This window comes from Rhinolophus sinicus, chromosome X (genome assembly GCF_036562045.2).
Source record: "Rhinolophus sinicus isolate RSC01 chromosome X, ASM3656204v1, whole genome shotgun sequence".
NCBI lineage: Eukaryota > Metazoa > Chordata > Mammalia > Chiroptera > Rhinolophidae > Rhinolophus > Rhinolophus sinicus.
Window position 1 is genome coordinate 93203030 of NC_133768.1, and position 144179 is coordinate 93347208.

General features: G+C 39.2%; 1 pseudogene; it reads left to right on the plus strand.

Annotated features, from left to right (window-relative positions):
* The first annotated feature begins 12473 nt into the window (after positions 1–12473).
* Positions 12474–13209, plus strand: LOC109437134 (nascent polypeptide-associated complex subunit alpha; annotated as a pseudogene).
* Positions 13210–144179: the final 130970 nt, after the last annotated feature.

Sequence of the window (144179 nt, forward strand, 5' to 3'; positions counted from 1 at the left end):
TGATATCATTATGGCTACACCTGATTTTCTCTGGGTACCATTTGCTTGGAGTGTCAATTTCCACCCTTTCACTTTGAGTCTATGCTTGTCCTTGTAGCTGAGATGTGTCTCTTGGAGACAGCATATGGTTGGGTTTAGTTTTTTGATCCAATCTGCTACTCTGTGCCTTTTTATTGGTGAGTTCAGTCCATTTACATTTAGGGTGATTATTGATATGTGAGGATTTCCTGTCATTCTATCTTTAGTTTTCTGGTAAGGCTGTGTCTCCATTGTTTCTTTGCCTTTTTGTTGTTGTCTATTATTTCTGTGTGGTGGTATTCTATGATGTTTCCCTCTGTTTCTTCTTTTATTTCAGTATATATTTCAATTCTGGATTTATTTTGAGTGGTTACCCTTAAGTTTATGTAAAAGAAAGTTTGATATTTAGAGTATTCCATTTTCTTCAGCACGCTTACTTTCTCCATTCCCATATTCGGTTCAGGCCTTTACTCTCCCCTTTTTGAGTTTTGGTTGCCACAAATTGTCCCTGTTGATGGTGGTCGAATAGCCTCCTTTAGTATTTCTTTTAGTGCAGGTCATGGATTAGAGAATTACCTCAGCTTCTGTATGTCTGGAAAGGTCTTTATTCCTCCTTCATATCTAAAGGATATCTTTGCTGGATATATTATTCTTGGCTCATAATTTCTCTCTTTCAATAGTTTGAATATTTGGTTCCACTCCCTCCTGACTCGTAGAGTTTCTGATGAAAAATCTGATGATAATCTAATGGGCTTTCCTTTGTAAGTTACCGTCTTCTTTTCCCTGGCTGCCTTGAGGATTCTTTCTTTGTCGTTTATTTTAGACAGCTTCAATACAATGTGCCTTGGAGAAGGCCTGTTAGGATTGAGGTAACTAGGTGTTCTATTTGCTTCTTGGATTCGAGGGTCCAGTTCTGTCCACAAATTTGGGAAGTTCTCATCGACAATTTGTTTGAATATATTCTCTGTTCCCTTCTCTCTTTCTTCTCCTTCTGGTATGCCCATTATTCTTATATTGCTCTTTCTGATGGAGTCAGAAAGTTCTTGTAGAGTTCTTTCATTTCTTTTAAGTCTCAAGTCTCTTTCTTCTTCTATCTGTGTCATTTCCAGGTTTCTATCTTCGATGTCACTGATTCTTTCCTCCATCTGGTCAACTCTACTACCTAAGCTGGTTATTTCATTCTTAATTTCTTCTATTGAGTTCTTAATCTCCAGAAATTCTATTTGGTTCTTTTTAAGATTTCAATCTCTTTGTAAAATGCTCATGCTGTTCTTTGATTGAGTTTCTGAGTTCATTTAACTGCCTATCTGTGTTTTCTTGTATCTCGTTGAGTTTTTTCAGAACTGCAATCTTGAATTCTCTGTCACTTAAGTCACATATTTCTGTATCTTTAAGTGCCTTCTCTGGAGATTTTTCACTTTCTTTCTGAGCTATCTTGTTGCCTTGGTTATTCATGGCGATTACTGGTTTACTATTTCTCTTCCTAGACATCTACAGGAGTGACTTCTGCAACAGGTTGATAGGAAGAGTTCTTTCTTTTGTTTTCCAGTACTTGTTGGTAGAATGTCTTATTATTTCTCCAACTGCAACTTATTTTTCTTCTCCCACACGGTAGTGCTGTTTTCTCTGCACTATTCCTGCTTCTCACACAATGGGGGAATTCCCTGGGAGACGGGCTTCTCCTCTGTTAATAGTTCGTCTAGGTCACAGGGCGCAGTGTCCCGGTGGGTATGCGGAGAGCTTTTGATGTTCCAAAGCTCTTCCAGCTCCTGATTCAGAGCCCGTATATTTCAGCAGTTCTGTTTACTCCTGCAGGGATCCGCCCAGATAGGTGGAGTCAGGGGCGGGGTAAGTTGTGAGTGGTGGCCCAGAGCAATGGCGGCAACCATCACCACAGCCGGTCCTGCTTCCATGGCTCCCTCCCCTTTGCCGGAACTAGTTGGGCTGTGAATTTCTGTCTGCGGCCCACAGTTCTCAAAACAGCAAATTTTCTGTTGTTTTGATCTGACACTGCTACTGTTCCGCTTCTAGCTCCGGGCAGGTGGGGGCGGGGCGAGCTCTGGGAGGGGATGGTGGGGGCGGCTAGTCTCAGTGCCTAAGGCTCCGTTCTCTGCTCGGCATTGAGGGCTTAAACCACCGTTTTTAGCCTTTTTCCCTCAGTCTTTTCTCCGAGGTCTCTGCCGTGAGCGTTGGGTTCAGCCATGGTATATGCTGTCACCTCAGCCCTGTGGACCATAAGTGGAGCCCTAGCAGTCCGAGTTCTTCCCTTACTCGCAGCTGCAGTAGTTTCGGGAAGCAGCGAGCTCGGAGCACTGAGCTAGGTCTGCGTCCTGCGCGCTCGCGCGGCTCCATCTCCGCGTACTTCTCCCTTTCCTCCTCCCTCCACTCGCGCGAATCTCCCACCTGTAGGTGATTTCAGACGGTAGTGGGCCTCTTCGTCTTGCCTGTCTGCTGTGCAGGGAGTCCTTTGTGGAGTTTTTGTTGTTCGATTCATTGTAAATTCCAGTGGAGCTTTACAGAGGCTCACCTCACAACGCCATTTTTCCCGAACTCCCACCTGGGTTTGAGGAGCCGATTTTCCCGATTACCCGACCAACTTTTCTCAGGATTCAGGAATGGAAAATTGAAGAAAGTTCCTGAGAATGGGTGGGAATTCCCTCCCAGAAACCCTAGCTAAAGCTACTGCAAGAAAGGAAGGAGGAAATTGAGACTGAAGAGAAGGCTCGAGCTCTCTTGTTGGTGCTGAAATTGCTCACTCTAACATCTATCAGTGGGCTAGTCCCACCAGTAGGCCATATGCTGGCTCTTTGAAACACCTTTATACTCATTCATCACCAGCCCCTCATTGATTTTAGCTGTGGGGGTGTGGTGGTAATCAACAAGGACATCTTAGAGGAGGATGTCACAGATTCTGTGATGTGTCAGGAAGAATTCAGGGTAAGTAGGAACCTGGAGTCACTAAAGTGACTGAGAACTAGGAAAGGATTAGTCTCCTAAAGCACCCTGTCTGGAGGGCTTCATTGTGACTGAGGACTGGTGATAATAATTGCAGTACCACAATTATATGAATTAAAGATAGCACTTTCTACATGCCAGGTGCTGTTACAAGTGCTTGATGAGTAACTTTTTTATTCATTACAATAACATGATATGATAGCAACTATTATTTTTCTTATTTATAGTTGTGGAAACTGAAGCATATCCACCCTTTTTCCCCCCAGATCTCTTTTCTTGATTTTCTCCCTCCACCCTGAGCCTCACAAATGATCTGCTTTATCTTTGGATAATATTTTATTCTGATAATGTTCTAGTGTATATGGTAAAATGCTCAAAGTCTAGAAATATGATGATTGTAGAGTCAAGGCACCTTGTAAATCTAACCAATGATAGCTAATCTTTGCTTCTGCCCCTCCCACCCTCATAGAAATGCCCTCAATGAGACGTTTTCCAGGAAGTACCAGCAAGTGGCATTGGGGAAACAGAGAGAGGTTATATGTGCAGGTGGAGTGGCTGTCTCCCAGACAAAGGGAATAAGAGGATTTAGACAACCTTTTGAAAGTGTGTCAGGAGACACCTTTCCTTAAAAGAGAGGCCTCCTGGTCCAAAAAGGAAGGGTGAGGGAAGGTAGAAGTACATGAATTAAAAGTATGGGCAGGGCTGTAATCTGACTTATGGGCTAAAATAGTCCATGCTGTGTGGTTTAGGGCAGGCTTAAAAAAAAAACAAAAAATAAATCATTTTCTCTCATAAGAAAGTTTTGTTTGGTTCTTCAAGAAGTCCCTTCAAAACTCAAAAGCTGCTGGAAGGTCCCAGTCAGAATGGTGGAGTAGGTAAAAGCTGTGCTTGCATCCTCCCATAACCACATTAAAATTACAACTAAATTATAGAACAATTAACCTGGAAAACCATCTGAAGACTATCTAAACAGAAGACCTACAACTGAGGCTATAAAGAAGCCACATCTAGACTGGTAGGAGAGGTGGAGATTGCAAAATGGGCTGGTCCCACACCCATGTGAGAATCAGGAGAGATATCTCATTTGCAGAGGTCCCCTCTGAAGCGTGAGAGGTCTAACCCCCACCCAGCTCCCAAGCCCAGAGCACAAGGTCGAGGAAGAGGAGCCCTTCCAACTTGGGAGGATTCCATCCATCTGGGTAAGACAGAAGGTTGCAGAATGCCCAGATGTTCCTCTTAAACGGCCTGTTCACAGACTCATTCCCAGACACTCACCCTGGGCTCCGGTGGAGGGACAGTAGCTTGGGAGGTGCCAGAGACATATAGGGAGAGACTGAGTTGCATGGCTTTAGGGAGAAGGCTGGAGGGACAGCCACCATTTTCCTTGTGCTGAGCCCACCTCCCATGTATCCCACAGACTGGTGCCATCTTTCCTGTGTTGAGCTCTCTCCCCACATGCCCAAACCTGAATCTGCAGTAGCCTGCTGAAATCCACTTGCTCCAACCTGGTGACTCTCTGTGACCCCATCCCACCCAACTCCCACACTGTTGGAAGTATTTTTGTTGATTGGCAGCCTGCAGCATCTGGGGTTAGCCCAAACTGCAGACTTACTTGGACAACTCTCATGGATCTGCAGTCCCCAGGTCGACAGCCACTGGCCTCAGTGTGCTCTGAGCTTTTTGAGCGGTCTCAGGCTCAGCACTGATGCCAAATCTGAATCTTCATTAACCTGGTAGGCACCACTTGCTCCACCCTGGTGACTCCCTGAGACCCACCACACTAAAATTCCTTACTGTCTGAGGCTCTTTTAGCAGCTGAGCCATATAGGCAGCCAGCAGGTGGTGATAGGGCTCAGGATTCCCTGAACCTTTTGGTGAGCCGCTCCAGGCCTGGAACTTGTGGAAGACAGCCTCAGTTTACAGTGTGGACTCTCCCATGTGCCTGAAGATCCAGTATAGGCAACTAACAACCACAGATCACTTTGTAGCTCCCACCAGGTAGTCTCTGGCTGGTTACAGGCAGCAGGTGACCTTGGCCTGAATGGGAGCCTCTCCCAAGATCCCCAAACTAACACACCCAGTACCTGGTATTAGACCAAAACAGAGCACCACCTGATTAGCCACACAAAGCGGCATACCCAAGGGGTGATCTCAACAGGTAACATAGCTTGCTAGGGTAAATTCCACTCAATGAGGTCAGCTGCCACACAGCATCTCACACTCTGTGGTTGAGGCCAACCCTCCCAGCCAGTAAGCATGAGGATCAATCCCACCCAGTGACATGCCAAAAGCAATCAATTCTTAACTACAATAGGAGGGCACACACAACCCACACAAGGGACACTCTGGGAGCATCCAGCTCAGGCTACCAGAGAGACTGCACTAATGGGCTCTACAGGCCACCTGCTATATAAGTCCACCCATCCAAAACTGGGAGACATAGCAGATCTACCTAACACATAGAAACAGAAACAGAGAGGCAGCCAAATTGAGGAAACAAAGAAATATGTCCCAAATTAAAGAACAGGAGAAAACTCCAGAAAAAGAACAAAATGAAATAGAGGCAAACAGTTTACCAGATACAGAGTTCAAAACACTGGTTATAAGGATGCTTAGGGAACCTATTGAGAACTTCAACAAAGAGATAGTAAGCATAAAAAATGACTCAGAAACCATAAAGAAGAACGAGTCAGAAAAGAAGAAACAATAACTAAAATGAAGAAAACACTAGAAGGAATCAACAGCAGATTAGATGAAGCAGAGGATTGAATCAGCAATTTGAAACATAAGGTAGCAGAAAAGACCATTTGGAACAGCAAAAAGAAGAAAGAATTTTTTAAAAATGAGGATAGTTAAGGGAACTTTGGAACACTGTCAAGCATAACAACATTTACATCATAGAGGCACCAGAAGTAGAAAACAGAGAAGAAGGGATTTAGAACCTATTTGAAGAAATCTTAACTGAAAACATCCCTAAACTTGGTGAAGGATATAGACATACAAGCCCTGGAAGCACAGAGAGTCCTAAACAAGATGAACCCAAAGAGGACCACACCAAGACACATCATAATTAAAATGCCAAAGGTTAAAGACAAAGAGAGAATCCTAAAAGCAGGAAGAGAAAAGCAGTCAGTTACCTAAAAGGGAGGTCCCATAAGACTGTCAGGTGATTTCTCAACAGAAACTTTATGGGCCAGAAGAGTTGGCACGACATATTCAGTGATGAAAAGCAAGGACCTACAACCAAGACTACTCTACCCAGCAAGGCTATCACTTACAATTGAAGGAGAGATAAAGAGCTTCCCTGACAAGAAAAAGCTAAAGGAATTCATTACACCAAGCTAGTATTACAAGAAATATTAAAGGGACTTATTTAAGGAGAAGAAGGAGGAAAGCAAACAAACAAGCAGAAGGAGATAAAAATATGAATAATTAAATATCAATGACTATTTAGCTATCAATAGTCACTTTAAACGTACATGGATTAAATACTCCAAGCAAAAGATAGGGTGGCTGAATGGATAAGAAAATAAGACCCATACATATGCTGTCTACAAGAGACTCACTGCAGATTGAAAGACACACATAGACTGAAAGTAAATGGATGGAGAAAGATATTTCAAGCAAATGCAAATGAATAAAAAAATCTGAAGGAGCAACACTTATATCAGAGAAAATAGACTTTAAAACAAAAGCTGTAGTAAAACATAATGGACATTTCATAATGATAAAGGGACGAATCAAACAAGAGGGTATAACCGTTGTAAACATTTATGCACCCAAAATAGGAGCACCAAATATATAAAGCAGATATTGACTGACATAAAGGGAGAAATTGACAGTAATACAGTCATAATAGGGACTTTAACATCACATTGACATCAAAGGCTAGATCTCCCAGACAGAAAATCAACAAGGAAACAGCAGCCTTAAATGACACATTAGACCAGGTGGATTTAATTGATAATTTTAGAGTATTTCATCTAAATGCAGAAGAATATACATTCTTTTCAAGAACACATGGGACCTTTTCCATGATTAAGTCACAAAACAAGTCTCAATAAAGTTAAGAAAACTGAAATTATGTCAAGCATCTTCTCTGACCACAATGGTATGAAACTAGAAATCAATTACAAGAACAAAACTGGACAACACACAAATACATGGAGGCTAAATAACATGCTACTAAACAATGACTGGGTTAACAATGAGATGAAGGAGGAAACCAAAAGACACCTTGAGACAAATGAAAACAAAAATACAATTCAAAATCTATGGGACATAGCAAAAGCAGTCCTAAGAGGGGAATTCATAGCAATACAGGCCTACATCAAGAAACACCTCAAGTAAACAATCTAACTTTTCATTTTAATGAACTAGAAAAAGTGAAGCAAACAAAGCCCAAAGTGAGTAGAAGAACAAAGTAATAAAAATCAGAGCAGAAATAAACAAAATAGAGGCTGAAAAATCAGTACAGAGATCAATGAAACACAGAGCTTGTTCATTGAAAAGATAAGCAAAATTGATAAACTTTTAACCAGACTCATCAAGAAAAAAAGAGAGAAGCCAATAAATAAAATCAGAAATGAAAGAGGAGGGGTAACAACTGACACCACAGAAATACAAAGGATTATAAGTCAATACTGTGAATAATTATATACCAACAAGTTGGACAATCTGGAAGAAATGGATAAATTCCTATAAGCATGAAACTTTCTGAGGCTAAACAAGAAGAAACAGAAAATCTGAACAGACTGATTACTCCTAACAAAAACAAACCAGTAATTAAAAAACTCACAACAAACAAAAGTACTGCACTGGATGGCTTTACAGGTGAATTTTGCCAAACATTCAAAGAAGAATTAAGACCTGTTCTTCTCAAACTATTTTAAAAATTCAAGAGGAGGAAAAGTCCCCAAGCTCATTTTATGAGGCCATCATTACCTTGATTCTAAAACCAGACAAAGATGTTACAAAAAAAGAAAATTATAGGCCAATATCCCTGATGAATATAGACACAAAAATCCTCAAGAAAATATGAGCAAACCAAATTCAGCAATACATTAAAAAGATCATACACTACGATGAAGTGGGATTTAATCCTGGGATGCAAGCTTGGTTCAATATCTGCGAATCAACTGAGGTGAAACACTGCATAAACAAGAGAAAAAATAAAAATCATATGGTAATTTCAATAGAAATTGAACCAAAAGCATTTGACAAAATCTAGCACCCATTTATGATAAAACCTCTTGGCAAAGTGCAAATAGAGGGAACATACTTCAACATAATAAAGGCCATATATGACAAACACACAGCTAATACCATAGTCAATGGGGAAAAGCTATAAGCGTTCCCCTTAAGATCAGGAACAAGACAAGGATATCTACTTTCACCACTTTTATTTAACATGGTATTGGAAGTCCTAGCCACAGCAATCAAATGAGAAAAAGAAATAAAAGTCATCCAAATTGAAAAGGAAGAAGTAAAACTGCCACTATTTGCAGATGACATGATACTATAGAGAGAGAACCCTAAAGATTCCACCAAAAAAGTATTAGAACTGATAAATGAATTCAATAAAGTAGCAGGATACAAAATTAATATTCAAAAATTGAATGATTGTGTTTTATACACCAATAACACAATAACAAGTTATCACAAACAGAAATTAAGCAAACAATCCCATTTCCAATTGCATTAAAAATAGATATCTAGGATTAAATTTAACCAAGGAGGTAAAAACTGCACTTAGAAAACTATAAGACACCGAAGAAAGAAATGGAAGAATTTACAAATAAACAGAAGCATATACTGTGCTCATGAATAGGAAGAATTAATATTGTTAAAATGTCCCTACTACCCAAAGAAAGCTACAAATTCAATGCAATCCATATCAAAATACCAATGCCATTTTTCACAGAAGTAGAACAAATAATCCTAAAACTTGTATGGAACCACATAAGACCACAAACAGCCACAGGAATTTTGAAAAAGAACAAATTTGGAGGTATAATGCTGCCTGATATCAAACTATACTACAGGCCTATAGTAATAAAAACAGCATGGTATTGGCATAAAAAACAGACACATAGCTCAATGGAACATAATAGAGTGGCTGGAAAGAAACCCACACCTATATAGTCTTTAATCTATGACAAAAGATGCAAGAATATGCATTGAGGTAATGAGAGCTAATTCAATAAATGGTGTTAGAAAAACTGGACAGGTACATGTGAAAAAATCAAACTAAACCATCTTCTTATACCATATACAAGAATGAACTCAAAATTGATTAAATACTTAAATGTAAGACCCGAAACCATAAAACTTTTCGAAGAAAAACATAGGCGGTAAATTCTCTGAACTTGCTCTTAGTAATATTTTTTTTCTGATACCTCTCCTCGGGCAAGGTAAACAAAAGAAAAAATAAGCAAATGGGACTACATAAAATCAACATGTTCTTGCACAGCAAAGGAAACCAGGAACAAAACAAAAAGTCAACCTACTGAATAGGAGAAGATATTTGCCAATGACACATCTGATAAAGGGTTAATATCTAAAATTTATAAAGAACTCACGCAACTCAACACCCAAATAACAAGCAATCCATTTTTTTAATGGGCAGAGGACCTGAATGTCACTAATCATCAGAGAAATGCAAATTAAAACCACGATGAGATATCACTGTACACCTGTCAGAATGGCCATCATCAATAAATCAAGAAACAACAAGTGTTGGAGAGGATATGGAAAAAAGGCAACCCTCATGTACTGTTGATGGAATTGCAAATTGGTGTAGTCACTATGGAAAAAATAGTTTGGAGGTTCCTCAAAAAATTAAAAATAGAACTAACCTATGACCCAGCAATTCCACTTTTGGATATTTATCCCAAGGAGTCCAAAACACTAATTTGAAAAGATATGTGCACCCCTATGTTCACCCCAATGCTATTTACAATAGCCAAGATATGGAAGCAACCTAAGTGTCCATCAATAGATGATTGGATAAAGAACACGTGATACATATATACAATGGAATATTGCTCAGCCATAAAAAGGAATAAAATCTTACCTTTGCGACAACATTGGTGGACCTGGAAGGTATTATGCTAAGTGAAAGAAGTCAAACAGAGAAAGACAACTACCATATTATTTCACTTATATTTGGAATCTAAAGAACAAAATGAATGAACAAACAAAACAAAAACAGACTCACAGATACAGAGAACAAATTGATGCTTGCTGGATGGGAGGGAGATTGGGGACATTGTTGGAGAAGTTGAAAGAATTAAGAAGTACCAATTGGTAATTACGAGATAGTCAAGGGGATGTAAAGTACATTATGGGTAACACAGTCAATAATAGTGTAACAACTATGTTTAGTGCCAGATGGATACTAGGCTAATAGGGAAGGGGATTAATTTGTAAAACAAATAAATAATTAACCATTATGGTGTACACCTGAAAGTAATATAAAATAATATTGAATGTCAACTGTAATTAAAAAAAAATCCTCTGGAAGTTTTGCTCAGAGCTCCGGGGCTTCTCATATTCTCTGGTGCCACCTGGTGTTGTCTAAGAGGTAATGAACAGGATATAGGAAATTCGGCGGTTAAGTTTGGTGGGGAAGAAAGGAAGTAAGGCTGAACTATTGGGTAATGCTGTGGTGGGCAGGCACTGTGGGAGTCCAGGGCACACTAGGGATAATTGGGTACTTAGTGAGGCTGATAGGACATGGAAAGGGAGCTGAGGAGCTTAGAACGTTAAAGATAATGTGTAGAGTCCCTGGCCTACAGACCCAACTTCATCAAAAGTTGCTTACCATAGGCCAGGACTAAACTAAGAATTTTACATGCATTTAAAAAATTTAATCCTTACAGCTACGTTTTGCAGCATCCTCATTTTGCAGACAAGTGAAATGAGTCTCAGAAAAGTTAAGTAACTCACAGAGCTGGTTAGTGGCACAGGCAGTGTTCAAGTTTTTAATCATGACGTCATAAATTGTAGCAACTTCCAATGGCAATTATATGGTGTGAAATTAGAGACACCAAGGAGGAGCCTTGAGTACTTCAAGGTTGAGTCAGGTTGGCTCTGGTGCCAGATGGGGAAGGGAAAGAGTATTATCATACACACCACCTCCCCTACCATGTCCACCTTTAAATATGGGGAAAACAAAGGTTTATCCAGAGTTCCCCCACCCACTTCCTCAGCCAGTAAGCACATTTTAGGCAACTACTCTACCCAGAGCTTTGTGGGATAAAAGGGTATTTTTCCCCAGAAGTTTTGTTTCTCCCCACGTTCCACCTCCCCCCTCCCACGCACACACTCTTATTTCTTTTGAAGACCGCAAGTCAATGAGTCTTTTAGAAAACACTGTCCCATAGGGAACAAAAGACCAAAAGTAGATGCAATCTGTGTTGATCAGGAAATTAGGGAATAGCTTGAGAAAAAAAATAAGGGAATAGCAAGTACTGAGCACCTACTGTATGCTGAGTGCTTAACTGTAGAATCTTAGCTAACCCTCCCGACTTCTGTGAGGCAGGATCTATAACTGTCCCCATTTAAAAATGAGGCTAACTGAGGTTCAGAGAGGTTAGGCAACTTTTCTATATGCACACACTAATCAGTAGGGGAGCCTTGTATGACTACAAAACCTACGCTGTTTTAGAATAAGCAGTGCCTATTTTATTATAGACAAGTTCAATCAAATGTAAAGTAGAGATAATAGTGTAATGAAATCCCTTTTACCCATCGTGCAGTTTCAGTAATTATTATGACTTACTCAATCTTATTTCATCTGTACTGCCATCTACTACCTCCCATCAAACTGGATTACTTTGAAGTAAAGTCCATACAGCATGACATTTTTATCCACAAGATCTTCAGGATGCATCTCTAAAAGATACAGACTTTTCACAGAACATGACTACAGTACTATTCTGTCACCTGCAAAATTACTACTAATTCCTTCATAAATGAAAATATATATTTTGTTTTCAAATTTCTCCTATCATCTCATGTCTTTTTCTCATTTTTGTTTTTCACTTGTTTATTGAGATGTAACTTATAGATGGAAAAATGCACAGATTTCAAGTGTACACTTTGACAAATTTTTACACTGATATACCCTGCATAACCAAAGTATATTCAAAAGTGGTTGCATTAAATTTACACTTCCACCAGCAATATATGAAAGTTCAAGTATTAATACCTAATATTACCAGTACTTTAAATTTGAGTCATTCTGATTGGGAGGGGGATAGGGTAGATGTATCTCTTTATTGCTTGATGTTTCTCTGAAGAATAATGTCGACAGCACTTTTTTGTATATCCATTTTTATATCCATTATTTAAAAACTTTGGTTTGTCAATTTTTGTATTGCTATATAGGAGTTATTTAATGTTCTAAATACTCATCAGCATGTATACATATCTTCTCCCAGTCTGGTTGGCTCTTACGTTGTCTTTATTTTTATCTTATATCTTGATTAAGAGATATGCTGACTTCTGAAACAGGTGTGGGTCATGCTCTCGCTCACTCTCTCTCTTTCTGCCACCATCTTGGTTCTGCGTTTCCTGCACAAAATGCCAGTGAAGCCACAGAAACTGTCCCTGCTACAGAGCAGGAGTTGCCACAGCCGCAGGCTGAGACAGACAGTGTCTGGAACAGAATCTGAGTGATGAATCAGTACCAAAGCTTGAGGAACAAGATTCCACAAAGGCTACCACACAGCAAGCCCAGCTGGCAGCAGCCACTGAAATCATTGAAGAACTCATTAGTAAAGCAAAACAAAGCTGGAGAGTGAAAAGAAGGCATGGAAGGCTATGTTCAAACTGGGTCTTTGACAGATTGCAGGGGTTACTAGGGTCACTATCCGGAAATCTAAGAATATCCTCTTTGTCATCACAAAACCAGATGTCTACAAGAGCCCAGCTTCAAATACCTACATGGTTTTCGGTGAAGCAATGATGGAGGATTTATCTCAGCAAGCACAGCTAGCAGCTGCTGAGAAATTCAAAGTTCAAGGTGAAGCTGTCTCAAACATTCGAGAAAACACACAGACTCCAACTGTACAAGAGGAGAGCAAAGAGGAAGAAATTGATGCAACAGATGTGGAAGTTAAAGACATGGAATTGGTCACATCACAAGCAAATATGTCGAGAGCAAAGGCAGTCCAAGCCCTAAAGAACAACAGTAATGATATTGTAAATGATATTATGGAATTAATGTAACCATCTCTAAAAGACAAGTTTTTGTTTGTTTGTTTTTGTTTTTTTTTTTGTTTTTTTTGGTGTTTCAAAAGAGTAATGACAGCTTGGTTTGAAATTTGTACTGTTTCTACCATTAATAAAGTTATGGCTTCTTGTGGGATGAAAAAAAAGAGAGACGCTGAGATTTAATGAAGTCTAATTTATCAATCGGTCCTCTTTTGGTTAGTGTTTTTTGTGCCCTATTTAAGAAAAATGTGCCTCCCTGCATGTAATGAAAAATACTTCTATATTTTTTCTAGAATTAATATTTGTGTATGATGTAAAGTAGAGGTCAAGGTTAATTTTTCCACATAGATATTCACTTGGTCCAGCATTATCTTTTCACTACTCAGTAGTAATACTTCTGTCATAAAACAAGTTACTGCATATGTAGAACTCTTTCTTCGCTCACTATTCTATTTCACTCATCTGTTTATCTATGGTTTCACTAATAACACACTGTTTAGTTACTATAGCATCATATTAATCATTGCTCTCTATTAGTATAAAAACTCCAGCTTGGTGGTGGTGGTCAAGGTGGTGATTCTTCCTCTTCTTCTCCCTTTCTCTATCCCTCCTCTTTCTTTCTCCTTTATTATCTTGGCTATTCTAGGTTCTTTGACTTTCCATATACATTTTAAAATTAGCTTATCAATTTCCAAAAACCTGTTGGAATTTTAAATTTCATTACATTAAACGTATAGGTCAAATTGGAAAGAATTGAGATCTTTCAATATTGAGTCTTCTCCTTCATACACCTGGCACATTATTACATTTATTTAGGTCTTTAGTTTCTTTTGGCAGTGTTCTACAGTTTTCATGGTATAATCTTGTAAAATATTTTGTAAAATTTATCCTTAAGAGTTTTTTTTTGTTCAGATGCTATTGTAAATTGAATTCTTTTCTTAACACCATTTTCTATTTTTTCATTGCTATGATACAGAAACAGAATTGATAATTGCATAATTAAACTAGGAGTGAAAGGAATTAATGTGATCAGGGGAAATTACAATCATTGAAAGAGAATGATGTCTTGGTTCATTAGAGGGAAGTCTTTGCTTTGACAAAAAGATTGCTGCATGAGGACGTACCAAATTGAAGGCTGAATGAAACACACTGATATAACAACCTCAGAGTCTTTGATTCCACATATCACTGTATAAATCAATAATATATATATTTTTTTAATTCAGAAGATGTTTTTCCACCCATGTATAATCATCATCACCAACAAGAACAACAACAAAACAATTGTTAGAGTGAATTAGATATTGTCCTGTCATTGCTTATTCTTTTACTGGGTTTTCCATCTTTTATCCCATTTCATATTCATAATTACCTTTATAGATGTGTATGTCAGGTGTTATTTTCCTTATGTGAGACATGAGAATGTTCATAGGTGTGAAATGACTTCTCCAAGATCACTCAGGTGTCCAGTGAAAACATTTTCCATTCTTAGCCCAATATTATTTTCATGATACCAAAAATAGTATAGTAACAATCAAATAAGGCCAATCCAAGCCCTGTAGTGAAATTCTGAAGTATACTTACCACATAAAATGCTTGCACTCACTCTGAACTCAGCAGTCCACTAAAAGTTTCTAGGAATAAAGAGAGGGTTGATAATAATCAGGTAGACCAACAAGATAATTTAATTACCTCATTAGTTAACTGTTGATGTATAACAAACTAGTGTAAAGCTTAGTGACTTAAAACAACAAGCATATATTATTTTGTATATTTTCTGAGGGTCCAGAACCCAGCAGTGACTTACCTGGGTAGTTCTGGTCCAGGATGTTTTATGATATTGAGGTAAAGTTGTTAATGAGGAATTGGGAACCTGCCACCGAGATCACTCAGGTGTTTGTGGGACAGCCTCAGATTCTCTCCAGCTGTTGGCCAGAAATCTCTATGTTTTGACATGCCCCGTGCCCTTCTCCATAGGGCTATTTGACATGGCAGCTAGTTTCCTTCTCCCAGAATGAGTAATCCAAGAGAAACAGAGAGCAGAAGTGAGTGAGAGTGCCCAAGATGAAATATGAAATCTTTTCTAATCTAATCTCAGAAGTGACATAACATCACTTCTGCCTTATCAAACAGACCAACACTGGTGTGAATATCATGAGGTGCGAATCATTAGAAGGCCACATGGGAAACTGGCTAACATAACAGCTAACATTAAGAGACAATCTTATCATGTACCAGATATTGTGTTCAATACTTTACCTATATGAACTAATTAAAGCCTGACAACGGGTGATGTCATCAAAATGGCAGCATGAGGTAAGCCTCTGGAAATCTCCACTGGAATTTACAACAAATTGAACAAATATAACTCCACTAAGGACTACCTGCACAGCAGACAGGCAAGACAAAGAGGCTAACTATTGAATTCATCTAAAGGTGGGCAAATCGCGAGACCAGGGGAAGAGGGAAGGGAGAAGTGCAGGGATGGGACCACGCGGGCACAGGACGAAGACATAGCTAAGTGCTCCGAGCTCACTGCATCCCAGATCTACCACAGCTGTGGGAGAAAGAAGAACTCGGACTGCTAGGGCTCCATTTATGGCCGACAGGACTGAAGGGACAGCATATAACACGGCTGAACCCAACGCTCACGGAAGAGACATTGGAGAAAAGACTGAGGGAAGAAGGCTGAAAACAGAGGTTTAAGCCCTCACTGCTGCAGAGAATGGAAGCCTTAGGCAATGAGACAATCTGCCCCCTCCCTCCCCTCCCAGAGCTCACCCTGCACCCAACCGTCCAGTGCGAGAAGCAGAACAGAAGCAGTGTCATATCAAAAAAACAGGACATTTGCTCTTCTGAGAACTATGGTCCTCAGACACAGATTCGCAGCTCAATTAGTTCCAGCAAAGCGTAGGAAGCTGTGGAACCAGGACTGGCTTTGGTGGTGCTGGCCACCATTGCTCTGGGCCACTTCTCACAACTCACCACACCCTTGTCCCCACCTATCTGGGTGGATCCCTGCAGGAGTAAACAGAACTGCTGAAACACACGGGCTCTGATTCTGGTGCAGGAAGCTTTGGAACTTCAAAACATCTCCACTTCCCCACAAAGACGCTGTGCCCTATGACCCAGGTGAACTGCTAACAGAGGAGAAGCCCACCTCCAAGGGAATACCTCATTGTGTGAGAAACTGGAATAGTGCAGAGAAAACATAACACTACAGTGTGAGAGAGAAAAAAAGGCTGCAGTCAGAGAGAAAATAAAACATTCTACCAACACGTACTGGAAAACAAAAGAAAGACCTCTTCCTATCAACCTGTTGCAGAACCCACTCCTGTAGATGTCTAGGAAGAGAAATAATAAATCATTAATTGCCATGAATAACCAAGGCAACAAGACAGCTCAGAAAGAAAGTGAAAAGTCTCCAGAAAATGAACTTAAAGATATGGAAATATGTGACTTAAATGACAGAGAATTCAAGATTGCAGTTCTGAAAAAACTCAACGAGATGCAAGAAAACACAGAAAGGCAGTTTAATGAACTCAGAAACACAATCAAAGAACAACATGAACATTTTACCAAAGAGATTGAAATTTTAAAAAAGAACCAAATAGAATTTCTGGAGATTAAGAACTCAATAGAAGAAATTAAGAATGAAATAACCAGCTTAGGTAGTAGAGTTGACCAGATGGAGGAAAGAATCAGTGACATCGAAGATAGAAACCTGGAAATTACACAGATGGAAGAAGAAAGAGACTTGAGACTTAAAAGAAATGAAAGAACTCTACAAGAACTTTCTGACTCCATCAGAAAGAGCAATATAATAATGATGGGAATACCAGAAGGAGAAGAAACAGAGAAGGGAACAGAGAATATATTCAATCAAATTATCCATGAGAACTTCCCAAACTTGTGGACAGAACTGGATCCCTGAATGCAAGAAGCAAATAGAACACCTAATTACCTCAATCCGAACAGGGCTTCTCCAAGGCACATTGTATTGAAGCTGTCTAAAATCAACAACAAACAAAGAATCCTCAAAGCAGACAGGGAAAGAAGAAGGTAACCTACAAAGGAAAGCCCATTAGATTATCATCAGATTTTTCAGCAGAAACTCTGCAAGCCAGGAGGGAGTGGAACCAAATATTCAAACTATTGAAAGAGAGAAATTAAGGGCCAAAAATAATATATCTAGCAAACATATCCTTTAGATATAAAGGAGGAATAAAGTCCTTTCCAGACATACAGAAGCTGAAAGAATTCTCTAATACACGACCTGCAATAGAAGAAATACAAAAGGATGCTATTCGACCACCATCAACAGGGACAATTTGTGGCAACCAAAAATTAAAAGAGGGAGTGTAAAGGCCTGAACTGGAAGATGAGAATGGAGAAAGTAAGCGTGCTGAAGAAAATGGAATACTCTAAATATCAAACTTTCTTTTACATAAACTTAAGAGTAACTACTCAAAAACAAATCCAGAACTGAAACATATACTGTAATAAAAGAAGAAACAGAGGAAACATCATAGAATACCACCACACAGAAATAATAGACAACAACAAAAAGGCAAAGAAACAATGGAGACACAGCCTTACCAGAAAACTAAAGATAGAATGACAGGAAATCCTCACATATCAATAATCACCCTAAATGTAAATGGACTGAACTCACCAATAAAAAGGCACAGAGTAGCAGATTGGATAAAAAAACTAAACCCAACCATATGCTGTCTCCAAGAGACACATCTCAGCTACAAGGACAAGCATAGACTCAAAGTGAAAGGGTGGAAATTGACACTCCAAGCAAATGGTACCCAGAGAAAATCAGGTGTAGCCATAATGATATCAGATGAAACAGACTTCAGGATGAAAAATGTAACAAGAACAAAGATGGACATTTCATAATGGTAAAGAGGACTATACAACAAGAAGACATAACAGTCATCAATATTTATGCCCCCAATCAGGGAGCACTGAAATATACCAAGAAACTATTAGCAGAACTAAAGGGAGAAATTGACCAACACACAGATATACTATGGGACTTAAATACATCATTGACAGCTATGGATAGATCATCCAAACAGAAAATAAATAATGAAATAGCAGCCCTAAATGACACATTAGATGAAATGGACATAATTGACATATATAGAGCACTTCATCCTAAAACATCAGACTATACATTCTTTTCTAGTGTACATGGAACATTCTCAAGGATAGACCATATATTGGGACATAAAATCAGCCTCAGCAAATTTAAGAAGATTGAAATCATACCAAGCATATTCTCTGATCACAAGGCTTTGAAATTGGATATCAACTGCAAAAGCAAAGCAGGAAAAAACACAAATACATGGAGATTAAACAACATACTTTTAAAGAACGACTGGGTCAAAGAAGAAATTAGAGGAGAGATCAAAAGATACATAGAAACAAATGACAATGAAAATACATCCTACCAAAAGTTGTGGGATGCGGCAAAAGCAGTTTTAAGAGGGAAATTTATATCATTACAGGTCTATCTCAAGAAATAAGAAAAATCCCAAATAAAGAACCTCATGTTACACCTTAAAGAACTAGAAAAAGAAGAATAAGTGAAACCCAAGGTCAGCAGAAGAAAGGAAATAAGAAAAATCAGAGCGGAACTAAATGAAAAAGAGAAAAAAACACAATAGAAAAAATTAATGTGACAAAGAGTTGGTTCTATGAAAAGATTAACAAGTTGACAAACCCTTCACGAGACTCACTAAGATGAAAAGAGAGAAGACACTAATAAACAAAATCAGAAATGAAAAAGGGGAAGTTATCACGGATACCACAGAAATACAAATGATCATTCAAGAATACTATGATAGGCTATATGCCACAAAACTCAATAACATAGAAGAAATGGACAAGTTCTTAGAAACATACAACCTTCCTAGGCTGAACCACGAAAAACTGGAAAATCTAAACAGATCGATCACCAGTAACAAAATTGAATCAGTCATCCAAAACCTTCCCCAAAGCAAAAGCCCAGGACCAGATGGCTTCACTAGTGAATTCTACCAAGCTTTCAAAGAGGACCTAATACCAATCCTCCTCAAACTCTTCCAAATGAATTGAAGAACAGACAGTACTCCGTAATACATTTTATGAGGCCAACAGTACCCTGATTCCAAAACCTGGTAAGGACAACACAAGAAAAGAAAACTACAGACCAATATCTCTGATGAAAAAAGATTCAAAAATCCTAAAAAAAAATTCTAGCAAATCGAATGACAATGCATTAAAAAGATTATTCATCATGTCCAAGTGGGGTTCATTACCGGGGCACAAGGATGGTTCAACATACGCAAATCCGTCAATGTGATACATCACATAAACAAAACAAAGAATAAAAATCATATGATTATATCAATTGACGTGGAAAAAGCATTTGACAAGATACAACATCCATTTATGATTAAAACACTTAATAAAATAGGTATAGAAGGAAAATACCTTAGCATAATAAAGGCCATATATGTCAAACCCTCAGCTAATCCCATAATTAATGGTGAAAAACTGAAACCCTTTGCTCTACATTCAGGAATACGACAGGGCTGAGCCTACCACCTCTGCTTTTCAACATAGTGTTGGGAGTCCTCGCAAGAGCAATCAGGCAAGAGAAAGAAATAAAAGGCATCCAAATTGGGAATGAAGAAGTTAAATTATCGCTCTTGGCAGATGACATTTGTCACTCTTTGCATACAACATGATGCTATATATAGAAAACTCTAAACACTCCACCAAAAAGCTATTAGAAACAATCAACGAATACAGTAAATTTGCCGGCTCCAAAATCAACGTAGAAAAGTCCATTGCATTCCTATATACTAACAATGAAATCTCAGAAAAATAAATAAAAACAATTCCTTTTGCAATTGCAGCAAAAAGAAAAAAATACCTAGGAATAAACTTAACCAAGGATATGAAGACCTATATACTGAAAACTATAAGACGTTTTTAAAAGAAATTGAATTAGACACAAAGAAATGGAAAGACATTCCGTGCTCATGGATTGGAAGAATCAACATAGTTAAAATGGCCATATTACCCAAAGCAATATGTAGATTTAATGCAATCTCCATCAAAATCCCAATGGCATTTTTTAAAGAAATAGAACAAAAAATCATCAGATTTGTTTGGAACCACAAAAGACCTGGAGTAGCAAAAGCAATCTTAAGAAAAAGGAACAAAGCTGGAGGTGTCACACTCCCTGACTTTAGCTTGTACTACAGGGCAACAATAATCATAACAGCATGGTGTTGGCGGGAAAACAGACACATAGACCAATGGAATAGAATTGAGAACCCAGAAATAAAACCACATAAATATGGACAGACAATTTTTGAAAAGAAGCAAAAAACGTACAATGGACAAAAAACAGTCTCTTCAATAAATGGTGCTGGCAGAATTGGATAGCCACATGCAAAAGAATGAAACTGGACTACTATCTGTCACCATGATCCAAAAATAATTCAAAATGGATCAAAGACTTAAGCACAAGACCTGACACAATAAACTGCATAGAAGAAAACATAGGTACTAAACTTATGGACCTTGGGTTAAAAGAGCATTTTATGAATTTGACTCCAATGGCAATGGAAGTAAAAGCTAAAATAAATGAATGGGACTATATCAAACTTAAAAGCTTCTGCACAGCAAATGAATCCATCGACAAATTAAAGAGGCAACCAACTGAATGGGAGAAAATTTTTGCAAACAGTGCCTCCGATAAGGGACTAATATCCAAAATATACAAGGAACTCATGCAACTCAACAAGAAAAAAGCAAACAACCCAATTGAAAATTGGGCAGAGGACTTGAAGAGACATTTCTCCAAAGAGGACATACAAATGGCAAATAGACAAATGAAAAAATGCTCAACATCTCTAATCAGCATTGAAATGTAAATAAAAACCACAATGAGATATCACCTCACTCTTGTTAGAATGGCTATCATCAACAAGACAAATAATAACAAATGTTGGAGAGGCTGTGGAGAAAAAGGAACCCTCATACATTGTTGGTGGGATTGCAGACTGGTGCAGCCATTATGGAAGGCAGTGTGGAGATTCCTCAAAAAATTACGAATAGTATTACCATATGACCCAGCAATCCCTCTCCTGGGTATCTACCCAAAAATCTGAAAACATTTATAGATAAAGACTCGTGTACTCCAATGTTCACTGCAGTTTTGTTTACGGTGGCCAAGACATGGAAACAACCAAAATGTCCTTCGATAGATGAATGGATAAAGAAGTTGTGGTATATATACACAATGAAATACTATTCAGCGGTAAGAAAAGATGTTATAGGAACATTTGTGACAACATGGATGGATCTTGAGAGTATAATGCTGAGCGAAATAAGTCAGACATAGAAAGCAGAGAACCATATGATTTCACTGATATGTGGTATATAAACCAAAAACAATAAAAGAACAAGACAAACAAATGAGAAACAAAACTCATAGACACAGACAATTGTTTAGTGGTTACCAGAGGGTAATGGGGGAGAGGGGTGGTAAGGGGGATCAAATATATGGTGATGGAAGGAGAACTGATTCTGGGTCGTGAACACACAATGGGATTTATAGATGATGTAACACAGAATTGTACACCTGAAATCTATGTAACTTTACTAACAATTGTCACCCCAATAAATTTGAATTAAAAACAAAAATCCTCACAAGAACACTGAAGCAGACACTATCATTTCTATTTTACAGATGAAGAAACTGAGGTTCAGAGTGTTCAATCACAGAACTAGGAAGTGGTAGAGCCAGGATCAAAACCCTGGCAATCTGACACTATACCACTACCAGTGGTGTCCAAACTGCGGCCTGCGGGCCAACTGCGGCCCACAATCCATTTTTAATTGGCTCACAGCAAATTCCAAAAATATATTTAGTTTACTTAAATAAACCAGGTGAGGCAATACATACTTCACCTCGAGTGAGTTGCCAGGCTGTTTGTGTATTTTACCGCATATGGCCCTTGATGAAAAATGTTGAAAAAAGTTTGGACACCCCTGCACTAAGCTATCTTGCTTCAGCTATTGGTAAGTGTTATGAAGGAATTAAAATAATGTGATAAAGTGACTGAAAATGGGAGCAGCCAGGGATCTTGGTAAGAGGAGAGCCAGTCTCATGAAGAATTGGTAAAAATACACTTCAGACAAAGGAAATGTATGTGCAATGACCCCAAGGGAGGAAAAAACTTCGTACTTTCATAGAACATAAAGAAATCAGTGTGGCTTGAGTGGATCAAGAAAGAAGGGATGTTAGTTCTGAGATGGATTTAGGAGTTAAGTAGAGGGCAGATCATCCCATTGTTTCAGGAACCCTGTGAAGTAAGCATCAAGATCCCCATTTTAAAGATGAGAACAAGCAGATGAAATTAAGAGGTTAAGTGTCTTTCTCAAGGTTACAAAAGTTGTAATAGGCCAAGCCAGGATTTAGCCTTACTTTTGCCTCACTGTGTTGCCTCCCTTGTCTTGTCCATGTAACTTGAATTTGTTTGTTTGCTTGTTTTTTCCTGATGTGGTCTTGTCTCCCCCATAAGACTAGGGAACCTCCGAGGGCTTTTTCCTCACCATAATGCTGGCTGGGACTGTGTCAGAATGTACATTCACTGGCTCTGATGAATGTGGGAGAGTTAACCCCAAAAAGCATCATGCTTCCCAGAAGACAGGTGTTATGCAAGTTTAACAGAATATGAGTCTGTTGTTGGCTATGTAAACAGAACCACTGTAACATGCAATGACGATGAAATAAGCCTAATCTCAGTTCAAGTGTGACTGTATAATATATATTTTGCATTTGTCATAGCTGCATTGCCTTGCAGTCTACTTCTCTATTTATTCACACTATTAATGATGGTGGTTTTTATTTTCCCACCCAGTTACTTACCCAACCTTGGTTTTGATTGTCAATCACCTGCAGCAGTGATCTTCATCTCAGGTTTAGTGAAAAAGTTTGCACAACCCCTTCTCTGGTGTAACAAGTTCACAAAATCCTCTTGTCCATAGAGACATGTATTAAACTGGTCAAACTTAACAAAGAAAACCCTTTAAATCCCTGGAGATTGACCAATTAGTTTACAGAAAATTGGGAGGCTTTTATTCAACAAATTGGATTGAAATTTGTAAGAACAGAGGCAGGCCATAACATATGAGCTGCACTCATCCCTCTCCCAGCTCCATGTGTGGAAGAACCACTCCAGGCACACTGTGCACCCACAGTGGACTCAGCAGCTGCAGCTTAGTAAGCATCTTGTATCTTCTCCAGTTTCCTGGTGTGGAAGATCTATACTGGAAAAGTGATGGAAGCTGGTGAATATCTCATCTTTCCCAATCTCTGTGCTGCAGAAATCTACACTAGGTGGGTGGCAGTAGCCATTTGGTAGTGCCTATTTCCTCAACCCACAACACCTGCTCCATAGGGAAGATCTGGGTGGGGCAGTCAGTGAAGAACAGTGTGCCCCAAATCCCCTATACCTCCCATGCCATAGTGCTTAGGTTCTGCCTGGGATCAGGTTCAGGGAAAGTTGCAAAGACTGGCAGATATGGCTCAACCAGACAGTAGACTGTTTTGGATCAGAGAATGGAGCAATTCATGGCCCCAGGGTGTTGTTGAACACTATAAAGATCACAGCAGCCAGCAATCAGAGGGGGATAACAGCTTGGTGATACCAATAGAGGGAGACCAGCCATCAGTTTAACAGGAATATCAAGTGAAAAGACAGTCTAAGAGATTCTTGCTAAAATCACACTCATCTCTGGTCTGGAACACTTCTGTGCTCAAGGCCGCACTTTCTTGGGAATTACTAGAGAAAGTACGTCCCAAATATGAGTCCCTAACTGAATGGTTTTCCCCTGAACTGTACAAGCAGTCTCCGAGCCACATACAAATCCAAGAGTAAAGGGTGAAAGCTTTAGTGGATCTGTGCACTTATGCACAACTTCTGGCCAGTCAGTTGTTAACCATTTGTTAACCAATTGCTAACCCTGACCCAGGGACAACCCCTAGGAAGACAGACTTAAAAATAAAAACAAGGAGGAAAACTTTCAGAAGGGACACTTGAGGATACACACTGTAGGGGAAATAGACTTCACAGAATTAGTCAAGCCAAATCACTAAATATATAAGCAAATGAACAAACGACAAGCCCAAGAGGGAGATTAGTATTCAGAATTTCTACAATATTATCTAAAATGCCCAGTTTTCAACAACAACAAAAAAAATGAGATATACAAAGAAACAGGAATGTGTTACCCATACATAGAAAACACAAAAAAAGCAGTCAATGGAAACTGTAACCCAGTGGGCCCAAATGCTGGCCTTAGCAGACAAAGATTTTAAAGTAACTATTATAAATATGTTCAAAGAAGTAAAGGAAACCACAAAGAATTAGAGGAAGTCATGGTGACAATTTCTCATTAAATAGGGAATATCAATAAAGAGATAGATATCAAAAAATAATAATAACACAATGGAAATTCTGGAGTTGAAAAGTATAATCCCTGAAATGAAAAATTTAGCAGAAGGTCTCAATAACATTTTTGAGCTGGTAGAAAAAATAATTAGTGAACTTGAATACAGATCATTCAAGACAATACTGTCTGAGGAATAGAAAGGAAAAAGAAATGAAAAAACGGAACAGAGCTTCAGAGACCTGTGGGACATTACCAAGAATACCACCATATACAAAATGGGAGTCCCAGAAGGAAAAAAAGAAGGCAGGGTGCAGAAAGAATATATGAAGAGCTAGTAACTGAACACTTCCCAAATTTGACTGAAGAGGTAATGATTTACACATCCAGAAAGCTCAATAAGCCCTTCTCGGGTTATCTTTTCCAATGGCTGAGTGTCCCCACACTGAGAAATTCCCTTCTTTCTCAGCTTCCTGAGACTGGGAAACCTCTGGGAGGAAGTATTGGGCAGGGTGACCAGAAGGTCTGCTATTTAGATTTGAGCATATTGGACCATGCCCAAAAGGGTAAGGCTAAGGGAGTTCAAGAAAGCTGTAATTAAGCCCATTCTCTACTTTGTAAACTGTATACCAGATTGAGGGATATATATATATATATTTATATATATATATATATATATATATATATATATATATATATATATATATATATATAGAGAGAGAGAGAGAGAGAGTATATATATATATATATATATATATATATATATATATATATAGAGAGAGAGAGAGAGAGAGAGAGAGAGAGAGAGAGAGAGATCTTTTTCTAATTTCCCCAAAGTCTCAAATTGCTCTTTAAGCCCTGTGCCCATTGGACTACATGTATTACAAAGGACATCTTTTTCTAATTCTCACTAAGGCACTTTGTGGATCAGTGTGAGTTTTAGTGTGGAGGCAGGAGGAAAGTGGTGGGATTCAGGGCAGACAGAAAAGCCACTTCACAGAGGTATAAAATCATCCATACCATCAACCAATTAACCAGATGGGATTTGAGGGTTGCTAAAACTCAGGTCATTCTCAAGCCTTACCTTCAACTCTACCTGGGACTTAAGAGACCAATTATAAGAGTGACTCCTCTAGTTTTAATGACTCCAAAGGCTTTATTACCTGAGTGAGGCAACTCAGGCCTAGTATGATGATTATGAGTCAAGTGATTGTGGGCAAGTGGATTTAATTTTCTGGCTTTTAGCTTTTACTTCTATAAAATGGGACAATAGTAACATCTCTCAGAGGGTTGTCATAAGGAAGGAAAACGAATGTAAAGGGCTGTCATGCAGGGTGGCATGCGGTATCTCTGGTCCTGCTCCCCGCATAAGAATGCAGGACATGGTGAGGCCAAAAAGGAACACCCACAGAGCCATAGATTGGGGAGTCATACCACTATAGTCTCGCTGGCATCTGGGTTGGAGACACAGGAAGCAGGAGCCACATGATCCGCAACCTGCCGTCCACTTCTCTCTGCCAACCAACCTCACTTACTAGCTGCAATCCGCCTCTCTGCAATTTGCAATCCACACTCCGCCACTTGCTAGCTCAGCCACCATCTTCTTGCTAGCCCCCCATTTTCTGCTAGCGAAGCCACAGCACTTATATTAGTGGCCAATGGCTCACTGGTTACAGCTGATGGCCAACTAGCCATAGTTGATGGCCATCCAATCACAGTTGATGGCCATTTACTACCTGAGCCAGCACCTTTCTACGTGAGGCCAAGAGCCTGGAAAGTGCACTCCTGGCTCTGTCCCCACAAGGGCTTAAAAACTATTTTCTGCATCATTAACTCTGAATATACATGAGATATTATTTATTAATGCTCCAAGTGTAGTCATAAAAGGCAGAAATGACGGGTGCTCCTACAACTGCACATTCTTTCCCTTACCAGGAAAGCTGGAGCCTCTTAAAAACCAGTCTTGAGAGTGACGTCATAGTAATGGCAGCACCGGGGCACACTTTTTGAGTTCTCCTCCAGATCTTATCACAAACGGGACATCTATAACCCATCAAAGGACTCTGCTCATCACGCAGAACAGCTAAGAGACTCATGCAAGGATTACTTGAAGGTGGGCAAATTGGGCGAGAAGAGGAAGAGGGAAGGGAGCAGAGTGGAAATGCGGCCCGCATCTGCGGCAGTGGAAACATGGTCCGCATCTGCGGCTGTGGGGACGTGGCCTGCACCTATGGCTGTGGAAACACGGCCGGCATCCGCAGCTTCAGAGACGCCCGAGATCCCAGGATGGAACAGAGAACACAAAAGCCAGGAGGTGGGCTCTTTCCCTGTGTCCCACAGCTGATCTCTTCCGCCGAGGGGGCAGCATATCCAGCATTTGAGGCAATAACCTCAGTGAGACCTCCAGTTGGGCCCTAGGCCTGACAAAGGACACAAACACCATACCTGGGCCCCTCCCCCCGCTCTTCCAATCCTACCCCTGCCCTTCCAGAGACTTAAACTGGCCCCTGAACTGAGGAGTAGTGTCAGATTACAGAGGAGCTGTCGTGTAGGAGACCCTGCTCGCTGCGCCGTTTGTTGTGCGGGGTGGCCTGCAGGGTCTCTGGTCCCGCTCCCCACATAAGAATGCAGGATATGGTGAGGGCAAAAAGGAACACCCATGGAGCCATAGATAGAGGAGTCATCTCACTACAGTCTCATTGGCGGCTGGGTTGGAGATGCAGGAAGCAGGAGCCACACGATCTGCAATCCACACTCCGCCACATTACGCGCTTGCCAGCCACCATCTTCTTGCTAGCCCCCATTTTCTGCTAGCATAGCCACGGCAGTTATGTTAGTGGCCAATGGCTCACTGGTTTCAGCTGACGACCAACTAGCCACAGCTGATGGCCATCCAATCGCAGTGATGGCCATTTACTACCTGAGCCAGCACCTTTCTATGCTAGGCTGAGAGCCTGGTAACTGCACTCCTGGCTCTGACCCCACACTCCACCTCTACAGGGTCTCGCCTCACAATCTACGTGACAAGCATCTTCCACAAGGGTCCCTGTGTGAGGAGCCTGGAGGTGAATGCAATATCCTGGGCACAGCCAGGGTTTCTCAGGGCACCACCAGTACTTCTGGGCACAGCTAGACTTCCTGGGCTTCTTAGGGTACCACCAGTCTCCCTGTGCGTAGCCAGGGCCTCTCAGGGCACTGCCACTCTCTCTGGGCACAGCCAGACTTACTGGACTCAGCCAGGGCTCTCAGGGCACTGCCACTCTCTCTGGGCACAGCCAGACTTCCTGGACTCAGCCAGGGCTCTCAGGGCACTGCCACTCTCTCTGGGCACAGCCAGACTTCCTGGACTCAGCCAGGGCTCTCAGGGCACTGCCACTCTCTCTGGGCCTCTCAGGGTACCCTGCTGGAACAACAGCAACTCACAGTCAAGGTGCTTACATATTCTCAATGGTGGCCCGTCAAGACACAAAAGCAAACATCCCCCAGTTCCACTGCATAGTGGCATGTTCCCAAGCAGCCAAGCTGTCCATTAAATTAGGGATGGAAGGCAATTCCCCATAGTCCATAGTCATTCGCCAGGGCTGTCCTGGGGGTGAGGGACGACCTTGACCTCACCCTCATCTCCCAAGGAGGACTCAGCAAGCCTTTTCTCCTGGGACAAGTCCCACATCTGGGCTGCCTCACCAAGCACTTCCCGGCCCACAGGGCCGCAAAGACCTTTGTTTTCTCAGGCCTATGCTGGTTGGGGAACTGTCCACGTCATCCCACCCCTCCACGGGGTTCCAGCTCTCCAGCAGCTGCTCCTACTGGTCTTCCTGAGACTGAGCTTTCATACGCACAAACTGCTCCACCATCCTTTGGAGAGCTTTGGCTGGCACCGTACCCTGTTCGCTGCGCCATTTGTCATGCGGGAGACCATGCTCGCTGCACCATTTGTTGTGTGGGGAGTCATGCGGGGGTCTCTGCTCCTGCTCCCCACATAAGAACGCAGGATATGGCTAGGTCAAAAAGGAACACCCACGGAGCCATAGGTAGGGGAGTCATACTACTATATTCTCACTGGTGGCTGGGTTGGAGACACAGGAAACAGAAGCCACATGATCTGCAATCCACACTCTACCACACTACACCCTTGCCAGCCACCATCTTCTTGCTAGCCCCCATTTTCTGCTAGCGTAGCCATGGCAGTTATATTAGTGGCCAATGTCTCACTGGTTACAGCTGACGGCGAACTAGCCACAGCTGATGGCCATCCAATCGCAGTGATGGCCATATACTACCTGAGCCACCACCTTTCTATGTGAGTCCGAGAGCCTGGAAACTGCTCTCCTGGCTCTGGCCCCACAGGAGCCTTACTGCTCAGGCTCTGGGAAGACTTGCGTGCAGCTCTAACCCAGGGAAGAGGCTGGGAAGAGTGTGATTTTTGCTGGGCTAGGAGAGAAGAGACTCCTCCACCCCCAGCCACCACCTTTTCTGGCCTGCAGGAAGAGTGTGACACGGCTGATCTGGGAGAGAGAAGACTCCTCCCTCCCCAGCACCCACCCTTTCTGGCCTGCCTAGGGCAGGGCAATTACAACTGCAGAGGCACTCCCAGGGATCAGCAGTAAATGGCAGATGCAGCTCTGGGCTTTCAGCAGCTCAGAAATCTCCCGCCCGCCACACACACACACATACACACAGGAACACACACGGAAGAAGTGCCCTAGGACTCAGGAAAACTGGACACAGGGCTGGTGGTGCTACTCTCAGTGTGCATACGTGCAGGAAAGAGCATAAACTGCACTGACTTTGTAGAAACTACCATCCAGAACACTCAGCCCCATGATTCTAAATCTGCAGTTCCAACGTCACTCTGGGCACCAGGTGACCGGCTCTGCCTGCACAATATGCAAGGGACTCTTTGGTACAGCAGAGGACAACCTGGAGATTACTTGGTGGGCTTAAGCCAAGACTAGCACTGCTTTTTGTTTTGTTTTGTTTTGTCTTTGTATCTTTGATATGTTTGCTTGTGTTGAGTGGGGATTGTCGGTTGTTTTTACATGTGACGGTATTTGATTCATTCCTTGTTGTTGTTGTGCTTGGTGATTTGCTTTGTTCTGAAATTGCCCTGCCAGGGCCCTGCTTAAGAGGCACAAGATTCAATATACCCAGAGGACAACTCCAGACCAAACCAGAGTACTACCGGGTTTGACCTACAAGTGACACACCCAGAGGGAATTCTCTACAGGCACAAGAGCCCATAGAGGCCAAACCACATTTAAGTTGTCAACCCTCATGCAGCAGAACACCCTGATGTGGGCAGAGCCAAGTCTCACAACTAGTCAGCCTAGGAGTTAACCCCACCTACTCACAAGCGAAGAGCAATTAAAGATCTTCTTTAACAGGACAATATGCACAACACAAGAGTCACCTTTGGAGCACATGCAGGGGAGAAGAACGAAGTAGAGTGCAAGTCAAATATAAAGGACACATACTACATAAGATAACCCAGCAAGAACTAAGAACTCTAGGGGATCTACCTAATACGTCGAAGCAAACACAGAGAGTCAGCCAGAATGGGGAAACAAAGAAACATGTCCCAAATAAAAGAACAGAAGAAACCTCCGGAAATGGAACCAAATGAAACAGAGGTAACCAACCTATCAGAGACAGAGTTCAGAACACTGATGATAAGAATGTTTAAGGAGCTTAGAGATGACATAAAGAAGGATGTAGAAATCATAATGAACAACCAGTTAGAACTAAAGAACACAATTACTGAAATAAAGAACTCACTTGAAGGAATTAACAGCAGGTTAGATGAAGCAGAGGATCGAATCAGCGACTTAGAAGACAAGTTAGCAGAGATCACCCAAACAGAACAACAGAAAGAAAAAAGAATAAAAACAATGAAGATGGTTTAAGAGACCTCTGGGATAACATCAAGCGCAACAACATGCGCATCATAGGAATACCAGAAGGTGAAGAGAGGAAGCAAGGGATTGAGAACATATTTGAAGTAATAATGTCCGAAAACTTCCCTAACCTGATGAAGGAAACCAACATACAAGCCCAGGAAGTGCAGAGAGTTCCAACCAGGATAAACCCAAACAGGTCCACACCAAGACACATTATAGTTAAAATGGCAAAGGTTAAAGACAGAGAGAATCCTAAAAGCAGCAAGAGAAAGACAGAGGGTTACATACAAGGGAACTCCCATAAGACTATCAAATGACTTTTCTACAGAAACATTGAAGGCCAGGAGGGAGTGGCAGGAGATACTCAAAGTGATGGAAAACAAAGGCCTACAACCTAGATTGCTTTATCCAGCAAGGCTATCATTTAAAGTTGATGGAGAGATAAAGAGCTTCCCAGAAAAGAATAAGCTAAAGGAATTGATTACCACCAAGCCAGAATTGCAAGAAATACTAAAAGGACTTCTGTAAATAGAAGAAAGATGAAAACAATCTAACTACAAATTTAAAAATGGCAATAACTATGTACGTATCAATAATCACTTTAAATGTAAATGGATTAAATGCTCCATTCAAGAGAAATAGGGTGGCTGAGTGGATAAGAAAGCAAGACCCTTATATATGCTGTATACAAGAGACTCACCTCAGATCAAAAGACACACACAGGCTGAAAGCGAAGGGTTGGAGTAAGATATTTCATGCCAATGGAAATGAGAAAAAAACTGGAGTTGCAATACTTATTTCTGACAAAGTAGACTTTAAAATGAAGAGAATATTAAAAGACAAAGATGGGCACTGTATAGTAATAAAGGGATCAATCGACAAGAGGACATAACCCTAGTAAACATTTATGCACCCAACATAGGAGCACCTAAATATATAAAACAGATATTGACTGACATAAAGACAGAGATCAACAGTAACACTATCATAGTAGGGGACTTCAACACACCTCTGACAACAAGGGACAGGTCTTCCAGACAGAAAATCAATACGGAAACAACAGCCTTAAATGACACATTGGACCACTTGGATTTAATCGATATTTTCAGAGCATTTCACCCCAAAGCTGCAGAATACACGTTCTTCTCAAGCGCACATGGAACATTTTCCAAGATAGACCATATGTTAGGCCACAAAACAAGTCTTGATAAATTTAAGAAAATTGAAATCATACCAATTGTCTTCTCTGACCACAGTGCTATGAAATTAGAAATGAACTACAGGAAAAAAACTGGAAGACACACAAATTCATGGAGGTTGAATAACATGTTACTAAATAATGAATGGGTCAAGCAGGAGATCACGGAAGAAATCAAAATATATCACGAGACAAACAAAAACAAAATGAAATCCCAAAATCTATGGGATGCTGCGAAAGCAGTCCTAAGAGGGAAATTCATAGCATTGCAGGCCTACCTAAAGAAACAAGAAACATCACTAATCAACAGTGTATCTTCACACTTAAGGGATCTGGAAAAAGAACAGCAAAATACGCCCAAAGGGAGTACAAGGAAGGAGATAATAAAGATCAGAGTGGAAATAAATGAAATAGAAACCAGAAAAACAATACAAAAGATCAATGAATCCAAAGTTGCTTCTTAGAGAAGATAAACAAAATTGACAAACATTTAGCCAGACTCATTTAAAAAAAGAGAGAGAGGACCCAAATTAATAAAATCAAAAATGAAAGAGGAGAAGTGACAACAGACACCACAGAAATACAAAAAAAATTTAAGAAATTACTATGAGCAACTCTATGCCAACAAATTTGTCAATCTGGAAGAAATGGACAATTTTCTAGAGGCGTGCAACATTCCAAGGCTAACTGAAGAAGAAACAGAAAACCTGAATAGACTGATTACCACCAAGGAAATTGAATCAGTAATCAACAATCTCCCAACAAACAAAAGCCCTGGACCAGATGGATTTACAGGTGAATTTTACAAAACGTCCAATAAAGAATTATCACCTATTCTCCTCAAGCTCTTCCAAAAAATCCAGAAGGAGGGAAGACTCCCAAACACTTTTTACGAAGCCACTATCACCCTGATCCCAAAATCAGACAAAGACACCACAAAAAAAAGAAAACTACAGGCCAATATCTCTAATGAATATAGATGCAAAAATCCTCAATAAATCAACAAACAACAAGTGCGGACGCGGATATGGAGAAAAGGGAATGCTTGTACACTGTTGGTGGGATTGCAGATTGGTGCAGCCACTATGGAAAACAGTATGGAGGTATCTCAAAAATCTGAAAATGGAACTATCTCATGATCCAGCAATTCCACTCCTAGGTATCTATCCGGAGAAATCCTAAACTCCAATTCAAAAATCTTTATGCACTCCTATGTTTATTGCAGCACTATACACAATAGCCAAGATGTGGAAACAACCGAAATGCCCATCGGTAGATGACTGGATTAAGAAACTGTGGTACATTTATACAATGGAGTATTACACAGCCATAAAGAAGAAAGAAAGCTTACCATTTGCAACAGCATGGATGGACCTAGAGAACATTATGCTTAGTGAAATAAGTCAGACAGAGAAAGACAAATACCATATGATCTCACTTATATGTGTAATCTAAAGAAAAGAATAAGTGAATGAACTAATCAGAAACAGTTTTGGAGACATAGAGGAAAAACTGAGGGTTGCTAGATGGGCGGGGGGTGGGGATAAGGGGGAAGGTGAGGGGATTAGAAAACAGTCGGTAACCACAAGATGGCCACGGGGTTTTGAAAATTAATTTGGGGAACGTAATCAATAATGTTGTAAAGATTTTGTAGGGTATCTGATGGACACTTGTCTCATTTGGGAGACCACCTCAGGGATGATGTAGATGCCTGATCACTGCACTGTACACCTGAAGCTGAACAATAATAAATGCCCACTATAATTATATATATATATATATATATATATATATATATATATATATATATACACACACACACACACATACATATATATACATATGTGTATATATATATATGTATATATAAGTATGTATGTCTGTATATACTTACAAGAATTGGAGTACAGCATTAGGAATAGAGACAGTGGAAATGTAATGGCTCTGTGCGATGTCAGAGGGATAGTGGATGGGGGAAGGGGGGTTCACATAGTGTGAGGGATATAAATGATAAACATCTAAGTATTACTTATCTTGTGTACCTGAAACTAATAAAAAAAAACACACAGTCTTTTCCTCGGGGCCATTCATCTTATTTTCCTTGGCTCTGCAAAGCAACTTCTTCCTAGACCCTCTTCTCTCCAGGCTATGTTGGCTGCCATCGGGCTAGAGACTATAGTCCTGACTTCTTGGAATTGGCAGGGGTCTTAAAGGGCCATGGATCAGAGAATTCCAATGACTACTGTGGGGACAGAGTCCCAGGGAGCAGTTTCCAGGCTCTCGGCCTCATGTGAAAAGGTGCTTGCTTGGGTAGTAGATGGTCATAAACTGTGACTGGTTGGCTATCAGCTGTAACCAGTTAGCCAATTAGCCACTGATTTAACTGCCATGTCTGCATTGGTTGGTTGGTTGGTTGGTTGATTAGCAGAGAAGTGGACGGCAGATTGAGGATCGTGTAGCTCCTGCTTCCTGTGTTTCTAACTCAGCCTCCAGCGAGAATATAGTGGTATGACTCCCCTATCTATGGCTCCGTTGGTGTACCTTTTTGGCCCCACCATATCCTGCATTTTGGCGTGGGGAGTGGGACCAGAGTCCCTGCATGACAACTACTATGTGGATAGGCTTCAGATCAGCATCAACTGGGGAGCTTGTTAAAATGCAGATTTCCCAGAAAACTTCCTACAGATACTCTTTTCAGGAGGCCTGGGTTGGGACTTGGAAATGTGTGTTTTGGCCAGTGGACCAGATGATTCTGCTCCTCTGCACCCCTTCACTCATGTCTGCAATCATGGAATGTCCTTGAGGGCACCAGTCACCTAGACCATGGATGGGAAGGCAGGTTGGTAGGCAGGCAGGCTCTGGGTGTAGAACGGTTTCTCCTCACCTAAGTCTCCCATACCTTGCTGATATCACTAGGTATGAGCTTTGAAGCCACATTGCAGAAACCGCTTTTCTCCCTCATTGCTATGTCACCAACAGTGACAGCCATGTTCTTCAAAACTGAAAATATCTGTCTTCTCTCCAACCCTCTCCATGCTCATGCTTCGCTTCTCCAGACTGAGCAACATTACCATCCTTTATGTTACCAATTGGCTTAGAGATATTGCTGCCTTACCAGGGGCCTAAGAAACTGAGCAATTGCCTTCAGCTTTCTTTGCTTTTCCAGGCATGGCAGAGCAGCAGTAGGTGGCAGCTATACCCCAGTTTCCCCAATCTTTCTCCTTTCTTCCCTCTTTTCTACTTCCCCTCTGATCCTATCCAGGAGTGACAGTCATTATGGGAGTACTGTCTGTTTGCTGCTTCAAGTCCCCCCAAACCAACATGTTGAACATTACTGTATACACTTCATATACAGGATACATTTGTTTTGCTGACTAAGCATGCCCTAATTGGGTTACCAGAGGGAAATTACCAGTATAGATAATTAAGAACCAACAACAGATGGGGTGAGAAGTATGATTGGGAAGGTAGCAGCCAGGGTTGACATCTCCTGGAGTCTATATCAACCATAAGATTGACAGGCTGGATCTGGGGGAAGCAGCCAAGCTCTCAGTGGAAAGACAGGATAATGTGGCAGAATGAAGTAATTCTTTGCAAAATGTACACAGTAAATCTCTGTCCACTCAGGGATGTCTTCGCAGAATATGAAAGAAGTCACTTTGGACTTGCTGTTTTTTGTTTGGGGTTGTTTGAGGTGTGGCGAGCCAGCCGCCACAAGTCGATCAGTACCTAAATGGGGGAGTGGGAATGAATAAAAGACACTCACACAAAAGATGATGCGATCGATCGGTCTCCAGTGATGCTGAAGCCCCGAGTTTATTCTTCTTCACCAATATATACAGTTTGAGTACGTGCAACTTAACAAAGAAAGTATGCATTACCTTAGCAAATGTAAATTTTTAACTTTTACATAGAGGATACAAAATCACTGAAACTCCCAAAAGTAATTATCCTATCAATTACCCTGATAGCCATCAGTCTTCTGTGTCCGGGAACTGGCCACTCCCACATTCCTCATCAGCCTGCAAGCACCCCCCAGGTGCAGGCAGAGACAATGCCTCAGGGGAGGAAACAGGTTAAGCATAAACCGGGCCATTCTATAAGGCTCGGAGTCACCTGTAACCATGGCTCCCCACATTGAGGGTTTTTTGTTTTTGTTTTTGTTTTTTTTGGGGGGAGGGAGGGTACTTTTGCTCCCGTGTTTCTTGGGTGGCACATGAACTCAAGTCATGAGGCTCATGTCCCCATTCAAGATATCCTAGCCCAATAACCTTCAGCATGTGAGCTGCAGACTCTTTATAGCAATTAGTCTATGAATCTACACACTTGAATATTTCCTACTTTTATAGCTGGGTAACCTATGTGTTTTGAGATGCCTTTTTCAGGCACTTTGAGAACCTTTGAAGTCTCAGTTCTTAGTTTTATTCCCTTTTCTCTACCTGCAATTATTCTCTTGATGATATCCAGTCCCCTATCTTAACTATCTTAATCCCTTACCCTCACTCTACTGCCAAACCCTCTCCACCTACAGCTTTCTCCACGAACAGTTTTCTCTATCTTAAGAACTTGAAGTCATCCTTGACACTTCTCTTTCCCTCACATACCACATGCCTCTATCAGCAAAGTCTCTTAGTTCTACCTTAAAAATACTATATATCTGGAATCCAACTACCCATACTGCTTCTACCCTTCTGCTATAACCCTAGTTGAAGCCACTGTCCATTTCTCCCCTGGATTTCTTCAAAAGTTTCCTAATAGCTGTTTCTTCTTTCACCCTTACCCTTCAAAATCTGTTCTTAACAGGCAAGTGATGCTTTATTTTAATTGAAAAATTTATTGAGATAATTGTAGGTTCACATGCAGTTGTAAAAAATAATTGAGAAACCCACTGACACTTTGCTCAATTCCCCAAATGGTAACATTTTACAAAACCATAATGTAATATCACAACCAGGATATTCACATACAATTCACTGATTTTCTTCCAATTTTCTCAATTTTGCTTGTACTCATTTGCATTTGTGTGTTAAGTTCTATAAAATTTTATCACTTAATGTAGGTTCATGCATCCACCACCACCATAGTCAAGATATGGAATACTTCCAAAGGACCCTTTGTGTTTCCCTTTTATAGCCATACCCACACCCCTCCCACCCCATCTACCCGCCCAGTCCCTAAACCCTTGTAACCTTAACCTGCCCCTCATTTCTAAAATTTTGTCATTTCAAAATGATATTTATACGAATAGAATTGCCATATGACCCAGCAATCCCTCTCCTGGGTATCTACCCAAAAAATCTGAAAACATTTAGAGATAAAGACACGTGTGCTCCAATGTTCATTGCAGCTTTGTTCACGGTGGCCAAGACATGGAAACAACCAAAATGTCCTTCGATAGATGAATGGATAAAGAAGTTGTGGTATATATACAGAATGGAATACTATTCGGCAGTAAGAAAAGATGATATAGGAACATTCGTGACAAAATGGATGGATCTTGAGAGTGTAATGCTGAGCAAAATAAGTCAGACAGAAAAAGCAGAGAACCATGTGATTTCACTGATATGTGGTATATAAACCCAAAACAACAAAAGAACAAGACAAACAAATGAGAAACAGAAACTCATAGACACAGACAATAGTTTAGTGGTTACCAGAGGGTAAGGGGGGTGGGGGGTGGGAGATGAGGGTAAGGGGGATCAAATATATGGTGATGGAAGGAGAACTGACTCTGGGTGGTGAAGACACAATGGAATTTATAGATGATGTAATACAGAATTGTACACCTGAAATCTATGTAATTTTACTAACAATTGTCACCCCAATAAATTTAAAAAATAAATTTAAAAAATGATATTTAAATGGCATTATACAATATATAACCTTTGGGGGTTGGCTTTCCTTATACTCAGCATAATTCTCTAAATTGTCTTTATCAAGAGTTCATTTCTTTTATTGCTTAGTAATATTCCATGTGTATTAGTTTACTAGAGCTGCCATAACAAAGTACCACAAAGTTGGTGGCTTAAAACAACAGGAATTTATTGTCTCACAGTTCCCGAGACTAGAAGTCCAAAATCAAGGGCCATGCTCCCTATGAGACTGTCTTGGTAGAAGCCTTCCTACTCTCTTTTTAGCTTCTGGTGATGGCTGGCAATCCTTGGCTTGTAGCTACATCAGTACTATCTCTACCTACATCATCACATAGCTACCTTTACATCATCTTCCTTTACATCATTTCCCCTTTTTATTTTATTAAGTGGGAGGAGGGTATGGGAACCTCATGGGGAGAGGAGAATCTGAGAAGGAGCTTACATATCTAGGTGATGTCATTCAGCAGTATGGTGGGGAGTCTCTGGGTCAGAGAGCTCTAAAAGACAACAGTAGCTTGGGGGCTTTATGGCCCCAGAGTTTATCTTATCTATGATTAGCAGATGCTGCATGCAGTTTTTTGAGGTATGCAAAGCAAGCAGGCTCCTAATGGCTAAAAATCCGCTAGTTTGGGCCATATTTAAAACAATAAGATGCATAAAATTAGAGCTTGGTGCCAGTGGGCGTTTGAGCTAATGGGATCTGGCATGCGTTGAGAAAATATAGAACATAGGGCCAATATACTGAGGCCATCTTTGGCTCATTTATATAAACTAGGGTCATATAGGAACTTTATATTTAATATGTTGAGGAACTACTGAACTGTTTCCAAAGTATACCATTTTACATTCCCACCAGCAACATATGAGTGTGTATTAGTATCCTGTATCTTTTTCAGCATTTAGTGTTGTCACAATTTTTTATTTTAGACACTCTGCTAGGTGTGTAGTGATTTTTTTCATTGTAGTTTTATTTGCATTTCTCTAATGGCTAATGATGCTGAATATGTTTTCATGTATTCATGTACCATCAATATTATCCTCCTCAGTGACATCTCTGTTCATGTATTTTGCCCATTTTCTAATTGGATTTGTTTTAAATGTTGAGTTTTGATAATTATTTAATCAACAAAGAAATGCAAATAAAAACCACAATGAGATATCACCTCACCCCACTCAAAATGACTATCATCAACAAGACAAATAGTAACAAGTGTTGGAGGCTGTGGAGAAAAAGGAACCCTCATACACTTTTGGTGGGAAGGCAGATTGGTGCAGCCGTTATGGAAGGCAGTGTGGAGGCTCCTCAAAAAATTGCGAATAGAATTGCCATATGACCCAGCAATCCCTCTCCTGGGTATCTACCCAAAAAATCTGAAAACATTTAGAGATAAAGCCACGTGTGCTCCAATGTTCATTGCAGCTTTGTTTACAGTGGCCAAGACATGGAAACAACCAAAATGTACTTCGATAGATGAATAGATAAAGAAGCCATTGGGATTTTGATGGGGATTGCATTAAATCCATATATTGCTTTGGGTAATATGGCCATTTTAACTATGTTGATTCTTCCAATCCATGAGCATGGAATGTCTTTCCATTTCTTTGTGTCTTCTTCAATTTCTTTTAAAAATGTCTTGTAGTTTTCAGCATACAGGTCTTTCACATCCTTGGTTAAGTTTATTCCTAGGTATTTTATTCTTTTTGTTGCAATTGCAAAAGGAATTGTTTTTTGAATTTCTTTTTCTGAGATTTCATTGTTAGTATATAGGAAAGCAATGGACTTTTGTACATTGATTTTGTAGCCGGCCACATTACTCTACTTGTTGATTGTTTCTAATAGCTTTTTGGTGGAGTGTTTAGGGTTTTCTATATATAGCATCATGTCATCTGCAAAGAGTGATAATTTAACTTCTTCATTCCCAATTTGGATGCCTTTTATTTCTTTCCGTTGCCTGATTGCTCTGTCGAGGATTTCCAACACTATGTTGAAAAACAGAGGTGATAGGGGACAGCCCTGTCGTGTTCCTAAACGTAGAGCAAAGGGCTTCAGCTTTTCACCGTTAATTATGAGATTAGCAGAGGGCTTGTCATATATGGCCTTTATTATGTTAAGGTATTTTCCTTCTATACCTATTTTATTAAGTGTTTTAATCATAAATGGATGTTGTATCTTGTCAAATGCCTTTTCTACGTCAATTGATATAATCATATGGTTTTTGTCCTTTATTTTGTTTATGGGATGTATCACATTGATGGATTTGTGGATGTTGAACCGTCCTTGTGCCCTGGGATGAACCCCACTTGGACGTGATGAATAATCTTTTTAATGCATTGTTGCATTCGATTTGCTAGAATTCAGTTTAGGATTTTTGCATCTGTATTCATCAGAGATATTGGTCTGTAGTTCTCTTTTTTTGTGTTGTCCTTACCAGGTTTTGGTATCAGGGTAATGTTGGCCTCATAAAATGAGTTAGGGAGTACTGTCTCTTCTTCAATTTTTTGGAAGAGTTTGAGTAGGATTGGTATTAGATCCTCTTTGAAGGTTTGGTAGAATTCACTAATGAAGCCATCCAGTCCCGGACTTTTGCTTTTGGGAAGGTTTTGGATGACTGATTCAATTTCGTTACTGGTGATCGGTCTGTTTAGATTTTCCACTTCTTCATGGTTCAGCCTAGGAAGGCTATATGTTTCTAAGAACTTGTCCATTTCTCCTGGGTTATTGAATTTGGTGGCATTTAGACCTTCATAGTATTCTTGGATGATCCTTTGTATTTCTGTGGCATCCGTGATAACTTACCCTTTTTCATTTCTGATTTTGTTTATTAGTGTGTTCTCTCTTTTTATCTATCTTAGTGAGCCTAGACAAGGGTTTGTCAATTTTGCTAATCTTTTCAAAGAACCAGCTCTTTGTCACATTAGTTTTTTCTATTGTCTTTTTGTTCTCTATTTCATTTAGTTTGCTCTGATTTTCATGATTTCTTTCTTTGCTGACCTTGGGTTTCAGTTGTTCTTCTTTCTCTAGTTCTTTAAGGTGTACCGTGAGGTTATTTATTTGGGATTTTTCTTGTTTCTTGAGATATGCCTGTAATGATATAAATTTCCCTCTTAAAAGTGCTTTCACTGCATCCCAAAACTTTCGGTAGGATGTATTTTCATTCTTCTTTGTTTCTATGTATCTTTTATCTCTCCTCTAATTTCTTCTTCGACCCGGTGGATCTTTAAAAGTATGTTGTTTAATCTCCATGTATTTGTGGTTTTTCCTGCTTTCTTTTTGCAGTTGATATCCAATTTCAAAGCCTTGTGAACAGAGAATATGTTTGGTATGATTTCAATCTTCTTAAATTTGCTGAGGTTCGTTTTATATCCCAGTATATGGTCTATCCTTGAGAATGTTCCATGTACACTAGAGAAGAATGTGTAGTCTGATGTTTTAGGATGAAGTGCTCTATAAATGTCAATTATGTCCATTTCATCTCGTGTGTCATTTATTGCTGAAATTTCCTTATTTATATTCTCTTTGGATGATCTACCCATAGCTGTCAATGAGGTATTTAGGTATCCTAGTATAATTGTGTTTTCGTCAATTTCTCCCTTTAGTTTTGTTAGTAGTTGCTTGGTACATTTCGGTGCTCCCTGATTGGGGGCATAAATATTGATGACTGGTATGTCTTCTTGTTGTATAGTGCCCTTTACCATTATGAAATGTCCATCTTTGTCCCTTGTTACCTTTTCCATACTGAAGTCTGTTTCATCTTATATAAGTATAGCTACACCTGATTTTCTCTAAATACCATTTGCATAGAGTGTCAATTTCCACCCTTTCACTTTGAGTCTATGCTTGTCATTGTAGCTGAGATGTGTCTCTTGGAGACAGCATAAGGTTGGGTTTAGTTTTTGTATCCAATCTGCTACTCTGTGCCTTTTTATTGGTGAGTTCAGTCCATTTACATTTAGGGTGATTATTGATATGTGAGGATTTCCTGTCATTCTATCTTCAGTTTTCTTGTAAGACTGTGTCTCCATTGTTTCTTTGCCTTTTTGTTGTTGTCTGTTTTTTTCTGTGGTGGTATTCTATGATGTTTCCCTTTGTTTCTTCTTTTATCACAGTACATATTTCAGTTCTGGATTTTTCTGTGTGTGGTTACCCTTAAGTTTATGTAAAAGAAAGTTTGATATTTAGAGTATTCCATTTTCTTCATCATGCCTACTTTCTCCATTCCCGTATTCCAGTTCAGGCCTTTACTCACCCCCTTTTATGTTTTGGTTGCCACAAATTGTCCTTGTTGATGGTGGTCGAATAGACTCGTTTAGTATGTCTTGTAGTTCAGGTCTTGTATTAGAAAATTCCCTCAGCTTCTGTTTGTTTGAAAAGGTCTTTATTCCTCCTTCATATCTAAAGGATATCTTTGCTGGGTATATTATTCTTGGCTCATAATTTCTCTCTTTCAATAGTTTGAATATTTGGTTCCATTCCCTACTGGTTTGTAGAGTTTCTGCTGAGAAATCTGATGATAATCTAATGGGCTTTCCTTTGCAGGTTACCATCTTCTATTCCCTGTCTGCCTTTAGGATTCTTTCCTTGTCGTTGATTTCTGACAGCTTCAATACAATGTGCCTTGGAGAAGGCCTGTTGGGTTTAAGATAATTAGGTGTTCTATTTGCTTCTTAGATTCGAGGATCCAGTTCTTTCCACAAGTTTGGGAAGTTCTCATTAACTATTTGTTTGAATATACTCTCTGTTCCCTTCTCTCTTCCTTCTCCTTCTGGTATGCCCATTATTCTTATATTGCTCTTTCTGATGGAGTCAGAAAGTTCTTGTAGAGTTCTTTCATTTCTATTAAGTCTCAAGTTGCTTCCTTCTTCCATTCGTGTCATTTCCAGGTTTCTATCTTTTTTAAATTTTATTTTATTAAATTTATTGTGGTGAAATTGTTATTAAATTACATAGATTTCTGGTGTACAATTCTGTATTACATCATCTGTAAATCCCATTGTGTGTTCATCACCCAGAGTCAGTTCTCCTTCCATCACCATATATTCGATCCCCCATACCCTCATCTCCCACCCCCCACCCTTTAATGTCACTGATTCTTTCCTACATCTGGTCAATTCTACTACCTAAGCTGGCTATTTCATTCTTCATTTCTTCTATTGAATTCTTTATCTCCAGAAATTTAATTGTGTTCTTTTTTAAAATTTCAATCTCTTAGGTAAAAACGTTTGTGGTGTTCTTTGATTGTGTTTCTGAGTTCATTAAACTGCCTTTCCGTGTTTCCTTGTATCTCGTTGAGTTTTTCAGAAACGCAATCTTGAATTCTCTGTCATTTAAGTCACATATTTCCATATCTTTAATTTCCTTTTCTGGAGACGTTTCCATTTCTTTATGAGCTGTCTTGGTGCCTTGGTTATTCATTGCAATTAATGATTTATTATTTATCTTCCTATACATCTACAGGAGTGGGTTCTGAAAAAGGTTGACAGGTCTTTCTTTTGTTTTCCAGTATGTGTTTGTAGAATGTTTTATTTTCTCTCCAACTGCAGCCTTTTTCTCTGTCTCACACTGTACTGTTATGTTTTCTCTGCACTATTCCAGCTTCTCACACAAAGGGGGGATTCCCTGGAAGATGGGCTTATCCTCTGTTAATAGTTCACCTGCGTCATAGGGCACCACATCCTTATGGGGATGCGGAGAGCTTTGAATTTCCAAAGCTCTTCCTGAACCAGAGTCAGATCCTGTGTGTTTCAGCAGTTCTGTTTACTCCTGCAGGGATCCGCCCAGATAGGTGGGAACAGCGTTGGGGTGAATTTTGAGAGGTGGCCCAGAGCAATGGTGGGGACCACAACCACAGCCTGTCCTGCTTCCACAGCTCCCTCCCCTTTGCTGGATCTAGTTAGCAGCGAATCTGTGTCTGTGGACCACAGTTCTCAGAACTGCAAACATTCTGTTCTTTTGATCTGACACTGCTACTGTTCCACTTCTAGTACTGTGTAGGTGGGGGTAGGGTCAGCTCTGGGAGGGTTTGGAGGGGGCGGCTAGTCTCAGTGCCTAAGTCTTCCATTCTCTGCTCGGCAGTGAGAGCTTAAACAACCGTTTTTAGCCTTCTTCCCTCCGTCTTTACTCTGAGGTCTCTGCTGTGAGTGTTGGGTTTAGTCATGTAATATCCTGTCCCTTCATTCCTGTGGGCCATAAGAGGAGCCCTACCAGTCTGAATTCTTCCCTCTCCCACAGCTGTGGTAGGTCCGGGATGCAGCGAGCTTGGAGTACTGAGCTAGGTCTTCGTTCTGCGCCAGCGCGGCTCCGTCCACGTACTTCTTCCTTCTCTCCTCCCCTGCTCGCGCAATTTGCCCACCTTTAGGTCAAATCAATAGTGAGACTCTTCATCTTGCCTGCCTGCTGTGCAGGTGTCCTTTGTGGAGTTACAGTTGTTCGATTTTTTGTAAATTCCAGGGGACATTTCTAGAGGCTCACTTCATGCCGCCATTTTGATCAAAATGTTCGCCAAATGTTTTTTTATGCATTGATTGATATAATAATGTGCCTTTCCTTCTTTAGCCTATTGATATGGTAACTTATATTATTTAATTATCAAATACTGAAGTAACCTCACATGTCAGAAATAAATCTCGCTTATTAGCGGATATTTTTTTTTACATTGCTAAATTCAGTTTACTAATATTTTGTTGAGGATTTTTGCATCTAAGTCCACCAGAGATAGTTTTCTTTCTTTGTACAGGTATTGCCTGGTTTTTGGTATCAGGGTAATACTGTCTTCATAAAATAAGTTGGGAAGGCTTCTTCCCTGTTTTATTTTTTGGAAGAGATTGCTTAAAATAATTGTTAATTCTTCTTTAAATGTTTAGTAAGAGATTTTTTTTCTTGGAGTTTTTAAATTATGAATTCAATTTCTTTCATAATTATACAAGATCGGACAATTAAGTTTGCGAACTTGTTGCAATGCTGTTGCTAATATATTTAGATATCATAGGGATTATTCATTATGAATTTGTACCAACTGGACAAACAGTTAACCAAGTTTACTATTTGGAAGTGCCGAAAAGACTGTGTAACAAAGTTAGACGACCTGAACTTTTCACCAACAATTCATGGCTCTTGCATCATGACAATGCACCAGCTCACATGGCACTGTCTGTGAGGGAGTTTTTAGCCAGTAAACAAGTAACTGTATTGGAACACCCTCCCTACTCACCTGATCTGGCCCCAATGACTTCTTTCATTACCCAAAGGTAAAGGAAATATTGAAAGGAAAACATTTTGATGACATTCAGGACATCAACGGTAATACAATGAGAGCTCTAATGGCCATTCCAGAAAAAGAGTTCCAAAATTGCTTTGAAGGGTGGACTAGGCACTGGTTTTGGTGCATAGCTTCCCGAGGGGAGTACTTTGAAGGTGACCATAGTGATATTCAGCAATGAGGTATGTAGCACTTTTTCTAGGATGAGTTCCCAAACTTAATTGTCATGGCTTGTAGGTATATTTAGGTTGACTATTTGAACTTGGTTGAGTTTTGATACTTTGTGTTTTTTGGCAACATGATCCATTTCATCTAAGTGGTCAAATTTATGTGTATAGAATTCTTTGTACTATTCCCTTATTCCCTTTTGGTGTTTGCAGGGACTGTAATGTTATATCCCATTTCATTCCTGATATTGATAACTTGTGTCTTCTCTTATTTTCGTCATTGTTGTTAATGGTTTGTCGATTTTGTTGTTTTTCTTTCCAAAGAGTCAGCTTTTTAATTGATTTTCTCTATTTTCTTGTTTTCAGTTTCATTGATTTCTGTTCTCATCTTTATCATTTACTTTCTTCTCCTTGCTTTGAATTTATTTCATTCTTCTTGTTTTTTTTTAATTAAATTTTATTGGGGTGACAATTGTGCAATGTGATATATATGTAGGTGATGTATTACAGAACTGTACACCTGAAACCAATGTAACTTTACTAACAATTGTCATTCTTCTAGTTTCTTGAGGTACGAACTTAGATAATTGATTTAAGATATTTTCTTATTTCTGGTGTAAGCAGTTAGTGTTAGAAATTTCATTCTCAGCACTGCTTTAGCTGCTTACCACAATGTTTATATATTTTATGTTCACTTTTACTCAGTTCAAGATACTTTTTTAAAATTTCCCTTTAAACTGTTGTTTAGTTTCCAGGTGTTCAGATATTTATCTTACTGTTGTTGTTTTCTGGTTTGATTCCATTGTGGTCAGTGAACATGCTCTGTAGTATTTCAATTCTTTTAAATTTATTGAGGCTTGTGTTTTGTACCAAGATATGGTCTATCTTCACAAATGTTCCAAAAGCTCTTGAAAAGAATGTGTATTCTGCTGTTGTTGGGTGAAATGTTCTATACATATAAATTAGAACCAGTTGGCTGATTGTATTTTTCCGATGTTTTATATTCTTGATGATTTTCTGTCTAATAATTGTATCAGTTGTTGAGAGGAGAGTGTTGAAGTCCTCAACTATAATTAAGGATTTGTCTATTTCTCTTTTCAGTTGTGTCTATTTTCATTTCATTTTGAGGTTTTGTATTTTAATGTATCCAGGGTGACACTTTTAAATCATACTTCTCCTTTTTTGCAAAGCCCACATGATTCCTTAATTCGTTCAGACATTTGTCTATAGTTTTGAATATCTATAGTAATCTTATAGGGTTCTATAAGATCTGGCTCATGGTTACCTCTCTAACTTCATGTCGCACTGTTTTCCCCCTCACTTACTCTGTTCCAGCCATACTTTCATGTTCTTTGAGCAGAACAGTTATGGTGCCTCCCTAGGGCCTTTAATCTAACTCTTCACTCTGCTAGGAAATGTTCCTCCAACCTAAAATGTGAGTTTGCGGGTGCAGTTATTGCACGAATTGTTAGGTTTACATATCAGGGAAGCCAAAGCCTGGAAAGGGTAAATACCTATAAGAAACAGCTTATTGCTGGTAGAGCCAGGGTATTACGGAGAAGTTGAGCCTGAAAAAGAGCAGTGAGAGAAGGTGAATGATGAGAGGTAAACAACAGCATCTCTGGTTTTACATATAGAAAGAACTTACCCCCCATTCCCTCATTTTAAAAGTTATCTCCCAAAAGTCTGGCACTGAGTCTAAAATTCTAGCAGTATACTTCTTTGGGATAAACATATATATGCTCTGAGGAAACTAGCAGTGTAACATCTTGTATAACTTAGATTTAATCCAGAGCTTTAAAAAATTATTTGACAACAGCACATTCCCCTCCCTTAATGCTTATCCCATAAAAATCCACTTTGGGGAAACAACGGGTTAAAGCTTTGTGGTCCCAGAAAACTATGTGAAAAGGCTAACATTACTGAAAAGGCCTAGCTAGTTATCAGTCTTTCTTACTCTGTGATGATTATTTTATCCAAATAGCCCAGGGGTGGGCAAACTATGGCAAAAGCCTCAGCCTTCCACTTGATTTTGTAAATACAATTTTATCAGAACATAGCCATTTCCATTTGATTTTGGCTGCTTTCTCATTACATAGTAGAAATAAGTAGTTGTGACAGAGATGTATGGTTAAGCAGTAAAAAAAAACAACATATGATTTCACTCATATATGGGATATAAAACTGAAAGCAACAAAAGGACAAGACAAACAAACAAAAACTCATGGACACAGACAATAGTTTAGTGGTTACCAAAAGGTAAGTGGGGAAAGAATTGGTAGAAGAGGGTAAAGGGGGTCTAATATATGGTGACAAAAGGAGAACTGACTCTGGGTTGTGAGCACACAATGTAATACACAGAATATGTATTATAGAAATGTACACTTGAAATATATATAATTTTACTGACCAATGTCACCCTAATAAATTTAATTTAAAAAGTTTTTAATTAAAAAAGAAATCATAAAACTATACATGTAAAAAAAAATACTATCTGACTCTTTACTGAAAAAGTTTGCTGAGCCCTGGATTTACCCAGTAGCAAAGCCTCGAGATTTATCTATTGCTGCCTAACAAATGACGACAAAGCTTTGTGGCTGACAACAATAATTTATTATTATCTCTCATGGTTCTGTGGATTTAGTGGGCTCAGCTGGGAAGTTCTCATTTTGTGTCTCTCATGCAGTTACAATCTGATGGCAGCTGTGGTTACAGTCATCTGAAGGCTCAACTGAGCTGAATATCTAAGATGGCTCACTCACATGGCTGGCAGTTGATGCTGAATTACAGCCTGGAGCTCAGCATGGGCTATTGACTAGAGAACCTACATGTGGCTTCTCCCTTTAAGTTGGATTTCTCACAGCATGGCAGCTATATTCCCAGAGAGATCATTTCAAGAGTAGGAGTACATACTGCCAGTTATCTTAAAGGCTAAGATTGGAACTGGCACAATGACACTTCCACCTTATTCAGCTGGTCAAAGCAGTCACAGGCAAGCTCAGATTCAGGGGGACTTGAGTAATAAACTCTACCTCTGAATAAGGGAAGGATAACACTGTACATGGAAGGACAGAATTAATGCTGATTATATTAAAGACAAACTACCACCATGGGGAATCAGAATGAGGTGCTTGGGGAGCAAGGTGTACAAGGTTTTCTCTGGAAAATCTTTCAGGGTGACTGAAACCAATTCTGCTTTTGCCTGTGCCTATTGTATAAATAATTATATTGAGGCTCAGAACATTATATATGAAACTACCGAAGGTCATAGTCTGCCTCACAGTGTTGACAAGGACCGTAGCTGGCTTGCTGGAGGTATGTGACCAAATCTAAAGGAGATAGGGTCTAGGGCCAAGGGGCTGATATAAGCGAGCTGATGGAGACTGAGTAAAGTTCCCTTCTTTTCCTAAGCCTTTCCTTAGTCCCTAGGGCTGACTCAGGTGCCTCGGCTACAATGTAAACATCTAGGCCTTAGACAGACAAGATCCCTGACACTATGCCTTGTAAGCTTCTGAAGTCTTTTCCAAATCTAGAATCTGTGCTCCAAATTTATTGTGCCCATCTTGAGGACAGGGACATAATTTTCCTTTTTTTTCACTTCTTCTGGCCCTTATATACTTCCTACTGATGCTATATACACAGCAGACAACAGAAATTATAAAGCTATTAAAATTCCAGCTTATTTCCCAGTATAACCTATGCAGATAAAATTATGTAGTCTGGTCCCTGAATACTACCTCAACTTAATATGTGACCTTCAGCCATACTCAGTGTCATTATATCAGCCATTCTCAATCTCTCTCTCTCTCTCTCTCTCTCTCTCTCCCACACACACACACATATACTGGATGCATAAATATGTTGTTCTCAATGCTTGGAACATTCTTCCTTTCCACCCACCTTCACTCATTGATCTACTTCTTTGGCATCCTCCTTTGGAGATTAGCTTAGGTGTTAATTTTTCAAAAAGATCCTCCATGATTTCTCAGATACCCCTCTTTTGTGTTCCTACAGCACCCTGTGTTTCCCTCTTAATATTTATTTCCTGACTGTCCTTTAATGTAATTACTTACTGGTCTGTCTCTTTGACTTCATTACAGTGAGGGCACAGACTGTCTTCAATTTTGTCTCCCCATGGACCTGGGAGAGGTCTGATACAACAAATGAATGTACCCTCCCTTCAGTGATTTCCACTTTCTCCCCACTTTCCTGTATATGTCTGCTGGAACCAGTCATATAGTGGGCAGGAATTGGGAGAGTGGATAAAGAATATGTGCCCAAAATGTCATGTGAGCCACTTGCAGCCCCTCAGAACAATCCTTTAGAACTCTTGCTGGTCTTGTCTTGGAAGACTGTTTACAAGAACCAACAGGCTCCTTTGCAAGGGTCCGTTTTTCACAGCCTCCCACTACCAACTCAGTAAGCACTGCATGTTGAGCACCTCTCCTTGCTTCAACTCTCCCAAACATACAGGACTATGGCATACCATTGGGGAATGTTTGCCAACTCCTGAGTTTGGGAAGTCTGATCTAGATTTTCTGAGAATAAGGACAGTTTGGGAGCCCTGGGGTGCCACTCAATTGTAAGAGGGCAGTTAATGTATTTGGGAGATTATTGGCCCCCTAAGACCATTTGTCAAGCAGGACGATTATAATTAAATATAACTTGCCAGACTACAAGTGGCCCTCAGACAGCAGAAAAGGGTCCAGGGGAGCACTGCACGTAATGAAGTAGCCCCAGGGTAGTGGGCATCAACAGTCCTGCTCGATCAATCCTTGGAAACATAGTCAGAATTAATGGGGAACTTGTTGAAAGTTGATCGATACCTTTTGAAAAGTGAAATCCTTTTCTGTTCCCATTAAGTGTTGCTAAGGTCATTAGCAGAAATTAGAATAGAGAAATATGACCTTTCATGTGGTAAATTCAGAAGCTGAGAAGACTGACGAGATAGAAATGTACTGGCAGCTTATAATAAGCACCTGGGTGGGGAGTGATAACTAAAGATTGAAAATTGACAAATGGGCCAAAGTGTCAGAGACGATGACAGAGAGGGATGGACTAAGTTTGCACATGGAGCTGATGAGGGAAAGGAATGAGAGCATCAACAATCCAGGAAAGTCACCCATACTGAGGGCGAATTATGGATTACTCAGAAAGTGGCTGTAGTTTGCTAGGTGAAGAAGTGGGAGAGATTTTGTTACAAGACGAAGAGATCACTTTCCAGCTATTGAGAAGAGTAAACGATTTGGTCTTCCCTGGGGAGTTAGGGTACCAAAAAGAAATTCACCACACTAGAAGTCACAGGGTCTCAGAAATCTGTTTATTCAGTTTCATCGTGGCTGAATGACTATGACCCTCCTCATCCTGCAGGTGGTTGTATCCTTCAAGTGATTAACATGAAATTTCTTTGAAAGCCATGAAGCTATACAAATGTAAGGAATTATCATCATGATCACCCAACTGAATCAAGTGCAAAAGAATAGTGTTATAAGGTACTATGTGAGATTTTAATTGTTTCCTCTGATGCAGGTGAACATGTTTGCAGACAATCTTGAATAGCAACAGTGCCCAAATGATTTGTCCTGCACTTTAGAGACATACACCATGATATTTTGATGGAAAAGGGTTCAGGGATGTGGGGTGTATATCAGAATGGAGACTGTGATTTTCAATTTCCCTTGCCATTTTGGCTTGGCTCAAATCATGATGCCTTGACAGTGGAAAGAAGTGGACTACAAACAGTGATCAAATGGCCAGGGGCACTGTCTGTTGTGCAGACACCCAGGATCTCCAAACCAGCAGTGGAATTTGAGAGTTGGCAGTTTTCCACCCACTGATTTGAATTGACATAATTAGCTGAAAGCTTTCTCATAAGATCTGCCAGAGGCTGAGGCTTTGGGTCATACTTATCATTTGAATGTTGATACTGTATTAGGTACTGTGCTAAGCATTTTACCTGTACTATCTCAATTAATCTTCTCAACCACCCTGTGGAGTTAGATACTATTATTATCTTCATTTTACAGATAAAGAAATTTAGGCTAGGGGAGATTATTAACTTGTCTAATACCTTTTATTAGTGACTAGTAACACCGCTAGTAGAAAACAAAGCTTGGTATTAAACCCATGTTAACTCCAGAGTCTGTGCATCAAACCACACTATACAATACTGTCATATATATACCCGAGGTACCAAAAAAATGTATACAAATGGACACTTTGGTCAATGTTGCTCAAGCAGTGGTTTGTCGTAATTAGAAGTGCCTGGATGCTGATGGTAACCACTTTGAGCACCTCTTGTAATTGCAGAAGTCAAACGTGACTTGTGTTCATCTTTTGCTATCAGTATATATTGAGTATTACACTTTAGTACAGTTTTTTTCCTTTCTTAAAATGTGTATACATTTTCCAACATCCTCTGTGTGTGTGTGTTTGTGTGTGTGTGTGTGTGTGTGTGTGTCTGTTTTTCTGCCAATACCATGCTGTTTTGATTATTGTGGCCCTGTAGCACAAGCCAAAGTCAGGAAGGGTGATGCCTCCATTATAGTTCTTTTTTCTTAAGATTGCTTTGGCTATTCGGGGTCTTTTGTGGTTCCAAACAAATCTGATGATTTTTTGTTCTATTTCTTTAAAATATGCCATAGGGATTTTGATGGGGATTGCATTGAATCTGTATATTGCTTTGGGTAATATGGCCATTTTAACTATGTTGATTCTTCCAATCCATGAGCACGGAATGTCTTTCCATTTCTTTGTGTCTTCTTCAATTTCTTTCAAAAAACTCTTATAGTTTTCAGCATACAGGTCTTTCACATCCTTGGTTAAGTTTATCACTAGGTATTTTATTCTTTTTGCTGCAATTGCAAAAGGAATTGTTTTTCTATTTCTTTTTCTGAGATTTCATTGTTAGTATATAGGAAAACAGTGGACTTTTCTACATTGATTTTGTAGCCAGCAACTTTACTGTATTCGTTGATTGTTTCTAATAGCTTTTTGGTGGAGTCTTTAGGGTTTTCTATATATAGCATCATGTCATCTGCAAAGAGTGATAGTTTAACTTCTTCATTCCCAATTTGGATGCCTTTTATTTCTTTCTCTTGCCTGATTGCTCTGGCAAGGACTTCCAACACTATGTTGAAAAGCAGAGGTGATAGGGGACAGCCCTGTCGTGTTCCTGAATGTAGAGCAAAGGGCTTCAGTTTTCACCATTAATTATGAGATTAGCTGAGGGCTTGTCATATATGGCCTTTGTTATGTTAAGGTATTTTCCTTCTATACCTATTTTATTAAGTGTTTTAATCATAAATGTATGTTGTATCTTGTCAAATGCTTTTTCTGCATCAATTGATATAATCGTATGCTTTTTGTCCTTTATTTTGTTTATGTGATGTATCACATTGATGGATTTGCGTATGTTGAACCATCCTTGTGCCTCGGGGATGAACCCCACTTGGTCGTGATGAATAATCTTTTTAATGCATTGCTGTATTTGATTTGCTAGAATTTTATTTAGGATTTTTGCATCAGTATTCATCAGAGATAATGGTCTGTAGTTTTCTTTTTTTTGCTGTCCTTACCAGGTTTTGGTATCAGGGTAATGTTGGCCTCATAAAATGAGTTAGGGAGTACTGTCTCTTCTTCAATTTTTCGGAAGAGTTTGAGCAGGATTGGTATTAGATCCTCTTTGAAGGTTTGGTAGAATTCACTGGTGAAGCCATCTGGTCCCGGACATTTGCTTTTGGGAAGGTTTTGGATGACTGATTCAATTTCGTTACTGGTGATCGGTCTGTTTAGATTTTCCAGTTCTTCATGGATCAGCTTTGGAAGGCTATATGTTTCTAAGAACTTATCCATTTCTTCTAGGTTGTTGAATTTGGTGGCATATAGTCCTTCATAGTATTCTTGGATGATCCTTTGTATTTCTGTAGTGTCCGTGATAACCTCCCCTTTTTCGTTTCTGATTTTGTTAAGCAGTGTCTTCTCTCTTTTTATCTTAGTAAGTCTAGCCAAGGGTTTGTCAATTTTGTTAATCTTTTCAAAGAACCAGCTCTTTGTCACATTATTTTTTTCTATTGTCTTTTTGTTCTCTATTTCATTTAGTTCTGCTCTAATTTTTGTTATTTCCTTTCTTCTGCTGACCTTGGGTTTCACTTGTTCTTCTTTTTCTAGTTCTTTAAGGTGTAACATGAGGTTATTTATTTGGGAGTTTTTTTGTTTCTTGAGATAGGCCTTTAATGATAACAATTTCCCTCTTAAAACTGCTTTCGCTGCATCCCAAAAATTTTGGTAGGATGTATTTTCATTTTCATTTGTTTCTATGTATCTTTTTATCTCTCCTCTAACTTCTTCTTTGATCCAGTCGTTCTTTAAAAGTATGTTGTTTAATCTCCATGTATTTGTGTTTTTTCCTGCTTTCTTTTTGCAGTTGATATCAAATTGTAAATATTGTTTTATTGGTGATTTCACACTGGCCTTATAAGTTCTACTGTAGTCAATGCCTGAGATTTACATATTGATTTACATTTTATATAAATATGTACATAATTGCAAATTGTTTTCGTATTAAAGGGCAATATGTTGATATTTTTGAAATCATGTGTGTAGGTGGATTTTATTGTCTGTCAATTTCATTTCAGGAAGATAATGGAGATGTCACAAACTACATTTTTAAAAAGGGAATGGCTCTCGTAAGATTGAGAACAACTTACGTAGAATAAGAATTACAGTGAAGGAAATTAAATCTGGCAGGAGAGGTAATAATGGCTTCCATTTATAAGTACCTACTGTGTGCCACTTATAGGCTAAGGGCATTTTCCATGGGCTCATAATGGGGATGCCAAAAACATGTATACATACTTTAAGAGATGTTATTTATGTATTACTTTTCAAAGTTGAATTGAATTACAGTAGCAATGTGTAGTATGATGTTCGCTCAAAAGATGGCGTTAATCAAATGAATGCTAGCATCACCATATGACAGGCAGGACAGTCATAGTAAATGGCAGAAGCACAGTTGTTGTTTGAGGAGCATAAGACCACCGAGACATGAGAGCTTACATCGATGAGAATTTGCCAGGACAATGGATAGGGTGAAGAGGTGTGGTTGAGTTCATCTGACTTAACATCCCTTGAATTATAGCTATGGGGGACCTTAAAGGATGTGGTGTACCATAGAAAATGGCCTACACTGGCGGTGCTTTGGGAAGAAATTGAAATGGTATGTGCAGCGATATAAGTGGACACTTTGGTCAATGTTGTCAAGCAGTAGTTTGCCATAATCAGAAGTGTCTGGACACTGATGGTAACCACCTTGAGCACCTCTTGTAATTGCAGAAGTCAAACGTGACTTGTATTCATCTTTTGTTATTGGTATATATTGAGTATTACAACTTTAGTACAGTATTTTCCTTTCTTAAAATGTGTACACATTTTTTTGGCACCCTCTGTATATTCCTCACAAGCCACACCCTATTTCCTAAACTATGGGACAGAAAATGAGCACCAGAAGAGACGTAAAGGAGAAGTCATTGATAATGTAGAATTTCAGGCTAAAGATGTGTGGTCCAACTCTAGGTTTGCTACCCTTTCACTGCTCTTTAGAGTGATTGCAGTGTGAACTATGACTGAGCCCACAGAAGACTCTTACTCCCACAGCAGTGGCTGTTATTGCACCCTCTGTATGTGTGGGTTGATAGAGGCAGGGGTTACAGAGCTGGGGAAATCTCTATGAGGCAATGAGGATTGATTACTGCATACATATCTTTCTTCCTCTAGGACTATGATGACTCTTGGTAGTATATTAAAATATGACTTACAAGAATAAGTCATTCATTCATCTTTTTTGCCACTACCACTGGGCAAATATCTCTGAGCCACAGCTCCAAAGCCAGGTGTGGGGACAGTGGGCCACTTTTCTTGGAATGACACCTATGATTTATGACCAGGCTGCTTGGCAGAGGCAGTAGCCTCTGGTCTTCTCTGCTTGCCTCTCCCAGTGTGCCTTATGAGGGAGCTCAGGCAAGGGCAATTGGGCCCCTAGTATTTTTATCCATCCATACCTGGGGTAGAGCCTCTGACTTATGGGTATGGACTGGGTGGAGGAAAGAATATTTCACCATTTTTCTTGGCCACGCTTAACAGGAATTTAGCATCTGCAATTCATAGTTGGGAGAAGAAATGATAAGTTTTTGAGTCCTTTCCCTCCTGGTGAGTTATGCAGTCCCTTGACTGGATGCTGAAGGGAGGAGCCCTGTCAGGCTCAGCTGGGGAGGAGGAAAGTGGGAGTGGGTCATGACTCATGTGATGTAAACTCTCACAGTTCTTACCAAGATTTAGTAGATTTTCTTAAATTATTATTTCTTCACTTGCTATATTGCTTTAGGACAATTTTGAGAGGCTTTAAATGTTTCTTTTTAAATAATGTTATCAGTTATGCTTGTTTTACTGGGAAGTAAATAGCCTCCTCATCATATACTTTTCTGATGCTTGCTTTTCTCTATAACTCGAGAGGGATTCTGACTTCCAAGAAAACACTGTCACAGCTGTCAATGCTACATTGTGCCTGTATGATATCATCCCTGGACCATGTGTCAAGTAGATATTAAGTTCTTAGAGGAGAAGGACTGGATTTAGTACAACCATGACACTGTGCATATTATGTGGACCCAAAGAAATCATTCAAAGAATGAATGTACAAATCAGCAGCTATAGTTTCTATTTGAAAATGACCTCTAAAGTGGAGCATCACTCCCATTCCTTAAGTCTGAGCTCTGCATAGTGACTTTTTTCCAAAGAGTACAGTATGGACAGGGGGAAAAGAGTTACTTTACAGTGGAGAAATTTGACAAAAAGTATCTCAAGCCAGTTGATCAAGGTTAACATCAATAATGATGTTATATTGTGTACTCTTGATATGATGTGATGAGAATGGCACTTGACATTTTACTTCTTCCTGCCAAAAACACATAACCACAGTCTAGTCATGAGAAAAATAACAGACAAATCCAAATTGAAGCACATTCTACAAAATACCTAATTTTCAAGGTCATCAGAAACAAAGAAAGTCTGATAAACAATCACAACAAAGAGAAACCTAAGTGCATATTATAAATAAATGTAATATGGTATGCTGAATGGAATCCTGAAACAGAAATAAGACATTCGGTAAAACCGAAAGAATTATAAATAAAACATGGATTTTAGTTAATTATGATGTATCAATATTGGCTGACTAATTACAACAAATGTGTCATACTGATGTAAGACAATAATAGGGGAAAGCAGGTGTTGGGTACATGAGAACTTTCTGTACTATCTTCTCAGTTTTTAACTAAAATATGAAATTATTCTACAATTAAAAACTCTATTAAAAACAAATCTATAAAGAGGCAGACCTTGAACTGGGCATAAAGAACCTCAGTCAGACTGAGACTGTTTTTTTTTTTTTTTTTTTTTTTTTTAAATTAAATTTATTGGGGTGACAATTGTTAGTAAAATTACATAGATTTCAGGTGTACAATTCTGTATTACATCATCTATAAATCCCATTGTGTGTTCATCACCCAGAGTCAGTTCTTCCATCACCATATATTCGATCCCCCTTACCCTCACCTCCCCTCCCCAGCACCCGTACCCTCTGGCAACCACTAAACTATTGTCTGTCTATGAGTTTCTGTTTCTCATTTGTTTGTCTTGTTCTTTTGTTGTTTTTGGTTTATATACCACATATCAGTGAAATCACATGGTTCTCTGCTTTTTCTGTCTGACTTGTTTCGCTCAGCATTACTCTCTCAAGATCCATCCATGTTGTCACAAATGTTCCTATATCATCTTTTCTCACTGCGAATAGTATTCCATTGTGTATATATACCACAACTTCTTTATCCATTCATCTATCGAAGGACATTTTGGTTGTTTCCATGTCTTGGCCACCGTAAACAAAGCTGCAATGAACATTGGAGCACACGTGTCTTTATCTCTAAATGTTTTCAGATTTTTGGGTAGATACCCAGGAGAGGGATTGCTGGGTCATATGGCAATTCTATTCGTAATTCTTTGAGGAACCTCCACACTGCCTTCCATAACGGCTGCACCAGTCTGCATTCCCACCAACAGTGTATGAGGGTTCCTTTTTCCACAGCCTCTCAACATTTGTTACTATTTGTCTTGTTGATGATAGCCATTCTGACTGGGGTGAGGTGATATCTCATTGTGGTTTTGATTTGCATTTCTCTGATGATTAGTGATGTTGAGCATTTTTCATATGTTTATTTGCCATTTGTATGTCCTCTTTGGAGAAATGTCTCTTCAAGTCCTCTGCCCATTTTTCAATTGGGTTGTTTGTTTTTTGTTGTTGAGTTGCATGAGTTCCTTGTATATTCTGGATACTAGCCCTTATCGGAGGCACTGTCTGCAAAAATCTTCTCCCATTCAGTTGGTGGCCTCTTTATTTTGTCAATGGTTTCTTTTGCTGTGCAACGCTTTTAAGTTTCATATAGTCCCATTTGTTTATTTTAGGTTTTACTTCCATTGCCTTTGGAGTGAAGTTCATAAATGCTCTTTGAACCCAAGGTCCATAAGTTTAGTACCTATGTTTTCTTCTATGCAGTTTATTGTGTCAGGTCTTATGCTTAAGTCTTTGATCCATTTTGAATTAACTTTGGTACATGGTGACAAATAGCAGTCCAGTTTCATTCTTTTGCACGTGGCTATCCAATTCTCCCAGCACCATTTATTGAAGAGGCTGTCTTTGCTCCATTGTATGTTTTAGCTTCTTTGTCAAAAATTATCTGTCCATATTTATGTGGTTTTATTTCTGGGTTCTCAATTCTATTCCATTGGTCTATGTGTCTGTTTTCTGCCAATACCATGCTGTTTTGATTATTGTGCCCTGTAGTACAGGCCAAAGTCAGGAAGTGTGATACCTCCATTATAGTTCTTTTTCTTAAGATTGCTTTGGCTATTCGGGGTCTTTTGTGGTTCCAAACAAATCTGATGATTTTTTGTTCTATTTCTTTAAAATATACCATTGGGATTTTGATGGGGATTGCATTGAATCTGTATATTGCTTTGGGTAATATGGCCATTTTAACTATGTTGATTCTTCCAATCCATGAGCACGGAATGTCTTTCCATTTCTTTGTGTCTTCTTCAATTTCTTTCAAAAATGTCTTATAGTTTTCAGCATATAGGTCTTTCACATCCTTGGTTAAGTTTATTCCTAGGTATTTTATTCTTTTTGCTGCAATTGCAAAAGGAATTGTTTTTGTATTTCTTTTTCTGAGATTTCATTGTTAGTATATAGGAAGGCAATGGACTTTTGTGCGTTGATTTTGTAGCCAGCAACTTTACTGTATTCGTTGATTGTTTCTAATAGCTTTTTGGTGGAGTCTTTAGGGTTTTCTATATATAGCATCATGTCATCTGCAAAGAGTGATAATTTAACTTCTTCATTCCCAATTTGGATGCCTTTTATTTCTTTCTCTTGCCTGATTGCTCTGGCAAGGACTTCCAACACTATGTTGAAAAGCAGAGGTGATGGGGACAGCCCTGTCGTGTTCCTGAACGTAGAGCAAAGGGCTTCAGTTTTTCTCCATTAATTATGAGATTAGCTGAGGGTTTGTCATATATGGCCTTTATTATGTTAAGGTATTTTCCTTCTATACCCATTTTATTAAGTGTTTTAATCATAAATGGATGTTGTATCTTGTCAAATGCTTTTTCTGCATCAATTGATATAATCATATGATTTTTGTCCTTTATTTTGTTTATGTGATGTATCACATTGATGGATTTGCGTATGTTGAACCATCCTTGTGCCCCGGGGATGAACCCCACTTGGTCATGATGAATAATCTTTTTAATGCATTGTTGTATTCGATTTGCTAGAATTTTATTTAGGATTTTTGCATCGGTATTCATTAGAGATATTGGTCTGTAGTTTTCTTTTTTTGTGCTGTCCTTACCAGGTTTTGGTATCAGGGTAATGTTGGCCTCATAAAATGAGTTAGGAGTACTGTCTCTTCTTCAATTTTTGGAAGAGTTTGTGCAGAATTGGTATTAGATCCTCTTTGAAGGTTTGGTAGAATTCACTAGTGAAGCCATCTGGTCCCGGACTTTTGCTTTTGGGAAGGTTTTGGATGACTGATTCAATTTTACATTGGTGATCGGTCTGTTTAGATTTTCCAGTTCTTCATGGTTCAGCCTTGAAGGCTATATGTTTCTAAGAACTTGTCCATTTCTTCTAGGTTGTTGAATTTGGTGGCATATAGTCCTTCATAGTATTCTTGGATGATCCTTTGTATTTCTGTGGTGTCCGTGATAACTTCCCTTTTACGTTTCTGATTTTGTTAATCAGTGTCTTCTCTTTTTATCTTAGTAAGTCTAGCCAAGGGTTTGTCAATTTTGTTAATCTTTTCAAAGAACCAGCTCTTTGTCACATTAATTTTTTCTATTGTCTTTTTGTTCTCATTTCATTTAGTTCTGCTCTAATTTTGTTATTTCCTTTCTTCTGCTGACCTTGGGTTTTACTTGTTCGTCTTTTGCTAGTTCTTTAAGGTGTAACATGAGGTTATTTCTTTGGGAGTTTTCTTGTTTCTTGAGATAGGCCTGTAATGAGATAAATTTCCCTCTTAAAACTGCGTTCGCTGCATCCCAAAAATTTTGGTAGGATGTATTTTCATTGTCATTTGTTTCTATGTATCTTTTGATCTCTCCTCTAATTTTTTCTTTGACCCAGTCCTTCTTTAAATGTATGTTGTTTAATCTCCATGTATTTGTGTTTTTCCCGCCTTCTCTTTACAGTTGATATCCAATTTCAAAGCCTTGTGATCAGACAATATGCATGGTATGATTTCAATCTTCTTAAATTTGTTGAGACTGATTTTATGTCCCAATATATGGTCTATCCTTGAGAATGTTCCATGTACACTAGAAAAGAATGTATAGTCTGATGTTTTAGGATGAAGTGCTCTATAAATGTCAATTATGTCCATTTCATCTAATGTGTCATTTAGGGCTACTATTTCGTTATTTATTTTCTGTTTGGATGATCTATCCATAGCTGTCAATGATGTATTTAAGTCCCCTAGTATAATTGTGTTTTGGTCAATTTCTCCCTTTAGTTCTGTTAGTAGTTGCTTGGTGTATTTCGGTGCTCCCTGATTGGGGGCATAAATATTGATGACTGTTATGTCTTCTTGTTGTACAGTCCCCTTCACCATTATGAAATGTCCATCTTTGTCTCTTGTTATCTTTTTCACCTTGAAGTCTGTTTCATCTGATATCATTATGGCTACACCTGATTTTCTCTGGGTACCATTTGCTTGGAGTGTCAATTTCCACCCTTTCACTTTGAGTCTATGCTTGTCCTTGTAGCTGAGATGTGTCTCTTGGAGACAGCATATGGTTGGGTTTAGTTTTTGATCCAATCTGCTACTCTGTGCCTTTTTATTGGTGAGTTCAGTCCATTTACATTTAGGGTGATTATTGATATGTGAGGATTTCCTGTCATTCTATCTTTAGTTTTCTGGTAAGGCTGTGTCTCCATTGTTTCTTTGCCTTTTGTTGTTGTCTATTATTTCTGTGTGGTGGTATTCTATGATGTTTCCTCTGTTTCTTCTTTTATTTCAGTATATATTTCAATTCTGGATTTATTTTGAGTGGTTACCCTTAAGTTTATGTAAAAGAAAGTTTGATATTTAGAGTATTCCATTTTCTTCAGCACGCTTACTTTCTCCATTCCATATTCCGTTCAGGCCTTTACTCTCCCCTTTTGAGTTTTGGTTGCCACAAATTGTCCCTGTTGATGGTGGTCGAATAGCCTCCTTTAGTATTTCTTGTAGTGCAGGTCGTGTATTAGAAAATTCTCAGCTTCTGTATGTCTGGAAAGGTCTTTATTCCTCCTTCATATCTAAAGGATATCTTTGCTGGATATATTATTCTTGGCTCATGATTTCTCTCTTTCAATAGTTTGAATATTTGGTTCCACTCCCTCCTGGCTTGTAGAGTTTCTGCTGAAAAATCTGATGATAATCTAATGGGCTTTCCTTTGTAAGTTACAGTCTTCTTTTCCCTGGCTGCCTTGAGCATTCTTTCTTTGTCGTTGATTTTAGACAGCTTCAATACAATGTGCCTTGGAGAAGGCCTGTTGGGATTGAGGTAACTAGGTGTTCTATTTGCTTCTTGGATTCGAGGGTCCATTTCTGTCCACAAGTTTGGGAAGTTCTCATCGAAAATTTGTTTGAATATATTCTCTGTTCCCTTCTCTCTTTCTTCTCTTTCTGGTATGCCCATTATTCTTATATTGCTCTTTCTGATGGAGTCAGAAAGTTCTTGTAGAGTTCTTTCATTTCTTTTAAGTCTCAAGTCTCTTTCTTCTTCTATCTGTGTCATTTCCAGGTTTCTATCTTCGATGTCACTGATTCTTTCCTCCATCTGGTCAACTCTACTACCTAAGCTGGTTATTTCATTCTTAATTTCTTCTATTGAGTTCTTAATCTCCAGAAATTCTATTTGGTTCTTTTTAAGATTTCAATCTCTTTCGTAAAATGCTCATGCTGTTCTTTGATTGAGTTTCTGAGTTCATTTAACTGCCTATCTGTGTTTTCTTGTATCTCGTTGAGTTTTTTCAGAACTGCAATCTTGAATTCTCTGTCATTTAAGTCACATATTTCTGTATCTTTAAGTGCCTTCTCTGGAGATTTTTCACTTTCTTTCTGAGCTATCTTGTTGCCTTGGTTATTCATGGCGATTACTGGTTTACTATTTCTCTTCCTAGACATCTACAGGAGTGACTTCTGCAACAGGTTGATAGAAAGCGGTCTTTCTTTTGTTTGCCAGTACTTGTTGGTAGAATGTTTTATTATTTCTCCAACTGCAACTTATTTTTCTTCTCCCACACGGTAGTGCTATGTTTCGTCTGCACTATTCCAACTTCTCACACAATGCGGGGATTCCCTGGGAGACGGGCTTCTCCTCTGTTATAGTTCTCTAGGTCACAGGGCAGTGTCCCGGTGGGTATGCGGAGAGCTTTTGATGTTCCAAAGCTCTTCCAGCTCCTGATTCAGAGCCCGTATGTTTCAGCAGTTCTGTTTACTCCTGCAGGGATCCGCCCAGATAGGTGGGGTCAGGGGCGGGTGAGTTGTGAGAGGTGGCCCAGAGCAATGGCGACCACCACCACAGCCGATCCTGCTTCCACAGCTCTCTCCCCTTTGCCGGAACTAGTTGGGCTGTGAATTTGTGTCTGCGTACACAGTTCTCAAAATAGCAAATTTTCTGTTGTTTTGATCTGACACTGCTACTGTTTCGCTTCTAGCACCGGGCAGGTGGGGGCGGGCGAGCTCTGGGAGGGAGGGAGGGCGGCTAGTCTCAGTGCCTAAGGCTCCGTTCTCTGCTCGGCAGTGCAGGCTTAAACCACCGTTTTCAGCCTTTTTCCCTCAGTCTTTTCTCCGAGGTCTCTGCCGTGAGCGTTGGGTTCAGCCGTGTTATATGCTGTCCCTCAGCCCTGTGGGCCACCAGCGGAGCCCTAGCAGTCCGAGTTCTTCCTCTCCGCAGCTGCGGTAGTTCCGGGAAGCAGCGAGCTCGGCACTGAGCGAGGTCTGCCTGCGCCAGCGGCTCTGTCTCCGCCAAGACTTCTCCCTTTCCTCCTCCCTCCACTCGCGCGAATCTCCCACCTGTAGGTGATTTCAGTCGGTAGTGGGCCTCTTCGTCTTGCCTGTCTGCTGTTCAGGGAGTCCTTTGTGGAGTTTTTGTTGTTTGATTCTTTGTAAATTCCAGGGGAGCTTTACAGAGGCTCACCTCACTCCGCCATTTTTCCGGAAGTAGTATAAGAGACTGTTTTTCTTAAGGTCCTTTGTGAGATGGGGTCCATGGCGACCCAGCAAAAAAACTAGATAGGGGAGAGTCAGAACTCTATTTTTTTTTTTGGCCCATTATTTTCTTTCCAATGAATCTCTCCCAAAGGGAAATCCAGATGAGTGCACAAAGAATTCCATGCCAAGTATGGTTATAGCAAATTGATTTTAAGAGTAAAACTCTGCAATATCCTAAATGTCCACACTGGGGCAGTATCTCTGTTCTGTAGAACATCAATGTACAGAGATAATCCACATAATAAAAGGATCCATGAACAAACGGGAAACTGCATATCATATTCCCTTGGAAAGTCAAACACGCACTGATGTAATAAGGCTCTGAGATCAGTCTTGCTGAAAAGAAACTTGTAAATTTTTTGTTGAACCAGGGTTTGAAAACTCATTTGACCATGGATTGCTTTTCGATATATTTTTCTAACCAAATGCTAATAATATCATCACATTTTGGGAACTGCTGCACTGGGGGTTGGACTATGTAAACTATAGCATATATTTTTAATGGAATATGATATAGAAATTAGTGAAATCATGTTTTTTGAGAATATTTAAGGAATTGGGAAAATGTTCACAATTTTAAATAGCAAAAACAAGATATACATTTGTATACACAATATAATCTTGTTTAATTTTTTTTCTATGCATAAAAAATACAGTAGAAAAGCTACAAAGTTAATAGTAGTTACTTATGAGTTGTGCAGTTACAGGTAATGTAAACTTCATTATAATCTTGTAATTTCTAAAAGGTTTACAAAATAAATCCAAACTGAAAGACCAGGTTCCAGTTTCCTCCTACCAGACTCCTATGTCCTACTGACTAATGTAAAAATGCCTGCTCCTTCCGAGGAGACAGGAAGAATTGGAGATGGGTTAGCAGCTTTCAGTGCCTCTCTGAGAAGAACCCTGTGGTGCTAACCCATTATCAGTGTCTAGCATTGGACTGAGCACTAGTATGTGCTCAGTAGGACTTGCTGAATAAATGGCCCGGAATTTTCAGGTCACCAATTTCATTAATAGAAACTGCATTCAATGAATCTGCAATGTTATTATATGATATAATTTGCATAGAATATGATATGGCTGAGAATCAAATACATGATGCTGGAGACTGAGGGGAGCTTGGTCTTCATTCCAGGTTTGCTACTACTTCTTTGTGTGATCTTGGACAATTACTTCCCCTCACTGGGCCTTGGTTTTCCCAAATAAAAAACAAGTCGTTGGACTATGAAATTGGTTTTCTACTGGATTTACAATAAAACTCAAATTCTTTACATGGACCTATTTGATCAGTCCTCTGTCTTCCTTTTTGCCCTCATCCCCTACCACCTTCTCTTTCCCTTGTTCTGTTCCAATTACACCTCAGGATCTTTGAACTATCTGGAAGGCTGTCTCCCCAGTTCGGGCTCTGTTTTGGTACTCATGTCCCAGTTTAAACGTCACCTCATAAAGGCCTTCCCTGACCACCTAATAGAAGAGTTCCCTTCACCTTTTCCTCATCACTCTCTTTCCTATTACCTTGTTTTGTTTCCTTCCTGGAAATAATTATTTTATATTTGCTTTGTTTATTTTATCGTTGGCTTGCTTATTGTCTGCCTTACCTCACTGATAAGACTGAGCTCCACAAAAGTAGGGAATCTTGTTGACCTTGTTCATTTCTGCATCTGTAGTGACTAGGACAATGCCTGGCACATAATTAGTAATTGATAGATGTTTGTGGAAAGAATGAAGAAGAAGCTGACATTGACTGGTTTAATGAACACCTATATAGCACTTTGTACTACTCGAAGTGATTTACAAATTTTAACTTATTTAATTCTCATAACATGAAAAACCCTATGAGGTAGACACTATTCTTCCCATTTTAAAGACGAGGAAACTGAGGCAGAGAGACTCTAAGTAACTTGTCCAAGATTATACTGTAGTTTACGTGGGTTATCTCTTTTAATGCTACCTACTTTGTAGCGAGGAAATGCTATTATTACCCCATTTTGTTCGCAAGGAAACAAAGACTTAGTGAAGTTAAACAATTTTCCCGCGGTTACACAACTGGGTTACTGGCAAAGAAGGACCTTGAATCCAGAGTATCTGACTATAGAACCCTGCTCTCTTGTGACTGAGTGACTATTGCAGAACTGTCCTACCTGCCCTTTCTGTACAAATGGCAGAATGTAAGAATGTGCAGGTCATGTGTCCACAAAGATCATGTAGTAGGCAAGGCTGTATTGGGGTGAAAGGCTGGTTTGGAAAGAAAATGGGGTTGAACCCCCTGGAGTACATGATGGAGTAGGTTGAGCCTTTGAAGCTGGCTTATATCCTTGCTTCCCACTGGAAACAGTTCCTTTAAGGGTCAAGGCTAAAGGGACATTGCTTGGGCCAAAGAACTCTCAGTCCCAGAAGGAATTGTTGAGCCACTCTGAATCTTTTCCTGTTCCAAGCTCAACAATGGCCACTCTTGGGTTGTATGTCCAGCTGCAGAAACATCATACAGGCCTAGGAAAGCTATAGGACAAATCCAGAGGTGTGACCAATTGGGATTGCTGAGAGATAGAACAGTGGACACAAAGACAAACTAGAAACATTGACTACTCTGGAGGGATTGATAACTTTAGACTTATCAAGCAGATAACTCCATCCACCAGGCAGAACCATGGACTAGGCTGGACAGTCAGGTTAGATTCTGGAGAACCCAAGCAAGTCACAATTCTAGATAATGTATTATCTAAATGTTTACCTAGAATATCTGACCCCTTTTCCTGTTGTTCTGTATAGGACCAACACACTGCATGACTTCAGAGGGAGTCATTCATTTCATGGTGTATATAAATGGTGACCCTGCAGTTGTTCCTAATGTTTACAATGGCTCTGGTGCTGTAGTTCAACTTCTGTGTCTTGCTGTGGGTTCATTCCTTTTGGAGTTCCCTGTCCATCCTATCATCGAATCCTGTAGCCCCAGTTGTGATCACTGAAAGCCTCCAGAGTGCCACTCGCTACTGTCTTCTATCAGGATAAAACACTCAGATGTGCTCTCTAATATTTAGCTAGGTGACATTTTCACAGACCTCTTCAGTCAATATGGACCAAGAATCCAGTGGTCATGAAAAAAAACAAGCCATTAAATTTATAAATGTTAATGTTGAAAGATTTCAAGGATGAGACTGTGAGCCTCTCTGACCATTTGTTTCCTTAATGTTTCAATAATGAATCATAGATTTCCTGAAATGTGTAATGTTAAATGTGTTTCACCTGTTCGGAAATTAACACTTGTAAGTGCATGAAAACATTAGAATTGTAGGTGCTTCTGAGTCTAGGTACAGATCTATGACAGAAAGTACATAAACCTTTCTTTTTTTCCTTTTTTTTAAATTTATTGGGGTGACAATTGTTAGTAAAGTTACATACATTTCAGGTGTACAATTCTGTATTACATCATCTATAAATCCCATTGTGTGCTCATCACCCAGAGTCAGTTCTCTTTCCATCACCATATATTTGATCCCCTTTACCCTCATCTACCATCCCACCACCCTTACCCTCTGGAAACCACTAAACTATTGGTCTGTGTCTATGAGTTTTTGTTTCTCATTTGTTTGTCTTGTTCTTTTGTTGTTTTTGGTTTATATACCACATATCAGTGAAATCAGATGGTTCTCTGCTTTCTTCTGCTGACCTTGGGTTTCATTTGTTCTTCTTTTTCTAGTTCTTCAAAGTTTGACGTGAGGCTATTTATTTGGCATTTTTCTTGTTTCTTGAGATAGGCCTGTAATGATGTACATTTCCTTCTTAAAACTGCTTTCGCTAAATTGCAAAAATTTTGGTAGGATGTATTTTCATTCTCAATTGTTTCTATGTATCTTGTGATCTCTCCTCTAATTTTTAATTTGACCTGGTCATTCTTTAAAAGTATGTTGTTTAATCTCCATGTATTTGTGGTTTTTCCTGCATTCTTTTTGCAGTTGGTATCCAATTCCAAAGCCTTGTGCTCACAGAATTTGCTTGGTATGATTTCAATTCTTAAATTTGCTGAGGTTAGTTTTATGTCCCAATACATGGTCTATCCTTGAGAATGTTCCATGTACACTAGAAAAAAATGTATACTCTGATGTTTTAGGATGAAGTGCTCTATAAATGTCAATTATGTCCATTTCATCTAATGTGTCATTTATGGCTGCTAATTCATTATTTATTTTCTGTTTGTATGATCTATCCATAACTGTCAATGATGTATTTAGGTCAACTAGTATAATTGTTTTTTGGTCAGTTTCTCCCTTTAGTTCTGTTAGTAGTTGCTTGGTATATTTCGATGCTCCCTGATTGGGGGCATAAATATTGATGACTGTTATGTTTTCTTGTTGCATAGTCCCCTTTACCATTATGAAGTGTCCATCTTTGTCTCTTGTTATCTTTTTCACCTTGAAGTCTGTTTCATCTGATATCAGTATGTCTACACCTGAATTTCTCTGGATACCTTTGCTTGTAGTGTCAATTTCCATCCTTTCATTTTCAGTCTATGCTTGTCCTTATAGCTGAGATGTATCTCTTGGAGACAGCATATGGTTGGGTTTAGTTTTTTGATCCAATCTGCTACTCTGTGACTTTTTATTGGTGAGTGCAGTCCATTTCAATTTAGGGTGATTATTGATATGTGAGGATTTCCTGTCATTCTATCTTTAATTTTTTGGTAAGACGGTGTCTCCATTGTTTCTTTGCATTTTTGTTGTTGTCTATTATTTCTGTGTGGTGGTATTCTATGATGTTTCCCTCTGTTTCTTCTTTTATTACATATATATTTCAGTTCTGGATTTTTTTTTTAGTGGACACCTTAAATTTATGAAAAAGAAAGTTCGATATTTAGAGTTCCATTTTCTTCAGCATACCTACTTTCTCCATTTCCATATTCCGGTTAGGCCTTTACTCTTCCCCTTTTTATGTTTTGGTTACCAAAAATTGTCCCTGTTGATGGTGGTCACATAGCCTCCTTTAGCATTTCTTATAGTGCAGGTTGTGGATTAGAAAATTCCCTCAGCTTCTGTATGTCTGGCAATGTCTTTATTCTTCCTTCATATCTAAAGGACAACTTTGCTGTGTGTATTACTGTTGGCTCATAATTTCTCTCTTTCAATAGTTTAAATATTTGGTTCCACTCCCTCCTGGGTTGTAGAGTTTCTGCTGAAAAATCTGATGATAATCTAATGGGCTTTCCTTTGTAAGTTACTGTGTTCTCTTCTCTGGCTGCCTCGAACATTCTTTCTTTGTCATTGATTTTTGACAGCTTCAATTCAACGTGTGTTGGAGAAGGCCTGTTAGCGTTGAGGTAATTAGGCGTTCTATATGCTTCTTGGATTTGAGTATCCAGTTCTTTCCACTACTTTGGAAAGTTCTCATCAACTATTTGTTTGAATATTTTCTCTGTTCCTGTCTCTCTTTCTTCCCCTTCTGGTATGCCCATTATTCTTATATTCCTCTTTGTGATGAGTCAGAAAGTTTTTTAGAGTTCTTTCATTTCTTTCTTTTTTAAATTAAGTTTATTGGGTGACAGTTCTTAGTAAAGTTACACAGATTCATAATGGTAAAGGGGACTATAGAACAAGAAGACATAACAGTCATCAGTATTTATGTCTCCAATCAGGGAGCATCGAAATATACCAAGCAACTACTAACAGAACTAAAGGGAGAAATTGACCAAAATACAATTATACTAGGGGACCTAAATACATCATTGACAGCTATAGATAGATAGATCGTACAAACACAAAATAAATAATGAATTAGCAGCCCTAAATGACACATTAGATGAAATGGACATAATTGACATTTATAGAGCACTTCATCCTAAAACATCAGAATATACTTTTTTTTTTTGCAGTGTACATGGAACATTCTCAAAGATAGACCATATATGGGGACATAAAACTAACCTCAGCAAATTTAAGAATTGAAATCATACCAAGCATATTCTGTGATCACAAGGCTTTGAAATTGGATATTAACTATAAAAAGAAAACAGGAAAAACCACAAATACATAGAGATTAAACAACATACTTTTAAAGAATGACCGGGTAAAAAAAGAAATTAGTGGAGAGATCAAAATACATAAAAACAATTGAGAATGAAAATACATCCTACCAAACTTTTTGGAATGGAGGGAATGCAGTTTTAAGAGGAAAATTTATGTCTTTACAGATCTATCACAAGAAACAAGAAAAATGCCAAATAAATAACCTCATGTTACACCTTAAAGAACTAGAAAAAGAAGAACAAGTAAAACGCAAGGTCAGCAGAAGAAAGGAGATAACAAAAATTAGAGCAGAACTAAATGAAATAGAGAACAAAAAGACAATAGAAAAAATCAATGTGACAAAGAGCTGGTTCTTTGAAAAGATTACCAAAATTGACAAACCTTTGGCTAGGCTCACGAAGCTAAAAAGAGAGAAGACATTAATTAACAAAATCAGAAATGAAAAAGGGTAAGTTATCACGGATGCCACAGAAATACAATGGATCATCCAAGAATACTATGAAGGACTATATGCCACCAGATTCAATAACGTAGAATTAATGGACAAGTTCTTAGAAACATATACCCTTCCTAGGCTGAACCATGAAGAACTGGAAAATCTAAACAGACTAATCACCAGTAATGAAATTGAATCAGTCATCCAAAACCTTCCCAAAAGCAAAAGTCCGGGACCAGATGGCTTCACTAGTGAATTCTACCAAACCTTCAAAGAGGATCTAATGCCAGTCTGGCTCAAACTCTTCCAAAATTTGAAGAAGAGATTAAAAAAATATATAAAAAAAGGAGGAAAACTGGCAGCGTGAGGTGAGCCTCTGTAAAGCTCCCCTGGAATTTACAACGAATCGAACAACAAAACTCCACAAAAGACTCCCTGCACAGCACACAGGCAAGATGAAGAGGCCCACTACAGAAATCACCTACAGGTGGGAGATTCGCGAGTGGAGGGAGGAGGAAAGGGAGAAGTGCGGAGATGGAGACGGACGCGGGCAGGACGCAGACCCAGCTCAGTGCGCCGAGCTCGCTGCTTCCCAACTACCGCAGCTGAAGGAGAGGGAAGAACTCGGACTGCTAGGGCTCCGCCATGGCCCACAGGGCTGAGGGGCAGCATATAACACGGCTGAACCCAACGCCACGGCAGAGACCTCGGAGAAAAGACTGAGGGAAAAGGCTGAAAACGGTGGTTTAAGCCTCACTGCCGAGCAGAGAACGGAGCCTTAGGCACTGAGACTAGCCGCCCCTCCCTCCCTCCCAGAGCTCGCCCCGCCCCCACCTGCCCAGTGCTAGAAGTGGAACAGTAGCAGTGTCAGATCAAAACAACAGAAAATTTGCTGTTTTGAGAACTGTGGACCGCAGACACAAATTCACAGCCCAACTAGTTCCAGCAAAGGGGAGAGAGCTGAGGAAGCAGGACCAGCTGTGGTGGTGGTCGCCACCATTGCTCTGGGCCACCTCTCACAACTCACCCCGCCCCTGACCCCACCTATCTGGGCGGATCCCTGCAGGAGTAAACAGAACTGCTGAAACATACGGCTCTGAATCAGGAGCTGGAAGAGCTTTGAACATCAAAAGCTCTCCGCATACCCACAGGACACTGCGCCCTGTGACCTAGATGAACTATTAACAGAGGAGAAGCCTGTCTCCCAGGGAATCCCCCATTGTGTGAGAAGTTGGAATAGTGCAGGGAAAACATAGCACTACTGTGTGGGAGAAGAAAAATAAGTTGCAGTTGGAGAAATAATAAAACATTCTACCAACAAGCACTGGCAAACAAAAGAAAGACCGCATTCTATCAACCTGTTGCAGAAGTCACTCCTGTAGATGTCTAGGAAGAGAAATAGTAAACCAGTAATCGCCATGAATAACCAAGGCAACAAGATAGCTCAGAAAGAAAGTGAAAATCTCCAGAGAAGGCACTTAAAGATACAGAAATATGTGACTTAAATGACAGAGAATTCAAGATTGCAGTTCTGAAAAAACTCAACGAGATACAAGACAACACAGATAGGCAGTTAAAGGAACTCAGAAACTCAATCAAAGAACAGCATGAGCATTTTACGAAAGAGATTGAAATCTTAAAAAAGAACCAAATAGAATTTCTGGAGATTAAGAACTCAATAGAAGAAATTAAGAATGAAATAACCAGCTTAGGTAGTAGAGTTGACCAGATGGAGGAAAGAATCAGTGACATCGAAGATAGAAACCTGGAAATGACACAGATGGAAGAAGAAAGAGACTTGAGACTTAAAAGAAATGAAAGAACTTACAAGAACTTTCTGACTCCATCAGAAAGAGCAATATAAGAATAATGGGCATACCAGAAGGAGAAGAAAGAGAGAAGGAACAGAGAATATATTCAAACAAATTGTCGATGAGAACTTCCCAAATTTGTGGACAGAACTGGACCCTCGAATCCAAGAAGCAAATAGAACACCTAGTTACCTCAATCCCAACAGGCCTTCTCCAAGGCACATTGTATTGAAGCTGTCTAAAATCAACGACAAAGAAAGAATCCTCAAGGCAGCCAGGGAAAAGAAGACGGTAACTTACAAAGGAAAGCCCATTAGATTATCATCAGATTTTTCAGCAGAAACTCTACAAGCCAGGAGGGAGTGGAACCAAATATTCAAACTATTGAAAGAGAGAAATCATGAGCCAAGAATAATATATCCAGCAAAGATATCCTTTAGATATGAAGGAGGAATAAAGACCTTTCCAGACATACAGAAGCTGAGGGAATTTTCTAATACACGACCTGCACTACAAGAAATACTAAAGGAGGCTATTCGACCACCATCAACAGGGACAATTTGTGGCAACCAAAACTCAAAAAGGGGAAGAGTAAAGGCCTGAACCGAATATGGGAATGGAGAAAGTAAGCGTGCTGAAGAAAATGGAATACTCTAAATATCAAACTTTCTTTTACATAAACTTAAGGGTAACCACTCAAAATAAATCCAGAATGGAAATACATACTGAAATAAAAGAAGAAACAGAGGGAAACATCATAGAATACCACCACACAGAAATAATAGACAACAACAAAAAGGCAAAGAAACAATGGAGACACAGCCTTACCAGAAAACTAAAGCTAGAATGACAGGAAATCCTCACATATCAATAATCACCCTAAATGTAAATGGACTGAACTCACCAATAAAAAGGCACAGAGTAGCAGATTGGATCAAAAAACTAAACCCAACCATATGCTGTCTCCAAGAGACACATCTCAGCTACAAGGACAAGCATAGACTCAAAGTGAAAGGGTGGAAATTGACACTCCAAGCAAATGGTACCCAGAGAAAATCAGGTGTAGCCATAATGATATCAGATGAAACAGACTTCAAGGTGAAAAGATAACAAGAGACAAAGATGGACATTTCATAATGGTGAAGGGGACTGTACAACAAGAAGACATAACAGTCATCAATATTTATGCCCCCAATCAGGGAGCACCGAAATACACCAAGCAACTACTAACAGAACTAAAGGGAGAAATTGACCAAAACACAATTATACTAGGGGACTTAAATACATCATTGACAGCTATGGATAGATCATCCAAACAGAAAATAAATAACGAAATAGTAGCCCTAAATGACACATTAGATGAAATGGACATAATTGACATTTATAAAGCACTTCATCCTAAAACATCAGACTATACATTATTTTCTAGTGTACATGGAACATTCTCAAGGATAGACCATATATTGGGACATAAAATCAGTCTCAACAAAATTAAGAAGATTGAAATCATACCATGCATATTCTCTGATCACAAGGCTTTGAAATTGGATATCAACTGTAAAAAGAAAGGGAAAAACACAAATACATGGAGACTAAACAACATACTTTTAAAGAAGGACTGGGTCAAAGAAGAAATTAGAGGAGAGATCAAAAGATACATAGAAACAAATGACAATGAAAATACATCCTACCAAAATTTTTGGGATGCAGCAAAAGCAGTTTTAAGAGGGAAATTTATCTCATTACAGGCCTATCTCAAGAAACAAGAAAACTCCCAAATAAATAACCTCATGTTACACCTTAAAGAACTAGAAAAGAAGAACAAGTAAAACCCAAGGTCAGCAGAAGAAAGGAAATAACAAAAATTAGAGCAGAACTAAATGAAATAGAGAACAAAAAGACAATAGAAAAATTAATGTGACAAAGAGCTGGTTCTTTGAAAAGATTAACAAAATTGACAAACCCTTGGCTAGACTTACTAAGATAAAAGAGAGAAGACACTGATTAACAAAATCAGAAACGTAAAAGGGAAGTTATCACGGACACCACAGAAATACAAAGGATCATCCAAGAATACTATGAAGGACTATATGCCACCAAATTCAACAACCTAGAAGAAATGGACAAGTTCTTAGAAACATATAGCCTTCCAAGGCTGAACCATGAAGAACTGGAAAATCTAAACAGACCGATCACCAGTAACTAAATTGAATCAGTCATCCAAAACCTTCCCAAAAGCAAAAGTCCGGGACCAGATGGCTTCACTAGTGAATTCTACCAAACCTTCAAAGAGGATCTAATACCAATTCTGCACAAACTCTTCCAAAAATTGAAGAAGAGACAGTACTCCCTAACTCATTTTATGAGGCCAACATTACCCTGATACCAAAACCTGGTAAGGACAGCACAAAAAAGAAAACTACAGACCAATATCTCTAATGAATACCGATGCAAAAATCCTAAATAAAATTCTAGCAAATCGAATACAACAATGCATTAAAAAGATTATTCATCACGACCAAGTGGGGTTCATCCTCGGGCACAAGGATGGTTCAACATCCGAATCCATCAATGTGATACATCACATAAACAAAATAAAGGACAAAAATCATATGATTATATCAATTGATGCAGAAAAGCATTTGACAAGATACAACATCCATTTATGATTAAAACACTTAATAAAATGGGTATAGAAGGAAAATACCTTAACATAATAAAGGCCATATATGACAAGCCCTCTGCTAATCTCATAATTAATGGAGAAAAACTGAAGCCCTTTGCTCTACGTTCAGGAACACGACAGGGATGTCCCCTATCACCTCTGCTTTTCAACATAGTGTTAAAGTCCTTGCCAGAGCAATCAGGCAAGAGAAAGAAATAAAAGGCATCCAAATTGGGAATGAAGAAGTTAAATTATCACTCTTGCAGATGACATGATGCTATATATAGAAAACCCTAAAGACTCCACCAAAAAGCTATTAGAAACAATCAACGAATACAGTAAAGTTGTTGGCTACAAAATCAACGCACAAAAGTCCATTGCATTCCTATATACTAACAATGAAATCTCAGAAAAAGAAGTAACAATTCCTTTTGCAATTGCAGCAAAAAGAATAAAATACCTAGGAATAAACTTAACCAAGGATGTGAAAGACCTATATGCTGAAAACTATAAGACATTTTTGAAAGAAATTGAAGAAGACACAAAGAAATGGAAAGACATTCCGTGCTCATGGATTGGAAGAATCAACATAGTTAAAATGGCCATATTACCCAAAGCAATATACAGATTCAATGCAATCCCCATCAAAATCCCAATGGCATATTTTAAAGAAATAGAACAAAAATCATCAGATTTGTTTGGAACCACAAAAGACCCTGAATAGCCAAAGCAATCTTAAGAAAAAGAACAATAATGGAGGTATCACACTTCCTGACTTTGGCTTGTACTACAGGGCTACAATAATCAAAACAGCATGGTATTGGCAGAAAACAGACACATAGACCAATGGAATAGAATTGAGAACCCAGAAATAAAACCACATAAATATGGACAGATAATTTTTGACAAAGAAGCTAAAACATACAATGGAGCAAAGACAGCCTCTTCAATAAATGGTGCTGGGAGAATTGGATAGCCACGTGCAAAAGAATGAAACTGGACTGCTATTTGTCACCATGTACCAAAGTTAATTCAAAATGGATCAAAGACTTAAGCATAAGACCTGACACAATAAACTGCATAGAAGAAAACATAGGTACTAAACTTATGGACCTTGGGTTCAAAGAGCATTTTATGAACTTGACTCCAAAGGCAATGGAAGTAAAAGCTAAAATAAACGAATGGGACTATATGAAACTTAAAAGCTTCTGCACAGCAAAAGAAACCATTGACAAAATAAAGAGGCCACCAACTGAATGGGAGAAGATTTTTGCAAACAGTGCCTCCAATAAGGGCTAATATCCAGAATATACAAGGAACTCATGCAACTCAACAACAAAAACAAACAACCCAATTGAAAATGGGCAGAGGACTTGAAGAGACATTTCTCCAAAGAGGACATACAAATGGCAAATAGACATATGAAAAATGCTCAACATCACTAATCATCAGAGAAATGCAAATCAAAACCACAATGAGATATCACCTCACCCCAGTCAGAATGGCTATCATCAACAAGACAAATAGTAACAAATGTTGGAGAGGCTGTGGAGAAAAGGAACCCTCATACACTGTTGGTGGAATGCAGACTGGTGCAGCCGTTATGGAAGGCAGTGTGGAGGTTCCTCAAAGAATTACGAATAGAATTGCCATATGACCCAGCAATCCCTCTCCTGGGTATCTACCCAAAAATCTGAAAACATTTAGAGATAAAGACACGTGTGCTCCAATGTTCATTGCAGCTTTGTTTACGGTGGCCAAGACATGGAAACAACCAAAATGTCCTTCGATAGATGAATGGATAAAGAAGTTGTGGTATATATACACAATGGAATACTATTGGCAGTAAGAAAAGATGATATAGGAACATTTGTGACAACATGGATGGATCTTGAGAGAGTAATGCTGAGCAAATATGTCAGACAGAAAAGCAGAGAACCATGTGATTTCACTGATATGTGGTATATAAACCAAAACAACAAAAGAACAAGACAAACAAATGAGAAACAGAAACTCATAGACACAGACAATAGTTTAGTGGTTGTCAGAGGGTAAGGGGGGTGGGGGGTGGGGGGTGGGAGATGAGGGTAAGGGGGATCGAATATATGGTGATGGAAGGAGAACTGACTCTGGGTGATGAACACACAATGGGATTTATAGATTATATAATACAGAATTGTACACCTGAAATCTATGTAATTTTACTAACAATTGTCACCCCAATAAATTTAATAAAATAAAATTTTTTAAAAAAGAATGTTTCCTTGCTCTCCACCTGGCAACAGGTGACATTCATTGAGTCTGGCAGCAGTAAAAGAGGGTTAGGTTTGAGGACCAGCTATGGCTGGGGAGAGCTACACATGCATGTGCATGAACACACACAGATTGATTGAAAGCCCCTACTAGATGTTGGGGACATTTACACATTTTGTCTCATTTAATTAAATCGTGATAACAGCTTTATTAGGAGAATTACTATTCCCATTTTCCAGAAGTGGAAACAGACTCAGAGGATTGATGCAACTTGCCCTGGATCTCACAGCTAGTTAGTGGTAGATCCGGGATTAACTTTTATTGGGCAGCCCAAACATGTGCTTTTTCCACCACTTCACTCTGTGGGGCCCAGCAAAGCCTGTAGGGGTAAGGCAGGTTGATTGGCTAAGGGCAAGGGCTCCAGGAAGGCACAAAACGGGGAGGGTAGAAGGGGAACATGGGGGTCAGAGAGAAAAATAATTGTGGCTAGGGCAGGGAGGATTTTCTCCAGTGACTTGATTAAGATTTTTTTTTGGAGACAGGTTAAGCAGGCCAACCTGAGGTTCATATTTCATTGCTCCCCCTTCTACCAAATTCTGGCTCTGAACTCTCATGAGGTATGGGAGGGGAATAAATGAGGAGGCAGTTTATGAAGTGGCCCAAGGCCCAGGGCTACATTTGGAATTAGCACAGGGATTTCAGTGAGAGGAGTTGTTTCCAGGGCCATGGCTTAGTCCAGCAGCTGGAGCCCCACAGAGGGATAGAAGGCTGACCTTTCTGGCTAGTGCTTTGACCCCATCCTTCCTGTCACCTGCTCTATGCCCCTGGTGTTCTAGGAAATGATGAGAGTCACTCTTTTGGCCCAGCAGAAACAGTCAGTCTTCTACGTTGCTTTGTAGGGTGAGAAATAATGGAGCTAGGTCTAGGGAGTAGGTTAGGGTAGGATGGGGCTTCCGTCTGTCCTCTTTCCCCAAACGAGTGCCATCCTCATCCAAGCTTCCCACTTAGCCCTCTTCTAGCCTGAGAGAGAAGCTCAAGGTCAGGTGACCCCCAATAGAACTTCAGTGGTCTGTAACTCATCACCTGAGAGTTAGGTTCCTAGATCCTTTGGGTGACAACTACTAAGCCAGAGTTTCTTCTGGGTTCTGGCAATATCTTGGGGCTTGGAATATTCTTAGGGGTTAGAAAGTTTTCTGTGATAACTTCAATTTTTTTTTATTACAATGAAAATCTAAACCAAATGACATAAACTTGTTCTGTGTTGTCTATCTGGATGGCCACCTTATAAAATTAAGGGCAGCCGTAAGATTTCTGGACTCTCATTTACATCTGCCTTGGTGTACTAGGATCAGATTAGGTTGCATGTAACAGAAAAAGAAATCCAAAATGACAGTGATTTAAATAAGATCAAAGGTTAATTATCTGGCATGTCAAAGAAGTCTGGAGACAGGATGTTCAGGATTCGTGTGTTAGCTCCACGAAGTTTTAGGGACTGCAACTCCTCCTGGCAATCTACTTGCTGTTCCATCCTTAGCGTTTGGCCTTCATCCTCGTGATTCAAGTTGATTGCTGTAACTCCAACTAATTCTTGCTCATTACAATTAGTAATATAGAGGAAATGGCAAAGAAGGACCAGTCTCCATCCCTTTTAGGAGACCCCAAGAAATCCAAATAACACTTATACTTATATCTCATTGGCCAGAGATTTGTGGTATGGCCACACTTCGCCACAAGGGAGGCCATGGAATATAGCATTTCAGTTGGGCACATTTGGACAGGAAGGGGATGGTGTGTGGGGCAGATTACTCACTAGCAATCTCTTCCACATTTTGTGTAAAAAGATCTCATTAGTTTCACTCTGTCCTACTTGCATTGTCAAGGACTAATGAGAAAAGAAAATAGGAAGGCTTAATACGTAAAAGATGGCTTAGTCCCAGCAAAGGCCAAATGATGTCCCTGAGGGCTGTGGGAATGACAGATTAGCAGTATATCTGATAGGAAAAAAGTGATGCTGGAGCTGAGTGCTTGGCATGCAGTAATATAGCATGATGAATTCAAAAGGACCTGTATCCCCGTCGGAACTACAGTCACAATCTGAACAGCAATTTAATTTTAGAAAAAAAAAATCATCTACCTTGTTTTTTTATTATAATTTTTAAATTTTACATTGTAATGAGGCACTAAACAATGCGGTAAAACAACAAAAACAAATATAGTATATAATATTTGGAAAATAAAAACAAAACAAAACACCCTCTTCTTATATAAAGGGGATATAATTATGTACAAACAGAATGCAACAAAATCTATCAGATATTTTAAAAAAAAGCACACCATGATAACGCCATCCTAAAATGTAAAATCAATCTTACCAGTATACATTAGAATGCTTATTTGTGGAAGATGTCATCAAAATGGCAGCATGAGGTGAGCCTCTGGCAATCTCTCCTGGAATTTACAACAAATCGAATAACTATAACTCCATAAAGGACTCCCTACACAGCAGACAGGCAAGACGAAGAGGCTCACTACTGAATTCACCTAAAGATGGGCAAATTGCACGAGCAGGGGAGGCGGGAAGGGAGAAGTGCAGAGACGGAGACTTGCGGGCGCAGGACGCAGACCTAGTTCAGTGCTCCGGGCTCACTGCATCCAAGAACTATGGCAGCTGTGGCAGAGGGAAGAACTTGGACTGCTAGGGCTCTGTTTAGGTCCAAAGGGCTGAGGGGACGGCATATAACACGGCTGAACCCAACGCTCATGGCAGAGACCTCGGAGCAAACATTGAGGGAAGAAGGCTGCAACCAGTGATTTAAGCCCTCACTGCTGCATAGAACGGAAGCCTTAGACACTGAGACTAGCTGCACTCTTCCTCCCCTCCCAGAGCTCACCTGACCTCACCTGCCCAATGCTTGAAGCGGAACAGTAGCAGTGTCAGATCAAAAGAACAGAATACTTGTAGTTCTGAGAACTATGGTACGCAGACCCAGATTCACAGCCCAACTAATTCCCGCAAAGGGCAGGGATCTGTGGAACCAGGACTGGCCGTGGTTGTGGTCCCCGCCATTGCTCTGGGTCACCTCTCACAACCCACCTCGCCCCTGTCCCCACCTATCTGGGCAGATCAATGCAGGAGTAATCAGAACTGATGAAACACACAGGCTCTGAATCTGGTGCAGGAAGAGCTTTGGAACTTCAAAAACTCTCCACATCCCTACAAGGATGCGAGCCCTATGAACCAGGCGAACTGTTAACAGAGGAGAAATTCGCTTTCCAGGGAAGGTCCCCACTGTGTGAGAAGCTGGAATAGTGCAGAGAAAACATAACACTGCAGTGTGAGAGAGAAAAAAGGGCAGCAGTCGGAGAGAAAATAAAACATTCTACCAAGACGTACTGGAGAACAAAAGAAAGAGCTCTTCCTATCAACCTGTTGCAGAACCCACTCCTGCACATGTCTAGAAAGAGAAACAATAAATCAGTAATTGCCATGAATAGCCAACGCAACAAGACAGCTCAAAAAGAAAGGGAAAGGTCTCCAGAAATGAACTTAAAGATATGCAAATATGTGAATTAAATGACAGAGAATCCAAGATTGCAGTTCTGAAAACACTCAACCAGATGCAAGAAAATACAGAAATGCAGTTTAATGAACTCAGAAACACAATCAAAGAACAACATGAGCACTTTACCAAAGAGATTGAAATTTTAAAAAAGAACCAAATAGAATTTAAGGAGATTAAAAACTCAATAGAAAAAATTAAGCATGAAATAGACAGCTTAGGAAATAGAGTTGACCAGATGGAGGAATGAATCAGTGACATCAAAGATAGAAACCTGGAAATGACACGGATGGAAGAAGAAAGAGACTTGAGAATAAAATTAATGAAAGAACTCTAAAAGATCTTTCTGAGTCCATCAAAAAGATCAATATAGAATAATGGGCATACCAGAAGGAGAAGAAAGAGAGAAGGGAACAGAGACTATATTCAAACAAATAGTCAATGAGAATTCAAAAAACTTGTGGAAATAACTGTATCCTCGAATCCAAGAAGCAAATAGAACACCTAATTACCTAAACCCCAACAGGCCTTCTCCAAGGCACATTGTATTGTAGCTGTCAAAAATCAACAACCAGGAAAGAATCCTCAAGGCAGCCAGGGAAAAGAAGACAGTAAACCACAAAGGAAAGCCGATTAGATTATCATCAGATTTCTCAGTAGAAAGTCTACAATCCAGGAGGGAGAGAAACCAAAAATTCAAACTATTGAAAGAGAAAAATTATGAGCCAAGAATAATATACCCATCAAAGATATCCTTCAGATATGAAGGCAGAATAAAGACCTTTCCAGACATACAGAAGCTGAGGGAATTTTCTAATACACGACCTGCACTACAAGAAATACTAAAGGAGCTATTCAACCACCATCAACAGGGACAATTGGTGGCAACCAAAACATAAAAAGGGGGAGAGTAAAGGCCTGAACCAGAACATGGGAATGGAGAAAATAAGCATAGTTAAATAAATGGAATACTCTAAACATCAATCTTTCTTTTACATAAACTTAAGGGTAACCACTAAAAAAAAAATACAGAACTAAAATACATACTGTAATAAAAGAAGAAACAGAGGAAAACATCGTAGATTACCACCACAAAGATATAATAAACAACAACAAAAAGGCAAGAAACCATGGAGACACAATCTTACCAGAAAACTAAAGATAGAATGATAGGAAATCCTCATATATAAATAATCACCCTAAATGTAAATGGACTGAACTCACCAAAAAAAAAGGCACAGAGTAGCAGATTGGATCAAAAAACTAAACCCAACCATACACTGTCTCCAAGAGACACATCTCAGCTACAAGGACAAGCATAGACTCAAAGGGAAAGGGTGGAAATTGACACTCCAAGCAAATGGTATCGAGAGAAAATCAGGTGTAGCCATACTGATATCAGATGAAAAAGACTTCAGGGTGAAAAAGGTAACGAGAGACAAAGATGGACATTTCATAATGGTAAAGGAGACTATACAACAAGAAGACATAACAGTCATCAATATTTATGCCCCCAATCAGGGAGCACTGAAATACACCAAGCAACTACTAACAGAACTAAAGGGAGAAATTGACTAAAATACAATTATACTACGGGACATAAATACATTATTGACAGCTATGGATAGATCATCCGAACAGAAAATAAATAACGAAATAGTAGCCCTAAATGACACATTAGATGAAATGGACATAATTGACATTTATAGAGCACTTCATCCTAAAACATCAGACTACACAATTTTTTCTAGTGTACACAGAACATTCTCAAGGATAGACCATATATTGGGACATAAAATCAGTCTCAACAAATTTAAGAAGATTGAAATCGTACCATGCATATTCTCTGATCACAAGGCTTTGAAATTGGATATCAACTGCAAAAAGAAAGCAGGAAAAAACACAAATACATGAAGATTAAACAACATACTTTTAAAAAACGACCAGGTCAAAGAAGAAATTAGAGGAGAGATCAAAGATACACACACAAAAAATTGAGAATGAAAATACATCCTACCAAAATTTTTGAGATGCAGCGAAAGCAGTTTTAAGAGGGAAATTTATCTCATTACAGGCCTATCTCAAGAAACAAGAAATCTCCCAAATAAATAACCTCATGTTACACCTTAAAGAACCAGACAAAGAAGAACAAGTAAAACCCAAGGTCAGCAGAAGAAAGGAAATAACAAAAATTAGAGCAGAACTAAATGAAATAGAGACCATAAAGACAATAGGAAAAATTAATGTGACAAAGAGCTGGTTCTTTGAAAAGATTAACAAAATTGAACAACCCTTGGCTGGACTCACTAAGATAAAAAGAGAGAAGACACTATTTAACAAAATCAGAAATGAAAAACGGGAAGTTATCACGGACACCACAGAAATACAAAGGATCATCCAAGAATACTATGAAGGACTATATGCCACCAAATTCAACAACCTAGAAGAAATGGACAAGTTCTTAGAAACATATAGCCTTCCAAGGCTGAACCATGAAGAACTGGCAAATCTAAACAGATCGATCACCAGTAACTTAAGTGAATCAGTCATCCAAAACCTTCCCAAAAGCAAAAGTCCGGGACCAGATGGCTTCACTAGTGAATTCTACCAAACCTTCAAAGAGGATCTAATACCAATCCTGCTCAAACTCTTCCAAAAATTGAAGAAGAGACAGTACGCCCTAACTCATTTTATGAGGCCAACATTACCCTGATACCAAAACCTGGTAAGGACAGCACAAAAAAAGAAAACTACAGACCAATATCTCTGATGAATACAGATGCAAAAATCCTAAATAAAATTCTAGCAAATCGAATACAACAATGCATTAAAAAGATTATTCATCACGACCAAGTGGGGTTCATCCTCGGGGCACAAGGATGGTTCAACATCCGCAAATCCATCAATGTGATACATCACATAAACAAAATAAAGGACAAAAATCATATGATTATATCAATTGATGCAGAAAAAGCATTTGACAAGATACAACATCCATTTATGATTAAAACAATTAATAAAATAGGTAAAGAAGGAAAATACCTAAATAATAAAGTCCATATATGACAAGCCCTCTGCTAATCTCATAATTAATGGTGAAAAACTGAAGTCCTTTACTCTACATTCAGGAACACGACAGGGCTCACCCCTATCACCTCTGCTTTTCAACATAGTGTTGGAAGTCCTAGCCAGAGCAATCAGGCAAGAGAAAGAAATAAAAGGCATCCAAATTGGGAATGAAGAAGTTAAATTATCACTCTTTGCAGATGACATGATGCTATTTATAGAAAATCCTAAAGACTTCACCAAAAAGCTTTTAGAAACAATGAATTCAGTAATGTGGCTGGCTACAAAATCAACATATAAAAGTCCATTGCATTCCTCTATACTAACAATGAAATCTCAGACAAAGAAATAAAAAAAAATCCTTTTGCAATTGCAGCAAAAAGAATACAATACCTAGGAGTAAACTTAACCAAGGATGTGAAAGACCTATATGCTGAAATCTACGAGACATTTTTAAAAGAAATTGAAGAAGACACCAAGAAATGGAAAGACATTCCATGCTCATGGATTGGAAGAATGAAGATAGTTAAAATGGCCATATTACCCAAAGAAATATACAGATTTAATGCAATCCCAATCAAAATCCAAATGGCATTTTTTAAAGAAATAGAACAAAACATCATCAGATTTGTTTGGAATCACAAAAGACCCCGAATAACCAAAGCAATCTTAAGAAAAAAGAATAGTGCTGGAGGTATCACACTCCCTGATTTTAGCTTTATTACAGGGCAAGAATAATCGAAACATCCTGGTATTGGCAGAAAAACAGACACATAGACCAACGGATTAGAGTGGAGAGCCCAGAAATAAACCACATAAATATGGACGGATAATTTTTGACAAAGAAGCAAAAAACATACAATGGAGAAAAGACAGCCTCTTCAATAAATGGTGCTGGGAGAATTGGATCGCCACATGCAAAAGAATGAAACTGGACTGCTATCTGTCACCATGTACCAAAATTAATTCAAAATGGATCAAAGACTTAAGCCTAAGACCTGAAACAATAAACTGCATAGAAGAAAACATAGGTACTAAACTTATGGACCTTGGGTTCAAAGAGCATTTTATGAATTTGACTCCAAAGGCAAGGGAGGTAAAAGCTAAAATAAATGAATGGGACTATATCAAACTTAAAATCTTCCACACAGCAAAAGTAACCATCGACAAAATAAAGAGGCAACCAACTGAATGGGAGAAGATTATTGCAAACAGTGCCTCCGTAAGGGGGTAATATCCAAAATATATAAGGAACGCATGCAACTCAACCACAAAAAAACAAACCCAATTGAAAATGGGCAGAGGACCTGAAGAGACATTTCTCCAAAGAGGACATACAAATGGCAAATAGAGATATGAAAAAGTGCTCAACATCACTCATCATCAGAGAAATGCAAATAAAAATCACAATGAGATATTACCTCACCCCAGTTAGAATGGCTATCATCAACAAGACCAAGAGAAACAAATTTTGGAGTGGCTTTGGAGAAAAAGGAACCGTCATACACTGTTGCTGGCAATGCAGACTGCTGCAGCCGTTATGGAAGGCAGTGTGGAGGTTCCTTAAAAAATTACAAATAGAATTATCATATGACCCAGCAATCCTTCTCCTGGGTATCTACCCAAAAAATCCAAAAACATTTATCCATAAAGACACGTGTGCTCCAATGTTCATTGAAGCTTTGTTTATGGTGGCCAAGACATGGAAACATCCAACGAGTGCTTCGATAGATGACTGGATACAGAAGCAGTGGTATATATACACAATGGAATACTATTCGGTAGTTAGAAAAGATGAAATAGGATCATTTGTGACAACATGGATGGATCTTAAGATTATAATGCTAAGCGAAATAAGTGAGACAGAAAAAGCAGAGAACCATATGATTTCACTGATATGTGGTATATAAACCAAAAACAACAAAAGAACAAGACAAACAAATGAGAAACAGAAACTCATAGACACAGACAATAGTTTAGTGGTTACCAGAGGGTAAGGGAGAAGGGGGGTGGTAGATGAGGGTAAAGTGGATCAAATATATGGTGATGGAAGGAGAACTGACTCCAGGTGGTGAACACAAAATGGGATTTATAGATGATGTAATACACAATTGTACACCTGAAATTGATGTAACTTTACTAACAATTGTCACCCCCATAAACTTTAATTAGAAAAAAGTATCCTTATTTGTCAGTTTATTTATTTTTTGATGCTAAAGAACTAAGTCATTTTTAATTTAATTTTGTTTTTTCTATATTAAATTTTTTGGGTGGTGGCATTGGTTAGTAAAATTATATAGGTTTCACATGGAGGAAAAACTGAGGGTTGCTAGATGGGCAGGGGGGTGGGGATAAGGGGAAGGTGAGAGGTTTTGGGAACGTACAGAGGGATAGTGGATGGGGGGAGGGGGGTTCACACAGTGTGAGGGATATAAATGATAAATGTCTAAGTTTTGCTTTGTCTTGTGCACCTGAAACTAATTAATAAAAAAAAAAAAAAAGAAAAAAAAATTATATAGGTTTCAAGTATACATTTCTATAATACATCATCTGTATATTTCATTGTGTTTTCACCACCCAGAGTCAGTTCTCCTTCCATATATTTGACCCTGTTTACCCTCTTCTACCTCTCTCCTATCCCCCTTGCCCTCTGGTAACCACTAAACTGTTGTCTGTGTCTATGAGTTTTTGTTTGTTTGTCTGTCTTGTTCATTTGTTGCTTTCAGTTTTATGTCACACGTATGAGTGAAGCCATATGATTCTTGAGTTTTTCTGTCTGACAAATTTCACTTAGCATGATCATCTCAAGATCCATCCATGTTGTCAAAAATTACTGTATTTCATCTTTTTTACGACCGAGTAATATTCCATTGTGTATATGTACCAAATCTTCTTTATCCAATTATCTATTGAAGAACACTTTGGTGGTTTCCATGTCTTGGCCACCTTGTTAAAAATCATTGTTTTTCATTTTATTTTTACTGGTTTCATCATTTTGTTTATACTTTATTTAGAGGTTTGTTTCAGCTTTATAATTGTACATCAGCAGTTTGTAGTTTGTTATCTCTTTGTACATAACTTAACACTGTAATGAAAAAGATTATATATATATATATATGTTCTTTTCTTTTTCTTTTTTTTTGTCGAACCGGCAACCTTGTGGTTGAGAGCCTGCGCTCCAACCAACTGAGCCATCCAGGAGGCAGCTCAGCTCAAGGTGTTGTGTTCAATCTTAGTTGCAGGGAGCGCTGCCCACCATCCCTTGCAGGACTCGAGGAATTGAACTGGCAACCTTGTGGTTGAGAGCCCACTGGCCCATGTGGGTATCGAACCGGCAGCCTTCGGAGTTAGGAACATGGAGCTCTAACCACCTGCGCCACCGGGCCGGCCCAATATATGTGTTCTTTTCAAAGGGGTTTTTCTACTGGGAAATGCTTCCTGAAACCACTGGGGACCATTGTAGCAAACAGGAACACTTTCGGAGGAGGGACCCTAAACTAAGCCTTCTGGCTTCAATTTCAGGGTTCTTTTTACACCATCAGCTCAGTGCTGGTGAGGAGGAGGCGGAACTGTGCTGCAAAACAAGTGTTGAACCTAAACATAGCATATGATCAGAGAAGTCTCACACTGGAGGAGCTCTTAAAGGTCACATGGCATGCCTCCTGCCTGAAACTTGAGCCTTTCTATGAGTCAAGTGCCTAGGTCATGGGGTGAGGGTGATGTTGGCAATTTAGGGTGACATAAAGAGGCATTTGGGGGCAAAGTTGATTCAAATATTATGTATCTGATGCCAAAGGAGATCTTGGGATATTTTCTGAGTATGTTTGTGTGAACATTGGACAAGCAGAAAAGTTCCTGGGGCCAAATGCATGGAAATGCATCCCCTCCCTTGTCCCAAGTAACCCCCTCACAACCATCTTCCACAACACCTCTTTGCCCTTGATGATGTGCACTTCCAGCCTCCTTTCACTGTATTGCAACCTGGAGGGCAGCCTGTTTATCATGAGGCAGAGGGGCTGTGACAGATGGTAAGGTCTCTTTTGAAGCTGGGTAGTTGAAGGGGTGGGGGTTGTTCTAAAGGACTTGTTTCAGGCCACTTACAGATGGAAGAAAGAAAAGCTCCTCTCTCTCCTTCTCTCGCAGCAGCAAATCTTCCTCAGCCTCAGCTACTGCCACCCCGTTTGAGCACTTTGTTAGATTGTCCATCTGTTTGAGGGAATTCCACAGAGTTCAAGAAATTCTGAGAAAGACTCTTCCATAAGGGTGAGGGAAGAAGAGTCAGTGAGGGGAGGAGGGAGAGAGAGAGACTGATACAGAAATCAAGACAGAATGACAGTGAGACAAAGATTTCTATAGAGACAGTATCTTTATGAAGAGAGAGAAAGACACACAGGTATACACAGAGGCTGAGAGAGAGGGAGAGAGAGAGATTTATTGAGATATTAATTTATAGAGGGTGAGAGTGATGGGGAAACAGAAAAAGACAGGACCAAAAAGAAAGAAGTGGAGGAAGTGGAGGAGGAGAAAAGAGGAGAGCGAAGAAAGAGAAATAGGAAAAAAAATTAAGATATATGAAAGACAAGTACAATCCAAGGAGGGCTTCTTGGCCTCTGTGTTGCCCCCAAATGGTAGAAATGGGGATGACAGGAGGTGATGCTGTCAGAGAGTGTGCTTGTGCTTTCTGTGTGGAAAGAACTACACCAGTCTGATCCTGTCGTCAGGAAGCTTCCAGTTCAACCAGACTTGCTGATGGGTCATTGCATTCACAGACATCAGGAAAGGGGAAGAGAAAAGTTCATGACAAGCCACAGCATATAAGGTGTATGGAAGAGCTCAGGGTGAAGCCAAAATTACCTTTGGGAGAAGATGAATGGAAAGAGTAGCACCTACATGCACAGACAATGTTTGTCATTGAGAATCCACACTGTGCCTAATCTAAGCAGGTGTTCTGGAGCAGAAGGCGATTTCTACAGCTGTGAGAAGTGAGGCCACTGGAGTTGGCCAACAGCTATCCACAATCAACATGTGAAAATTAGCACTGAACTTCACATCCCCATGACTATTTTGTAACTACCTATTTGTACTTCTTAATCCCTTCACCTTTTTCACACTCCCCCCCAACCCTCATTCCCATCTGTCAATGACCAGTTTGTTCTCTGTATCTATGAGTCTGTTTCTGTATAGGGAATATAGTCCATAATATTGTAATAACTATGTATAGTGCCAGGTGGGTACTAGACTAATCTGGGGGATCACTTCATAAAATATAAAAAAATGTCTAACCATTATGCTGTACACCTGAAACTAATATAAAATAAGATTGAATGTCAACTATAATTGAAAAATGAAAATTAACCCTGAAGACTGATCCTATAAGGTTCCTTCAGCTTCCTGCCCACCCTCACTCTCTTGCACTCAGTCATTGACCTCTCTTCTCGCATAGAGAATATAGAAGCTATCAGGTGGTACAATATCCCTTCTTCCCCCATTCACACCAACATCTCTTTTTATTATTCTCCCTGCTCATTGCCCCCTATCCATTCTTCATCCCTCATTACATACTAAATGATTTCAGAACCTAGAAGAAGTAATCTCTGAGAAAGACGTATTAGCATATGTCAGATTATCTAATCCTCACAGCAATTGTCTTTAGTGGGTGAAAATAAATAAAAGATGAATAAACTGAGACTCAGAGAGGTTAGGCAACTTTTCAAGATCACACAGGTTCAAACTTAGACATCCCTAGCTACTTAACTCACTTTTCTTCCACTGTGCCAGACAGGATCCCAGTAAATATCCAAGAGATATTTGCTAAATGAAATCTTGCTCATTTGATCAGAGTCAGCAGTGAGTGGACCAGACAAGGCAGTTCTGAGGAAAGAGTCTTTGTAGGAACAAGATTGAAAATGCCAGGCTGGTGTGTTCATTGGCTAAGCCACCTGGGGTAAGGAGAGAACAAGCAATAAAAAAATCATGGTGCAAAGACAAGTTAGGAAAACCTCACACATGTAGATGGAAATATTTCATATCACTCTGTCTCATAATTGTTCAAGTCATGAGCTTGGCGATTGGGTACCTGGAACTTCACCTAGTCCAGGGCACTTCCAATCCTCTCACAGCACCCAGGACATCTGCAGGTATGATCGAGAGGTTGGTGAAGTTCTTTTCTAATACCTGCTTACCTCTCATATGGGCTCCTTTCTCCCTGATGCCTACCCAGCTCTGTGCCCAGCCATCAGCTGCCAGTCACCCAATCGCTACTCAGTTTGGTTCTAGATGAGGGTGTAACCTCTTCCAGGTGTATTTGCCTTCAATAGGAAGCATCTGGAGAACTTAACTGAGGGTGTGAGGCTATAATCATAGGATTTTAAGCACTATTGAGAACAGGCTTTGGGGTAAAGAGAATTTGTCAGCCTCCCCCCTCCTTGTTACCTCCTATGCATGGTGGAGCTGTCAGCTACTGTGTGTCAGACATGAGGTTAGGTGTTTTTTATATATGTAACCTCATTTCATCCTCAGTGTAATCCTGTGAGGTATATTATTACTACTCTTTCATAAATGATGAAACTGAGGCTCAGAAAAGCTAAGTAACTTGCCCAAGGTCACAGAGTAAGTAAGTGGCAGAGTTTGAATTTGAACACACAGTCGGGCTCCAGAGACCATACTCATAGCAGTTACCCTACACCGTCTCTCTGAAAATAAACAAAACAATAATAACAAAACTGAATTAAAAAGTATGCTATTTCTGTCCCACCACCAAAAAAGTATGAAAATCCTGGTTTTGTGGTCCATGAGACCCCAACCTAAAGGTACTTCCTCCTTAATGACAGCATATCTCAAGTGCAAACTACTGTGGAACAAATACGAGGTCGGACAATTAAGTGGGCGAACTCATCATAAAAAATAGTGCTACATACCTCATTGCTGAATATCACTACGGTCACCTTCCAAGTACTCCCCTTGGGAATCTATGCACTGATGCCAGTGTCTAGTCCACCCTTCAAAGCAATTTTGGAACTCATTTTCTGGAATGGCCATCAGAGCTGTCATCGTATTACCTTTGATGTCCTGAATGTCATCAAACTGTCTTCCTTTCAATATTTCCTTTATCTTTGGATAAAGAAATAAGTCATTGGGGGCCAGATCATGTGAGTAGGGAGAGTGTTCAAATACAGTTATTTGTTTACTGGCTAAAAACTCCTTCACAGACAGTGCCATGTGAGCTGGTGCATTGTCGTGATGCAAGAGCCATGAATTGTTGGTGAAAAGTTCAGGTCATCTAACTTTCTCATGCAGCCTTTTCAACACTTTCAAATAGTAAACTTGGTTAACAGTTTGTCCAGTTGGAACAAATTCATAATGAATAATCCCTCTGATGTCAAAAAAGGTTACCAACATTGTTGCAACAAGTTCATGAACTTAATTGTCTGACCTCATATGTCACCTCTAGATAGCTTTCCTTGGAGTACCAAAGTGAGATTCAAAACCAGGACTTTTTGACCTCTGATATCATTATTTAAAACCCCTGCATTAGCTCAACTTTTCACACTGGGAGTCCTGTTATGACCCAGCTGGATATTATGTGATAAACCTGAGCTGTTGTCATAATTTTTGCACATCAGACAATATTTTCTTTTGTGAACATCTGACTATATTTTCAACATATGAATATGCTCATGGTCTTTTCCATTCCTTCTCAGAATATTTCTGTATCCATGTAGGTTAAGAATAATGGCTGATACACATTGAGCTCTTACTCTGCACTGTTTTCACTGCTTTATATGGATGAGCTCTTTTACTCATTCACAATCCTATGAGGTAGGTACTATTATTAACTCAATTGTACAAACGAAGTGACAAAGAGTTAGGGAGGTTGAATGACTACCTCCATATTACACAGCTTCTAAGTGTAAAAGCTGGTATTTGACCCTTGGCCTATGTGACTCCAGATTTGGAGCTGTGATCTATTCCTGAGCACAGGGGTTCTGGAGTAGATAAGTGAGGGTTTTAATAGAGAGAGTTGTCTAGCAATTGTCCGATTGCAAAGATGGAAGAATTGATGCTAAGCAATCTTGAAGTTTAAATCAGCCTGGAGGGGAATGGAGCAGTGACTAGAAGCCTCCACAGTTTTTGTCTAGTCTTCACATACTGTGAGATCTTTGAGGGCAAGGCTCGATCTGATTCAATTATGTCCCCAGTGTCTAGCACATAGTAGGGATTCAGTTAATAAAGGTTAGTGATTGAAATGAATGTTTCTAACCATTTTAATCTGGGCAGGCTTCAGTCTCCTCTAAATGGCAGGTTTCACCATGTATTAGTTGGCATCAACATCCCTCATCAACAAATATGGAATATAGATGAGGGTCTGAGCCATCTGTACTGTTCTGTTTGATTTAAGGTCATCTGTACCTTCACCATAGAGATTTTTACCACTGGCATTTCATACACTCATTTCCTGCAATTCTGCTTCCTACAGAAGAAGTAAACACATAGAGGGAGAGTCACAGTAATGAGGAAGCCAAAACTACAGCTAACAACAACAACAACAACAGAAAGCCACATTAATAAAAAAAATAGTACCTAACAGCTATTTATCTGTGTCCTAGACACTATTATAAGACATTTATATATACTAAGTCATTTAATTCTCATCACAATCAGGGGAGATAGATACCATTATTGCTCCTATTGTGCAGATGAAGAAACTGAGACTCAGAGAGGGCTGGCTACACAGATAATAAGTGGTAGAACTATGATTTTAACCATGTTTGATTCCAAAGTCTCTGTTCTTAACTGTGGTGCTAAACTCCTTACAATCATTACTATGGGACTTGTTGATGGATTAGCTATGGGGACTGAGAAGAAGGGGCAATAACAGCTTCCTAGGACAGGACTTGTGTAACTATGTGGCTGATGGTGTTATTCATGAAGACAACAGCACTAGAAGAGGACTAGTTTGGGATGTGTGGAGGGGTCATTAGTTTGAATATACAAGTTTGAGGTGTCTTTGAGATATCCAACTGGAGATACCAAGAAGAGAGGTGGATATATGGTTTAGAAATCAGAGGAGAGATTTGGGACTCTTCATGTAGATAAAAATAGCTAACATTTATTAGACACTCACTATGTGTCCGTGCTGTCCTAATAGATTTATGTAGATTAGCAACTCTAATTTTCATGGAAACTCTGTGAAGTGATGCTTTATTATCCTCATTTTAAAGAAAAAGAAACTGAGGTATAGAGGTTAAATGACTTATTCAGGATCATACAGCTGGTAAATTGAAGAGGGAGAATTCAAGCAGAAGCATTATGAATCCAGGCCAGGCTGCTCCGCTCTGAATACAATAGATGGGTGGGATCACACACACACTAACAGAGAGAGAGAGAGAGAGAGAGAGAGAGAGAGAGAGAGAGAGAGAGAGAGAGAGAGAGAGAATATACATATAGGGGGCAGAGAAAAGGATCATCTAGGAATTCCTCGATAATTAAATAAGAACATTAAATAGGGTCATTTAATGGCTACATAGAAGAGAAAGAGGGAGTAAAGTTATGGATTTCTTTGCTTTTTGTTTATCTCTCTTACTAGATGGTAAGCTCTAAGAGGGCAGGCTATTTGTCTATTTTGGTCACTGTTGTAACCCCTGCAGCTGCCATGACTTTACTTTAATTAACAAATACATACATAGTATATCCCAAGATCTTCAAAAATATTAGCTCAATTAATCCTCACCAATAATTGAATGTGGTAGATATTCTTATATTCATTTTTATAGATGAGGAAATTAAAGCAGAGAGGTTAAGTAACTTGCTTAAAGTTATACAACTAGTCAATGGTAGAGCTGAGGCTCAAGTTCAGGCTGCCTGCTTCAGAGTCTGTGCACTTAACCACCGTGCAATGCTCAAGAAATATTTGTTGAATGAATTATGGGGAACTCAACTGGGCCAAAGGCTATTGAGAGGTGTAATGATTTGGGGATTACAATATCTGCTGGCTATGGTGACATGTAAGTCACTGGTGGCCTTAACAAATCTGTCCAGTCCGGCTTCAACCTAGAAGGGAAGTTGTCAGGGAAGTCAAGAAGAACTTGCAGGCTAGGATTCAGCCTGTCCACATTTACTGAACACTTACTATATTCCATACACCATTCTATGGGCTAGAGCAAGACAATCAAACTTCCTGTTTTCAAGGAGCTCACAGTATGGTGGGAGGGACACACAATGGACAAAAATGTAGAAATTATACCATCAGCAAGTAATACATACTATGAAGAGAAGTGAAACAAGGTAAGGAAATATAGAAGGAAGGGGTAGGAGAGGGCACTATTTTAGATATCTAAAATCTAACTACTCCTCAGTTCCTTGGGTTGATTCTGAGAACATTTACAGAATGAACTGTGCCTCGAGGTTTTTGGAGGCTCTGCTTTGTCTATGGAGAAGCAGTGTACGAGAGTAGTAAAAACATGGCTCCTCAAGTTAGATAGGCATGAGTTAGAATATTGATACTGCCACTTCCTAGCTGTGTGACCTTTGGCAAGTTACATACCTTCTCAGTGCTTCAGTTTCCTATTCTGTAGAAAGGGGATAATAATAGTGCCTGTTTTATAGGGTTGTTGTGAAAATTAAATGAGTCTAGATTAGTGCCAGGCACACAGAACACGTGTAATAACTGCCATTTGAAACTAAAAAGAGTGACAGAATTATCAGATTCTAATGAAAATTTAAGGGGAAATATTCTCCAATAGAAAAAACATAGGTTTTGAAGCCAGGCATATTTGGGTTTAGATCTACGCTCTGCTGTGTGGCCTTGGTCAAATTACTTATCCTCTGAGGTTCGGCTTCCTCAGTTATAAAATGGAAACAGTAATTTCCACGATGTAGGATTTTTAAGAAGATTATATATGTAAAAACCTGACATATATAGGAATTCCATAAATTAGAGCTATTACCATTAATAACATTTAATATTATTAAAAATGTATTGATTGATTTATAATACCATAGGATTATTATTGTAACAGGTGGGATCTAGGGGTTTCCAAATCACGTTTTCCTTAATTTCTGTTTTCTAAGTTTCCCTGAGAAACTGAGCCTGATCTGTTGGTTTCTTCTCTCAACTCCCTTTTAGCATCTTTAGTTTTAAAGCACATTAGATGCCCAGACACTTTCTTCAGTTTGGCTTATTTTAGAGCCTTTCTCTCAGTATTTTCATAAGAACTCTGTCCTTTTCATTGGCCAGCCCTTCTGGGACTGCAAGCACCCTAGGCCCCACCAAGCACCCCGGGCCCAACTACGCACCCAGAATTACTAAAGAAAAACAGAATCTTCCAAAATCCCTCATTTACTTGTTACCATCGCTCTTCCCACAAGGGGGCGCTACCTCACATATAATCCTTACATTTTTACTGCAGCTATTAACCAAAAACTGAGAGTGGCAGGATTCTAACCATAATTGAGCAGACACCCAAATATGTCTGAAGACAAAACCCCCAACATTGGCCACTACCTTACTTTGTACCCTCGTCTCACGATGGGCCCTATTCTGAGGACGATGCAGCCTAATGGTTAAGAACATGGGTTTTGGAGTCAACCTGCTTAGGGTCTGATTCTGGCTCTATCATTTCCTAGCTGTGCGCCCACGAAGCCTTAGCTTTTTCACTAAAAAAGGGGGATACCATTGGTAACTATCTCAGGAAGATTCTGAGGAACAAATGGTCAATGTTTGTAAAGAGTTTAACACAGTGCCTGGCATCTGGTACATAATAAATGTTAGCTATTTCTGAGCTCTTATCCTGGCCACCAACTGAATTCCCAATCAGGCCACACACTGAGCTCCAAACACCAGCTACTGACTGTCTCTCAAGTGGATATCTTACACTGCATGGTTCCGGGAAGGACAGTGGGGAATGGTTCCGTGAACCTGCATTCCCACTAAGAGTGACCCAGTTCCAGGTTCCCTGATGTCTCTCCCCTATTCCCACCCTGGCCAGATCCCTGTCATGTGCACCCTTATGTATTCATGCTGAGGCTCCAGGTCAGTGTGCTAATTTTGGATCTTAGCTCTTCTGCTAGCCTTGGCCTTGGAGACTGGCTTAGATTACACATTCCTGCCCTGGAGAGCAACCCTCTCCCCCGAAACAAACAGGTACATGTATACCACACAAACACACACACACACACACACAATACACACAACACACACACATCTTCCACCCAAACTCCAGGAGCAAATTCCTGCCCAATGGGGAGAGTGAAAGATAACTGAGCTCTGAGGGACAGCTGGGAAGCTGGCTCTCCCCTTGCCAGGCATTTTCCCTAGTAAGGGCACCTTTTGGGTGACAATATCCAATTGAAGAATCAGCCCATAGGGAGATCCATAACTGTTTCTCTTAGCCCTGCTAGCAATGTTCCCAGAAGCATTTTGGGGGATTGTATTTAGAGACCTGTTGGCACTCATTGACCCAGTCAGCCAGCAGTTGGTACCTGTCTGCCTGCCTTCCCTCTCCCTCTCTCCTCTCACCCCAATAGCTATAGCTGTACCCACAGAGATAAGTGATTCTATTCTGTGGTCTCCACTAGTATTGTGTGTGGCCAGGACTACCCTTCAACAGTGTTTGTAAGTGTGAACTCCCCATCAACCCCCATACCATTTCAGTTGCTTTCCCAAGGGAGTGGATGAATTCTACCTTCCCCAGATGGAGGATTGTGTGAGTAAGTCCTCCAAGGTCCCATCAGTTTGTGGAGATGGACTTTCCTTGGGTATGATCCCATGTATTAATTTCACAAATATTTAATGAGCCCCTATTATGTGCCAAACACTGTTCTCAGGCTAAGAAATACAAAGTTTTTAAAAAAGAAAGGAGGGGACGGCCTGGTGGCTCACGCGGTTACAGCTCCATGCTCCTAACTCCAAAGGCTGCCGGTTCGATTCCCACATGGGCCAGTGGGCTCTCAACCACAAGGTTGCCAGTTCAATTCCTCGAGTCCAGCAAGGGATGGTGGGCTCTGCCCTCTGCAACTAAGATTGAACATGGCACCTTGAGCTGAGCTGCCGCTGAGCTCCTGGATGGCTCAGTTGGTTGGAGCACTTCCTCTCAACCACAAGGTTGCTGGTTCAACTCCTGCAAGGAATGGTGGGCTGCGCCCCCTGCAACTAGCCACGGCAACTGGGCCTGGAGCTGAGCTGCGCCCTCCACAACTAAGACTGAAAGGACAACAACTTGAAGCTGAACGGCACCCTCCACAACTAAGATTGAAAGGACAACAATTAGACTTGGGAAAAAGTCCTGGAAATACACACTGTCCCCCAATAAAGTCCTGTACCCCTTCCCCAATTTAAAAAAAAATGAAGTAAACTATTCTATAAAAAAATAAATAAATAAAAAGGAAAGGAAAAGAAAATTTAAAAACTGACAGAATTCTCTAAGGACCTCAGGCTTCAGTAGTGCTAGGATGCCAGTATTGTGCTTATTATGTGCCAGGCACTGTTCTGAGTGCTTTATCATCGGTTAACTTATTTAATCTTCAAAACTTCAAATATGGAATATGAGTAGTAGTATTATCCCCATTTTACAGAGGAGGAATCTGTGGCTCTGAGAGGTTTCATGATTGTAGTGAATTGAATAATGTCCCTCCATACTCATGTCCACCTAGAACTTTAGAATGCAACCTTATTTGGAAATGGGGTCTTTGCAGATGTAATTAGTTAAGGATTTTGAGATGAAATCATCCTGGATTTAGGGTGGGCCCTAAGTCCAATGATTTATGTCCTTATAGAAGAGAAGACATGCAGAAACAGAAAAGAAAGCCATGTGACAATGAATACAGATATTGGAGTAATGTGTTTACAAGCTAAGGAACACCAAGAATTGTAGGCAACCACCAGAAGCTAGGAGAGGGGTATAGGGTGGTTTCTTGCTTACAGTCTCCAAAAGGAACCAACCCTGCCAACACCAGGATTTTGGATTTCGTGTTTCCTGAAATGTGAGAATAAATTTCTGTTGTCTTAAGCCATTCAGTTTGTGATGTTTTGTTACACCAGCCCCAGGAAATGAATGCAATGACTTACAGAGCTAATATTTGAACCCAAACAGCAGGCTCCTGACTCTGTCATCTGAACCCCAGGGCAGGGATTTGCTCCTGGAGTTTGGATAGAAGATACGTGCGTGCGTGTGTGTGTGTGTGTGTGTGTGTGTGTTGTTGTTGTTGTTGCTGTTGTCAACAGCCGGCAGCCTGTCTACTACCTCTCACACCCAGTTGGGGATGGTAGTTGCGGGGCCTTCACTGGTGACCCCAGGTGAGTAATAGCCTGGCTCACTCTGAGCCTCAATTTTCTCATGGTTAGTGGGGAGAGGTAACACAGTGGCAGCAGTGAAACCAGGTTGTGGATGAGGGAATAAAGGACATGCATTACACGCAATTGATTTTCAAAATGGAAGGAGAACTGACTCTGGGTGATGAACACACAATGGGATTTATAGATGATGTAATACAGAATTGTACACCTGAAATCTATGTAATTTTACTAACAATTGTCACCCCAATAAATTTAATTTAAAAAAAAATCCTGGTATGGAAAATTTTTTCATTATCTCTCCCTGTTGTCTTTTATGTCTGTTTCTCTCAGACTTCCCCTGATCCCTCCTTCTTTCTCACATGCATATGCATCCCCACACTCACACACATGTCCAGAGATTCCTCTCCAACTCTAGAAAGTAAGTTTATATTTATGAATTTCAAACTGGTGTAGAAGGAATGGGCCAGGGTATGAGTGTCCAGCAGTTCCTGGCAAGGAGAAAGGCACTGTGAGGGGTGCAGGGAGGGCTCCAGAGACTTGGGATTGGAAACAGTGTTATTAAGTATGTTCATTAATGAGCCCAAGAAGGAAATGACTAATAAATTGATGTAAGGAGGCTGATGGCACCAAACCACTTGGTTAATTAAAACCACTGAGGTCTTGGAGTGATTCCGAAAAGCTCCTGAGGATGGAAGTGGTTGATAGGAGGCAAATAAAGAATAAAGCCAAGAAAGACCCTTTAGGGGGTAATCATTGAAGGGATATCTCTTGCATGGATAGGTATCTAAAACTGGGAAAAGGCAAACAGACAAAATACTGCAATTTCAAAAAAGTATTCCCTGATATACCAACCCTGGGTACTAAAAGCTCTCCAACACTTGCATGCTTCTGTATACATGGTGTGATGCCTGTGTGTGTTTCAGTTACCGTAGTTGTTTTCTTGGCAACCACTGGGAATTCGTCTAGGCCTAAGTCCAGAGCATGTGAGAGGAGCTATTGTGCCATATGAAAGCCTCTAGATATTTGGTCAGTTAGAAGGGCATCTGAGGGTCTTCTCTGTCGTCAACAGCCAAATGGCATAGAGCCTCCCAGGCTGAAGTATATGTATCCCCAGATCAGCCTCTAGAAGTGTTTCAAATGCAATGATTGGAAATGCCTTTGGAAACTGGCACAGCACCAATTTAGGTTCTGGATGGCCAATTGCAGACCAATGATATGTGCATCACAGCTTATATGCAGGGACCTGTCCTTAAGGGTTTGTCTGTCTCTCTTGGAAGAGTGGTCAAGTACAAATACTAGAAGTCTGGAGCCAGGCAAGACTTGGCATATCACTAAATCTCTCTGGGCCTTAGTTTCTTCATCCATTAAATGTAATGATCGTGTTTACCTGATAGGGTTGTTTCTAATGTACAGCATGGTACTATAATTAACAACACTGTATTATATGCTTGAAAGTTGTTAAGAGAGTAGATCTTAAATGCTATTCTCATAAAAATATGGTAATTATGTAAGGAGATGGAGGTGTTAACTAACTTTATTGTGGTAACCATTTAGCAATATGTATGAGTATTGAACCATCACATTGTACATCTTAAACTTACATATGTTTTATGTCAATAATGTCTCAATAAAGCTGGAAAACATAAATAAAGCTATAGCAACCTAGGAAAAAACATGGATAATATACCATGCTTTGCTTGTTGAATATAAACAGCAGCCTTTGTCATTTTCACCTAGATATCTTTCATATACTTCAAATTCAGCATAACTCATTATTGTCCCACCATATGTCCCATATCTTAGATAATGGCATCACCATTAACCCAGTTTCTTAAACTATAGACTTCAGAGTCATCTTTACCTCTGCTTTCCTTCAACCCTCACATTCAACTGATAACCAAGGTTTAGTTCCTCTTCTCTATCCTTGTTGCCCCACATTGTCTCTACCTTAGTACAGGACATCATTGTTTGTCACCTGGACTATTGCAACAGCCTCCTAACTGGTTCCCATGCCTCTATATCTCCTCCCTGCAGCCCGTTCTCCACAGTGTAGCCAGAAAATCTTTCCAAAACACTAATCTTATCATGTCACTGTGCCCCAGCTTAAAACTTTTCACACTCCTTATTTCTTTAAAGATCAAATCCACACTCCTTATTTTGTATGACAAAGAAACTCACAATTACTTTCCTGTACAACCTTCTGCGCACTCTTCACACATTCTGCACTTGAGCCTCACTGAATCCATTTCTCAAACATGCCATGCTATTTCACTTCCTGTCCTTGCATATGCTGTTTCTTTTTCCTATTCTTACTTGTTGAACTCTTTCTCATCCTTCAAAGCCAGATTCAGTTGTGTCCTCCTTTGGGAAGTCCTTCCTTTTCTTCCCAGGCAGACATTTGGTGTCTTCCTTATATTCCCAAAGCACTTGCTCAGGCCCCATGTCCAGTACTTCTATCTAAAGCAGGGGTATCCAAACTTTTTTCAATGTTTTTCACCAAGGGCCATATGCAGTAAAATACACAAACAGCCAGGCCACTCACTCGTGGAGAAGTACGTATTGCCTCACCTGGTTTATTTAAGTAAACTAAATATATTTTTGGAATTTGCTGTGGGCCAATAAAAAATGGATTGCGGGCCGCAGTTGGCCCGCGGGCCGCAGTTTGGACACCCCTGCTCTAAAGGATGTCTATTTATTCCACTTGCTTGAGTGCTCCTCATCCCCCGGCAGTAGTCAGACTAAGCTGTCATAGTCCAAGGAATAGAATCAGGGTATCTGGCTGTGGCCAGTCTGTCCTGGACTGTGTTCTTCTTGTTTCTCCAAAACAAACTCTGTCACAGTCCCCCAGGGAACTTAAGAAACAGAAAATCCAGGTGACAGGAACTGATGTTGAACAAGCTGGTGCAACTGGAAAATCTTTTCATAACAAGCCCTGATCAGCTTCCTGTCTTCAAGATAAATGACCCAGCACTGATGGCTCTGCAATTACCAGCTCTTCTAATTGAATGCTGAGACCCTGCTTTTGGAAAACTAGTAGCTAAAGCCCTCCATGCCCAACCCCTACCTCTATATGTATTCTCTCTGGTCTCTATTCAAATTCAATGGACAGGTGGTAAGTGTCTGCCATGTGCCAGGTCTCGTGCAAGGAGTTTTAGAAACATAACCTCATTTAGCTGTCATAACAACCCTATCTGGTTAATATTATCATCTCGATTTGGAATATGATATGGACCTGATGGCTCCAGAGGTGGAAGTACTTACTTAAGATTACCCAGCTAATAAAAATAATAGATATCATTTAGTCAGTTCTTACTATGTGCCTGACATTGTGTAAAGTACTCTATGGATATTGTTTTATCTATACAACTCTGGAAAGTAGACATTGTGACTTCCATTTTAGAGCTGGGGAATATGGGACTCAGAGAGATGACATGATTTGACTAATATTTCATGATTAGTAACTGACAGACCTGGGATTATGAATCCATGTATCTTTATCTTTAGGTCGGTAATTTTTATACAACGCATGACCACTTTTTCCCTCATCAGATCAGTTCTCCAAGTAGGAGGGCCGTATCTCCCATGGCAAGAAGCACCATTGTTCATAATGCTACTCGGTATGAGGAACAGATAAACTGAAGAATGAGAATCAGGCTGCACCAGTCTAAACTTCAGAGCCAGGTACTGATGGGAATATAGTCTTTGGGAGAGTCAGGCCATTTTGTAGCACACAGCCCTACCTCTTCACCCATCTGAGGTAAGCATCTTCAACTCTCAGGGTTCTGGAGAGAAGCTACTTCTCCGGGAGTGAGGTGAATTTTCAATAAGGAAACATTCTGATCACAAGCCCATTATTCTGACAGACAAACTTTGTTGAGAAAAAGTGAGCAGATAAGAGTGAAAACAGCAGTCACTTGTTTTTCCAAGTGGTCCTCTTTTGGGAGAAACATGGATGATGTAGCTAGAACAATTACTAAGCATCCTTCCTGGGAGCCACTAGTTTGCTCTGTGTTCTTAGGCCTCAGGTTTCCCATGAATCCAATGAAGGGATACAACCCTCTAAGGTCCTTCTAGTTTGAATTTTCTACAATTCTAGATCCCCATGAAGCCAACATTGATTGGCTGCTAACCTGTTGAATGCTATGAATTTCCTGGGCCAGCTCCTAGGTCAATGTCAACAGATGCATGTATCCCAGCAGTCAGCTTTCGACATAGCACCCCAGTTATTATTTCATCTTCATCCTGACAGGATCTTAAAGTAAGTGAACTGACAGAGTGGACAGGAAAATGATGACTCTGGCAGACTCAGCAAGATCCCTTACTCCTCCCATCACCACCCAGAGCCACAGCCAAATGAAATGGCTCTTGGAACAAAACTGGCTCTTTCCATTAAGGAGATGAGAGTTCTATTAACTGGGAAGAAACTTTCAAAGGCAGAGAGGTCAGCACCCAGGTCCCATGGCTAAACACCACTCTGTAGATAGAACAAATTGGGGGATTCTGCAGGCTTGATGATAAAGGTTGGACAGGAAAGAGTCTGCTGAGCTCAAATGGAGAGTACCAGCCTAGCAAATGCAATTAACACCAGTTGGAGCTACCCTCTTCTTCTCCTCACCCCTGCCACTTCTAATTCCTTCAGCCACTCCATGTCCTATTTCCACACCCCAGACTACTCCCATTTCTTTCTGAATTTGTCCTCTCTATTTATATAATAGCACCTATTGTCTTGGATGTTGTGCAATATTTCAAGCACTGTAGAAAGCTCTCTCATGCTCCTTCCTTGTCAATAATTCCCTGAGAGGTAACCATTAGTCCAGAATCATCTTGATATCTTGTTAAAGCACAGATGGCTAGGTCTCACCTTCAGAGGTTCTGATTCATTAGATCTGGGTGGGGCCCATGAATTTGCATTTATAAAAAATTCTCAAGTGCTCCTGGTTCTTTGAGAACAACAGCATTAGTCTGATTTCTAACAGCATTGATCAGTTTTGTGTGCTCTTCAATGTAGTCATCTGTGTCTGCCTTCTTTTACTCATCTTATCTCTATAAAATTCACCCATGTTGTTAGGTGTATCAGTAGTTCTTTTTTCTTTGCCTTTTTTTTGCTGTATTTGTAATATTTCATTGTATGAACATATCACGCTTTACTTATACTGCTACTGAAGTATATTTGAGTTATTTCTTTTTTTTAAATTTTATTTTATTAAATTTATTGGGGTGACAATTGTTACTAAAATTACATAGATTTCAGATGTACAATTCTGTATTACATCATCTATAAATCCCATTGTGTGTTCATCACCCAGAGTCAGTTCTCTTTCCATCACCATATATTCGATCCCCCTTACCCTCATCTCCCACCCCCCACCCCCACCCCCTTACCCTCTGGAAACCACTAAACTATTGTCTGTGTCTATGAGTTTCTGTTTCTCATTTGTTTGTCTTGTTCTTTTGTTGTTTTTGGTTTATATACCACATATCAGTGAAATCACATGGTTCTCTGCTTTTTATGTCTGACTTATTTCGCTCAGCATTACACTCCCAAGATCCATCCATGTTGTCACAAATGTTCCTATATCATCTTTTCTTACCACTGAATAGTATTCCATTGTGTATATATACCACAACTTTTTTATCCATTCATCTATCGAAGGACATTTTGGTTGTTTCCATGTCTTGGCCACTGTAAAAAAAGCTGCAATGAACATTGGAGCACACGTGTTTATATCTCTAAATGTTTTCAGATTTTTTGGGTAGATACCCAGGAAACGGATTGCTGGGTCATAAGGCAATTCTATTCGTAATTTTTTGAGGAACCTCCACACTGCCTTCCATAACGGCTGCACCAGTCTGCATTCCCACCAACAGTGTATGAGGGTTCCTTTTTCTCCACAGCCTCTCCAACATTTGTTACTATATGTCTTGTTGATGATAGCCATTCTGAATGGGGTGAGGTGATATCTCATTGTGGTTTTGATTTGCATTTCTCTGATGATTAGTGATGTTGAGCATTTTTCATATGTCTATTTGCCATTTGTATGTCCTCTTTGGAGAAATGTCTCTTCAAGTCCTTTGCCCATTTTTCTTTTTTTTTAAATTAAATTTATTGCGGTGACAATTGTCAGTAAAATTACATAGATTTCAGGTGTACAATTCTGCATCACATCATCTATAAATCCCATTGTGTGTTCTTCACCCAGATTCAGTTCTCCTTCCATCACCATATATTCGATCCCCCTTACCCTCATCTCCCACCCCCCCCTCCCCCCCCCCCCTACCCTCTGGCAACCACTAAACTATTGTCCGTGTCTATGAGTTTCTGTTTCTCATTTGTTTGTCTTGTTCTTTTGTTGTTTTTGGTTTATATACCACATATCAGTGAAATCACATGGTTCTCTGCTTTTTCTGTCTGACTTGTTTCGCTCAGCATTACTCTCTCAAGATCCATCCATGTTGTCACAAATGTTCCTATATCATCTTTTCTTACCACTGAATAGTATTCCATTGTGTATATATACCACAACTTCTTTATCCATTCATCTATCGAAGGACATTTTGGTTGTTTCCATGTCTTGGCCACCGTAAACAAAGCTGCAATGAACATTGGAGCACACGTGTCTTTATCTCTAAATGTTTTCAGATTTTTTGGGTAGATACCCAGGAGAGGGATTGCTGGGTCATATGGCAATTCTATTCGTAATTCTTTGAGGAACCTCCACACTGCCTTCCATAACGGCTGCACCAGTCTGCATTCCCACCAACAGTGTATGAGGGTTCCTTTTTCTCCACAGCCTCTCCAACATTTGTTACTATTTGTCTTGTTGATGATAGCCATTCTGACTGGGGTGAGGTGATATCTCATTGTGGTTTTGATTTGCATTTCTCTGATGATTAGTGATGTTGAGCATATTTTCATATGTCTATTTGCCATTTGTATGTCCTCTTTGGAGAAATGTCTCTTCAAGTCCTCTGCCCATTTTTCAATTGGGTTGTTTGTTTTTTGTTGTTGAGTTGCATGAGTTCCTTGTATATTCTGGATACTAGCCCCTTATCGGAGGCACTGTTTGCAAAAATCTTCTCCCATTCAGTTGGTGGCCTCTTTATTTTGTCAATGGTTTCTTTTGCTGTGCAGAAGCTTTTAAGTTTCATATAGTCCCATTCGTTTATTTTAGCTTTTACTTCCATTGCCTTTGGAGTCAAGTTCATAAAATGCTCTTTGAACCCAAGGTCCATAAGTTTAGTACCTATGTTTTCTTCTATGCAGTTTATTGTGTCAGGTCTTATGCTTAAGTCTTTGATCCATTTTGAATTAACTTTGGTACATGGTGACAAATAGCAGTCCAGTTTCATTCTTTTGCACGTGGCTATCCAATTCTCCCAGCACCATTTATTGAAGAGGCTGTCTTTGCTCCATTGCATGTTTTTAGCTTCTTTGTCAAAACTTATCTGTCCATATTTATGTGGTTTTATTTCTGGGTTCTCAATTCTATTCCATTGGTCTATGTGTCTGTTTTTCTGCTAATATCATATTGTTTTGATTATGGTAGCCCTGTAGTAGAAGCCAAGTCAGGAAGTATGATACCTCCATTATTGTTCTTTTTCCTTAAGACTGCTTTGGCAATTCGGGGTCTTTTGTGGTTCCAAACAAATCTGATGATTTTTTGTTCTATTTCTTTAAAATATGCCATTGGGATTTTGATGGGGATTGCACTGAATCTGTATATTGCTTTGAGTAATATGGCCATTTTAACTATGTTGATTCTTCCAATCCATGAACACGGAATGTCTTTCCATTTCTTTGTGTCTTCTTCAATTCTTTCAAAAATGTCTTATAGTTTTCAGCATATAGGTCTTTCACATCCTTGGTTAAGTTTATTCCTAGGTATTTTATTCTTTTGCTGCAATTGCAAAAGGAATTGTTTTTGTATTTCTTTTTCTGAGATTTCATTGTTAGTATATAGGAAGGCAATGGACTTTTGTGCGTTGATTTTGTAGCCGCAACTTTACTGTATTTGTTGATTGTTTCTAATAGCTTTTTGGTGGAGTCTTTAGGGTTTTCTATATATAGCATCATGTCATCTGCAAAGAGTGATAATTTAACTTCTTCATTCCCAATTTGATGCCTTTTATTTCTTTCTCTTGCCTGATTGCTCTGGCAAGGACTTCCAACACTATGTTGAAAAGCAGAGGTGATAGGGGACATCCCTGTCGTGTTCCTGAACGTAGAGCAAAGGGCTTCAGTTTTTCTCCATTAATTATGAGATTAGCAGAGGGCTTGTCATATATGGCCTTTATTATGTTAAGGTATTTTCCTTCTATACCCATTTTATTAAGTGTTTTAATCATAAATGGATGTTGTATCTTGTCAAATGCTTTTTCTGCATCAATTGATATAATCATATGATTTTTGTCCTTTATTTTGTTTATGTGATGTATCACATTGATGGATTTGGATGTTGAACCATCCTTGTGCCCTGGGATGAACCCCACTTGGTCGTGATGAATAATCTTTTTAATGCATTGTTGTATTCGATTTGCTAGAATTTTATTTAGGATTTTTGCATCGGTATTCATCAGAGATATTGGTCTGTAGTTTTTCTTTTTTGTGCTGTCCTTACCAGGTTTTGGTATCAGGGTAATGTTGGCCTCATAAAATGAGTTAGGGAGTACTGTCTCTTCTTCAATTTTTGGAAGAGTTTGTGCAGAATTGGTATTAGATCCTCTTTGAAGGTTTGGTAGAATTCACTAGTGAAGCCATCTGGTCCCGGACTTTTGCTTTTGGGAAGGTTTTGGATGACTGATTCAATTTCACATTGGTGATCGGTCTGTTTAGATTTTCCAGTTCTTCATGGTTCAGCCTTGAAGGCTATATGTTTCTAAGAACTTGTCCATTTCTTCTAGGTTGTTGAATTTGGTGGCATATAGTCCTTCATAGTATTCTTGGATGATCCTTTGTATTTCTGTGGTGTCCGTGATAACTTTCCCTTTTACATTTCTGATTTTGTTAATCAGTGTCTTCTCTTTTTATCTTAGTAAGTCTAGCCAAGGGTTTGTCAATTTTGTTAATCTTTTCAAAGAACCAGCTCTTTGTCACATTAATTTTTTCTATTGTCTTTTTGTTCTCTATTTCATTTAGTTCTGCTCTAATTTTTGTTATTTCCTTTCTTCTGCTGACCTTGGGTTTTACTTGTTCTTCTTTTTCTAGTTCTTTAAGGTGTAACATGAGGTTATTTATTTGGGAGTTTTCTTGTTTCTTGAGATAGGCCTGTAATGAGATAAATTTCCTCTTAAAACTGCTTTCGCTGCATCCCAAAAATTTTGGTAGGATGTATTTTCATTGTCATTTGTTTCTATGTATCTTTTGATCTCTCCTCTAATTTCTTCTTTGACCCAGTCCTTCTTTAAAAGTATGTTGTTTAATCTCCATGTATTTGTGTTTTTCCGCTTTCTTTTTACAGTTGATATCCAATTTCAAAGCCTTGTGATCAGAGAATATGCATGGTATGATTTCAATCTTCTTAAATTTGTTGAGACTGATTTTATGTCCCAATATATGGTCTATCCTTGAGAATGTTCCATGTACACTAGAAAAGAATGTATAGTCTGATGTTTTAGGATGAAGTGCTCTATAAATGTCAATTATGTCCATTTCATCTAATGTGTCATTTAGGGCTACTATTTCGTTATTTATTTTCTGTTTGGATGATCTATCCATAGCTGTCAATGATGTATTTAAGTCCCCTAGTATAATTGTGTTTTGGTCAATTTCTCCCTTTAGTTCTGTTAGTAGTTGCTTGGTGTATTTCGGTGCTCCCTGATTGGGGGCATAAATATTGATGACTGTTATGTCTTCTTGTTGTACAGTCCCTTCACCATTATGAAATGTCCATCTTTGTCTCTTGTTATCTTTTTCACCTTGAAGTCTGTTTCATCTGATATCATTATGGCTACACCTGATTTTCTCTGGGTACCATTTGCTTGGAGTGTCAATTTCCACCCTTTCACTTTGAGTCTATGCTTGTCCTTGTAGCTGAGATGTGTCTCTTGGAGACAGCATATGGTTGGGTTTAGTTTTTGATCCAATCTGCTACTCTGTGCCTTTTTATTGGTGAGTTCAGTCCATTTACATTTAGGGTGATTATTGATATGTGAGGATTTCCTGTCATTCTATCTTTAGTTTTCTGGTAAGGCTGTGTCTCCATTGTTTCTTTGCCTTTTGTTGTTGTCTATTATTTCTGTGTGGTGGTATTCTATGATGTTTCCTCTGTTTCTTCTTTTATTTCAGTATATATTTCAGTTCTGGATTTTTTTGAGTGGTTACCCTTAAGTTTATGTAAAAGAAAGTTTGATATTTAGAGTATTCCATTTTCTTCAGCACGCTTACTTTCTCCATTCCCATATTCCGTTCAGGCCTTTACTCTCCCCTTTTTGAGTTTTGGTTGCCACAAATTGTCCCTGTTGATGGTGGTCGAATAGCCTCCTTTAGTATTTCTTGTAGTGCAGGTCGTGTATTAGAAAATTCCTCAGCTTCTGTATGTCTGGAAAGGTCTTTATTCCTCCTTCATATCTAAAGGATATCTTTGCTGGATATATTATTCTTGGCTCATGATTTCTCTCTTTCAATAGTTTGAATATTTGGTTCCACTCCTCCTGGCTTGTAGAGTTTCTGCTGAAAAATCTGATGATAATCTAATGGGCTTTCCTTTGTAAGTTACCGCCTTCTTTTCCCTGGCTGCCTTGAGGATTCTTTCTTTGTCGTTGATTTTAGACAGCTTCAATACAATGTGCCTTGGAGAAGGCCTGTTGGGATTGAGGTAACTAGGTGTTCTATTTGCTTCTTGGATTCGAGGGTCCAGTTCTGTCCACAAATTTGGGAAGTTCTCATCGACAATTTGTTTGAATATATTCTCTGTTCCCTTCTCTTTCTTCTCCTTCTGGTATGCCCATTATTCTTATATTGCTCTTTCTGATGGAGTCAGAAAGTTCTTGTAGAGTTCTTTCATTTCTTTTAAGTCTCAAGTCTCTTTCTTCTTCTATCTGTGTCATTTCCAGGTTTCTATCTTCGATGTCACTGATTCTTTCCTCCATCTGGTCAACTCTACTACCTAAGCTGGTTATTTCATTCTTAATTTCTTCTATTGAATTCTTAATCTCCAGAAATTCTATTTGGTTCTTTTTTAAAATTTCAATCTCTTTCGTAAAATGCTCATGCTGTTCTTTGATTGAGTTTCTGAGTTCATTTAACTGCCTATCTGTGTTTTCTTGTATCTCGTTGAGTTTTTTCAGAACTGCAATCTTGAATTCTCTGTCATTTAACTCACATATTTCTGTATCTTTAAGTGCCTTCTCTGGAGATTTTTCACTTTCTTTCTGAGCTATCTTGTTGCCTTGGTTATTCATGGTGATTACTGGTTTATTATTTCTCGTCCTAGACATCTACATTAGTGACTTCTGCAACAGGTTGATAGGAAGAGGTCTTTCTTTTGTTTTCCAGTACTTGTTGGTAGAATGTTTTATTATTTCTCCAACTGCAATTTATTTTTCTTCTCCCACACGGTAGTGCTATGTTTTCTCTGCACTATTCCTGCTTCTCACACAATGGCGGAATTCCCAGGGAGACAGGCTTCTCCTCTGTTAATAGTTCATCTAGGTCCCAGGGCGCAGTGTCCTGTGGGTATGCGGAGAGCTTTTGATGTTCCAAACCTCTTCCAGCTCCAGATTCAGAGCCTGTATGTTTCAGCAGTTCTGCTTACTCCTGCAGGGATCCACCCAGATAGGTGGGGTCAGGGGCTGGGTGAGTTGTCAGAGGTGGCCCAGAGCAATGGTGGCGATCACCACCATAGCTGGTCCTGCTTCCTCAGCTCCCTCCCCTTTGCTGGAACTAGTTGGGCTGCGAATTTGTGTCTGCGGTCCACAGTTCTCAAAACAGCAAATTTTCTGTTGTTTTGATCTGACAGTGCTACTGTTCCACTTCTAGCACTGGGCAGGTTGGGGCGGGGCGAGCTCTGGGAGGGGAGGGAGTGGGCGGCTTGTCTCAGTGCCTAAGGCTTCATTCTCTGCTCGGCAGTGAGGGCTTAAACCACCGTTTTCAGCCTTTTTCCCTCAGTCTTTTTTCCGAGGTCTCTGCCATGAGCGTTGGGTTCAGCCGTGTTATATGCTGTCCCCTCAGCCCCGTGGAGCCCTGGCGGAGCCCTTGCAGTCCGAATTCTTCCCTCTCCCGCAGCTGCGGTAGTTCCGGGAAGCAGCGTACTTGGCGCACTGAGCTAGGTCTGCATCCTGCGCCCCAGCGGCTCTGTCTCCGCGCACTTCTCCCTTCCCTCCTCCCTCCACTCGCGCGAATCTCCCACCTGTAGGTGATTTCATTCGGTAGTGGGCCTCTTCGTCTTGCCTGTCTGCTGTGCAGGGAGTCCTTTGTGGAGTTTTTGTTGTTCGATTCTTTGTAAATTCCAGGGGAGCTTTACAGAGGCTCACCTCACGCCGCCATTTTTCCCTATTTGAGTTATTTCCAGTTAGGAGATATTGTGAATAACATTGCTGCTATAAAATTTCTTGTGCTTGTTTTTGGTAGACATATGCACTCACTTCTCTATATACTTATGTACAGAATAGTTGAATCATAGGGTAGGTATGTATTTTTTCAGCTAAATGAGATACTGCCAAAAAGTTTTCCAAAGTGATTTTTTATATTTATGCTCCCACCAGTACTGTATGAGAGTTCCAGTTGCTCCTGATTTTTGCCAACATTTGGTACTGATGTTCTTGTTTTAAATATCAGCCATTTTGGTGTGTGTGTGTGTGTGTTTGTGTGTGTGAGTGTGTGTGTTGGTATCTCATGATTTTAATTTGAAATTTGGATGGCAATTTTAACTAGATTGCATAGCTTAAAACTGGTGGGAGAGATGGGAATGCCCAGCACAGTGCTCTCAAAACAATGACAGATGGTATAGTAAACACTGTGCAAATTAGTTCAAATGGTATAGTGGAGAACTGGATAGAGAAGGGATGGGGAAAAGTTCAAGGGAAAATCCAAGCTTCTTCACTGTTTTTTTTGGGTTCACTTTCCTCCCTTCTCTAGACAAAATAGTTCTTTCCTTGGAAGAGAGCAGAGACCTCAAGGTTGTCCTTTGAGCTTGGGTATACTGAGACAGTTAATAACAATCCCTGAGATGAGAATGATGTTGTGTATTGGAAGTACAGAAAGAAAGCCAATATGGTTGATGTGTAATAAAAAATGGAAAGATATAAATTATGTTAGATAGATCAACGGGAACCATCATTTGAAGATCTTATAGGCTACGAGAAAGAGCTTAAAGTTTATTCTAAGCACAATGGTGATCCAGTAAAGGGTTTTTGGCAGAAGAGTGATTTGTTTTGAAAACATCACTCTGGATAGTATGTAAAGCAATGGTTCTCAATTTTGGCTACACATTGGACTCATCTGTAGAACTTGAAAAAATACTGATTCCTGCCACACCCATTTGATAGAGATGCAAGATGCAGAGTAGATAAATGCTGTGTTGCCTCATCCCGGGAACACATCAAAATTACAACTAAATTATAGAACAATCAACCTGGAGAGCCATTTGAATTCTAGCTGAACAAAAGTTTTATGAATAAGGATATAAAGAAGAAGCCATGTCAAGACTGGTAGGAGGGTTGGAGGTGCGAAACAGGCTGACCCTAAACCTCCCTATGGTAGGTGAAAATTGGGAGGGATATCTTGGCGACAGAGGTCCCACCCCCACACAAGACTCCCCAGCCAGGAGTACTGGTGCCTGAAAGAGGAGCCCCACAATATCTGGCTGTGAAAAATTGTGTGGATTTTGGCAGTCTGGGTGGGATGGAAGGCTGTAGGAAACCAAGACACCCTCTTAAAGGGTCCACATAGACTCACTTGCAGACACAGCCTGGGCTCCAGCAGAGGGACAGTGACTTGGGGGGGTGGGCATCATAGACATAAGGGGTCAGACTGAGGTGTGTGGCTTCAAGTGGAAAGATAGTTGCCATTTTCCCTGTGTCATGTCCTCTTTCCATGCAGCCAGCAGGTGGGCAGCGTCCTTCTTGGGTTGAGTCTTCCCCCACACCCCTGGCCAAATCTGAATCTGAAATGGTTTGGTGAGCTCCACTTGCTCCGCCCTGGTGACTCACTGAGACTCAGCCCAACCCAAATCCATACCACAGGAGGCTTTATTGGTAGCTGAACCTTACAGGAGCTAGCAACCAGCAACAGGCCTAGGTGTGTCCTAGGTATTGGCAGAGCTAATCCCGACCCTGAACTGGTTGCCACTGTCCTTGCTTCACAGTGTGGTCTTTCCCACACACCTCCAGGTCCAGCACAACCATAGATCACTTTGTGGCTCTTACCAGATAGTCCCTGGCCCATCACAGGCAGTGACTGACATGGGCCTGCACCAAATCCCCTCCCAAGAGACCCCAGAACCAATATACTTGGAGGTTGGCTTCAGACCACAGCAGAGCACCACCCAAATAGCCCCACAAGTGGCACACCCAAAGGGCAATATCAGCAGGCACCAGATCTCACTGGGGTGAGCTCCCCTCACAGCAGCCTGTAAGCTATTGACGTGGCCAAACTGCAAAGTCAGTCAGCCTGAGGGTCAATCCCACCCACTGATGTGCTAATAGCAATCAAGGCTCAAATATAACAGAAGGGCACACACAACCACACAAGGGACACTCCTGGAGCACCCAGCACAGGTGACCAGGGAGACTATGCCACTCTGGGCCCCATTGGATACCTACTACATGAGGCCACACAGCAGGACTGTGAGACATAGCAGAACTACCTAATACATGGAAACAAACACAGAGGCAGACAAAATGAGGAAACAAAGAAATACACCCCAAATAAAAGAAGAGCAGAAAACTCCAGAAAAAGAACTAAAAGCTATAAAGGCAAGCAACCTACCAGAGACAGAGTTCAAAACACTGGTTACAAGCATGCTCAAGGAACTTAGTGAAAACTTCAACAAAGATAAACATAAAAAAGACATAGAAACCATAAAAAAGAAATAGTCAAAAGTGAAGAACACCATAACTGAAAGGAAGAATGCACTAGAAGGAATCACCAGCAGACTAGATAAAGCAGAGGATTGAATCAGCGATTTGGAAGACAAGGAGAAAAGACTCAATCAGAACGCAAAAAGAAATAAGAATTAAAAAAATAATGAGAATAGTTTAAGAAATCTCTGAAACAACATCAAACGTAACAACATTCACACCCTGTGAGTAGCAGAAGAAGAGAGAAAGCAAGGGACTGAGAATTTATTTGAAGAAATAATGTCTGAAAACTTTCCTAACCTGGTGAAGGAAGTAGACATACAAGCCCAGGAAGCACAGAGAGTGCCAAACAAAATGAATCCAAACAGGCCCACACCAAGACACATTATAATTAAAATGGCAAAGGTTAAAGGCAAAGAGAGAATCCTAAAAGCAGCAAGAGAAAGGCAACGAGTAATTTATGAGGGAGCTCCCATAAGATTGTCAGCTGATTTCTCAAGAGAAACTTTATAGGCCAGAAGGGATTGGCAGGTGTAAAGCAAGGGCCTACAACCAAGTAATTTACCCAGCAAGGCTGTCATTGAAAATTGAAGGACAGACAGAGAGCTTCTCAGACAAGGAAAAACTAAAGCCGTTCATAACCACCAAACCAGTATTACAAGGAATGTTAGAGGGACTTCTTTAAGATGGAAAAAATAATAAAAAATGTGAATAATAAAATAGCAATAAGTACATATCTATCAACAATTACTTTCAATGTAAATGGATTAAGTGTTCCAATCAAAAGGATAGGGTGGCTAAATTGATAAGAAAACAAAACCCTTACTGCCTGCAAGAGACTCACTTCATATCAAAAGACACACACAAACTGAAAGTAAAAGGATGGAAAAAGATATTACATGAAAATGGAAATGGAAAAAATAAAAGAAGCTGGGTTAGCAATACTTACACCAGTCAAAATAGACTTTAAAACAAAGGCTATAACAAGAGACAAAGAAGGACCCAGTATTCCCAGTTCTGGGTATTTATCTGAAGAAAGCCAAAATGCTACTTCTAGGGGATGTGTGCATCCGTATGTTCATTGCAGCATTATTTACAGTAGAAAAGATGTGGAGGCAGCCTGGGTGTCCATGAATGGATGAATGGATAAAGAGGAGGTGGTACATATATACAATGGAGTATTGCTTGGCCATGGAAGAGAATGCATTCTTGCCTTCTGTGGTGGCATGGATGGACCTGGACAGTATTGTGCTGAGAGGAGTATGTCAGACAGAGAAAGATAGGTGCAATGTGATTTCACTTATATGTAGAATCTGAAAAACAAAATAAACAAACAAACAAAACAGAAACACATTCATAGATACAGAGAACATTTTGATGTTTGCCAAATGGGAGGATTGAAGGGGTGGGTGAAAAATGGGAAGGGATTAACATGTACAGATTGGTTGTTATAAAGTAGTCATGGAGATGTACAGTATAGCACAGAAATATAGTCAATAATATTTTAGTAACTACATATGGTTTCAGATGGGTACTAGATTTATTGGGGTGATAGATGAAAGGAGAGTTGGGGGACGGTGAAAAAAGTGAAGGGATTAAGAAGTACAAATTGGTAGCTACAGAATAGTCATGGGGATGTAAAGTGAAACACAGTGAATAAAGTCAATAATATGGTAATAACTATGTATATTGCCAATTGGGTACTAGACTAGTAAGAGGAATCACTTCTGAAATTATATAAATGTCTAACTACTATGCTGTACACCTGAAACTAATATAAAGTAAAATTGAATGTCAACTGTAATTGAAAAATTAAAAAAGGGGAGAAGGTGAAGGGGAATAAGAGGTTCAAATTTCCAGATATAAAACAAGTAAGTCGTGGGGATATAATGTACAGTATGAGGAATATAGTCAATAATATTGTGATAGCATAGTTTAGTGTCAGATGGTTGCTGGATTTATGGTGATCACTTCTTTAGGTATATGAATGTTGAACACATGAAACTGATATAATGCTGTATGTTAGCTACATTTTTAAAAATTGAAATCTTTTTTAAAAAGTGAAAGGAAAGAAAAACTGATTCCTGAGTCTTACCTCCTGAGATTGCGATTCAATTGGCTTGGAGTACAGCCTGGTAATTGAGAGTGAAGGCAGAAGGAAGTGGACAGATTTGAGACATATTTTGCATATGGAATATACTGGGTTTGGAGATTGACTATAGACTATAAGGAAAGGTTGAAGTGAAAGATGTGGCCCAATGTCTAACATGGGGCTTACAGGAGATGTTAGTGCCATTCATTGAAACGGAGAGCACTGAGGGAGGAGGAGCAGATTGGGGGTGGGTGTGTGAGTTCATTTCTGTACATGTTAAGTTTAAGATAAATGAGCTATTCGAGGAGGTAGACAGAACTTAATAATGATTGGATATCGTGAGAGCAATGGGAGAGGAAGAGCCTTGGAGGATATCCTCCTTTAGTATCCTATGTTTCAACCTTTCCATGACTCTTGTCTTGGTCATTTCCAGTTCTGTGGTTGAGAAAAACTGCTAAAATTTTGCCTCTTCAATTTCAGTGAAAAAAGATGGCTTGATCAAGATAAAATGAAACAAGTTCTGACTCCCTTCGGGGAAATGCAGGTTCTGAGCTAGGACTTTATACCTATTGTCTTATTTACTATTCTAAACCACTGAGGTTGGTATTATTTCTATTTTACAGTTAAAGAAACTAAGGCCCAGAAAAGTTAAGCAATTCATCCAGAGTCATACGACTATTCACATGCAACATCCAGGAGCATATTTCTGCCATAAGTGCTTAGAGAATTTATTTATTTGTTTATTTGTTTGTTTATAGTTGTCCTCCAAACCCTGTCCTTGTTACATGCTCAGCTTCCCCCAAACCAGTCACTACTTTCCGTAGTAATACTGATCACGAGCTTTTCATACTCCTTTACTTACAGTCTCATCATGTGGTATGCCTTTGTGAGCACAGAGGATCCTGCATAGAGACTTTCTGAGGAGCATCAAAGGAGTAAAGAGTTTCCTTAAATAGAAACAAGATAGGCTGGTGGACAGAAGTGTGATCACCATTAGTGAGCTCCATCTCTTGAGTCCTATCCTATAGTAATATGCCAACACTCCTGCCTCTGAAACAGAGATCCCAAGAGCTGGAAGAACCCTTCCAGAGCTAAGAGTCTCATTCCAAAGGTAGGTAAACAGGGCAGAGAAAAGCAAGGTAGTTTGCTCAAAGTCACAGAGTCAATTAGAGGCAGGATTATAGTAATCCTTGGATGTACTGAGCCTCTATTACCTTTATCCTAGAGTTCTGAGGGTGTTTCCAGCAGCCCTTCATATCCAAATTGATCCTCACACCCTGGTGAAATATAGAGGAGGCAAGAAAAGGAATATATTCTCAGTAGAGGGTTCCCAAGAGCACATATCTCTGGGAGGAGGCTTTCTGAAGGAAGGGGCAGGGGGTGGGGGAAGAAGACAGAATCCTTCAAGTTGTAGCACAGACTCTGCCCAGAGCCTCTGCAGTCACATCCCATTCTGCAAACTAGTCCTGCAGCCCTCAGCTTGTGGCTGGAAAAAGACATAGGACAGGGCTCCTTAATGAGAACATTTGGGAACTCAGGAAAGGTTAATGATCTGCAGCCTCAACCATCCATCAGCTGCCCAGCCAGAGATAGCAAACACTGTTACTCATCTAATTAGCCAGGAAAGGCTGGGCAGGGGCTAAAGACAGGGCCTTGAGGATTATAGTCTAAGGGTCCACTCGCTTAGGGCTGTTGAAAAGAGGCTACCAATGGGAACAAGTTCCAATTTCCAGAGGCAGTTGGGAGTAGACTCACTCCTATCTGTCCCCCCATGGCTCTGGCTAAAGGCTATGGCAAAGGCATGGAACGACATAGACATTAATTGACGGCCTCCTCTGTGCCAGGCATTGTGCCAGTCAGTCCTATATGTGTCATCTTATTTTGTCCTCCCAACAGCACTGCAAGGTTCTTACATTTACTGAACACCTGTTGTATGTCAGTCACTTTACATATATTTTCATCTTTCATACTTCTAAGAGTCCTAGGAATTAGTTGATATTTTGCTCATCCTATAGGAGAGAGATGAAGATTTACAGAGCATAACTGGTTTACTTGCTGATTTATTCAACAAATGTGTATAGCATAACCACTGTGTTCCAGGCACTGTGCTAGGTGCTGAGGATATGATAGTAAAAAGGCAGACACAGACTTTGCCCTCATGGAGACCACTGTCTAATGGGGGAAACAAACATTAAACATGAGCTTACACAATTAGTAAGCAGCAAGACTAAGATTGGGATCTGATTGTAGTGGAAAGCTGTAGGCAAGATGGTAAGGGGACTGAGGTGACAGATACTGTGGGAATCAGACCAGAATACCCTTGTTCATGGCTGGCTTACGCTTGCTTCAGGAGGCCAAGCCCTGGGACAAATGATATACTGCTGCTGGTGGAGTTGAAGACCTCTTGAGGTATATGTGCTCATTGCATTCTGGAAGGTTCTTGTCCTTTCCAGTTTCCATGACTTATTTCACTTCTAAAGATGAGGTGTTGGGGTTTAGACCAGCTTTGTGATTGCTGACCAGTCAATGGGGTGGGCCGTGGCAGGGGAATGGGCATTCGCTCTGAACACCTAGTGTGTTCCCAACCCTATGCCAATTCCTGTGAAAGGATGCTCAGGAGCAACAACACGGATTTTATTTTTTCAAGAGAAGCTTCTAATCTAGGTTGAAAATGTGATTTATTTATGGAAAGATTAAGGAAGACAGCCAGTTGAGAGTTGAACAGGGTAGTTCTGGCTGATCAGCTTAGAAGCCTGAGAATCTTTGAGGGTTTTTGGAAGACAGAGGGGAAGGGGGATAAGACAGGGAAAGTGTGCAAGTAGTAAGAGAGAGAAAAAAATACCTGTGAAGGAGAGAAAGAGAAAAACAGAGAGACATGGAGAGATACAGACAGAGATGGGAAAGAGAGAAAGAGATAGAAAGAAAGAGGAGAGTACAAGTGATATAGGAGAGATACAAAGACAAAGTATGGCAGAGACCAGAGCAACAATGAATGTGACAAATTGAGAGACAGTAGACAGAGTTAGAGGAACAAAGCAAGAGGCTGGGGGCCTGCAGTTAAACAGGAGGAGGCTCAAATGATGATGTCACCTCTCACCCACTTTGAGGCTCTACAGACCACTGTGGAATCTGGCTTCAAGTGACTACTGCATCCCAAAAAGAGCTTTTTGCACTAATGATGGGCCCAGTTTTCTGAGCATCTGAAAAAGGAGAAAGTGCACTTGCCTACATGTGTATGTGTGCACGTGTGTGCATGTGTGTATGTGTGTGTGTGTGTCTGTGTAATTGATAGAAATCACCACATGGGCATATATATTCATTTTCCACATTCTCACACTTACAAGCCTTATTTCTTGCAAAGTTGAACTTGTAAAGGGAATCATCTTTTTCCATTAGATTGCATTCTCACTCCATTTAGAAAAGATCTCCACTAGGAGGTGACTTCTTATCATTTGAACCACAAGAAAATGTCCCCAAATAGAAATATCAGAACACTTAGGTTCAGATATAGGCAAAATCAGTACCTAGCCATTTATTAGCTGTGTGACCTTGAATTGTTTTGTCAGCTTCTCTGGGTCTCAGTTTTATCCCCAATGACAAAGTGGTTGTATTTAGTCCTTGGCCATTTTCCCATTTGAGCACGTGCGAGAAACAGGTGTTGCCTGGGCCCCCAAGGAAATCTATCCTGATGAACTTTAATTTGAAAGGGTGAGGGGTGGGGAGGGGATAAACAGATCAGATCAGAAGGCAGTGTGGAATGAGGCACGGGTATAAATAAAATAATGCCTAAATAAGTCATCTGAGATGGAATGGGCCCCAGGAAACTCGGGTCTTGTTCAGGCTCTCTTGTCCCAGTTGGCTGGCTCAAGGGAGGGACTTCCTCCTCTCACACTCTTCTTAGCTCCTGTTTGCTTCCTGCCTGGCTTCTACCTCCCTTCCACTTATCACTTAGTAGGGCTAATATAGCCTGCCTTGCAGTAGGGAAATACCTCCACACACCATTTTTATTTCCAGTGGAAGATTTCAGTTCTGTGCAATGGAATATAACAGGGTTGAGGACCTCATGGAATGTCAGGAAGGATTAATAGGGACTTCCAATTGAGAAATTAACATGGATGGATGGTGGGAAGGGAGACAGAGTAAAAGACCAAATATGGGGTTTGTTCTTCAGGCAATGTTAAGGGTGCCTTGAGGGAAAATGGTCACATCTTGCTTGACTGGTCATGGGCAAGGTCAATCCCTTTCTTTCCACCCCTAACCACTCTAGCTCAAACAGCTCTTCTACATTTGTGACTGGATTACTGCAAGAGCTTCTTTCTCGGCCTCTTTGCCTCCAGCTTCCTGCCTCTTTTGTATTCACCACCCTTCCCTTTATCTTTCTATATTTCAACATTGCTTATGTCTCCTCTACTTGACTGTGAGCTATGTGACAGAAGAAACTGAATCATCTTGTTAATTGATTAATTCCCTTTGCCAAACACCATGTTTTTCATAGAGGAGGTGCTCAACAAGTGTTTGGTAGATTAATAAATGAATGAATACATACTATGGGCCTGTCACTTTGCTAGTCATTGTAGCGTGTTCCTCCCACAGCCTCCCACAGTCCGTAGTGTTTGTTCCTATCAAATAACTTATCCACAGTTTGTAATTTTGTGTTTACTAGGCTAGGAATCTTGTAAGGATAGGGACCACATCGATCAAGTTTACCTTCCTTGACATACCTTACACCCAGCACTTTGCACAGTTTTGAATGAATGTGTGAATGAATTTTCCACTGGGAATGTATTTTTCTTCCATCTCTGACTATACATTCATTGGACACCTATTTATGTGCAAGGCCATGTTCTCTGCATTGGAAATTTCGCAATGGACAAAACAGACAAAACTCCTGCTTTGATGGAGCTTATATTTTAGTGGGGAAGGCAGTTGATAAATCAATGGACATATATTTATATAAGCAATGTAAAGTAGTGATAAGTGCTATGAATAAAAATGAAGCACGGCAAAAGGTATAAGTGGAAGGGATTCTTATTTTAGCTGGGGACTTCAAAGAGGACCTCTCTGAAGAGGTGTCATATGAACAGAGACCTGAATGAGGGGAAGGATGAGGCATTCCAAGCAAAGGGAGCTAAGAGTGCAAAGGTTCTGATGCAGGAATGTGCTTGGCAAGTTTCAGGAAATGTAAGGAGGCCAGTGTGGCTAAAGCATAGTGAACAAGGAGATGAGGAAGACATAGGGTCAGAGAGTTAGGTAGAGGCCAGACCATATAGGGTTATAACTTTGAACATAGTAAAGAGTTGAGAGATTATTCTTAATAAAATCAAAAGCCAACAAGAGATTTTCAAGTAAACAAATGAAAACAATTGATTGTTTTTTAATAGATCTGTGAACACTGGTGAAGAAAATCCTGAGGGAAGTGTGGAAGGAGAGAACCCAGTTAGAAAGCTAGTACAGTAGGTCAGGTGACAAATGATTACAGCTCGGGCCAGAGTGTTAGTAATGAAAATGAGGAGAGAGTGGTTGGACACAATATATGTTTGGAATGCAGAGCCAACAGACCTGTGGATAGTTTGGATGTAAGGTATGAGAAAAAGGGAAAGAGGAATCAGGGATGAATCTAAGGATTTTATCCAGTTTAAGTCCCATTCATCATGGCTCAGTTCAAAGCCACCTCTTCTGGGAAGCTTTCCTAGACACACCCTACCTTATCACCATTAAAAACAATACTTCCCCCTTGATTCCCATAGCAACTGTATAATGCTGACAAGAGCATTCTACCTTCTGGAAGAGCAGAGCTACCTGTGTACATAGCCCTCCCTCACTTGACTTAAAGTTCCTCAGGGACTCCTTCATTGTCATCTTTGTAGCCTTCACTGAACCCAGCACAATGGCTTGTGTAGAATATCTGACTAATAAATACTAGTGAGATTGACTAGATTAACTAAATTGAAGCTGTTTATTATTACTTCCAGTGTATGGTTGCAAATTTCCAATCATTAGAAGGTAAGCAGAATAATTATTTCAACATCACCAGCTTTTAATTACTAAATTCCATTTGATGGATGCCTCTACTTGAGTTATGGACATCATGAGGATTAAAATGTGGTCCCTTAATTAAAAGGAAGTTCTCATGTTTAGTAAGTGGTGTGGAGGGTACTCAAGGAGGATATTGAGTAGATCCTATTCTCACAGTTCATGTCCAGTTAGAGAAGTTGTGAGGAGAAGTAAAAACTGCCTAGAAGAGGACCAAGATGATACTTATAAAAATGGCAGAAGTGACAGGAGGCAGGGATTTTGGAAGCATGAGAGTTGAAGTATATGGACCAGGGTTCAAATTTCAGCTCTACCATTTACTAATCATCGTACTCTAAGGAAGTCATTTTTTCAGTTATTGCTTGCTATTAATTGGGGTACGACTTATATACAAAAAGTGCATCAATTTTAAAGTGTATAACCTGATTAATTCTTACAGTTGCATGCACACATGTAAGTATCCCTCAGATCAAAACGTAGAACATTTCCATTAACCCAGGAGATCCCTCATGGCCCACTCACAATAAGTACCTTCTGGAGAGGTAGCTACTATTATAACCTTTATCACCATATAGTGGTTTTGTCTGTTTTCAGTCTTCATGCAAATGAAATCTTAAAGAATGCAATCTTATGTGTCTGGATTCTTTCTGAGCAAGTTATTCAAACTCTTTAAAACCCAGTTTCCTCGTCTATATAACAGGAATACTAATACCACTCACATCAAAAGGGTGTAAAAATTTAATGAGACGAAACATTATAAAATGCTCAGGATAGTGCCTAGGACATAGTGTGCACTGAGTAAATATTGGTCCTTTCCTTCCTTTCTAAGTTCCTAGAGCTGTATTAGGTGCAAATATTGGTGTACACAGGAAGTATAAATGGCAGCTTATACCCTTAAGGAGCTTATAATCTAGTTAGGGAGACAAGGATGTAAAGTGCTTGGTGAGTAGTAAAGAACAATATTAATATAAGATGCTATTAAGATAATGAATGTAGTAATACAGATTACTAATCTCACTTCTAATTAGAGAGGAGTCAGACAATATAGTGAAATCATAAAAAAGCAAACGTTTTGGAGTTTTTAGAATTCTGTTATATCTCCAGTTTATCCACTTACCAGCTGTGTGACCTTAGTGATGACACATAATGTCTCTAAGCCTCAGTTTATTCATATGCAGAGAGGGAATAATACTATTAACTACCTCATGGGATTGCTGAGCATATTGAATACAACAACATATGTCAAGTGCCTGCCACAGGTGTGGGAACATAGCATAAATTTAAACAATCATGTTTCCTGAGGTTTTTCCCTGATTTGCAAAAATAAGATTCATAAACATCCAGAAGTACCTGTCAATCAGTGTTGACTGAGTGGTTTGCAAAACCTCACCTACTCCTGTTGAAGCCCAAGGAACCAACTCTTTGTTTACACCTCTACTTTTCTCTAGTAGACACCTGAAATACTACCAGTGACAACTTGTCTATAGACTCTGTCTCTGAATCCCCACAAGCATGCTCCTTTTTTCTGTGTCCATGAGGCTTAACTCCTAGTGACCCAGGTCCTTGACTGGGATTCCCTCTTGGCAGGCTGACTGTGCAGCCTTCCACCAGGGGCCATGGCAAATTGATCCAAGTGTATCCAGTGGAAGACTCATTTGTCACTGAGGAGTGCAATTTTCATGGCCATTTGAAGTCAACATTTGGAAATCAAAATCATTTAAACATTGTTTAGCATCATAGTGTTTTGAGAAAGCATTTTCAAAACGGTTTTATGCATTCTGCATCCCACTGTTCAAAACAAAAGGTTTTTTTTTGGGAAAAAACAACAACTTAAAAATCAGCACGTCTTGAAAATATTTTTCATACCAAAACAAATGTCTCAAAAGCTTTTTTCAGATATGATGATTAGTGAGATGATTCAGCCTCAGAGAATATTTTCTCTAATGTTGTTCTGATGATTGTATTTTGCAGACTTGATTTAGTCAGATTATTGTCTCAAAACCATATTTGTTTTCTATCTTCAGACTCAGCCAAGAGACCAAAGAAATTTAAAACCTTAAAGCTTCAACATAACACATTTCTTGAGTAAATGAATAATCTTTTTCTTCTTGTCTTGGCTTACAGGAGACTCAGAGTTATGTTACAAAGAGGTAACTATTTTACCCTTGGTTCTGTTTTCCTTCACCTTTTTTTTTTACAAAACAGCTTTATTGAGGTATAATTGATAGACCAAAACCATCACATATTTAATGTATACAATTCAATGAAATGGGTATAGGCATACAACTGTGAAACCATCACCTCAATCAAGGCAATAGGACATATTTATCACATCCGAACATGTCCATGTGTCCCCATTTTTTTTGTGTGTGTGGCCAGAACACTTAATATGAAATCTAACCTCTTAATAAGTATTTTAGGACTGCTCTGTGAAAGTCTTAGAAGATAACATAGACAATGGTCTTGACATTGGTCTTGGCAATGATTTCTTGGGTATGACACTAAAAGAACAAGTAACAAAAGCAAAAATAGACAAGTGGGGACTACATCAAACTAAAAACTTCTGCACAACAAAGGAAATAATCAATAGAATGAAAAGGAAACGCACAGACTGGGAGAAAATATTTGCAAACCATATATCTGATAAGGAGTTAGTATCCAAAATACATAAGGAACTCCTACAACTTAATAGCAAAAAATCAAATAACCCAATTTTAAAAATAGACAAAGCACTTGTAGACATTTCTACATGGTTTTCCTATCACTCTTGATCTTTATTCATTTCCCCATTTCCCATTTCTCTGATTTTTTTATGTTTATCTGCCTCATATCCATTTTGGAAGCAGATGGAGTTATTGACATACAAAATATAAATCTTTCAAAATATACAAACAAGAAAAAATCTACTCAGTAGAAATTGAGTAAAATATTTGAATTGGAATTTCACAGAATAAGAAATCTGATGTTATGGGAAAATGCACAATTGCAGTAGTATTCAGATAAATGTAAATTTGAAAAAAAACATGAGATATTGTTTAACACATTCAAACAGCAAAATTAGAAAGTCGGATAATACTATGAGCAGATGATGATATGCGGAATCATATATTCTCATGTAAAGGTGGTGGGAATATGAACTGATACAGTTTCTCTGGACAGTAATCTGGAGGTGCTTAAGGAAATTAAATATGAATAAATCTTATGACCAAGTTTATAGTACTGGAACACATCTATTAAGGGACATGTGCAATGATGTTTATGGAATCATTTTTTTTTGTGAAAGCAATGAAGGCAAACTAGATATGTATGATTAGGGGACTGGATAAGAAAAATGTGATCAGAATACCATGTAAGATCAGAACTAATCATCTAGATATATGTCTTAATCAGCTCAGTCTGCCCTAACAAAATACCATAGATTGGGTGACTTAAAAACCAGACATTTATTTTCTATAGTTCTGGAGGCTGGAAGTTCAAGAACAGGGTGACAGCATGGTCAGTTTCTGGTAAGGTGAGGGCTCTCTTCCTGAGTTGCAGATGGCTATCTTCTTTCAGTGTCCTCATGTGGCAGAGAGAGAGAAAGCAAGATGTCTGGTGTCTTTTTATAAGAACACAAATCCCATCATGATGTCCCCACTGTCATTACCTCACCTAACTCTATTACTTTTGAAAGGTCCCTGTTTCCAACTACCATCACTTTGGGGTTTAGGGCTTCAACTTATAAATTTTGGAGGGACACAAACATTCAGTTTATAACAATACACCTTAAGCAACATAAATAGATCTTAAACAAAAATGATGTACAGTGAAAAATTGATAAAGGGAATTTCATAGTATAATTTATGGTAAAAACACTATAAATTTTTAAGATCACACATGTATCTAAACAAATATATGGATGATTGATTGAAAGGATGTCTATTAAGTATATTTGAATGGATACCTATGGGGGCAGAAAGGAAATCAGATAGGAGATGGGAAATGAAAAGGAAAATAATAAAATTAATTAAAACAGTGAGAGGTTTTGGGAACGTACAGAGGGATAGTGGATGGGGGGAGGGGGGTTCACACAGTGTGAGGGATATAAATGATAAACGTCTAAGTTTTGCTTTGTCTTGTGCACCTGAAACTAATTAAAAAATAAATAAATAAATAAATAAAAACAAACAAACAAAAAAAAACAAAAAAGAGAGTCCTTGTAATGAAGACTGTGTGCCATTAACCAAGGAATATGAGTGACTCAGGTGTGTGAATCTTGAGGTCAAAGTAACTTGAAAAATATTTATAAAGTTAAGGGGTTTATTACATGTTTCAATGCTAGCTTTTATAAATGTACAAGAAAACTTCCCTGGACTATAGTATATGGACTTTTAAGATGAAACCAATCTCTGTGCCTATCTCAGGATCATATGAATGGTGTGCAAGGAGTCAAGATGATTTCTATGGAAATTAGGGGTTGGATTCTAAAATCAAGCTTTACCTTATTTTCAGAATGAGAAGGAGGTCTGAAGTGGCAGCATAATTTTTTCCATAGACACTATAGTGGTGGAAGGTTGTGTGTAGGCAGCAAAGTGATCTCTGAATTCCATTCAAGAACATCTAGTCTAAAAAAAAAAAGGTAGATGAATGATGCACAGTGTGGATGCTATTGTCTGGCTTGGGGAATGGGAGTAAAGATAGAAGAAAGGAGGCATGATTGAAAGAAAGAGGTTATTTGGGGCAGGGAGCAAGACGGAGAAATATAGTTGTGGATGAGAAGAGTGAGAGTACAGGTTGTGCTGATCAGAGATATTTGGAGATTAGAGGTTTGCTAGATTGGGGGAGGGTGGGGGTGGTAAGGGAAGAGAAAGACTTTTCTAAATGGAAACTAAGAGCTTAACATTTAAGTGACTCCATCACTCATGCCTAGGTGCCCATCAGCCTGAGAGGAATCACTCTGATGACCCCATCCTTCCTACACACATCCCATTGCACAGTGTTACTGTTGAAAGTTGATGGGACTAGGGCATGCAGTCACTGTCAAAGCAGGCTTGCCTAGCTCACTGGATTCCATTCCGGTAGGAGGAGATAACAATAGACTGATGACAAAATGCACTGGGTGTATCATGAGAGTTCCAGAATCATAATTCTGAGTATGGCACTTAATAGGCTTTGAGTATAAAACACATTTTTTGCCCTTTGGATGCTACTAATAAAATAAGAGATGTGTTTGTTTTCAAGGCATAACATGGAATCAGAACTTATTTAATTTTAGGGAACATTATTGAGTATCATCTGTAAGCTTAGAACTGAGATAAAAGATTAAAACAAAAACAAAAGAAAAGCATGATTGCCAATACTCAAAGAATTCAGAGTTAATCAGTTTTCTAGTTCTCAAAATTGAACCTAGCATTGACATTTTGAAGTCAATCAATGAACATATAATCCCACCTGTGCCATTTTTTTAAGGGATGGGATTATGAATGTTTGCCAGTAAAGCAGAGAAGAGAAAGAAGTTATGCTGAGAACTTACCATGTATCAGGCCCCATTACTGAGTTTCTTATGCATTCTTTCATTGGGATTCTGGAACAGAGGTCCTTGGAGAAACAGAAGACATTGGGGATATTATCCCTAGAGATGAGGGATGTCTTGGCTGTCTCTAGATGTCTGAGGATTTGTCATTTGTAAAGAGACAACTGTGCCTTGTAGCTCCAGAGGGAAAACCCTAGCCCAAGAAGGAACTTTTCAAAGGGATAACATTACTTAACAGGTAAAATAACTCAAAAGTATAATACTATTAATAGTTACAGCTTCTGGGCACTGGATATTTTGCTAAGCTGCCTCAAGTTCATTATTGGTGGCATCCAGCCTCAGTTCACAGTGAGGCCAACCTTACATGCCTCCAGGTACAGTACAGTACAGTCACCCATATACAGCTTTGGGGCACCTACTAGGGAGCCACAGGCCAGTAACATGCAAGGCTGAAATTGCCCTGCACCAGAGTCCTGCCCAAGAAACACCAGAAACAATATACTCAGAGGCTAACTTCATACCACACCAGAGCACTACCCAGTTAGACCCACAAGCAGCACATGCAAAGGGCTGAAGTAGGCACAAGAGCCCACAAGTACAAAGCCTCCTCGGAGGGGTAAGCCCTAACACAGCAGCTCATACACTGCGGGTGAAGCCAATCCTCATAGCCTGGGAGTCAACCCCACTCATTGATGCACCAAAGCAATCAAGGCTCAACTTCAACAGGAGAATACACACAACACAGGAGACACCTCTGGAACACACGCAGAGGAGATTAAGTAAACTGCACAATTCAACTACACAGGGCGCATACTACATACTACATACTACATAAGTCCACCCAGCAAAGACTGAGTGACATAGGTGATCTACCTAATGCATCGAAGCAAACACAGAGTGGGAGCCAGAATGGGGAAACAAAGAAACATGTCCCAAATAAAAGAACAAAAGAAACCTCCAGAGTTGGAACTAAGTGAAATGGAGGTAGCCAACGTATCAGAGACAGAGATTACAACACTGACTATAAGAATGTTTAAGGAACTTAGTGAAAAAATAAAGAAAGATACAGAAGTCATAAAAAACAATGAGTTAAAATTAAAAAAAAATATAACAACTGAAATAAAGAACACATTTGAAGGAGTTACCAGCAGATTAAATGAAGCAGAGGATTGAATCAGTGATTTAGAAGACAAGTTAGCAGAGATCACCCAATCAGAACAACAAAAAGAAAAAAGAATAAAAAATAATGAAAACAGTTTAAGAGACGTGTGGGATAACATCAAACACAACAACATGTGCATGCTAGGAATACCAGAAGTGCAAGAGAGGGAGCAAGGGATCGAGAACATATTTAAAGAACTAATGGCTGAAAACTTCCCTAACCTGGTGAAGGAAATCGACATACAAGCCCAGGAAGAGCAGAGAGTTCTGACCAAGATGAAACCAAACAGGACCACACAAAGACATATTATAGTTAAAATGGCAAAGGTTAAAGATAAAGAGAAAATCCTAAAAGCAGCAAGAGACAGACAGCGAGTTACTTAAAAGGATGCTGCAATTAGACTATCAGCTGACTTTTCTAGAGAAACTTTGCAGGTCAGAAGGGAGTGGCAGCAGCTATTCAAAGTGATGAAAAACAAAGGCCTACAACCTAGATTGCTTTATCCAGCAAGGCTATCATTTAAAATTGAAAGAGAGGTAAAGAGCTTCCCAGAAAAGAATAAGCTAAAAGAATTCATTACCACCAAGCCAGCATTGCAGGGGATGTTAAAAGGGCTTCTTTAAGGAGAGGAAAAACGAAAACAATCTAACTAATGAAGACCAGAAATACAAATAACAAAATGGCAGTAACTACATACCTATTAATAATCACATTAAATGTGATTAAATGCACCAATCCAAAGACATAGGGTGGCTGAGTGGATAAGAAAACAAGACCCTTATATATGCTGTATACAAGAGACTCTCACCTCAGATCAAAACACACACACAGGCTGAAAGTAAAGGGATAGAATAAGATATTTCCTACAAGTGGAAATGAGAAAAAATCTGGAGTAGCAATACTTATATCTGACATAATAGACTTTAAAATTAAAAATATAATAAAAGACAAAGAAGGGCACTACATAATGATAAAGGGATCGATCCAACAAGAGGACATAATCCTAGTAAACATCTATGCACCCAATGCAGGAGCACCTAAATATATAAAACAGATATTGACCGACATAAAGACAAAGATCAACAGCAACACTATCATAGTAGGGGACTTCAACACACCACTGACAAGGGACAGATCCTCCAGACAGAAAATCAATATGGAAACAGAGGTCTTAAATGGCACATTAGACCAGTTGGATTTAATCGATATTTTTAGAGCATTTTGCCCTAAAGCTGCAGAATATACATTCTCCTCAAGTGCACATGGAACATTTCCAAGATAGAGCATATGTTAGGCCATAAAACAAGTCTCAATAAATTTAAGAAAATTGAAATAATTTCAAACATTTTCTCTGACCACAGTGCTATGAAATTAGAAACCAATTACATGGAAAAAACTGAAAAACACAAAAATACATGAAGGCTGAACAACATGTTACTAAATAATGAATGGGTCAACAATGAGATCAAGGAATAAACCAAAAGATATCTCAAGACAAACGAAAATGAAAACACAATGACCCAAAATCTATGGGATGCAGCAAAAGCAGTCCTAAGAGGGAAATTTATAGCAATGCAGGCCTACTTAAAGAAACAAGAAAAATCTCAAATCAACAGTCTATATTTACACCCAAGAAGAACAGCAAAATAAGCCCAAAGGGAGTGTAAAGAAGGAAATAATAAAGACCGGAGCAGAAATAAATGAAATAGAGAAAAAAAACAACAAAAAATACAAAAGATCAATGAAACCAAGAGCTGGATTTTTGAGAAGATAAAGAAAATTGACAAATCTTTAGCCAGACTCATAAAGAGAGAGAGAGAGAGAGAGAGAGAGAGAGAGAGAGAGAGAGAGAGAATACAAATTAATAAAATCAGGAATGAAAGAGGAGAAATGACAACAGACACCACAGAAATACAAAGTTTTTAAGAAAATACTGTGAGCAACTATACGACAACAAATTAGACAATCTGGGAGAAATGGATAATTTTCTAAAAGCATTCAACCTTCCAAGGCTTTTTTTCTGTTTCTTCTTGAAGAAACAGAAAATCTTAATAAACTAATTACTACCAAGGAAATTGAATGAGTAATCAACAAGCTCCCAACAAACAAAAGCCCTGGACCAGATGGCTTCACACGTGTATTTTACAAAACATTCAAAAAAGTATTATCACCTATTCTACTCAAACAATTCCAAAAAATCCAGAAGGAGGGAAGGCTCCCAAACTCTTTTCATTCGGCCACTGTCACTTTGATCCCAAAATCAGACAAAGACATCGCAAAAAAAGACAACTACAGGCCTATATCCCTAATGAACATAGATGCAAAAATCCTCAACAAAACATTAGCAAACTGAATTCAGCAGTACATTAAGAAGATCTGACTCTGGGTGATGAACACACAATGGGATTTATAGATGATGTAATACAGAATTGTACACCTGAAATCTATGTAAATTTACTAACAATTGTCACCCCAATAAATTTAATTAAAAAAAAAAAAGAAGATCATACACTACAATCAAGTGGGATTCATTTCCATTATGCAAGTTTGGTTCAATATCCACAAATCAATTAATGTGATACACCACATTAGCAAAATGAAAAATAAAAATCATATGGTCAAATCACCAGATGCAGAAAAAGCATTTGAAAAAATCCACCAGCCATTTATGATAAAACTCTTAGCAAAGCAAGAATAGAGAGATCGTATCTCAACATAATAAAGGCCATATATGATAAACCCATAGCTAACATAATGGGAAAAAGTTAAAACCATTCCCCTTAAGATCAGGAACAAGACAAGGTTGCCCACTTTTTCCACTTTTATTCAACATAGTTCTGGAAATTCCAGCCACAGGAATCAAACAAGAAAAATAAATAAAAGACATCCAAATTGGAAAGGAGGAAGTAAAATTGTCATTATATGCAGATGACATGATATTATATAGAGAGAACCCCAAAGACTCCGCCAAAAACTATTACAACTGATAAATGAATTCAGTAGAGTAGCAGGATAAAAAAATAATATTCATAAATCAGTTGCATTTGTATACACCAATAATAAACTATCAGAAGGAGAAATTAAGAAAAAAGTTCCATTTACAATTGCTTCAAAAACTGTAAAATACTTAGGAATAAATTTAACCAAAGAACTAAAAGACCTGCACTCAGAAAATTATAAGACACTGAAGAGAGAAATCAAAGAAGATACAAATAAATAGAAACACATACCATGCTCATGGATAGGAAGAATTAATATAGTTAAAATGTCCATATTGCCTAAGGCAATATATAGATTCAACATAATTCCTATCAAACTATCAAGGGCATTTTTCACAGAAATAGAAAATATAATCCTAAAATTTATATGGAACCATAAAACACCCTGAATAGCCACCACAATGTTGAGAAATAATAAAGTGGGCGGTATCACAATACCTGACATCAAATCATATTACAAATCTATAGTAATCAAAACAGCATTGTACTGTCATAAAAACAGACACACAGATCAATGGAACAGAATAGAGAGCCCAGAAATAAATCCATACCTATATGGTCATTTAATCTATGACAATGGAAGCAAGAATTTACATTGGGAAAAAGATAGTCTATTCACTAAATGGTGCTGGGAAATCTGGACAGACACATGTAAAAAAATGAAATTGGACCACCTCCTTACACTATCTACAAGAATAAATTAAAAATGGATTTAAGACTGAAATGTAAGATCTGAAACCATTAAACTCCTAGAAGAAAATATGGGAAGTAAATTTGCAGACATTACCGTTAACAATATTTTTACTGCTATATCCCCTTGAGCAAGGGAAGTAAGAGAAAAAGTAAACATATGGGATTACATCAAACTGCAAAGTTTTTTTTCACAGCTAAGGAAACCATCAATAAAACAAAAAGGCATCCTACTGAATGGGAGAAGTTATTTGTCAATGATACATCTGATAAGGGTATAATACCCAAAATTTATAAAAAGCTCATGCAACTCAACACCAAAAAAACAGACGACCTAATTAAAAAATGGGCAGAGGACATGAAGAGACATTTTTCTAAAGAGGACATACAGATGGCCAACAGACATATGAAAAAATTCTCAACTTCACTAATCATTAGAGAGATGCAAATAAAAACCACGACGAGATACCCCCTCACTCTGGTCAGAATGGCTATCATCAATAAATCAACAAACATGTGCTGGCGAGGATGTGGAGAAAAGGGAGTCCTTGTTCACTGTTGGTGGGATTACAGATTCTGGCAGCCACTATGGAAATCAGTATGGAGGTATCTTACAAGACTGGAAATGGAAATACCTTATGACCCAGCAATTCCACTCCTAGGTATCTATCCGGAGAAATACAAAACTCCAATTCAAAAATCTTTATGCACCCCTATGTTTATTGCAGCACTATACACAATAGCCAAGACATGGAAACAACCGAAATGCCCATCGGTAGATGACTGGATTAAGAAATTGTCATACATTTATACAATGAAGTATTACTCAGCCATAAAGAAGAATGAATCTTACTATTTACAGCAATATGGATGGACCTAGAGAACATTATGCTAAGTGAAATAAGTCAGACAGAGAAAGACAAATACCATATGATCTCACTTATATGTGTAATCTAAAGAATAGAATAAATGAACAAACTAATTAGAAACAGTCTCTGAGATATAGAGAAAAACTGAAGTTTGCTAGATGGGAAGGGGGTGGGGATGAGGGAGAAAGTGAAGGGATGAGAAAGCACAAATTGGTAACCACAAGATTGCCATGGGGATATGAAAGAGAGTTTGGGGAATATAATCAATAATGTAAAGATTTTGTAGGGTATCTGATGGAAACTTGTCTTATTAGGGAGTCCACTTCAGTGACTGTGTAAATGCCTGATCACTGAATGCCTGAAACTGAAGCTGAATAACAATGAATGTCAACTATAATTTAAAACCTATATGGTCACAGGATATGGAGTACACTGTAGGGAATAGAGTCAATGGAATTGTTACAGTTACATATGATATCAGAGGGGTAGAAGATTGGGGGAAAGGGTTATCACTTTGTGAGGGGTGTAAATGTCTAACTATTACATTGTTTTGTACACCTGAAAAAAAACAGACATAGGATAGTTGAGTTGATAAGAAAACAAAACCCATGTATATGTCTTCAAGAGACTCACTTCTGATCCAAAGACACACACAGACTGAAAGTAAAAGGATGGAATAAGATATTTCATGCAAATGGAAACAAGAAAACAAGTGGAATAGCAATACTTACATTGGAGAAAATAGACTTTAAAACAAAGACTATAATAAAAGACAAAGAAGGACACTATATAATAACAAAGGGATCAATCCAACAAGAGGACATAACCCTAGTAGACATCCATGCACCCAACATAGGAGCACCTAAAATATATAAAACAAATATTGACCAACATAAAGACAGACATCAACAGTAACACAATCATAGTAGGAGACTTCACATCCCACTGATACCAATGGACAGATTCCCTAGACAGAAAATCAATACAGAAACAGTGGCCTTAAATGACACAGATGGATTTAATTGATATTTTTAGAGCATTTCACCCCAAAGCAGTAGAATATACAGTAGTACCTCGGTTTTCTAATGTCTCCGTTGACGAACATTTCGGTTTACGAACACCGTAAACCCAGAAGTAAATGCTTCAGTTTTCGAACACATCTCAAAAGTCGAACATGTCAGCGGCTTCCACTGAGTGCAAGATCCTGAGGCCTAGCTGTCGGCTGTTGAGTTCTGAGCACCTGTGCAACGCGGAGGTGATATTTGGGCTCATTTGGTGACTGAATGCAATCAATCTGTGTTCATGTCATCTCAGAAGCTCTCTGCCAATCACCCTTTGCTGTGAGAAATGGATAAAAGCTTCAAAGCCAAGAGAACCATTAACAGAACAACAATAGAGGTGAAGAAGGAAACTATTTCCAAACATGAGAGTCATGTCTGTGTATGCGATCTGGCAATGCAGTTTGGTATTGCCAAATCTACAATTTGTACCATCTTAAAAAATAAAGAAGCCATTAAAGGAGCCAATGTTGCAAAAGGTGTTAAAACACTTACAAGACAAAGAACACAAACAATTGAAGAAGTGGAAAAATTGCTTTTCATGTGGATAAATGAAAAACAGTTGGCCGGTGACAGCATTTCTGAGAGCATAATTTATGAAAAAGCTTTACATTTGCATGCTGACCTCATCAAAAACACCCCTGGAACAAGTGCTGAGAGTGATATTTTCAAGGCAAACAGAGGGTGGTATGAAAACTTTAAGAAAAGAAGTGGCATACACAATGTGGTGAGACATGGTGAAGATGCTGACCACTTTGTTTTGGAATTTAAAGATTATGTAGAGGCAGAGGGTTTCCTTCCCCAACAAGTTTACAACTGTGATGAGACAGGCCTCTTTTGGAAGAAAATGCCAAACAGGACCTATATAACAAAGGAGGAGAAATCATTGCCAGGACACAAACCCATGAAAGACAGGCTAACCCTTTTATTTTGTGGGAATGCAAGTGGGGATTTTACGTTGAAGACTTTGCTAGTCTATCATTCTGAGAAACCCAGGGTATTTAAGAAAAACAGTCATAAAAAGCAAATTGCATGTGATGTGGAGGGCAAACAGCAAAGCTTGGGCAACCAGGCAATTTTTTGTTGAGTGGGTTCATGAAGTGTTTGGGCCAAGTGTAATAAAATACTTCCAAGACAAAAATCTTACAATGAAGTGCCTGCTTGTTATGGATAATGCTCCAGCTCACCCCCCAGGCTTGGAGGATGAGATGATGGAAGAGTTCAGTTTTATCAATGCAAAGTGTTTGCCCCCTAATATGATTCCTCTCATCCAGCCCATGGACCAGCAGTTCATATCTAATTTTAAGAAGCTTTACACCAAAGCACTGTTCCAAAGGTGCTTTGAGGTGACTTTGGACACAGAGCTAACCCTCAGAGAATTCTGGAAGAATCATTTCAATATCCTACATTGCTTACATCTCATAGACAAAGCATGGAGGGATGTATTTCACTGAACAATGAAGTCAGCATGGAAGAAATTATGGCCAGTTGCTGTCCCTGAACATATATTTGAGGATGTTGAAGAGGATGCTCATATTGTTCAGGATATTTTGTCTCTGGGAAAGTCCATGGACTTGGAAATGAGTAGTGGAGGAGTTAGTGGAGGACCACAAGACTGAACTCACCACAGAAGAACTTAAGCACATTCTGACAGAGCAACAACAGGCGGCAACCGAGGAAATGTCTTTGGGGGAGGAGGAAAGAGAAAGTGTTTCTACTGCACTGATCAAAGAAATGTGTGCAAAATGGGTTGAAGGGAAAATTTCTGTTGAAAAATATCACCTTGATAAAGCTGCTGTAATTCATGCCACTAACACTTTCAATGATAATGCTGTGTCTCACTTTAGACAAAATTTAAAACATTGGAAAAAGCAAATGTCAATTGAAAAATTTTTAGTGAGGAAAAGATCCAGTGAGTCTAAACCAGGTGTCAGTGGTGTAAAAAAATTAAGGGAAGGAATGGCAGGAGAGGAGTTACCTACCGTGGTTATGGAAGAGGGTTACAGAACACCTGAACAACACTCACCTATTGTGATTCTGGAAGATGACCACAGAACACCTGAAGAACCATCACCTATTGTGAATATTGAAAGGGATCTCCCCATCCAAACCATGACTATCATCATTGTGGATAAGAAAAAATTACACTTTCATTTTTATCATCTACAGTACTGTTTTTACATTGAGTTTATTTATTATTGCTTTTACAGTACAGTATATTGTGTTTATTGCTATCATTGTGTATCATTTTATGGATCTATAGTATCATTAGATAGTAAAATTCATACTAAATTGCTGTTTTAGGGGTTGATTTTAAAGGTCTGGAATGGATTAATCCAGTTTGCATTACTTTCTATGGGAAACAGTGCCTTGCTTTTTGAACGTTTCAGAACTCGAATGGTCTTCTGGAATGGATTACATTAAAAAACCGAGGTACCATTGTACATTCTTTTCAAGTGCACATAGAGCATTTTCCAAGACAGACCACATTCTAAGCCTCAAAACAAGTCTCAATAATTCAAGAAGATTGAAATCATATCAAGCGTCTTCTCTGACCACAGTGGTATGGAACTAGATATCAACTACAAGAAAAACAAAACAAAACTGGAAAACACATAAACATATGGAGACTGAATAACATGCTACTAAATGTTGAATGGGTCAACAATGAAATCAAAGAAAATCAAAAGACACCTTGAGACAAATTAAAAAGAAAAAAAAATGACCCAAAATCTGTTGGATGCAGTCAAAGCAGTCCTAAAATGGAAATTCATAGCAATGCAGGTCTACCTAAAGAAACAAGAAAAATCTCATATCAACAGTCAATATGTACACGCAAAAAGAACAGCAAAATAAGCCCAAAGTGAGTACAAGGAAGGAAATAATAAAGATCAGAGCACAAATAAATGAAATAGAGATTGAAAATACAATATGAAAGATCAATGAAACCAAAAGCTGGTTTTATGAAAAGGTAAATAAAATTGACAAACCTTTAGCCAGACTCATCAAAACAGAGAGAGAGAGAGAGAGAGAGAGAGAGAGAGAGAACCCAAATAAAGAAAATCAGAAATGAAACAGAAGTGAGAACAGACACCACAGAAATACAAAAAAAAAAAATTTAAGAAAGTACTACAAGCAACTATACACCAACATTTAGACAATCTAGCAGAAATTGATAAATTCCTAGAAGCATACAATCTTCTAAGACTGAATCAAGAAAAAACAGAAAATTTGAACAGAACAATTACTACCAATGAAATTGAATCTGTAATCAACAAACTCCAAACAAATAAAAGTTCTGGATCAGATGGCTTCACAGTTGAATTTTGCCAAACATTCTAAAAAGAATTAACACCTATTCTCCTCAAACTGTTCCAAAAAATCCAGAAGCAGGGAAGGCTCCTAAGCTCATTTTACAAGGCCACCATTACCCTGATCCCAAAACCAAAAAAATTACAAATAAAGAGAACTATAGGTTGATATCTCTAATGAACTTAGATGCAAAAATCCTCAAAAAACAAACAAACAGCAGAAAAACAGTAGCAAACTGAATTCAGCAATACATTTAAAAGATCATACACCACCATCAAGTGGGATTCATTCCTGGTATGCAAGGTTGGTTCAATATCTGCAAATCAATTAATGTGATAGACCACATTAACAAAATGAAAAGTAAATTCATATAGTCATATAAATAGATGCAGAAAAAGCATTTGACAAAATCCAGCAGCCATTTGTGATAAAAACTCTCAGCAAAGTGGGAATAGAGGGAACATACCTCAACACAATAAAGGCCATATATGATTAACCCACAGCTAACATCATACTCAATGGGGAAAAGCTAAAACCATTCCCCTTAAGATCAGGAACAAGACAAGAACGCCCACTTTCACTACTTTTATTCAACATACCGTGTTTCCCCGAAAATAAGACCTAGCCACACAATCAGCTCTAATGCATCTTTTGGAGCAAAAATTAATATAAGACCCAGTATTATATTATATTAATATTATATTATTATACTATATTGCATTATATTATAAAGATCCGATCTTTTATTATAGTAAAACAAGACTGGGTCTTATATTAAATTTTGCTCCAAAAGATGCATTAGAGCTGATTGTCCAGCTAGGTCTTATTTTTGGGAAACACAATAGTATTGGAAGTTCTAGCCACAGCAATCAGACAAGAAAAAGAGATAAAAGACATCCAAATTGGAAAGGAGAATGTAAAATTGTTATTATTTGCAGATGACATGACGCTATATACAGAAAGCCCTGAAGATTCCACCAAAAAACTATTAGAACTGATAAATTAATTTAGTAAAGTAGCAGGAAACAAAGTTAATATTCAGAAATCAATTGCATTTGCATACACCAATAACAAATTATCAGAAAGAGAAGTTAAGAAAACAATCCCATTTACAATTGCATCAAAACAATAAAAGAAAATACTTAGGAATAAATTTAACTAAGGAAGTAAAATACCTGTACTCAGAAACATTGAAGAGAAATTAAAAAGATACAAATAAATGGAAACATATATCATGCTCATGGATAGGAAGAATTAATATAATTAAAATGTCCATACAACCTAAAGCAATATACAGATTCAATGCAATCCCTATCAAAATACCAATGACATATTTCACAGAACTAGAAGAAGTAATCTTAAAATTTGTATGAAACGATAAAAGAAATAGCCATGGAAATCCTGAGAAACAAGAACAAAGTGGGAGGTATCACACTACCCAACATCAAATCATACTATAAGGCTATAGTAATCAAAACAGCATGGTATTGGCATAACAACAGACACATAGATCAATGGAGCAGAATAGAGAGCCCAGAAATAAATCCATGCCTATAACGTCTATGACAAAGGAAGCAAGAATTTACATTTGAGTAAAGACAGTCTATTTAACAAATGGTGTTGGGAAAACTGGACAGATACACCAAAAATATGAAACTGGACCACCTTCTTATTCCATATACAAGAATAAACTCAAAATGGACTAAACACTTAAATGTAAGACCCTAAGCCATAGAACTCCTTGAAGAAAATATAGAAAGTAAACTCGCAGATGTTATCCTTAGTAATATATTTCCTGATATATTCCCTTGGGCTAGGGAAGCAAAAGAAAAAATAAACATATAAACTAAAAAGTTTTTTTTAATAGCAAAGGAAACCATCAATGAAACAAAAAGACATCCTATTGAATGGGAGAAGACATTTGCCAATTATACATCTGATAAGGGGTTAATATCCAAAAGTTATAAGAAGCTCATATAACTCAACAACAGAAAAACAAACAACCCAATTAAAAAATGGGCAAAGGACATGAAGAGACATTTTTCTAAGAGGACATGCAGATGGCAAACAGACATATGAAAAGACGCTCAAAGTCAGTAACCATCAGAGAAATGCAAATAAAAACTACAATGTGGTACAACTTCACTCCTGTCAGAATGGCTATCATCAATAAATCAACAAACAAGTGTTTGGGAGGATGTGGAGAAAAGGGAACCCTCCTGCACTGTTGGTTGGATTGCAACTTGGTGCAGCCACTATGCAAAACAGTAAGGAGGTTCCTCAAAAAATTAAAAATAGGAGGAAAAATGGCAGCGTGAGGTGAGCCTCTGTAAATTTCCCCTGGAATTTACAACGAATCGAACAACAAAAACTCCACAAAGGACTCCCTGCACAGCAGACAGGCAAGACGAAGAGGCCCACTACCGAAATCACATACAGGTGGGAGATTCGCACAAGCGGGGGGAGGAGGAAAGGGAGAAGTGCAGAGACTGAGCCCTGCGGGCACAGGACGCAGACCTCGCTCAGTTCTCTGAGCTCGCTGCTTCCCGGAACTACTGCAGCTGCGGGAGAGGGAAGAACTCGGACTGCTAGGGCTCCGCTTATGGCCCACAGGGCTGAGGGGGCAGCATAAAACACGGCTGAACCCAACGCTCATGGCAGAGACCTCGGAGAAAAGACTGAGGGAAAAAGGCTGAAAATGGTGGTTTAAGCCCTCACTGCCGAGCAGAGAACGGAAGCTTTAGGCACTGAAACTAGCCGCCCCCTCCCTACCCTCCCAGAGGTAACGAGAGACAAAGATGGACATTTCATAACGGTGAAGGGGACTGTACAACAAGAAGACATAACAGTCATCAATATTTATGCCCCCAGTCAGGGAGCACCGAAATATACCAAGCAACTACTAACAGAACTAAAGGGAGAAATTGACCAAAACACAATTATACTAGGGGACTTAAATACATCATTGACAGCTATGGATAGATCATCCAAACAGAAAATAAATAACGAAATAGCAGCCCTAAATGACACATTGGATGAAATGGACATAATTGACATTTATAGAGCACTTCATCCTAAAACATCAGACTATACATTCTTTTCTAGTGTACATGGAACATTCTCAAGGATAGACCATATATTGGGACATAAAATCAGTCTCAACAAATTTAAGAAGATTGAAATCATACCAAGCATATTCTCTGATCACAAGGCTTTGAAATTGGATATCAACTGTAAAAAGAAAGGGGGAAAAAACACAAATACATGGAGATTAAACAACATACTTTTAAAGAACGACTGGGTCAAAGAAGAAGTAAGAGGAGAGATCAAAAGATACATAGAAACAAATGACAATGAAAATACATCCTACCAAAAGTTTTTGGGATACAGCGAAAGCAGTTTTAAGAGGGAAATTTATCTCATTACAGGCCTATCTCAAGAAACAAGAAAACTCCCAAATAAATAACCTCATGTTACACCTTAAAGAACTAGACAAAGAAGAACAAATAAAACCTAAGGTCAGCAGAAGAAAGGAAATAACAAAAATTAGAGCAGAACTAAATGAAATAGAGAACAAAATGACAATAGAAAAAATTAATATGACAAAGAGCGGGTTCTTTGAAAAGATTAACAAAATTGACAAACCTTTGGCTAGACTCACTAAGATAAAAAGAGAGAAGACACTAACTAACAAAATCAGAAACGAACAAGGGGAAGTTATCATGGACACCACAGAAATGCAAAGGATCATGCAAGAAAATTATGAAGGACTATATGACACCAAATTCAATAACCTAGAAGAAATGGACAAATTTTTAGAAACATATAGCCTTCCAAGGCTGAACCATGAGGAACTGAAAAATCTAAACAGACCGATCACCAGTAACAAAATTGAATCAGTCATCCAAAACCTTCCCAAAAGCAAAATCTGGACCAGATGGCTTCACTAGTGAATTCTACCAAACCTTCAAAGAGGATCTAATACCAATCCTGTTCAAACTCTTCCGAAAAATTGAAGAAGAGACAGTATTCCCTAACTCATTTTATGAGGCCAACATTACCCTGATACCAAAACCTGGTAAGGACAGCAAAAAAAGAAAACTACAGACCAATATCTCTGATGAATACCGATGCAAAAATCCTAAATAAAATTCTAGCAAATCGAATACAACAATGCATTAAAAAGATTATTCATCACGACCAAGTGGGGTTCATCCCTGGGGCACAAGGATGGTTCAACATCCGCAAATCCATCAATGTGATACATCACATAAACAAAATAAAGGACAAAAATCATATGATTATATCAATTGATGCAGAAAAAGCATTTGACAAGATACAACATCCATTTATGATTAAAACACTTAATAAAATAGGTATAGAAGGAAAATACCTTAACATAATAAAGGCCATATATGACAAGCCCTCTGCTAATCTCATAATTAATGGAGAAAAACTGAAGCCCTTTGCTCTACGTTCAGGAACACGACAGGGATGTCCCTTATCACCTCTGCTTTTCAACATAGTGTTGGAAGTCCTTGCCAGAGCAATCAGGCAAGAGAAAGAAATAAAAGGCATCCAAATTGGGAATGAAGAAGGTAAATTATCACTCTTTGCAGATGACGTGATGCTATATATAGAAAACCCTAAAGACTCCACCAAAAAGCTATTAGAAACAATCAATGAATACAGCAAAGTTGCTGGCTACAAAATCAACGTACAAAAGTCCATTGCATTCTTATATACTAATAATGAAATCTCAGAAAAAGAAATAAAAAATAATAATTCATTTTGCAATTGCAGCGAAAAGAATAAAATACCTAGGAATAAACTTAACCAAGCATGTGAAAGACCTATATGCTGAAAACTGTGAGACATTTTTAAAGAAATTGAAGAAGACACAAAGAAATGGAAAGACATTCCGTGCTCATGGATTGGAAGAATCAACATAGTTAAAATGGCCATATTACCCAAAGCAATATACAGATTTAATGCAATCCCCATCAAAATCCCAATGGCATTTTTAAAGAAATAGAACAAAAAATCATCAGATTTGTTTGGAACCACAAAAGACCCCGAATAGCCAAAGCAATCTTAAGCAAAAAGAACAATGCTGGAGGTATCACACTCCCTGACTTTAACTTGTACTACAGGGCCACAATAATCAAAACAGCATGGTATTGGCAGAAAAACAGACACACAGACCAATGGAATAGAATTGAGAACCCAGAAATAAACCCACATAAACATGGACAAATAATTTTCGACAAAGAAGCCAAAAACATACAATGGAGCAAAGACAGCCTCTTCAATAAATGGTGCTGGGAGAATTGGATAGCCACGTGCAAAAGAATGAAACTGGACTGCTATTTGTCACCATGTACCAAAGTTAATTCAAAATGGATCAAAGACTTAAGCATGAGACCTGACACAATAAACTGCATAGAAGAAAACATAGGTCCTAAACTTATGGATCTTGGGTTCAAAATATAAGTTTTTAATTCTAGAAATTTATAGAAGATATGGAAGTTTGTATTTTCCAATGATAGCAGCAACAATATCTCATATTCCACATGCTGTTCTGCAATATCGCTCTCTCTTAGAGGTAGAGTTCATTTCTCCACTTCTTTGAATCTGCATGGGAACTGTGACTGCTCTGACCAATAAAATACAATAAAGTTGATGCTGTGACCATTCTTGGAATATCTCTTAACTGTTTTGGCAGTTTCCACTTTCTACCTCTTGAAAGCCAGCCAACATGTGACTACCCAGAGACCACAAATGCTATGAGAAACTCAAGTCATGTGGAGAGGCCCTGGAAGATGAGATGTCATGGAAAGAGAGAGAGAGAGAGAGAGAGCGAGAGAGAGAGAGAGAGAGAGAGAGAGAGAGAGAGAGAGAGAGAGAGAGAGATCAAAGTGTCGGACCTTGTGGTGGCAGACTTGTACATGAAGAAATTACATTGAAAGTGGAGTGTCCAGCCCTAGCTCTTCAGCAGAGTCCATAGGATTTGGAGACAAACAACCAGCCAAGTCTTTCCCAAATTCCTGATCCATGAAATTGTGAATAAAATAAAACTGTTGCTTTAGGCCACTAAATTTTGGGTGTTTTTTTTGTTTGTTTGTTTGTTTGTTTTGTTTTTTTAACACATCAGTAGATAACCAAAATGGTGGTGAGGGAATGGCTTAGAGTAGAAAATTTTCTCCTAAGCCCCAAAATACCAAGAGGAGGAAGTGAACCTAGAGGCTGGAAAGAAAGATAAGGTCAAATAAGAGGCCTTCTTAATACCTTTAGCAGGAAATAAATATGTAGAGCTTGGTACCCCTTGAAGTGGTGGATACAAAATATAAATGACTTTTAGACAGGCAAGGAAAAAAAGGATTGATTTTCAATAGTACAGATGACAAGGAACAAGGAATGGTAGCAGCTAATTTGGAGGGCTTAAGGAGTATTCCCCAAAGTCATAACAGGCTGGAATAATGGGTTAAATAAAAAAGTTAGAATTTAGCAAGTATTAATTAAAAGTGATGCATTTGAGTGCAACCTGAATATGTATAAAAATAAATCATTAGCACAATCTGTGAGATAATAATTTAGGTGCCTGCCAGTAACTGCTCAGAGAGGTAATAACTTCGTGAACCACATTATTAGAAGTGGAAAATTCCAAATGAAGGAGTCTGATCATCCTTTTCCACTCAGAAAACATCTGAAAGATTCTTCTCAGTTCTATGAGCAATTGGGAAAATGAGAAGACTCAAAGCCACATCACCTGCAGGAACTGTTGTCTTTTTAGGTCCTTATGAAAGTGGAGCATCTCTGAATGCAGATTTAGATGCATTCTTGAAATTCTGAAGGTATCATACAATTCATCAAAACCATGTCCCCGCCTGGATCCACTGTAGTGGTGTTCTTTAAATCCAGCTGCATAATACTCTAACAAGATCTAAAAAGGCAGAGTCCAGAGGGTGAATTTCTTCTGCGCTTTCTCATAGTGAGATTCAATTAAGGCAGGCTTTCCCATAAAACCTCTGAGGTAGGCTGGGGTGGGTCTTTTTGGATGCCCCTGTTATCTCTCAAACAGAAAGGATTTCCAATTTCCCACTGAGAAAGAGCCAACAGGCTGGGGTCAAGGTCATTTGGACTTGACTTCACCAGAGTTTTGCCCCTGTGTGTTTTGCTTTGTGATGTATAACTCACCATAATTATATTTTGAGCTAGATTAACTATAATTCCTGCACTTATTAGGTGGTCAGCATTTAAAGCTCTTGTAAAATAGGAAGAGCTAGCTGTTCATTTTGATAATACAATTAACTATACAACAGTTAATATTTTATCTTAGGAAGAGTAATGCTTGATTAACGATACATTTTATTTTCCAAATCCCTGCAGCAGTGGGTCACATCTTTGGTGAGAAAGCCAAAGATAAAGTGTAAAATCAGAAAATTCAGAGTTTCTCAGAAACTCATAGACACAGACAATAGTTTAGTGGTTACCAGAGGGTAAGGGGGGTGGGGGTGGGGGGTGGGAGATGATGATAAGGGGGATCAAATATATGGTGATGAAAGGAGAACTGACTCTGGGTGATGAACACACAATGGGATTTATAGATGATGTAATACAGAATTGTACACCTGAAATCTATGTAATTTTACTAACAATTGTCACCCCAATAAATTTAATAAAATAACATAATAAAAAAAAAGAAAATTCAGAGTTTCTGAAGTTAGATTAGTATACCTTCTCCAGAGTTGGCTTCTCCCTTGAAGCCCACTCCCAAGACCCTGTTCCCTTGGGCACATATGTACCTCAGGATTCTCCACAGGAGTATGTAGTTGGAAACATTTATAGAAACACTGATCTCCCTTTCCCTCACTTCCTCTTACAGAAATAAGGCATAATATCAGCTTTTCTAAGGTTCTTTGGCAACAATTCCTTAGAACAATCTATGTGAAGAGAGGACTGGTTGGGAGGGATCAGGAAATGCTTCCTGATATTTGAGAGGTGATATTTGTAAAGAGCATTGACTCAAGGCTTGCGTGAGAATTGTGGCACATGGTTTTGGGTCAAGTAAATCTGTTAGAAGTTTTTCAAGTTTCTCTGTCTGACTTATTTCACTTAGCATGATAATATCAACATCTACCCATGTTTTCGCAAATGGTAAGATTTCATTCTTTTTTTATGGCAGAGTAATATTCCACTGTATATATGTACCACATCTTATTTATCCAATCGTCCATCAAAATACACTTTGGTTGTTTCCACATCTTGGCCACAATGAATAATATTGTAGTTAACACAGGGATATGTATATCTTTGCGAATAAATATTTTCAGATTTTTTTTGGTAGATACCCAGAAGAGGGATTCCTGTGTCATAGGGTAATTATATTCTTAAGTTTTTGAGGAACCTCCA